At 40.2% G+C, this 124,184-nt stretch overlaps 5 protein-coding genes across 17 annotated transcripts; 2 read left to right on the forward strand and 3 right to left on the reverse strand.

Moving 5' to 3' along the window:
* Positions 1–6,849: 6,849 nt before the first annotated feature.
* ube3c (ubiquitin protein ligase E3C) lies at positions 6,850–37,149 on the reverse strand. Of its 2 annotated transcripts, none has more exons than XM_035619279.2 (24): positions 36,995–37,149; positions 36,272–36,382; positions 36,135–36,188; positions 35,883–35,957; positions 32,007–32,153; positions 31,799–31,914; positions 31,543–31,700; positions 30,334–30,487; positions 28,775–28,995; positions 28,465–28,616; positions 27,084–27,271; positions 24,121–24,207; positions 23,818–23,975; positions 23,017–23,243; positions 19,831–19,935; positions 19,283–19,370; positions 16,629–16,726; positions 15,893–16,025; positions 14,475–14,722; positions 11,586–11,798; positions 9,171–9,359; positions 9,014–9,080; positions 8,694–8,824; positions 6,850–7,109 (listed from the first exon to the last, which is right to left on the reverse strand). In XM_035619279.2, exons 2-24 carry the CDS (start codon positions 36,335–36,337, stop codon positions 6,939–6,941), a joined length of 3,246 nt encoding a protein of 1,081 aa, XP_035475172.1. In that variant the 5' UTR covers positions 36,338–36,382; positions 36,995–37,149; the 3' UTR covers positions 6,850–6,938. The 2 variants fall into 2 exon arrangements, with proteins under 2 accessions (XP_035475172.1, XP_035475171.1); XM_035619278.2 differs by having other exon boundaries at positions 23,017–23,255.
* Positions 37,150–43,081: 5,932 nt separating this feature from the next.
* Positions 43,082–45,813, forward strand: mnx1 (motor neuron and pancreas homeobox 1). The gene is made up of 3 exons (XM_035619261.2): positions 43,082–43,671; positions 44,405–44,565; positions 45,043–45,813. The coding sequence occupies exons 1-3, from the start codon at positions 43,182–43,184 to the stop codon at positions 45,322–45,324; spliced, it is 933 nt and encodes a 310-aa protein (XP_035475154.1). The 5' UTR covers positions 43,082–43,181; the 3' UTR covers positions 45,325–45,813.
* Positions 45,814–48,079: 2,266 nt separating this feature from the next.
* On the reverse strand, positions 48,080–54,559 carry nom1 (nucleolar protein with MIF4G domain 1). 3 transcript variants are annotated; one of them, XM_035618828.2, is made up of 12 exons: positions 54,395–54,555; positions 53,360–54,309; positions 53,148–53,260; positions 52,446–52,641; positions 51,363–51,686; positions 51,128–51,238; positions 50,620–50,790; positions 50,413–50,534; positions 50,182–50,314; positions 49,111–49,242; positions 48,896–49,005; positions 48,080–48,402 (listed from the first exon to the last, which is right to left on the reverse strand). In XM_035618828.2, exons 2-12 carry the CDS (start codon positions 54,305–54,307, stop codon positions 48,225–48,227), a joined length of 2,538 nt encoding a protein of 845 aa, XP_035474721.1. In that variant the 5' UTR covers positions 54,308–54,309; positions 54,395–54,555; the 3' UTR covers positions 48,080–48,224. The 3 variants fall into 3 exon arrangements, with proteins under 3 accessions (XP_035474721.1, XP_035474722.1, XP_035474723.1); XM_035618829.2 differs by having other exon boundaries at positions 53,360–54,557; XM_035618830.2 differs by lacking the exons at positions 48,080–48,402; positions 48,896–49,005; positions 49,111–49,242 and adding an exon at positions 49,250–49,534 and having other exon boundaries at positions 53,360–54,559.
* Positions 54,560–54,603: 44 nt separating this feature from the next.
* Positions 54,604–87,587, forward strand: lmbr1 (limb development membrane protein 1). Of its 5 annotated transcripts, none has more exons than XM_035618831.2 (17): positions 54,604–54,809; positions 58,103–58,175; positions 60,177–60,216; positions 61,550–61,689; positions 63,164–63,267; positions 69,987–70,113; positions 70,480–70,548; positions 70,666–70,730; positions 71,044–71,116; positions 74,497–74,586; positions 75,751–75,827; positions 76,324–76,401; positions 79,334–79,407; positions 79,702–79,792; positions 80,424–80,490; positions 84,518–84,679; positions 87,012–87,587. In XM_035618831.2, exons 1-17 carry the CDS (start codon positions 54,747–54,749, stop codon positions 87,095–87,097), a joined length of 1,479 nt encoding a protein of 492 aa, XP_035474724.1. In that variant the 5' UTR covers positions 54,604–54,746; the 3' UTR covers positions 87,098–87,587. The 5 variants fall into 5 exon arrangements, with proteins under 5 accessions (XP_035474724.1, XP_035474728.1, XP_035474726.1 ...); XM_035618835.2 differs by lacking the exons at positions 84,518–84,679; positions 87,012–87,587 and adding exons at positions 80,886–80,970; positions 81,074–81,773; XM_035618833.2 differs by lacking the exon at positions 74,497–74,586.
* Positions 87,588–90,049: 2,462 nt separating this feature from the next.
* Positions 90,050–99,155, reverse strand: rnf32 (ring finger protein 32). Of its 6 annotated transcripts, none has more exons than XM_047329746.1 (7): positions 99,072–99,155; positions 97,384–97,578; positions 97,115–97,252; positions 95,615–95,772; positions 95,116–95,224; positions 91,369–91,536; positions 90,050–90,581 (listed from the first exon to the last, which is right to left on the reverse strand). In XM_047329746.1, the coding sequence occupies exons 1-7, from the start codon at positions 99,084–99,086 to the stop codon at positions 90,348–90,350; spliced, it is 1,017 nt and encodes a 338-aa protein (XP_047185702.1). In that variant the 5' UTR covers positions 99,087–99,155; the 3' UTR covers positions 90,050–90,347. The 6 variants fall into 6 exon arrangements, with proteins under 6 accessions (XP_047185702.1, XP_047185703.1, XP_035474730.2 ...); XM_047329747.1 differs by having other exon boundaries at positions 97,115–97,257; XM_035618837.2 differs by having other exon boundaries at positions 97,115–97,257; positions 97,338–97,578.
* Positions 99,156–124,184: the final 25,029 nt, after the last annotated feature.

Genomic DNA, 124,184 nt, shown 5'->3' on the forward strand with positions numbered 1-124,184 from the left:
CATTTTGTAGAATGTCACTTTTACATGTCGCTGAAATCGAATTGACCTGTACGTGTCTGCATTTCTCTTCGTATCATATTAAAAACTTTATTTATGGTCCTGACGATGTCGCTTGTAATTAACGACTCCGCCTCTTCCAAACGGACACGCCTTAACCAGAGCGGAAAACCTAATGGAAAACCCAGGGTTTACTGAAACGGTTGACTGAGACGGTTGATATCCAGCTTCGTAGTACATCGGGGATGGTCAATGTTAGGTTAAGTCAAACCTAACGAAAAAAACATCCTGGTCGCCCCAGACTGGCCTGTGGTACTATTTGATTAATTGAATATTTGTTTGGTAACATGCAGTAAAACATGCAGTAAAACATGCAGTTTTATCTAACCTCAAGGCCCTCTCATGTTTAGGGCCCCAATGTCAAATAGTATATACAATATCTTCAGGTTTTTTTTGTTATTTAAAGAAAAAAGTTGAGCTATACTCTAGAATTCCTTCAGTTTGCTTGTGAGAGTCACCCTATAGTTAAGTATGAATAAAAGTTTCTATGAGGAAAAAGCTTAACACCGGTTTTAAACACCACACAAGTGTTTTGCACATGTTGGGTAGAGGATATATCACTGTTTCAAGGATATGGGAACCATGTCAATGGTCAACTCTAAGTTTTGGTACAGAATGTTCTAAAAGTTTAACGTGAGATCTAATAAAGGTGTTTTTTCCCCTAATTTTTGTCAAAAGGCCCCTGGGGAGGTCATCTAGGCCTGCTTCAATGAACATGAAATTCACTGAGTTGGAACTGACTTTTCAGTACATACAATTGGCAACGGAATTGATAGAATTACAATTAAAACAAAGAAGCCAAAGTTCAAGAGTGTTTATCTTATTTGGGGTATAATTCAGTTACAGTAATAAACTAGAATGGCACTCAGTAGAATCAGTCCCCTTAAATTCAATCAAGCCGCAACAAATTGGACACACTCTTAGATATCAGTCCCTGAATATAGTTTTTTTGTCAAAATTCATGAGTTATTCCCAAAGAAATTAGTGAAAAAGTCAAAAGTCTTACAACGTTAAAGCAAGTTAAAAAAAAAAAAAAGATACAGGATCCACCCCTTTGTCTTGACCCGTGTCAAAATGTAACGGGTCCCTCCATGTCCCATCAAGTTTCACAGACATCCATTCAGTAATTTGTGCGTTATACCGTTGACAAAAAAACAAACAAATGGACATGGGGGAAAACATAACCTTCTTGGCAGAGGCAGTTAGCTTTAATGCAAATAATACATCAAGCCACCAAATAAGGAGGAAGAAGATGGAGTGTCCAGTATATTTCAAACTCTGATTTACTGGCCACATTCTCAGAAAAAAACTATTTGTGCTTGTCATAGCACACTAAACCTTTCTGCATTCAATACTATTGACCGGTTTGTGCACCTCTACTTAACTATGGGCGAACAAGTATATTATAGCATAACATAGTAAGGATGGGAGTGGTCATTATTAACATGTGTTTAAAGAAATAACTCTGTTCATTACAAATCAAAACCACCAATATCACCTATCACGTTTCCCTGGACCAATGAAAAGATGTGATTGGTGATTTGTGATGTGATGTGATTTTTTTGATTTTTTACGATAGGTACCTGAAAGCACCTTGTCTTCGAGTGTCGACAGCACCACTGACCTGTTCACATCCATGGACAGGTCAGAACAGAGGACAAAGGTGACTGACTTCACTGTCGATATGCGCACTGAATACAAACAGACTTGGACACATTGTTCCCGACGGTAAAGAAACGGGATTCTGTCATGCAACGTTTAGGTGCCCGGACCAGTGGAGCGGCCTTCTGCGCCATCTGTCGTGAAGTGTTGTGAACAGGTGGCCATGGGAAGTCAGTTTACAGCAAGGAATTGCATACATATAACAGTGAATGAAGATTTTTCTAAACGTGATTCGAAAGGCTGTTTCAGAACTGACATAATAACATGTAATAATGACATTTAAAAAAATGTATTTATATATTTTTATTATTATTATTATTTTTTTATTATTATTGAAGCATGATACAGCTGATGTAGCCAACAAAATTACCCTCACCCAGCCTCCCTGAACACCCCTTGGCAGCTGCTGTGTTCCCAAAATATTACAAATACAAGTGCACATTTTCACAACAATGCCTCAGACGGTTCAGATTGCACTCGTTCGTCATGAACTTTTGTGTAAACAGAAATAATTAATTGCAAGTAGAACATATATAAAGGCAGGTCTCAAACTTTAATCAAGTGCCCTCATTCAGTGGGTAGTTCTTTTGAACTCTCAAAGTACAACAATGGATTTTTGAATACAACTTTTTGACAGACCCTAACCCTCAGTGTAAATTTGGATCTTTCCTAGTTTCAGCAGAAACATTATGTCCTCCAGCCAAGCAGCAGCAGGTGGAGGGGTTGTAGATTTCCAGACCAGCAAAATTCTTCTACGGGCCCAAAGCGATGTGAATGATGTCAGATTGGTTTGCATTTAAAACCAAAGTTCAATCTGCTACACCAAATACAGCTATAAGTGGGCAAGCTCTCACTGTCACCCCGAGGACTTCACTGATGTCTTTATTTTTTTAAACTCTGCCTAGTGGCCACTGAGCTAGGCCACTATGCATGATGGCTCCTTGTCATGGCTTACTGAGACACCTCAAAAGAACAGGGTACTGATAACGTTATACGTAACACTGGTGCTTTTCCCGCTGATGATAAGTCAAACTGAATGAGGAAAATGAATCGTCCATACACTCAAATCTGTGCAAATACCTTTTTTAATTTGCATGCTTTCCGTCAGAGACTTTCTTTGAGGCATGAACAGGTTTCAAATGCAGGACAACTGTGTCAATCAGCTTGGCCTGTGTGACTGCAGACAAAAGATTAAAGACTGTGTCCAAAGAGACAAGCAAGAATCTTTCAGAACCTCCAACAAAAATATCAAAAAGATAAGATATATACAGAATACAGAGGGAGATTATTGTTAGTAATTCATAAGAGAACACTTCATTGATCTTCATTGAGACCTAATGGTTGCAATGTACCTAGGGTGTGAATCCAGAAGAGCTCTCTCTTTACGTAAAATGGAGCTTTTATCTCACCACCTCTCTGCTGGTTATACCAATATAAATGTTATCACATGGACATTTAAACAGGTAAACCACATTTTTTGTATTACATGTGATGTTCCCCTTACTGAAATCGTCTTCCCAGTCCTAGGATGTCTGAAGTCATTAGCTCTGAATGTATCGTGACATTGGGCACAGTTACCACAGACAGGGGTCGTTTCCCTGTTTAACAGGAGCAGGACAGTCTGTTTAGGGGGAGGTTATATGTTAGCTCTGACCAATTTATTGCACAGGTGAGGTCCCCTTTAATAAACAAAGAAAGGGAGAACCTTGAAATGTTAGGCGAGCACTGCATCTGTGAGAAAGGCCTTTTATGTGAGGTCATCCATATTTAATCAAACATTGTATGAGTATATACCTTGTCCCACTGACTGATGGTATGACTGATTGTTACTTTGGAAACATGGCTTGGGAATAGGGTAGCTAACCTTTTTTTCAAAATTTGGTTAAAGTTTTAATTTTTTGACACTGTCTAACTTGCATTAGACTAATTTAAGAGTAAAATGAAGATTGGCCCTGCACCAAAGACCAGCCTGAAATATATTTGTGGAAAATGGCCCTGGTACACAGCCGCAATATCCTGAGAAGATCTCTTCAAAATAAGTGATGGGGTATGCACGGTCTTTACCTTCAGCAAATGGTGAGGAAAATTACTTGTTTTAAAAAGTATAGATAGACTGAAAATGTTGACGTAAAAAAATTAGGAGATGTAGCCCTGTTGCACTGCCTTCGTGAGGCAGATATACACGTTCTACTTCTATGTTTATGTTTCACATATTTAAATACATCTCAAGTATTAGGCCTATCATTTTGTGAAGGAGACTTGTCATGGCAAAAATTGGCTTCCACAGTTTTTGCTTACAACTCAAAAAAACTGCGTAAGACGAAAGATCAGAGGGCTGAACTCATCATAACTTTAAGAAGGAGATTGAAACAGTGCAGGTTATTTCAGTTTTGCACCGAACTGAGCCTCAAATGACAGACTTGCATTGATTTTAAATGGAAAATGAAGGACATTCTCGCAGTAAAAACCCGGCTGCAGCTCTTGCCAGCTAAGGAAGACCCAATGAAAATGACAGATCGCTATTAATTATAATGAACATTACGAGCGGTCAGTATCTAATTTAACTCATTTAGCAGGAGGAATCGCAGCAATTGATATCATGCACAGGTCATTATATATATTATACAGCCAAAAGCTGTCTGTAAACGCATTCACATAGACGTTTCTGCCTTTCATTGATTCTTATGGCTGCAGACTGCATTGTACTTGATAAGTTAGAAAGTAGGAGGGCTTCAGAAACGAGACAATAATAACTCTTGGCAGTTACAGTAAGGCCGAACAATGTAAACTGCTAACATGGATGATTTTTAATCCCAGAAATAAGGTTGGCCTATCCCTGGTCATGTTGAGACAGGCAGCAAGTACACTCAGTAGGCAGCACTGTCACACAGAACGCTGTCTTAATGCGCAAATAAATACCTCCATAACCTCCATACAACCCCTGCGTAGTCACACTTTTTTTCCTACTGCGGCCATGTAGCCAAAGGAATGATTGTAATAATGTGTGATGTTTGTGAAATAATTATGCATCCTTGAAATGTTTTCCAGTGGAGTCACTAACAACATGAGCTGTAGCTCACTGTGTTTTATTTGTTAGAAAATGCCACTGGCAGAAGAAGTTGCCTGGTTTTACTTAAACTGTCCTGCAGTTACAAAAGATACAGGCGTATGAATGTTCTTTGCAGTGCTAATAGTTAACCACTAGATGGCAATCTGCAATAACATATCAGTGAACTGTTGGGGGCCAAGATCTTTTTTTGTAACATTACCTGCAGGTCTGACTGGAGTTGTGTCTCAGTATTTGTTGTTCATGTATGATTAATATCTCAGATAAACCTCCATGCAGGACTCGCACCCTTCTGGTTTAATGCACGCTTTCCTTGTTGACAGCACTTCTGGAGTAATATTTTGCAAAGTAGGCTACAATCTACAATCGCCCCGAGTGATTTTTGATGTTTCCTTGCTCTGCAGCAAGATAAACAAGGCTAAAAGCTTCAATTAGCCCCTAAAAGGCCTGTGAGCAAGCTAAAGCATATTACGCACTGAGGATGATTCATTACAACCTGCATTAACTTTGTCAGTTATAATCCATCACGAGGTAATAGTCTTTAATAAATCTCATAGTAATTGAGATGAATCCCTCATTTCAATGACAAGTCTGGTTTTTAAGACCCAATTACCACTTTGAGCTTGCTGGCCCAACGGATGTGCAGAGTTCGGGCTCTGAGTGGAGAGGAGCAACTTGGCCATTTCTGCAGGGAAGGCGGGACAGGAAGATGGACTCCATCCAAGGAGGGATGGATCTCTTACTGGGCTGTGCAGCATCAGAGGGCAGGTAGATTTATGACAAACGCACACAATCTTAATTTGTGCTCAGCACGATAATGCAAGGCCAGAATACTTCTGCTCAGTGTTTCTTAACTGGATGTTTCTTTAATTATATGTCAGAGGCCATAAAACTCAGGAGGAGATTTTCCCACAAAGCACAGTTTTATGTCTTTGGTCGTCACTGTAAATTACAAGCAACAAGAAAAGAGACTTTTGGAAATAAACTGCAAAAAGAAAAGTGGGTTTATTCATTTCCATACACTTTTTTCTTCTTTTCACCCTGTTCATACACTGATCATTTGTGAGCCTCATCACAGAACACAGTAGTTGCTCCCTAAGAGCAAATGTTCAGGCACTGGCCAGGGAGGAGATTGTTCACCTTGGTGAGCATGTGAGAGAACATGGAGCCTCCATTCACACACAAAGGAAAGAAAAACAAACCTGTACAAATACCGAATAAATGAATAATACAAGAGTAGTTGTAAACATGTACATATTCACAAATCCATAATCATATAATACTTTCCCCCAAATTTAGTCCAGCAAAACAAGTCATTTCCACACTTCTGATGGCGTGTGCACACTGACGATGTGGTTATCAGACATGATAGTTATTAAAGGATAATAATCATTTGAAAATTCACACTGTTGTGGCTACCTCCGTGTGAAAATAAACGATGGCTATACACAAAAGCTCCTCCGCAGCCCTTGGCTCACCACAAGGTGGCTTGAGAGTCCCCCAGTCTGTCCTTCTGTTCCTATATTGCCTTTTTTTTTATATGATGCCACTTAATCTTTGGTGAAAAATAACTGTCCATTCATATTAGATTACACAAGAGAGCAGCTGCTACCATTTGTTTCTTGTTTTTATTCCAACGCATTATTCCGGCAAAACGCCACTGTATCACTGTTCTTCTGAAGTGTTCTGACGAGTGATTAAACATTTAAATTACTTAAAAGCAATGAGGATTAAAAAAAGGCTTCCTAACCCACTACATCCTTTCTTTTCAGTCTATGGGTGATCATCCCCTCACCCTTTAACTTGGCACACACACACACACACACACACACACACACACACACACACACACACACACACACACACACACACACACACACACACACACACACACACACACACACACACACACACACACACACACACACACACACACACACACACACACACACACACACACACACACACACACACACACACACACACACACACACACACACACACACACACACACACACACGCCAGGCAGGTCAGTGCATCATCTCTTCTTTTTTTATCTCTCCGTCCCAGGCCTTTTTCTCCCAAGCCATTTCTATGACACCGAGTCTATGGATGGCGGGGGCAGAGAAGCCTTCGCGCTCCTCAGCTCAGCTCAGCTCAGCTCGAACCCGGCAGAGGACTCGACGGCGTACAGCAGCTTGTTCCTCATCTGGTACTGGTCACAGAACTCTGGCAGCTTGAGCAGATTCATGCAGGTGCTGGCCGTGGGCAGACGGTCCAGGTCAGTGCCGCCATGGTGAATGCAGAAGGCCGGGTAGAGCTCCTGTGTACACACGCACTTTGTTAATTAGCACATGACAAATTGGCGGGGGCTACATTAAAACTCAAGAGAAATTTGGTCATCATGACGCTTTTAAATACAGAAGGAAAAAGTGATACATGAGTCAATTCCAAAGCAATCCCAATTAAGCAATAAATGTCAAATTCCACAAGGGGATAAATGTTAAACGAGAGACATTAAGCCTTAAGGTAATACAGTGAAAGGATAAATTTAGGAATCAGCTTAGTGCTCTGACCCTTGGATGATACGATGAAGGAATGGTCATTTCATGTTGTCTATCTGGCATTTTTTTTTAACCGAGCATCCTTATGATGAGGCCACCTCATCTGCAGACTGTGACACTGACCGTGTCCATCACAAGCCGGGCCTGCAAATAAGCTCCTTCACCCTGATTTCATCCTGCTATTTAAAGTTAGTGTATGTGGTTCAGTGGCCATACTCACCCGATTAAATGGCTCTTTGGGGGCTTAGCCATAATGACCCCATTTTTCTGACAATTACCGTATTAAACTATCGTTGCTTATTGAGAAAGTGTCATTACCGTGGCTATCATTTTGAAAAAAAACGAGAGTTTCCATCATCTTTTTTAAATGGCTTCTCCTGACAGAGCTATATCTCCTGTAATGAATCCTGGACCGTTTCACGACAGCTAATTAAGGCTTAGCTGGCTCAGGCTGCGGGCCGGGTCAGGGGCCTCTCCCCCTACGAATTACTGCCCGTTTCCGGCCATGGAGGAGCGATTGGTGGGAGGAGGGAGGGTGCATCAACAGACCGGCCAAAGTCAAATTGATTAAATGTGGAGGGATGGCAACTATTAAACATCAAGAGGAGGTACAAAGGATTTTGAGGACAGTTTTGTTCCCTCTCTCTCCTGCAGAACACAATTTTGATTTTTTTAACTCATGACAGTCATAAAGAGTACTAAAACCAATCAAATGATGATTACATCTTCTGGCTAGACGAAGTAAGACACATAAAAAACTCTTGAATGGTCCCGAGCAACACTTTCTGCATCCCCCCCATCCCCACCCTGATCTCAAACTACTTGTGTCCCACATATCATGTCAGTAAGAAAGTCAAATGGTTTCCAATAACGGAGGAAATCATTTCAGAAATAGGAGGATAGCAGTAATTATTTAGCACTCCTGAAACAATGTTTAGAAGTACGTGGATATGGTTCCTCATATTCTCAGTTAACAGGATATTGCTGTTTTCTGCCAAGTCACACAGAAGGCAAAAGTTCAAAGGTCAACCTGCCACCGAGTTCTGAATGGCAATATTTATCCAGCAAAGATCTCTGACCAAGACACCCCCCCCGAAGATTAGGCTTCTCTGCGCTGGCTCGCTCTTATCGCCGCCTAATTGGAAAATGATAATTTTGAGGGCTGTTATCAGTCGAGGTATTTTCATTACAAGCCCATTAAAGAGGGAACATTCCCTTCTGTTGTGGTTTGAAAACCTATAGTAAAACCGATAATGAAGGACAAAGGTAATACACAGTCTGCAGAGTAAGAATATGGAGAAGAGAAAGATGGAGTTCCAAGTTCACGTCTGGTAAACCCTCACCTTGAAGCCCAGCAGTGGAGGTCTGGAGCAGCTGGTGACAAACTTGAGCAACTTGCGTTTTTCCTCATCTGTGAAGCTTTCGACCACCTCCCAGAAGATCTGGATGACAGGATGAGTGGCCGAGTACCCGCCTAAAATAGATGGAGAAAAATATATTATGTAACCCATTTCTCATAAATATAGTATATTTACTACATCTATTAATCTCTGAACGGGTGACTTTTACCTCTGTCCAATAATTTTGAAGCTATATACTGTAAACTAAATGTCACGGTATAAGTCTGTAAGCACCATATGCAATTGCAGCAATTAGCTCCTACCTGAGTAGTTTGTGAACTTTTTCAGGTCATCAAGACAAATTGGCACATGAGCCCCAGATATGAGCACCTGTTAAAAATCAGGAGAACATACATTTTGAGTTTTTTTGACTCACAATTGTGCTCCACGTTTTATGTGGAGTTTTTTTTTGTCACGTACCTGGATCTCCTGCTGGTCAAACATGCGCAGCCACTCGAGGTTGACCACATTGGCCAGGCCCTGTCGGAAGGCCAGGCAGTGAGGCCTGATCTGCTTATTCAGTCTGTAGTCAGCCACCAGATGGATGTAGGCGATCCGGTTTGCTGTGGTCACAGGGATGTCTTTCCCTCCCAGCTTCAGTTCAACCACCTGGATTAAAAAAAGAAAAGTTTTAGTTCAAATATTTAATGATTTGTTGTCGTTTTTGTTGTTGTTGTTGTTTGATGGCACATGATGTGTCCTCCCCTTCTGTTACTGAGTGATATTACAGTCAGGTAGCCATATTGCATGATTCATTATGCATATCACTGGGCTGCCTTGGTTCCCAGATGACCAACAAACAATGCAAGTGCTTCAATTATTGTGCCAGGTGGATTTAATTTAATCACAGAGAGGGAATTAAATATTTTCCAAAGGCACTCTGATTAAAGATACAACAAGATATGTGTGTGTGTTTGTGCGTGCGTGTTTCTAAATTTAGCACGCCAATGAACATCTGGTCCAATACAATTTGGCCCCAAGTTCTCTTTTCATTAGCTTTAGAGCCGTTAGCACTTGATAGGATGTGCTCATCTCTGTACATAAAGTCAGCGTATGATGACATCATAGCAGCCACAGTGGGACAACATTTTAATGTTCATTTTTTTCCCACTACAGTTTTCCTGCGTTTGGTGTATGTGATCTTGTGTTTAAAAACTTTCTGACCTAATTATACAACAGAGATTCAGTAACTTTCTCACTTCTCGGGCCTTGTTTTTTTTCCTATGTTGAGCACCTCCTATAAACCCAATCACAAAATCGTAAATCTAACTAATCTATCTATTTTTCGTCATTCAAAAAGCATCTGGCGGCAAACATTATGTAAGGTGGCATTGTGAAAAGTGGAGGGTATCCACCTGGCTCCAAAAAACTGATTTCAGACTTGATACAAACACAGGTCAGGAATTTGGAGCCTTAATCCATTGAGTGGATATTTTTGTGTGTAAAGCTGGAGCTGACTTTGATACAGGATGTGCACAAAGTTACCTTTCTGTACCTTTCAGCAAGGTGAATGTTCCAAGTTTACCCAAAAGTTATCCTAAAACACACCAAACTGGAACACTGCGTGGTCAAATGTAGACCGTCACAAAAACGGAATGACTGACACTTAACACAATAAGCGATTTTAAAGCAAAATACATTTTGTAAAAATCAGCGAATATTTCCTTAATGGTCCGCTAGCTGTCGGTTCTGTGTGCGCGCCGGAAAAAAATCTGGGTTTTTGGCTAAGCCCAGGCTAACAACACAGCAAGTGCAGTTTGTAAACATCACTCGTCGACATCTTAGGAGACCCGATAGCAGGTGGTGGTGCTGCTACATTGCGGTTTTGGCCTAGTGGTTTGCACGTCAGTCTCCCATACCCGAGGTCGCAGGTTCGCGGCCTGGCCGGAGCAGGACAACCATAACAACAAAAAAAGAGAGAGACAAGCTCACTTACTGACCCTTTAAGAGGATATTTGTTGAACAACAATAAAAACTACAGCCAAAATGAAAATAGACATGAATCAGCACCTCTGTGACGCAGTCTCAACAATAACTGATTGATAAGCTTCACAAAGGCATTCAGTTGCAGTGATGGCAGAATTAGATTGCATTGTAATCTACAGTCAGGTGTTCCTGTAATTTTGTCCATCCCCCCGAATGCTGCATGACCGCATGAGACTGCACTGACAAGTAATCATTTTCTGCTTTTTTGTCTCCCCCACAGTGGATTCTGATTATGTGCTAATGTAAGAGAATTACGTTTGTTATCTTGCTTACTTTGGCTATCTCACAAGGGCAAATGCGGGGCAGACTGCTCCCGGGTGTGTGCCTAATCTTTCACAAATTGTTTTCCCTATCGTGTTTGCGATGCCCTATTTGCAACCTGGAAGGCTACATTGTAACTGGGCCATTTCAGGTGTTGTTTGAGAAGAGCTAATAAGACGCGTTAAAGCCCTAAGCAAACAGGGGGTCTGGGTAGAGTGCATGTCTGGGCCCAGGTGCTTTGAGCTTGAGCTTTGGAGGGGACGTGCTTAAGAGCAGCAAGTTGCTTCTGTCAGGCGTGTTCTGAGATCATTTCTGTGGGAAAGGCAGGTGGAACGGTCAACAGAGCTGCTGTGTTCCCTGCACTGCAGCAGAGCTTAGGGCAACAGTGACAACGTGCTTTATCTCTCTCAGAGCTGAAAAGCGGTACATCATGGAGGAAATGAATTATTAACGCCACAAAGAGGACCCAAACAGGAGGAAGGGAAGATGGCTGAATGAGAGCTGCTGATCAGGATAGAGAGATGGAAAAAAGGACATGTGTGGATGAATGAACAAACTCCATCCCACCATGTACCAGACCACAGTCACCTGAGCCTCTCCCAGATCATTGTTGACCACAGTGAAGTTAAGGCCCAGCTCCTCCACATCACCCTCGTAGCTCTTGAGGAAGAGAAGGTTGCGGTACATCTCTGGGTCCAGCGAGGCCAGGTGGTGGATGTCCACATCTGCACTGGTTCCCAGAAGTTTAGACAGGAAGAAACTGGCAAAGGGCAACTCCACCAACATGTTCTCGTACAGCGCCTGTGGGAAAACGTGGATGTTAACTGGAGGACAACGGTTAACACAGTGATTGTTTATTGCTTGGGTGTGATAGAATAAAACATAATGATGAGAAAACAAAGATTACCAACTGGACTGCGGCCGGCATTAATTAGCGAGTGCATATACAAAATACAAAAAACAGACATCACAGAATATTAAATTTGCCTCGTACACTTATATCAAAAAAAGTGATCGAGATATAAAGTGATAAGAGATTAAAATCTGGTCACATCACTGAGACCGAGAGCAAAACACAGAACACAATCTATCTAAGGTTTCTGTTTCACCCACCTCAAACTTTATAAATGCCAATTCTCACCTTGACCTTAAGTGCCATTAAGAACCACAGCCGGGCAGGTGACTCATAAAACCCAAAGCTAATGTACTGGAATAGTCCGAAAAAGAGCCTGTTGGAGGCATTAAAATATACAGGTCTTTATAAATGATAGCACTAAAAACCCTGACCGCATCAGCTAAATGGATTATAAATCTAGGGGATTTCCATAATGCATGCATCTTAAACACACACACACACACACATAAATCACAGCTATTTTCTAAACACAGGTTAATTGCACAACTTCAAACATTGTCTATTTTTTATGCAAAATAATCCACTTAGTATTTCTCTCGTGGCAGAGCTCATTTCAGACCATATGCGCCGCGTGGCCCCTTGAAACCTATCAATAACACTTCTGCCGGGAAGAGGCAGCAATAAGTATATGGAAAAAAATGGTAGCCTTATTTTTTCAATGCCACTTACTTTATTTATGAGTGTTTATTGCCAGAAATTGTGCCAAAATGACTTGGGCAGGAAATAATTAATTATTATGGCCCAGGCCTTTTAATATAAGTGAGTGCAGTGGCAACGCAATTAATACAGATCGCGGCACTATCAGGTGGTATAAATGCCAGCAACATTGCAGGTGCATTCTGTTAGCTGCCAAATAAATTCCTTAATTTACAACATTAAGAATCAATAAAATTATAATGCCTTTCAAACACATCCCTATCAATCAGGGGTGCCAACCTCACACACCTCAAAGGGAACAGTCGGTCACTGGAGATTAGTCAGGAAAGAAGTGCAGAAGTCTGGTGTTAAAGAAGGTTGGAGGATGAAACTTTCTTCACCCCTAATAGTTTACGGAGTGGAAAGGCCACTGCTGATGAGGTTGGAGGTTTTGTACCAAAGAGAGACAAATGAAGCACAAAGAGAACCACCCACAGATTATATTCCATGAAATTTGATTTCAACATCAGTAAACATCACAAATAACTGAACTTTTCTGTCTACAGGCTGGAGGGTTTGAAGCACAAAAGCAAAAGGAACCTGTTTTCATGTTTCACCATTTGTGGTTTAAATCTTTCAGATTGCCAGCTGGGTGGACAACTGAGGAAGAAGGATGATGACTGGCCTCTATTCTGATGTTCAATCCCATTTCAGTGAGTACCCTAGACAAGCCACTCCTGCCTGTAATACATCACCTCCACAACAATGGCACGCCTCGGACATTAATTAACAGTATTAATCTCCTGTGTCCTTTGAGCGGCAATGTGCACTGTGCACATTGCCGCAGTGGTGATGCAATCCCAATTTATATCAACGGGTGCCTTTTATCCAAGCAGTAACAGCACTAAACAAATATCAATACACCTCTCAAATGGCCACTCAAACGTCCATTTTTATGGAGAAAGAGGAACTTAAGATAGGGTTAATTGAAAGTCAAATTCAAATTAACTTCCCTTCACCTAATTGCCTGAACCATTAGCTATGGAGAGCACAATATTGAGGGAGTGGGGGGCGGTGAGCTCCTGGCTGCTGATTGATCATTTCTCACTTGCGCAGAGTATGGAGAAGAAGAAAAGAGGAGGAGGAGGAGGAGTAGGAGGTACAATGGTCTGATAAGTCGACTGGACTATCGTGGTCGGAGCTACAGAGAAGAGACCTGGATGTTCCTGACTGTAAAACAGATCAAAATGCTATTACCACATGCTTTGAACGCTTATTTATGTCCTGTCCGCGTGGGCCCACTGATTTAGTGCCAGCCAAATGCAATCACTACACAAACAAGAGGTAGGAATCATCGGCTAATGGAAGCCCTAATTGAGAGGTGACCGCTTGTCATGAGGTAATTCTTCTCCAGGTTAAGATGAAACACACACACACACACACACACACACACACACACACACACACACACACACACACACACACACACACACACACACACACACACACACACACACACACACACACACACACACACACACACACACACACACACACACACACACACACACACACACACACACACACACACTTGATAAACAATCACTACCAGGTGCATTAAGGATGATTTAGAAACATTAGGCTCGAATAAATATAAACGACCTCTGCATTTACATCAACAGCGAGGGCAGTGTTGACATACTCTTATCTGACAAATTGGTAATCAAGTTAAGGCCGCCTGCGACTTAATATTACAGTGCTTTTGATACCATTTTGTCAAGAGCTTTAATATCTTCAAATAGTCCCCCTCGTTTTAGAGGTTATGTTATGTTACTTTGTGTTTATGTATGGAAGTGGAAATATCTGACATTTAAATTTTTACTAGATTAAATTTTTTTACTAGATTAAATTTTTACTAGGCTCACCTTCCCGAGGATTCTGCCAAGGAAGTAGTAGTGTCGTGTGAAGGAGTCCCCGATCAGCATCCCTGCAGCCGGATTGGGATACAGCAGGCCCTCATTGGTCGTCTTGAAAAAACCCTGGTTTGGATTGAAGCCCGACTTTAGGAGTTCATTGAGGAACTCCCGAAAGATGCCGCCACCATCGATGCCCGCCTCATCAAGACCATGAGCATTCAGCAGATGGACTCTAATCCTTTTCTTCAGGTCCGGTTCTAACATAAGGAATACAGAGGACGGGGAAGAATTAAGGAGGGTTTAAAAATAAAAGGATTGTCCAGTAAAGTTTTACAGTTTACAGTAAATCCAGGATTTTGGGATCAATAAAGTACATCTATCCATCTATCTATCTAAGTTGAGACAATATTTTCACTTACGTATAACCAGAAACTACCACAAGATCTCTGGGTTCCATTCCTTACTTCACAATCACTTTTCCTGCAGTGTCAATGGCATGTATAATTTCTGCTCACAATCGCACAATGCAATTCTTTGCATTTTACAGATGTGAAAATATCAGACTGTTTGATTGTATTACATTTAAATTTTTAGTCAGTTTTACCAATCTTCATGGTTCACTTACAAGATCTCACCTTCTTCTCTATTCCATATTTCTTTACAACTAACATTTGGGGTGTATTTGCTGAACTAAATAAACCACGTGTAAAAGTCAATAAGCAAACATTTCAATAAATACCTTATTAGTCCAGGAGACAAAGAAAAATTGAAAAATAAGTAATCCTACGCTACTTTAAACTATTGTATTTATCGCATTGTTTACCCCCACAAACATATTTTGCAAGAAAGCAAATTTTTGACCTCAGAATATTCAAATCAAATTCTGTAAGAGGTCATCTTTCAGAATAATTAATGTACAGTGATAAATCAAGGCAGCTATAACTTATAGACACATAAATGATATAGATCATGTCTTCAGCCCAGGTCTCATACTACTCTTTTTAATCAGATTGCCCCCACTGAAGTGCCCTTTCAAATTCAAACACAAAAGAGGTGACTTAAAATAATTGATTCTGCTTTTATGTGATCCATTATAATAATCAGAAACACAATTACGCTTTGCTGGAAATTCAGGACAAGGAGAGAGTGAACCTTCATCTTTAATGCAAACTGGAACCTTGATCCTCAATATTAAGATTTTATAGAGTAACAAGAGTTTCAGTGACAGCATCAACATTTAATACACCCCACTTCCTCTCCTCTTGTACTCATCATGTTGTAAGCAAATGTGGGACATAATACAGTCACTACAGCACATTTTTCAGACAACATGATGATAAAGTGTCCCAGCCTCACACATTAAACACAACAAATAATGCAAATAAAAATTTGTTCTTTTATTAAAGTTGAAGTGATGCAAGTCATACCATTTTCTGGAGAGAGTTTATCGTAGGCGTCTTCATAGATGTAGTTGCGTCTGATGGTAACATTGATGCCATCGGGGAATGGCCCGTCACCCTGCACGTCCCGTTTGTCAGCATAGATTAATTTCTGGAAGATCTACAAGAGACAGATGTCAACCCGGCAGCAAGGTCAGTGCCAGATTTTAAAAAGTTCAATTCTGACTAGGTTTTACTGTATTCTGTACAACATTTATATTTGATCATCTTAGATTTGTTGGTCTTTCATAGTAAAAAGTGACAAATTAAGGAGGGAAAGGGGTATGAGATGCAACGGAAAAGCAGATTAACTGATCAAACTATGTCTAACTCGAGGCATTGTTAAACAACAACAATTAAAAGTAAGTCATTCTGTGTTTAGTCCTTAGAAAAATGAGAATTTTTATCACCTAATGCCCACAATAACAATGACACGACAAAATACTGCAGTGTGTAGTTTCTGCTTACTATGTAAAGTGCCTCGAGATGTTGTAATTTAGCACTATACAAGTCAAATTGAATTGAATAGAATCACTATACTCTACTATTCTACTTCAATAACAGGGTGTTAAATATTATAGCATATCACTTTAACGCTCTATTAAATGTCAACATGTAATTGACAGTATCATGAGACTGGCAGCTAAAAGAAGGATTCTGGGGAGACTCCCGTAATCCCAATATATATTTTGTAATGCTTCTGGGTGGGACAGTGGTGGGGCACCTTGACTCGCTCCTCAAAGGGAACCACGAAGGGGAGCTCTGTGAGGATGGCCAGATGTCTCTCCTCGGATACAGACAGCTGTGTAGGCTCTAAGCCGACTGTAGAAACACAGACGCACACAAAGGAAATGAAAAATTTGTGTAGAATTAGGACAACAAAGCCCCCATCGAAATGGCAATGTATTGTTTGAAGAGCATGAAAACGAGCATGTTACTTTTCTTGATTCTGAAACTTCAGTCATTCTCCTCTCCTCGTGTTTCAACCTAAATACAGTATGGTATGGCCAAAGTGCAAATTCTGGTTACTATATATTGTAAATTAGATCTATTAACTAATACCTTTATTCTCTGAACTTTCTACTTACACCCCACGGACCCTCTTTGCAAAATTATCTCGCAAATCCATGAGATTTTTTTTAAAAACTTGTTCTCAACTCTTTTATCCATAACTGGATATATACAATCAAAGTGTCTTTTATAAACAACATCCAAATCCTCATGGCAACTTCTATGCCATTGCATTATAACCCTATATTATAATATTTTGAGAACCTTTTAAAAGGAATTTAGGTCTATGCTATCTATATGCATTAGCCAATCTTCAGTCCCCATCACAAACATCTATCATTGCAGCACAGATAACTTGCAGAATTTTTTTTATCATGAGCTTGAGTAAGTGGTTGAAAAAACTGCGTGCACACTCCTCAAAACTGTGAAAATTGAAATTTACAAGCTTCTCAAATAGATATAATACATACATATATATATTAGTTGATTGAAAAAATAACTGGACGACATACTAATAATAAAAAAGAGAAGCCGAGAGGAACGTATAGTACGGGATGTTCCAAAGGTGTTTATCTGTTCTAAGCCTTCATCATAAATATGTGACTTTTTAGCCACATAAAAAGATTTCTTTGTCTTCTCCTGCACTGGGTTCAAAGGTCCAAAGTCAAAGTCACAGACTTGATGAGGGAAAGCCAGCGCTCCTCTCTGTATAACACTGATCTAACTATCATTACCATTTGCAGTGTTTATTTCTGTACTTGAGACCCAGTGCACTGCTTACAGCCCTGCCATTAAAGACATTTCCATCCAACACCCTTATAATTAACCCAAATGGGAGCTGCACATCCACCTGCTTGGCTATATCCATTAAGCTGATGTTTGTTTTGTATCAAACTCAGGGTTTAGGCTGCTTAGCCCACGAAAAAAAAAGGCCAAAATAGCTAAACCCGCTCTTCACACTCCTCACTTTGTGTCCAGTGTAGCTCAATTATTCTGCTCAATTAGTCAATCTGATCTGCATTTTCCCATCAGGTTTCCATCTTTGAGGAGAAATATGGCCTCGGAGTGGTCAATATGTTGCTCATTCATCAGCCGCGGGCCTGTCCATTTAAGGAAATGAGAAAAGGCCAGACAAACACGTGGACCAGATGTGGCTGAGTTCATCAGGTACTTTCACACTAATTGAATTTATCCCATACAGCCTCGGAGTGACATTAGGTAGGTCATACACACATTGTTATCAGCTTGTTTTCACGCTGGGTTTCACAGAAACCCGGGGTGGCTCAAAGTGAGCCAGATGAAGCCCTGCCTGCATCAGTGCCTAATTGAGTGAATGAAGAGAAACTGTGGTAATATATCTTCGCTAAAACTGGGAAGGTAAATTACTTTTCTGAGGTTTTAGGCTGTCCCTGAGGAGTTTTGTGAAAAAATCTTTTTACATTTAGAAGCCTGTGTTCCAAACTAAGAAGGTAAACGCTCACTTGTAAGGGGGGGATCAATTATTTATCAACAACAACAAAAAATGTTCTTCTACCACAAATGACAATCATCTTCTTCCCTCTGTCTACAAGATACAAACCTGGGATATGACTTCTAGTTTTTTCTTTGTACATTTCAATGCACAGCTCTATAGAATCAGAAGATCAAACACAGAGAAGGTGACTTTGGACAGCAATTAGGATGATTTTTTAGGCAATGTATCAAGCTGACACAAGCGTTATACAAATCTAAATTTCCACCCATTGCCAGTGGAGTAGATCTGTGGTGTGCATTTAAGAGTCTCGTTGTTCAGGCTGATGAGAAATAACATAAACAGACTATTCAAAAAAACAGACTCTTGGGTTTTAAAGGGCAGGATAACTGTAAGGGTCAAAATAATATAATGTTTTGTTGGCATATAGATATACGGTAACATGTACAATTGCTCAAATATTTTTGCATTCATCACCCTTTTTTTTTTTGCATGATAAACACAAAAACATTAGGACACCTTTGACAGTAAATATAAATATTACTCTCCTCACCCCAACCAGTCGAGACAGATGACCGCCCACAACTGAGTCTGGTTCTGTCAGAGATTTCTTCCTGTTAAGATTTTGAGTTTTTTCTCTCCACCGTCGCCAAGTGCTTTGCTCATTGTGGGATTTGTTGGGTTTTCCCTGTAATATTGTAATATTGACCTCGCTATGTAAAGTGCCTTGAGACAATGTATGTTGTGATATGGCGCTATACAAATAAAATTGAATTGAATTGAATTGAAATAATTGTGCTATCGCTCAAATTTTTTTGCACTCATCACTCATGCACTAATCTATTCATAGACCTCCCTCCTCGTAAGGATGGACACTTTTACACAGATTACACTACCATCAAGTGTTGACTGAAGTGGCCCAATGCGGCCCATCCTTCTCGTTCTCCACACATGTCTTGCAGAGGGGACGTACAGCTGGGTGACCTGGAGATGCAAAAAACCCATCAGTTAAGCTGGTCAAACCAACCTGGGTATATACATGTATGTAAGGGCTTCTGTTTATACATGTATCTACTATATATAATGTAGCTAATTATAGGCGCTACTAGGACTCTGATGCTGTGGAACACACTCCCATAGGAAATTCAACTTGAATGAGACTATTTTAAAAAGATTTTTATGAGATTCAGTTTTTCAGTCAGCTGCATCTTCACCTACTGTTAAAGTTGTAATATTTATTGTTTTTGAAAGTTAAGCAGCTACCATTCATTATGTTTGCTATCGTTGTTACTCAATTAAATGTGTTTGACAAGCTACTATATAGATTACATCAAGTATTAGAGCTAATAACTACACACATTTGAACATCCCTGCAAAAATCCACAGAAAGTCACATGCAACAATAATCTGCAAGGCAAAATCTAAACATCTGTGAGGATAGTACCTTATCGGCACGGATGTTGACCTCCTCAGAGAGCCAGTGACCTGCTGGACAGAAAGGTCGTCTAATGTCGCGAGCTTTCACCATCTTCACCAAGTTAGTGATGACCTGTGTAGTAGATCAAACACACAGACAGGCACAAACATTAACATCTCTAACTCTGTCAATTGTAGCCCCACTAAATCCAATTCATTGTTAGACAGCAAATCGCACATTTCAAGTACATTTCGGAGCAGAGGACAGAAGATTGACAAAGAAGTACCGTGTCTTAGAGGGACAAAAAAAAAAGCAATTTGAGATTTCTGCCATTAGTGCCCAATTTATGGAGAGTATAAAAGAAAAACGACCTGCGCCGTCCCTCAATGTCCAGCCCTGTTAATTACTGGCGAGGTCTGCTGACATCAGCCGCTGGACAGAGAATTCAAAAGACACAGCAGCGGTTCACAGTACTGCACGTGGCTCTCGCCTCGCCTGCAGAAGGTTCATGGTTACTACAATATTTCACTTTGATGTCATGCTGTCACTTTGTAACATGCACAAAGCTAGTTCAGGTGACCACCAACATACGAGAATCTTTTTTCGTGGTCCGTTTTATTCTGTCTCAACTTCTGTTCACTTGAAGCTAACAACATTCAGATCTGTGATATAATCAATGGAAATGTACAAATGTACCAACAGAAACAATAAATAAGCTATGTCTACTGAGCAGATATTGCTATATCCCATTTGGGATTTTGGTTAGAGGTCCAGAATTGGAACTGCAAACCAATCAGCCTTATTTGTACTGTACATAACAGGACTACTGTTGATATGACTAGTCGCTGCCACCACTGTATAACCTCATGCATGCTAGAGCATGACAATTCATTGACAGGGACTGTTATGTCTGCCATAACAGTTACAGCCACTCCATTTCCATATAATACCCCAGCTAGATTATTTCAATCGAAGTTTTCTTTTCTAAAGCACGCCATTTTCATTGAGTGACGATCAATCGCAACCAATCACTAGGAGGCAACCAGAGTCCGCAATAATGGCAAGTGCAAAATGCTGTAAAAGACGCGTGGCGATGGGTTTGGAGGAGGCCTACCCCCTGACTCTGGGAATGAATAAGCATTCCTTAATTAGCCCATCGGGTTAAGTGCAAGCCTTAATGGGCCTTTCCCAAACTCCGGCGTGACATCGTTCTCCAAACATGGCCAAGAAGAAAGTTCCATTAGCAATATTAAAACAAGCTTAGTTGATCATTTTCATTCAATTAACTTCTTTCAATTAAATAGATAGCTCGACAATGGAGGTGATAAAAGATGGGGAGGGACGGCTGATGACACGAACCAAACATTAGCGTGTTAGGGGTCAGTAGCGTTAAACGGACTGTAAATCCCAGTGTTCAATTTGGAAAATGCATTTCCCCTGCTTCTCACTTCTTTAATGGGTCGTTTGAGCAGAGGCCTTTGAGCAGATCTTTTATGAAAAACACTGACAAGCTTTTCGCGTATTTGCCACCTTTAACAGACCGCCTGTGTTCACTTTTAAATCCTTCTGTCAAAAACTAACGGCCAAGAACAAAGTCGCTTAATTACCATTTCCTTGATAAAGAATGGATGAGAGGAGACGGGAGAAGTGAAACGGGGATGTGGAATGAGAAAAAGAGCCGAGGAGAATGAAGGTAATGCTGTCTTCTGCCTCATTTCCTCTGGGTAAATAACCAATGGATGACCTCCATGGCAGCGCTCCACCTTGTCTTTGCCTGTTCATGCATATATGCTTGATTTCCTCCAACAGAGGCAAGCATTAGGCCACTCTGCTTGACTGCACAGACAGTCTCATCGGATACACTGAGGCCAAATGAGAGCTTGCTGGTAGTTAAGATGCATGTTAGGTTGAGATGTTTTGTTTTTTTACCGTTGCGGTTTATTGTGTGACAGAAGTGTGTGGCTTTCCTTTTGTCAATGTGCTGAATGAATCAGAAGGATTTTCTGTGTCTTTGCCATCTTTCTTGTGAAAACTTTAAATCTGTTTTCAAATGATCTAACACACACTGTCAGGGTGCCCACTCTTTTCTTCAGTTTTCATTTTCCAGGACTTTTCCAGGACATTTTCAGTGATGATCTAGCTGGTGCGACAGACATATTCTGTTCCTCATGGAGTTTAGTGTAGTCTCTTAACAGTTGTTGCTAGAACTGCCAGCTCTTCCCTTAGCTCTAACACGTTTGCGACAGGCCTTTGATTTTGACAGTAATGTGAAGTCCTATTTTTTCCCTGTTCTGATAGCCAACTCACTTCCTGTTGAGCATGGTTATTGACATGTATTGCGAAAAGTTGTTCGTCTCGAGTCCCACAAGCCTACAAAATATGATGCATGTAGGTGATACTACTGAAACTATATGCCAGGTACAACACTCAGTGACAAAGGTGGGGGCGCTATGGAGCCCCCGGGCCACACCAAGGGAACAATATTTGACGTGTATACCACATTTCATGAGTTTTTGCCCATGGGAAGAGCTTAAAAATCTGGCAAATCTTGAGAGAAAAAAAAGAACAATGATAATCCTTACAAAAACAATTGGCCCTTGCACCTGTGGTGCAGGAAGATAATTTTGTACATTTTAAAGTGAAATCCATCAATCTGGTGATCTTTCAGATGGCCGTTTTAGTTACTGAGTAGTTCATTCTCAGCTAAAAGCAAAATAGGAAAATGTTTAAAATAATTTTCCAGGACAACACAAGATTTTCCAGGACATTTTAATTTTTCTCTCATTTTCCATATGTTTTCCATGACTTAAAAATTGGTCAATTATTTTCCAGGTTTTCCAGGATGCGTGGGAACCCTGCACTGTTGATAAAGTGTGTGCGAGAGAGAGCAAGCACATACAGACAGTGGCAGAGCAGTTTTCCCAACACCCCTGTATTTAAAAACAACAGTGAGAGTGAGAAACACAACAAATAGAGCAAGAGGACAAAAGATGACATGTTTGGGATCCATATTTACAAGGTTTAAGCGTGATCACTATTGTGAAAATTGAAATATATTTATTATCAGTTGAATGGTGACAGATTTCTCCATTGAAAATTTCATTGAAGAAAATTAATTTAGCTGTATGTATGCCAGGCGTGATTACGAAATATCAGTTATTTGACAAAAGGGAACTTCAGCAGGAACATATGGGTAATTATTATTCATCTTACCTTGAAGAGCTGTACCCATCGTTTCTGTTCAGCCTGAATGCGCTGCTGAACCTCAGTGTTGGTCTTGACACCCACGCTGCGGAAGGCAGCCATGTACTCCTCTCTGTGCTCTGCTTTGGTCTCAGGGTAGGCCAACTTGATGATTCCCAGACATGCATCTCTCAGACAGCGAGACAGAGTGACCAGCTCTGAGAGTGTGAAGGGCATCATGGAGGACTGTGTCTGACCTGTTGAGAGGGCTACAGATATTGATTTCACATTCACATGGTGGCAAGACAAAATTCAAAGCAGCAGTGAAAAAAAAGGAATTATTTTGCTAGGAAGTCTGAATAAGGGAAATGGGAGATGATGGATGGATGTGTCCAAACAATAAATCCAGGAAAATGTGTGTCCCAAAAGGAGTGGGACTAATCTCTGATTGCTGACAACTTGATGATGAGGTCAGCATTATGACCTCTGTGTCAGAAGATACAATATAACGGGAATTCTGTTCAGCAGGAGATGAGCTGTATGAGAGGGGATGTCTGAGACTGTAAAAAAGTCCTGTCTTCAGAGCATTGTTAATAGTAGTTATAATAGTTAAAGTGAATAGTAAAATGTTATTTTCTTCATTTAATTACAGATTTTGGTAGACAGCGCACAACCCTAGTCCCAATCAGACACATAAAGTACACAAAAAATCCCACACAATACATTCATTTGTCCAACAAAGATCTGAAAGTAAATGTAACCAATGGCACTTATAAGGAACATTCGGGAATTTTTGTAAGATCCAGTTAAACAGATGGAGAAGCTTATTACCTTCCATTTCATGCCCGAAAAACTCGCTGTCATGCACGGAGATAAGCGAGTGGCTGAAGAGGGAGCTGAAGAGATAGAAGAGGGGAATGATGCGGTTCGAGTCCTCGAATGACATGGGAGAACCTCGTGAGATCAGCTGTAGCAGTGGAACCATGGAGCTGAGGGGAAGACACAGAAAGGGACTGAGGATGATGCACATAGTATAAATACATAAGCAGAAATAAGCTGTATGCAAGTATAGATATCTTTATACAAAAACACAAAGATTTTAATGTGCCAGTAATCATAACTGCATTCACTCACCCAGTGATCATTTTAGTTGTCATGGAAGTGATCAGGTGCCATATATGCCGAAGGAAACGTGCATTGAAAGCTAAACTGTAAAGAAGTCTGCAGGGAACAAATACAGAGATGAGACACATTAAAGTCAAACATTTAATTGAGAGAAAAGAGAATGAGTTAGAGAACTATTTCAATCAGATGACACAATCAGTGTGAAGAACAGTAAAAATTACTCTCCGCCAATCTGTCTGCCATGTGAGGATTGTTAACTTTGCTCCGTTACCCAGAGGACACAAGTAAAAGGAGGAAAAAAATAAATAAATGACACCGTTACCCAACATTTCCACATAGAATTTTCTTGGCCTTCCTCTACCCTTTTATACCTTGTGAGGGCCGAAAAGATATTAAATGAGCCATTAAGCTTTATTTAGGCGAGGCACCTTCCATTAGTAAACTAGTTGCTGGCGAGGGCGCCCAGCTCGGGTCATAAACAGCCCTCTGGCTTCCTGCTGGAGGCCCATTTAACTTAATGGCCAGGGGAGCAAGACAATAGAGGACAGAGGAGGAGGGGAAGCCTGGTCCTCACTGTGACCCCGCAGCGCCAGCATGCTTCCACACTCACAGAGAATTACATGATAACACTGAGGAGGGCCCACATACCATGCTATAGTCGCTTTGCACTCAACGGGCTATGGCACCAAGGTGTGACGCTGCTCTTTGTTCAAGTGTATGTGTGTTTGTGTATACTCCCAAATTGCATGGCTTTTCACACAGAGGGTAAGTACAGGTGACAATAATGTGGTAAGTAAGCTAAAAGGCTAAATAAAGTCATCCCTGCATATAATAGGCCCTTGTCTGTAGAGTGACAGTACTGACACCTATTAGGATGCTTCCCTTTTATAGGCCAGTGTCATGTATCCACAGTAGAGGAGAGGAGTAAAAGTCAACAGAGAAAAAAGAGCTAAGGAACACAAAGAGAAAAGAGGGCAGAGCGGGAAAAGGGAATTCTACCTTTGCTGAACTTTCTCATCTCAATGTCAATGCTCAAATTCCCATCACAGCATTCAATCTTCCAAAACCCATTCAAAATTTTCAAAATGGAAATGAGAGTCAGGGGCAGAGTGTCACACTACCCTCAGTATGGCTTGAAAAATGGTTTGAGTCGAGCGCACACCATCTGTCAGTGCAACAAGGCTCAGGAGAGAAGCAGAGAGTAGTGCTGTGGGCTCATAACAAGTGATGCGGGTGTTTGATTGAAATGGGAAACAAAGCACTAAATGCCAGCTGACATGCTGATTTACAGCCTGAGAGAACCCAAACCCCCATTTCAATCATGGAATGAACCACTAATAAACAAAGTCAAGACATCAAAAGGGTGTGTGTGTGTGTGTGTGTGTGTGTGTGTGTGTGTGTGTGTGTGTGTGTGTGTGCGTGTGTGTGTGAGACAGAGAAAAGCAGCTGGATGAATCATGCCTGGATCATTTCATTTTGCAGTAATGAAAGAATCTCTGTTCAGCAAAAAAACATTTTTTTAAAAATGCACAGCCATGCTCAGGTCAGATTTGATACCATGAAGACTGAACTGAGTTTCCACCTAAAAACAATGTGTTTTCTTGTATTAACACCATCAACATCGTTATATCATGACCAACACAAAAATCACAGCAAGTATTCAAAAGTAAATGATGGACCAAAGCTCATCTGGGCTCACGTTTATCACAGCGAGCCCCGTTAGCGACAGAGTGCTACACCGGGGGAAACCAAACCATCAAAGTGAAATTACACCAAATATCCAACTTTAAACAATTAAAGTCAACTTATAGCATACCCACCAGAACACACCCGGCCTGAGCAGAATTACTCAAATCCATCAAAAATCAATTTTTTTGTATAGCTTTTGAAAAAAAGCAGAGTGCAGATTCATGAGAGATTTTACATATTTATTAAAAAGGCAGTGTGCCTCCCAACTGGACAACTGGCCAGTCCCTCTTCTTTCTTTTTTTTGCTGTAAGAGCAGTAAATCAAGGCCGGGATGCAATTTGCTCCCCTTAGCCTCTTGTAAAGCTATCCCGTCCACTTCTGCAGTGATTAATCTTTCTCAGTGAGCTAATTATTTTGTACAGATATCCAATAATGATGGAAGACGAAGGGCAGGATTTATGGTAAAAGCGAAAGGAAGGAGGAAGCTGTAAAAAATTAAAGGAAACGATGTTGCACGGGGGGGGGGTTCGCAGGGATACGCTGAAATCCGTCGGTCAACCACTTGTAAACAACAGTGAAAAATTACAAACTGACCATCAGACTCCTGTTTTTAATCACAGAGGAAGCTTTACATATCCTGATATGCATGTATTTATGGTTATTGGTAAGCTACGGCCTTAACAGTGGGAGTAACAAAACAGATATCACAGTAAAGAAACCATTGCTAACATGATATGAATCTTCATACACACACATCCCCACCCACACATACAAATCAACTGGCTCCAATAATAATTAACTAGAGCAGGTTGACCAAGCATGAAGCTCAGTCTGGATCACTTCCCGTCAGTCAATGCACCGTCCAACCCCACCGCCCCACGCCACCTCTGACATCCTGGCCCTAATGTAATCAACCTGAGAAGGGGTAATTGCCTCATCCAGAACTGACAGCTTCCCCGACATCCCTGCTTCCTCTGCCGGCTGTAAATGCCAGGGGGTGCAGACCACAGATAACCGCTTGCTGCATTTCACTGTTATTTACATTACTGCTTACAGCACAGAAACACATACAGACACAGTTTTCCTCTCAATCATGTAGGTGTGTAAACAAGCTCTTTGAATGCAAGGCTGATCTCAACAGTAACTCTTAACTTTGTTATGGCCTGTGCTATTTCTGATGAATACACATTATGGTAAAGCCAAAATGTGTCTGTGCTGTTTTTGTAAAGGGCTTTGGGGTTTTCCAAAATTATTTTGTATCGTCAGAATTGTCGTATTCATACCTGACTTTTGGCACCATTAGGCGATGCTGCACCATAAGTGTGTGACAGATTGACGCCATCATTGTGAAAACCTCCTCGCTGGCTGAATCCCTCCACACCAGGTTCAACAGGGCATTAGTCTGCTGCTTGGTGTCCAGCTTGTGGACACACTCCTCGGTGATCAGCTGCACAGATATCCGACTATCATCCTGAGAGAGAAGGAAACGCGTGAGGGTTTGCTATGACAAACCAGCAAGTTTGTGTAATGGAGTAAAGAAATTAAGCCGGAGCATGTTATAGTTCATTATGGGGATGTGGTTAATTAACACCATGTTTTGATGTCAATTCATTTTGAATCACCCATTTTGTTTTGGCTTATTTATGATGTCTTACTCTTTTATGGAAAATGTGATGTTGCCATAGTAACATTGTGGCACAGAAGCCATGACAAAAGAAAAATTAGTTAATCATGTTTGGCTTAAATACGGAAGTTGCAGTAAAATTTGTGTTCCCCTCCTCTGATGTTTATCGGTTGGCTGATAAAGATCGGCCTTTCACAGATATATCCGTATCTGCGTCTGCGTTTGTATGCACCAATAATGAAAACTTTTATTTTACAGAATAAACATTGCAGAAAGAAGTGAATTTATGTTTACATATTATGTTAAAAATATATATTTTTCCATAATTCAAGTTCTATAAATTTGGCTGTATTTTCGTTTTCTTTTTATTCATGGTATTTATAATAATGTTTACGGTTAAACCATAAAATATCAAGCTTCAGTTATATTTCCTGTCATATGGTCTTGATAACGACATCTCAATCTCAACCATAACCAAATTATATATTTGTGTTCCTGCATCTACCCCCAAAAACCCCAAAAATTCACATCGGTCAGGCTCTAGTTTGTAAAGTTGCAAGTTGCAAGTTGCAAGAAAAATACTACTAAAGATAAACAACAACAATGAAATTATTTCTTTTCCTGGACCAATGACTAGGTAGAACTGTAACCGACAGTAAGGGTTGTCAATGCTTTGCCTTCACCGCAGGTAGTCGAGTCATGACTAATAAGAACCAATCAGGAAGCATGAGTGGGTGACTGCGTCATCATTTCCAAATGTCTCAGTGTTTACCACAATGCTCCCCCGGAGTTTTCAAACTAAACGTTTTTCCAAAAATCTTTGTTTTAGGAACTCCGGGGTAATGTGTACGGCAGGTGAAAATGTAGCAGCAGCGATGCTAATGCGTCTTGAAACAGATTCAGAAATCAAAAAAATTCTTTTAAGATCTGTTTATATTCTAGTCAATACCCAATCGACCAAATAAGATAAGGCCAAAAGCAAATTGGTACAATTGGTACTTACCAAACTGTACCCAAGTGTCCAAGTAAATGGATCATACCTGCATGGGTGCTGGATGGATGCCAGCATCATCCTCATCCTCAGAGTCGCTGCACACCTCAGGCCTGGTGCTGCTCTCCGACACAGGCAGCAGTGGCAGCAGTGTCTGCAGAGCCCGGAGGTACAGCAGCAGTCCCTCCTCTGATAGTGAGCCTGCCAACAAACACCCATCTTCATTACTGTACATAACAATAATATCTTCATCTGTATAAATCAGTCTCCTGATGAGATTATGCCTCAAACGAGACACTTGGTACAGGGAGTGTTGCAGTACAAACACTGGCGTATGTGCACACTTCTGTGCCACCCACCTAAGCAGTTCTCCCCCACAGAGAGGACAAAGTAAAAGAGCCACGGTGCCTGGCTCTGTGCTGCTGAGGATGAGCCGATGGTGGCCTGGAGGGAGCTCAGGAAGGCCTCGAATGGGAATGAGAGACGGAGGTCCGACAGCGCCGGGATAAAGAAGTGAAAGATCTGCTCGGTAAATGGTGCCGAGATGAACTCCTCGGTAAAGGCTGCAAATACAAACTGCCTACAAGACAATGGACAAGCGAAAAGTAGACAGGCATTGGTTAACACACTCAATACTGATAAAAAAAAACTTACACAAAATGCTGTTTGTTCATAAATGAATGAGCTGAGAGGGTGTGTTGTTCGAACATCACCCTGCTCTTCCTGCTTTGCGAGTACCCCAATATTGTCTCTCCAAACAGAGCTGCTTTGTGTGGCTCAGTCACACACATCTGGCAGGTTAAGTCAGATAATTAGCTGTCGGAGTCAGTGAGTACACAAGTTTCTCTCACTCCCGCCTTGCTTTTCTTCAAAGAAGAAAAGAAGTCTTCTTGTTGTTTGCTCTTAAGAATGTCTCAAACGGAGGGCAAACAGCCTGATATGCTGCACTCCGGAGAGCGAGCAAGTCTGGGGCATTTTATGGCTTGTTGTAAATTGGTCTCTGAAGCAATTACTGCTTCAACACTGACTGGAGGGGACAAAAACTGCTGTGGTTTGTCTGATCAGTTTAATGGATGAGTCCAAAAGAATTCACTGGGACAAACACTTTTCCTTCCTGCAAACTTGAGGCTATCTTTTCTCTGTACCTGAAAAACAGCTACTTGGGAGGTCAACAGACATTTGTAACTTGTGGTAAAGTGTTTCAGCAGAACCTTATGAACATGTAATTTGCAGACTTATTTGTGATACTCTATTTATTGTTAAAATGTGTGGAGAACTCGAAAAGGGTGATCAATGAGTGAATACCGGTTAGAATATGAAACTACCAGACTAGTGGCAGGAAAAAGTTAATCTGATGACACAAAAATCATTGTATTGTTCTAGTTCATACTGAATACACCATTCAAACATTCACAATGTATGTTGGAAAGAGTATGTGACCCCCGAGTCAGGAGTTAACAAACCTGGAGTCCAGTCAATAAAACAAGACTGGAGATCAGAGCTCCTTTGACTTATGAAAACACAAACATTTTGAGTTTGCTGTGCACAAGAAGCATCTTCTAATGTGAACGGTGCCTCACAGAAAAGGAGCTCTGAAGACTTCTCATCAAGAATGTTGATTTGCATAAAGTTGGAAATGGCTACAAAGTCATCTTAAAGTGTAAATCCACAGGGTTCACATTATTTTTCTTGCGACTGTATACATCTTTTCAACAGACCAGATCTGCCCCTCAGCAAATTAAAGACAAAAAACCATCATCAAGGGACCAACATTTTGCAACATGTCATATTCCTATATAATTATAAAATGAGATATGCATTTGGTAAATGCTATAGTTAAATTTTGATCACTGCCAAGCTCCTCCCACTACTTGTTGTAAAGGCCCTGATCACAAATGGTCACACTCTGATGCAGTACCTTGCGCCTGTTGTGCAGGAGGAGTAGGTAAAGTGCAGGGGTTTGAGGATGTGCTCCAACAATGTGCTTGCCAGAGGGATAGAGGGAGCGTCGCTGTACTCCAGACTGGAAGGGAGCCTGTGATTCACAAGAATGTACAGCGACCTGTAGTATCCTGAAAAGAAAACACAATTGGAAAAAAGATTCAAACAGTACGTTAGGCATTAAGATGATTTTAATTAACATCTAACACATTCACACTACAGCATCATTTACATTAAGGGTGACATATTATGCAAAAATCACTTTTTTTGGTGTTTATTCACATAAAAGTGGGTATCTGCCAGCCCACAAACTGTGAAAAAGACCACCCTGTCGTTTTTTTGTGGGCTGGCTAAACTCTACAGCCTGGCTCTTAACAACTGCTTCAGATTTCTCTCCCACTCTGATATCACAGTTTGACTGTTTTGGGGTAACCCCGTCTGCAATCTGAGAATCTCCACTTTTCTGTTGAAGGGGCGTGACATTTCCTACATATTTTGAAATCGGTTGACCAATCACAACAGACTGGGCCAGCTGGCCAATCAGAGCAGACTGGGGTTTATTGGGAGGAGGGGCTAAAACAAATCCAGGCGTTTAAGACAGCGGGTGAAAAGAGGAGCTGCAGGAATGGGCATGTAAACCTTTTCAAGTGGTCACCCAAATTAAAAGTATGAACCTGAATATGAGCATAATATGTCACCTTTAATATTCCTCAGCCATCAGAACTTTTCTCGGTGAGACTCCCCCTTTGCAACCAGAAGCAGTTTCAGCAAGGACAACCTACAACATCAACTGAAATCAGTAGTCACCTAGCTTTCATATTTTTACTTATAAAAGTAGCGCTGGCCAGTTTTCCTGGCTTATTAGGGCCAAAAGACAAGCTGCCTGCAGGAGATGTAGTGCTGACAATTAAACAAAATGTTTTGTCCTGTCAAGTATGAATAATCTTTCACAGTGCTGTTGAAAATGAGTCATACTTCTGGGAAAATGTAAATACAATCAGATGTACTTACTTACCTGTGAACAGCACTGTATAAACTCAAGCGCCAGTCAGAGCAGGAACTGCCCACAACAGATAAAAGTGCTCAAACACTTCAGATCAAATGATGCCGACACACGTTCAGCATCTATACACCCCCTTAATATATACAATGAGTAATAAGCCCATGAATTCCCTTGTCAACATACCTTTCTGTACCATATAGTGCAAAATCTGCTCGAGTATCGACGCTACATAATTAGCATCTGGAATAACAGGAAGATAGGTTCTCTCTGAAGAAAAAATGTCTAGCATCCGCATGGGAACCGTCACGTTTAAACTGTCGTCCTTGCAGTTCTGCAGGAGTCTGAGAGACAAAAGGAGGCATTAGTAACTCAGTGAAAAATGCTTCAAGCATCTACCAGCTAAAAGTGGCAATTCATATCAAGTTTCTAAGGACTATACCTGCAGCAGAAACCCAAGATACGCTTGATTTGAAACATGCATGTCTGCTTCTGTGGGCCCAGCAACAATTTCACAAACGGACTGTTGTGCTTCACCAGATTCTGGCACAACCATATCTTTATAAACAAACAAACAGAAACAATGTGTATTGGTTAAGGCCTCTGGTTAGAATTACTTAAATAGAATCAAAAACAATTTGTATCCTCACCAATCTATGGGCATCCACACTCTGTCTGTAAAAAAATATGAGTTGTCTTGATAAAAGGCAGAGACCAGGACCGTCCAAGACATGCTGAGCACCTCCTGCGTGCGTCTGGCTGACACACTCATCAAACCTGGCCCTCTGGAAGGAATACTGGAAGAAAATGTTTTAAGTGTTTGGATTATTGCAGACACTTTGTTTAAGCAGATTTGTTTGAAAATATCACAAACACTACAAATGTACAGTAAAATTAAACATGCGTAAACAAACTATTCAACAATTCATGAACTTCCCCGTTAAGACTAATAGGTCAACAGCTCAACAGGTAAGAAAACCATATGTTTAGTAGGGCTGGGTATTAAAAATAGATTCTCCGATTCATATCGACCTTAATTTCAAACATCCCATATCAAATCATAAAATCCTTGGATCAAACGTTTAATATATGCCATTTCCTGCTGTTGCGCGCTTGCTTGGCCGAGTGAGTCCAATTGCTCCATTTTTTTCATCGGAGTACTATGGCAAGCCAAAAGCACACATTACAGTACTTGAAGCACACCTACGACCTACTCTGCAGCACACCTACAACTGTGCTGCAGAGTTGTATTGTTGACATGTGTTGTGAGTGTGTGTGTGTCACGTTAAAGAAAGAGTGCATTCATGCAACTGCTTTGGGGTACATTTTTTATGTAAACATTTATATTTTCAATAATGCACGAGGTTAGAGAGATCCATCTTTGTACAATTTGCAGCATTGTTTTTGTTTTGTACCAGCGCTTTAGGTCCATGAAAAGCGCTTTAAAAATTAAATATATTATTATTATTATTCTGTCAAAATCTGTCATAACCAAGCAGAATTGGTATTGATACAAATATCTCTAAATCAATATCGAATCAGAAATCAAATCGATTCAGGCAATCAGTTGCGATACCCAGTCCTAATATTAAGAGATGTTGTTACCAAACAGCAAAATGTTTTACAATTAAACAGAAATAAGCATAGGTTTGATCTGTGATTATAAAAAATGACAGAGTCTGACATTTTTAGCGGCCTAGCCAAAAACACTAATCAGTTATTCAGAAAGTGTTGCCATTCATCAGCATTGCTAAAACATGGTAAGGGTCTTGTCGTGAGCCTGTGTGTGTATGACTAACAGTAACTGTCTGAAACAACATGAAACCCTTGGCTTGGTTTGACAATAAAGTAAAAAAGATCAATGTTTGTTTTTACACATTGTCACTTGCACAATTAAAAGACAAAAGAATTTTTGGGGCATTTTTATATCATTAGTACAGACAACAGAGAGATGACAGGAAAAGAGGGTAAAATAAGATCCCCAGTCTGAAACTGGGGACATTTCAGTCTCTATTTTGAGCCCAAAATAAATAGATAGACCCATTACTTTTCTGTACAGATATCTTCAGTTCTCCTCGTCATATCCACTCCTCAAAACAACATGGAGGAGTTTGGGCCGGAGAAAGACCAGCCATTAAAACAAACCATCCAATGGAGTTAACTTTTTTTTTTTTTTACTATTTACCGACAACTAACCCCTCTATGGGCAAAAATAGACTAAACTACTGTAATTCATTACTGTTAGGATGCCCCAATAAGTCTGTGAGAAGCCGCCAGTTAATCCAAATTGCTGCAGCACAAGTTCTGACAAGAACTAGAAAAAGAGATCATATTTCTCCAGTGTTAGCATCTCTGCATTGGCTTCCTGTAAAATTCAGAATAGAGTTTAAAATCCTGCTCCTCACCTACAAAGCCCTTACTAATCAGGCTCCATCATATCTAACAGAGCTCATAGTTCCGTATTATCCTAACAGACTGCTTCGCTCTGTAAACTCAGGACTGCTTGTGGTTCCCAGAGTCTGTAAAACTAGAATGGGAGGCAGAGCCTTCAGCCACCAGGCTCCTCTCCTCTGGTACCAGCTCCCAGTTTGTGTCAGGGAGGCAGACACCATCTCTACTTTTAAGGTTAGACTTAAAACCTTCTTCTTTGATAAATGTTATAGTTAGAGCTGCTCCTGTGTTTACTGAACCATCTACGTGTGGGAACTATTGGGTTTTCTCTGTAATATATTGTGAGGTCTCAACCTCATTATATAAAATGCCTTGAGACGAGGTATGTTGTGATTTGGAGCTATACAAATAATTTTTAAATCTTTACTGTCAAACAATGTATGCACTACTTTTTGTATTTTATTTATTTCTTTGTTTTTTTTTTACAGCAGTCACTGTTCCAAATCAGAGATGTGCATTCAAACAGAAGCACAATTCAGATTTCTAAAGTTACATACACTAATCCATTTCAATACATGTCTGCCACTGTGGAACCACCAACAGCTTCACAAACTGACTGTTGTGTTCTGAGTGCGAACAAATATCTGTGTAGTGCAACTAAGAATTTTCCCTGGTCGCGCCTGACATTTAGCTGGTCTGTCTGTGTGTAGCGCCATGTTCTTTTTCCACCAGCCTATAGCGAAGAAGAAAACCAAGGTCGGAGACAACCAGAGGCAGAGAAGGGCGGGCCTTGGTCTCTGATACTGGTATTCTTATTCACTGAATGTTGGTAGTTAGGGATGGTCATCGAAATCCGGTATTAAACGGGCCCCGGGGAAATATTATGAAAGACCGTAGAATCAATAAGCTCAAGGTGGCAGGAGCGGTGGCAGCATCGGCGCCAGCTCCCACTGCTTGTGACACTCAGACCTTCTACGTTAGGCGATGTGTCAGTGATTGAACCGGTCAAAAAATCGATGCTCGTTGCCACAAGTGTAACTAATATTTTGCAAGTAAAGGCAGTAACATGAGTGATCTGTGGAAATATTTAGTGAAAGTTAAAGTCAACTCTACTTCTGCTGGTCCCAGTCAGAGACAACAGCTGCAGCTTCTAGGAGGATGACTGAGGAGAGGGTGAATGAGTGACACCTCTCCGTGACCTGGTTCATAGAAAAAGAACTACAACCCTTTACAATAGTCTAACAGTCTGTCTGTACATATAGAGTTGTGTTATTTTATTTATTTGATGCGCTTTATGTTAGTCCCATCACTCAACACAGAACATCATGTACTTTATATTAGTTATTTGTTCAAAATAGAGCTGTTCAGTGTTCAACTATGTACTGTGTGTACAGTCTGAAAAACTAAACATTTCTTCTCCTCATTGCTTCAAGTCAGAAATAATAATAAAATGTATCACTGCTTATAATATCACCAAAGATAAGCTACCATTTACAAAATTTAGATCCCAAATCATCATCATGAAAAATCAACTTCATTCCTGTTTACAGTAATTTACATAATGTGTTAAGAAATTCCAAATTTATATGGGAACTGTCAAGAAAAAGGTATAATAGGTGTATTATTGTGGTGCCAAAAGGCGCAGCAAAAATCTTTGAATTAAAATGTTGTGTTGGTGCACACAAATGAAAAGGTAAGGCGCACCGGTGTAACCGATGTAAAAAGTTGGTCTGGAGCCCTGGTGTTTCAGCACACTATGACACAACCATATCTCTAAAAACACACAAACAGAAACCATTTTCAATTTCTGCAAAACCATCACAGGGTTTTATGCGAGTGCTGACACTCAGTGTCACTGGAAGTTATCAAGTCGGCACATCTCATCACAGATTCAAAGCCAACGTCCTTAAAGTAGTTACTTTCACTAATCTGTACTGACAGATTGGCTTTTTCCTTGCTCTTACCTTTCTCAATTTCAAAACCTGTTATTTGACTCAAGAACATCACAGGAAATTTCCAAAGTAGAACTCTCACCCCCTTCCATTTGGTTTGGAAGGGGGTGTTTTAGATCTAAAACCAATAGAATAGCTATATAATCCATATGAAAGAGGTCTGCATAGTTCTTGCAGACTTACTTGTCGTTTCAAATCCTGGTAGCCACGTATGTAGGACTGAATGATGATGGCATTCTTCAGACGTCTCCTTTCATCCTAAGTGATAGAAGAACACATCTTACTACAAGCACTTCTTCGTATGTATTTAAGAAGAATGAATTTAATTGTAAAAAGAAATCCTCCTCCAAGAAAGAAAGGATCTTTCAAAAAGGCACACAAAACAAATGCACGCAGTGACATTGATATGACTGTCCACGGCACAAACTTGGTTACCTCTCTTTTTCTTCTTTCTTCTTGAGTGCGGTGCAGCAGAGATGCTTTCTCCTCCTGAAAAACAACAACACAAGAACCAATAGGAACAATAAGTTACAAGGTTACAAAGTCACTGTGAAAGGTCAAACAACACTAACCTTTTTGCTCGCTCCTCCAAGTGATACCTTGGGTCTTGTCTTGAAATCTCCCTCAAAGCTAAACATTGTTAGATTTTTCCCATTGACTGATTCAGATGTTGCCGCTAATATCTGAAAGAGAAAGTGAAACGAATATAAACTCTGTAGTAGAGCAAACACTGAAACCAAGTGACAACATGACACAAAAATGTCCCGACGACGACTCGTGATTTTGCTCTAACTTGTAAACTATTAACTTCGGCTATAATTGTACACGGTGCTACGTTTTCAGTTAGTTATAAATGAGGGCAAATAAAACAGGCATGAACTTCAATGTGGGCCACTGTGCAACGATAAAACAGAAGTTTAACCTGAGCTACTTATCCGGCTGACAGCTTTAGTTTGGTTACAACAATGGTTAGCTAGCCGGTGAACTTAGCTAGCTAATGACTCAGCAGCTGTCAGGCAATAAACAACGCTGTTTACGTTGTTCGACTCCAAGCAACACTGGAGACGCCACATTAGGAAACATTTATTGATGACAAGTCGCACCACTGCCTCGCACATGTGTAAGTAGCATGATTTTGTTGACATTAGCACTGCAGCTAGCTAGCATAGCGGTGAAGCACCCACAAAGGCTGACTTTACGGGGGTGTCTTCCCATCCGCATGTCCCTTTTGACATCGCTCATGTAACAGGACACTCATCTGAGAACCGGGAATCAACAACCAGTGAATCTTTTACCTTTGACTTTTGAATTAAGGGGTGAAACAGACACAGTAACTCTGTGAAGGCAGTTTAGGTTAATCCAAACGTCAAGTCTTCTTTTCCTCCTCTCTCCAGACATCAACATATAACAGGGAACAGCCGGAATAACAGCATCCGTTTCCGGCCATTTCAGGCAGCTGATTGGACAAGAGTCATGTCAATAACGCAATAACGACTTCAAAGACTTAAACCCGCCTCTCAGCTAGATCCATTGAGAAGCTTCTGAGACCTGTGTGTATGTGTGTGTGTGGGGGGGTGTGTGTGTGTGTGTGTGTGCGCGCGCAGGTGTGTGTGTGTGTGCGTGTGTGTTGCAAGCAAGCTAGTTGTTTTATCCACCCCCCATCCCCCTCCCCTCCCCATATTGCTGCTAATGCACAGAAAAAATGATTACCACTTACTTTACATCTCCTGTTTACCCTGCACTGTTTGAGCCATCACATGTTGCACATTGTTGTATATATCCTATATACTTTTTAAAACCTGTTTAGATTGTGTATATTTTTCTTTTAGTTTTGTACATATTCTTGATTAGTCTTTCGGATCTTGTTTTGAATATTGCTGCTGGTGTCTCTGACAGCTACCAAACTAAATTCCGTTGCACAACTACGATGACAATAAATCCTCTTATGTATTATGCCTTTGTATGTGTGTGTGTGTGTGTGTGTGTACGTGCGTGTGTGTGTGTGTGTGTGTGTGTACGTGCGTGCGTGTGTGTGTGCGGAATGATCATAATTAATATATTATCGTTGGTGTTGTTGTAAATGTAATGGTTAAAAAGATGCTCTGCGGTGGTCAACAAATAGTGGTATGTAGGTCAAATCCGTCCATCCAAAAAAAAAACAGTCATATCAAATAAATATGATATGAATGTGTAGACATGAATTCAAATACAGCCCTCATGTTAAGTTTAACCAATGTGACCATGTAACAGATACACTTTAAATTATGTATATATGCAATACAACACACATTTCGTCAAATTTCTGGGTCCATTTTTGACAGATGAATGTTAACATCCTGTAAGTTGCTCACTAATAGGACAATGGTATAGTGCACCTCTTTTTGTAGTTACTCAAATTATGACATTTAGCCTTCGAAACAGCACCATGATCTCATTGATACACTTGCACACAGTTTTTCATGGAACCTGGCAGGTTGTTGCAAACATCTTGGAGAACTTGTTACAGGTCCTCTGTGGATTTAGGCTGCCTCACTGTCTTCTGTTTCTTCATGTCATCCCATGACTGACTCAATGATGTTGAGACCAAAACTCTGTGGGGGTCATACCATCTGTTGTAAGACTCCTTGTTCCTCCACGTGTTGCCAAAGACATATCTTAATGACTCTGGTTGATTGTGGTTGTTGTCATGCTGCTGAATACATTTAGTACTGATCAGATACCTCTGATGGTATTTTGTGTTGGATATTAATTAAAATGCCCAAAATGTTTGTACCATTTGGCCTCCTGAAAACAGTTTTCTCAAAGTGATAAGACATCAAAACGTTATGTGTTTTACAAATTGGACCAACACTGATCAGTGCGGGAAAAAAATGGTTCGTGATTACACATTAATGCTTTCCCTTGAATTTGAGGTTTATCTGTATATTCGGTAAATCAGGACTTTTTTAATTTCATCAATAAACGTACGTGCAAAAACGCTTTTGCTAGTCATGGATTTCATTGAGGTGTTAAGATCAGGCAAAGGCACAGAAAATTAATGGATGAACTCTTCACTTGAGTCATCAGGAATGGTTTATTTTGTGATGTATTTCAGTAGAGGGAGGTATCAATTTTTTATTTTGCCACATTGACACAGTATATCAGGTTTCACAAAACTCTATTTACACAGCGGAATCATAAACAAATAAATAAATACAACAATAAAAGGAAGTTGAATCACATTTATATTTGACAAAATAATCTTATCAAATGTACAAACTTCCATCTTTCATCTCACTTCTAGTCCTTCTCGCAAGTTCATTGTTGACCTTGTTAACAGACACACAAATCCCAATTATTTTCCCTAAATCTAGAAAAGCTGAGTTTTAATTTCAGAAAAAATTTTCATCTTAAAAATGTATGCCATCCCCATGGGGTGATCACAGGCCAGCCAGCCAAAACCACATTTCCTGCTGAAAAAGGACTGCAACTGTTCTTGTGTTAATATCTTATTGAACTGCATTATGGGCGAGTGTTCAAGCTGCATAACTTTAGCGCTGCACTCAATACTGTGCATCATCTTCATTGATGAACTGAGTTGTGCTGGAATGATTATTTTCACATTCTAATATGAAATAATGTCTGGACATGTTCATCTCCTCACAGTCCTTAATTACCTGCAACGTACCTCATGGCTCATTCTTTGGATAAACTTTATCATTGGAGGGAATGATACCGGAATGATACAGTCGAGGACAGTTAACTGACATATAAGAGTTAACATTTGGTACCCATTTTACAATAACAATTAGCTAACAATGCCCATTTCAGATTTTGAACAAATTTTATGTTTTTGTTACTACAGGCAGCAATGGAAGTGAAGGGAGATCGCTGAAAAACTCTGGCTTAGTGTATAATATAGTTCAAGGGCTATTTTATTCTTTAAATGTTCTTTATTTTCCATTCTTATTGCCGCCTCAGATTTAAGTCTTTTCATTCTGTGCTATATTTCATGCATATGGAAATTAATCTTATTGTGTTATAATTTGTGATAGTAACATATTACTATTCTGATTTTTTTACAGACTTTTACAGAGTCTAGCTTGATTTCCAAGCATGTACATTAGTTTTCAAAGTATTACATGTTTTACACACAAAGTGAAGAGTATGGTGGTTATCATAGAGGGAGTACTTATGTTTCTTAAGGTGTTGTTGTTTGACCCCATGAAAAAATCTGATCTTTGACGCTTAATTATCTTAATCAGTTTTTATATACGTTCACATGTCTAATAAAATGTAAGTCAACCATAGCTTCCTATAGACTTTGTAAATTAGAAAGTTGTTTATCTTTAAGTTTATATGTTACAGGTAAAAATATTTAGACCTGGAACCTCTTTTTTTATGATTTTCCTGTCTTTGATATTTTTTGGTTTACTTGTACTTTTTATGTTTGGTATTTTCCTCACATTTTTTTGTATTATAGTTCATAGCAATGACTTCAGAGTGGGCAAAGAAAAGCTGTAATAATATAATTATTATTTATTCTTTATTTTTATTCTTTTCTTTTTTCATTTATATTTCATAGGATGCTTCTTCTTCTTCTATTTGTATTTAATGTTATCATCACCATCATTATTGTTGCAGCCTTTAGTTTGTCAACAAACTGATGACTTATTTGATTGGGCTCTTCATTGGCTGAACGAATAAGGCTTTAAAAGCATGAGCACGAGGCACAGGCAAATGGTTTCATCAATAAGATCTGATTGGACCTATGTATAAATCTGAGAGCTTACCGTGTTGAAGGGGACGTGGGTAGCCCACACTCTTCTCTCTATTCACAGTGTGCTGATAACACGTCCGAGATATTGACTTTTGCAAACTTTGAGATGTGGATGTCACTTTCAGTCTTCTATTGTAGCTGTAGATAATTGTCTCATATTGACATTGACATTACATTTTTTTCTCTGACAGTAATGAGGCAGCCTGTGGGACGAATCAGACATAAATGTTTCCTAAAGCAGTTTCACACATTTCATGGAAGCGTCCATTTGTGCCAATTCAGCCGAACACATTTGTTGCATTAAAAGAGACAGTGCAGGTCCCTTTAAATTGCCTTTTCATAATGAACACATTTACCGAACGTAATTAATATATAAGCTGTCCCGATTTGTCATTTTGATTTGTATTTTAGTTAATTGTGAAAGTAATTACGGAGCAAATTAACAGCTTTCAGGAAAGACGAGGGTTTTAGGGTCCGGTTCCATCTTGGGCGCCTTATTCATTTGCTCTCCCCTATGTGATGAAAAGGAGCGATAAATCTGCTGATCGGTGAAGGCCAATACTAAATGGCTCCATATTTCACCGCTGCTTTAATAGAAATATTCATGCGAGGCCCCTTAATGAAATTAAACCCGAGGTGGGGACAAGGCGCTGGTCGGGCGCGTGGCTATCAAGAGTCCGGCTGTTGTTATAATAATAATCATGCAGATGGTTGATAAAATCGTTTAATCGATGAGAAAACTGCAAAATAAGACTCCCCCTTTGGCGGCTCAGTTCTGCCGCATGTCCAGAGGTGAGGCTGTTTATTTAGCCCTTTCCAATACCATAATAATTCTGACATTGCTGCCACACTCTCTCCGCCTTTCATGTGATCTTCCCAAGTGGATGCGTTTTATTCATCGTTATGACTTAGAGCAAATATTAAACAAACAAACAGATATACATTTGCGTAAAAAAAAATAATTCTCACTCCAGGAACACATGGGGACAAAGTGATAAAAGATTGGAGACCCCTCAGTCTAATAGCTGTCACACCAAGCGTCACTGTACCATTCCCTTACTAAAATTGGTTTGGATGTTTGGTGGCAGAAGTGGGCTGCATTAGTGGATTGACTCACTCCCCCTTGTCTTCCTCTCTCTTTCTTTTTGTCCACGTTTCCATGCAACCCCACGTCCCAACCCACATCAATCTCACCGTTATCATTCTGTAATTGGTCATGATCATCAAGGGCCACAATTAAATGGCGATCCTTTACTTGGATACTACCCGGTGACTTGTTGATTTCCCCCGAGCAAATAAACGTCCCGCGCAGCGCGGTTAGCTGATGAATTGACAAAAACTAATCAGCTTTATTGGTAGACAGGTTAAGGGCAACGGGGTGTCAATAATTCTCATTTCGACCTCCGCTTCCATTAACTTTAAGTGGCTTATTAGACCGAAGTCACCAGGAGCCACGGGCCTATTACAGCCCTCGCCTTATCACACTTCAAGAGTTTCAATTACAAATAATTTTGCTGCTCGTTGTTCACACGTTGTGTCTAAATTTGACCTTATTTGATAGCTGCCCATGGCTTTATGGATATTTGGCCATATTGTTTTTAATATGAAAAATATCAACGATATTATCATTATACACGGGCACACATTTCATTTTTTTTTTTTTTTTTGTTGGTGATAATTTAGCTTTTCTTTGTACGGAAGTCCATAAGCAAAAGACTAAAAAAAGAAAACCTTTTTCGCTGATGATCATATCAGAAGCAGTGAGGGTGTAACCTGATTGATTTGACTCTATGCGGCTCCATTAGAACGAGTCCGTGTCCCCCCCGGGTTAGGGGGGCGACAGAAGGAGGGCTTTTACTTAAATTTCCCTGTTGGCCTCTCAGGGTGCCCCGGCTCAAAATGTTCATTTTTGCGCATGATGTCTTTCTGTTGTAACAGCTTATATTTTTAAATTTACATTCCTAGATTCAATAAGCGAATATAGCACCGTATAGTCTGTTTTCTATTCGAAACAATACTCGTTTGTTGAGTATTGTCATTTGATATTTCATCGTGTTTTTCTTTCCTGTTTAGCTTAAAGTTTGACAAAATGTGTATTAAACCATCTCCTATCCTGAGATGGACCGTGACGCAGGAACAAGAGAGGGCATCTCCTGTGTCAGCAAGAGGAGGTCATCAACATCTGGAGAATAAATAATTAGATTAGGTTTTGATTAAAAGAAAGAGGAAGATAAAAAAAATCCAATCTTACACAATTTACAATGTTATGATTAATAACGCAGAATAAAACAACAATGCACAGAAATGTGCAGCACACTTAATTAAAAACGAATGAATGCATCCTTTATTATTAGTCACATTGAACCCAAATTCATATTGCTGTATACAGTAAGAAAAAAACCACATCGTTTTAAAAAATCTGATTTTATTTGAAACTTTTTTTTTCTGTTACGGCAATATTTTATGAAAGCAAAAACGCAACCAAGACCATGCTTTACCGTGATTACAGCAGAGTGGCGTTGTTGGGTCCGATACAGAGTTTGGGACAGCCCCCTGTCAGACGGCTGCACCAATCGCCTCCATCTGACGGGGACTAAGTGTCACACAGAGCTTCACTCTCACACTCCGGTCCTCATCATAACTTTGGAGAGGTGGGAAAACGCCACTGACTTCTCTGTCGTTCACCAGCAGCCGAGGCGACAAGGACGTGCACCGGGAGCCCAATGGAGAAGTCCAAAAACTTTCGCATTGACGCGCTTTTAGCAGTCGATACACCCAAGGTGCAGACCTCTCCGCTTGCGCTTGTGACTTCCCTGTCCTCCTCCTCCATCCCGTCGTCCGGAAGCGTGGCGGCCCCGGAGCTGAGCGCCGAGGCTTTGCGCGCCGAAACGCCGTCTCCGCCGAGGATTTCCACTTGCGGGCTGATCCCTAAACCAGGTTTCCTCAACAGTCCTCACAGCATGGTTGGATTACATCCGCAGAGTACCGCAGGGATCCCGGCGCAGGCTCTCTACGGCCACCCCATGTATACCTACTCGGCTGCTGCCCTAGGCCAACACCCTGCCCTGTCCTACTCCTATCCACACAGCTCCCATCACCACCACCACCACACCAGTGATCCCATCAAACTGACAGCCAGCAGCTTCCAGCTGGACCACTGGCTCCGGGTCTCCACAGCCGGGATGATGCTGCCCAAAATGTCTGACTTTAATTGTGAGTAGCTGTTTTTATTACAGGATGTTATGATAAATATATATCCTTTTAAAAAAAAAAATCCAAATAAATCTTAATACAACCAAATAGACACAGTCTTATCTTAAACAGAACGTCAAAAAAGTCAGGTTTATGCATTGCAATTTTTCTAACAAATATGAACAAAAAATAGCTCTAAAAATAATGTAGGTCTGGATACTGCTATTTTAACTCATCGTATGCTGAGCTAAGAAAGGTTGGCATGGTATTCGTAATCCATTTCAACAGAAAGTCGGTTTGGAGAGTTTTGGTGCATTAAATCTATCAGATATTAAGATGGTCTGAATGAACAGGCTGTCACGGTGTGCTGGCTTTTCTGAGAGGAACTAAAATTGACAGATAATGGACAGTGGGAAAGTAGCAGATGAGTGTGAAACCCACAGTCGACATGCTGTTTGCTCACTAGATACTGCCTTCTTGTTTCCGCTCGTTTTAACAGATTTGTTCAAAACGCAGTGGCAAATAGCTTCTCTGTGGACATATTCACATGTGGACTACTTTAGTTGCCTAAAGAGGAAGCCCAGAGACGTGGGAAATGACACCATAACAGTAGCGGGCTGGCAATATTGTCCAAATGTTATTATCATTTCTTGCCATAAACCGGCATCGACCGTGTGGTCATTATTGAACCCAGATTACTGGGGTGAAACTTCAATGAAAATATGCAGCTGATGTTGTTTTCTTATTCTTGCAGCTCAGGCGCAGTCCGGCTTACTTGGCAAGTGCAGAAGACCCAGAACTGCGTTCACAAGTCAGCAGCTGCTGGAGCTGGAGCATCAGTTCAAACTGAACAAGTATCTGTCGCGACCGAAGCGCTTTGAAGTGGCCACGTCCCTCATGCTGACAGAAACACAGGTACGTGATGGATGCACCCACGGGCTTCTGTTAAACGTTCGGTTCGGTCCCATACACCCTACATTTAAAAAAGTGGTTTTAATATGAAAAATACGTGAAAAATAAATTGAAACAAAAACAAGTGAGAAATGCAGTGAAACCCAATTTTCATCTCACTTGTTTCTGAAAAATCCCATAGGTAGTCATCAAGGGTATTTAAATTGCAATGGGAAATGCCTGTTGAGTCATGTATTGTTTTGCTTATACAAGGGATTTAAAAGAATAAACTCATAACATTAAATGTAATAACATTGTAGACATGATTTCAATGCAGGATAATTTTACCACCTTTAGGGGCCATTGTCAGGTGGATTGGTCACCTTTACGCAAACTTTACGCATAATAACGCCATTATAGGGCCTTGTAGGATGCACATTCTTCTTTCACAGCGCGTGATTAAATCAAATAAACTAAAAAAAACAATTATCTTTTCTCCAGGTCAAAATCTGGTTCCAGAACAGACGAATGAAGTGGAAAAGAAGTAAGAAGGCCAAAGAGCAGGCCGCCCAGGAGGCCGACAAGCAAAAAGGCAGTAAGAGTGGCCAGGAGAAATCGGACGAACAGTCGGACTATCACAGCAAGACAGACTCAAAAAACGGCAGAATAAGAGACTTCAGGGACAGTGACGACGACGAAGGTGAGAATTTCCTGTACAACTCGTCAGACTGCTCATCGGATGAAGAGAGGAATCACACCAGTGACATAAGTCCACAGCCTTGAAGCGTGAGAAGAAGAAGAAGAAGGAGGACGGTCTCCATTTATAATGACTGTGAGGGATTCTCGCTATAAAATGCAGTTGCATGAAATCCAACCTCTAATCATCTACATGGAATAAATTAGCATTTTTTTGTTATGAAAAGAATAAAAGTTTTGGTCAAAAATGAATGGACCTCATGTCCGAATAAACAAGCAATAAAGACTGTATAGGTTATTATAACTCAAACATCTTTCAGCACTCGGCTGTTGGCAAACTGTGATATAGGCTATTGCATGATTCATACGCAAAAACGCTGTAAACTGAATCAGGACGTTACAATTTTTGATTTTTTGTGTTTGATTCCTATAGCCCACACCGCCAATAGTCCGCTGCCATTTGTCTCTTGGCCCTATTTTGTTCTTCGTGGTGTTATACTTCTGTAATGTGTCATGTCACGCTGAAAAAAAAAGTTATGTTTATTTTTCTATACTGTATTTATAAAATGGTCATACCAGTGCATGCTAAATTATTATTTAGCGTCTCTCTCGGTGGAATCAATGTGAAATAAAATGTTTTTATAAAAAACTCAGTTGGTATTTTGGCACAAGCCTTATTTATTATTATTATTTATTAATTATATCTAGTCCCTTGATTTACGATGTAGGCAGAGTTTCAGGCGGAATGCGGACAAAAGGCGTGTGTTTTTCTCCTTGCTCTGACAGGTGGGGTCATGGGAATTACTGTTAATAGCGCTGTCGGATCTGTGCAAACGTGCAGTGAGAGCAAACAGCGAGTAGGCAGGCAGACGGAGGAAACATTTCACACCACACTAGCAATGGGCTCGTATTAATAAAGCCTTTAAGTGGCCGGTTAAGCGACAGCGTGGCTGCTCAGGCACTATTTTCAGGACTGAAATCATCCCCACCACATTCTCAACCACCACAAATATTAAAAATATTATATTTCTAATTCATAGAGAGAGATTTAAATATTACTATAAGAAATTATGCCCATTCGTTTCGTTTATTTTATTTTTTTAATTGGTGCATATTAGAGTATATTCGAATTGCCCTTTTGGGGAGAAAGTCAGAAACAAGATCGAAACATGACCTGGTCAGACCTCCCTTTCCTTGTAACTGAAAATAACTAATAATTTAAAAATACCACAATTATTAACATGATAAAGATTGATATAATAAATAACACATCGATGAATTTGCCATTGTACAATATCTAAAAATGTGAACCAAACATCCCATCAGCATCACTTCCCTACTACACAAAACATTTACTTACCTGGGCTATGTTATCACCTGCCATATAAAGCAAATATTAAATTTGATACAATCTTCTTTCAACCATTAACCATTTATTGAATAATCTTATGATGAAATTGAGAAATGTCTCTCAATGTGACTGAGCTATGGGCACGATTTAATAAACCACTTGTACATGTGCTTACTCTGTGCAACAGTTTCTTTCCAGAGAACACAGTGCACTAAATGGTCTCCCTTGTTATCATTGTTCCCGCAGGCATCCGGTTAAACTATAGCAGGGGTTGACTGATCATGTGCCATTTGTAACAGGATTACTGAGGGATCTGCTGGTTATCTTCAGCTGTTTGCTTTAGCAGACTAAATCAGAGTTCAGCTGAGGGTCAAGCCCAACCAGGTAAAGCTGAAGGCAACTCTCTGGCTCTCAGCTGAAGATAATGGCCAGTGTATGGACTGCACAGTGAGCCTGTTGATCCCATTATCTCGACTTTTTAACTGGGATGTTTTCCTCAAAGAATTTCCAAATTCTTACCACTTGTCCTCGCCTTGATGGAGGGAGCACCGAGTCATACCTGTTTTTAAAACACCTCCTAACTCCCCACGACTTGGAGCTTACAGTGTGGTTTGTGGACTGGCAGAGGACATTTCCTCTGGTTGACATTGGTGGCCCATTCCCGACCTCAGACTGACACAATACCGCACCAATGGAGCTAATTAATAGGAGCAAGTATCAAATGTAACATAATGACTCTGCTATGCTAGCCACGCGGGCAGATACCGGTGTCAGCGGGCAAACAGAAAAGGCTTGACTCAAGGCCCCGGGTCATTTCGTTAGGGCGTGAAAACACTGAATGAACGATGCCACCGTCCCTCTATTCTAACTGCTCTTGGTTATTTCACACTCACAGTGGCCAAGTGGAACTATCAACAGTAAAATGATAAGAACACTCACAAACCTTGTGTTTATGGCTGAAAAAGTCTCTATTATAATGTGCTTTATTTTGTGTAAGAGTGTAAATAGACCCAGTAAAGACAAGAAGAATGGTTCCAGGTGCCTGAACCTTGTGATATTAACTATTGCTGCAAACTGCCTCCATGAGGGCAGTCTCAGAAAAAAACCTTTAGGATAAAGTAGAGAGAAAATCTTTTTCTCTACAAATATATCAAAGCTTTAGGCAAAATGTCTGATTTGCTGAGGCTTTTATGACTAATGTAAAATTAATTGTGTAAACATTTCTTAAACTACACATACAACAAATTTAGAAGAGAAATAGTTTTTGTTATTTCACCCTTGTTTTATTAACAAATATAAAATCACCATGAAGGATGTATCTGGGAGATGAATATGCGATGCATTGAAATTATAAAATATTCAAAGCATTGCCATCGAATTATCACTAAACTCATTGGTAATTTAATGTATAATACTTTAGCGTTTGAAAGCATATTTGAAATCCACCATACTTAAAAACCTTCACAGAAAAAAATGATGCACAGAGACTCCTAAAAGCAAAAACAAAGATTTAATATCAAAATCATATTCTTTTTTAAAAACAAACTGTAGGATTCTGTTTTGGATTAAGAGGTATTTCATTCAAACAAGCCTTCTTGTGTTGCACAGTTCTGGTTTAAACTACGTCTGTTGTGTTTTACAGTTTGAGCGTGGCCTCTTTGGCCTCCATGGCCTTGGTGGCGACCTGGGCGCGCTCTGACAGCATCGCTGCTTGCTCAGCTGGTCCCTGTGACTGGGCATTCTTCAGCAGGAAGTGGCTGATGAAAAGCTTCAAGCCCTCCCGCAGCATTCCGAGATTGGGAATTCCTGAAATCCTGGCGGACGGAAAAACAATGAGGGACATTGATGTTCAGATGTTCACATTGTTCAAAGCAGTAAAGAGGAGTGGTTTTACAAGATGTGGGCCAATGGAGGTTAACATTGCTGAACTGTTAAAATACTTTTTTGCCATGCTAGCAGTGTGGCTCTGTGGTAGGCAATTTTTGTCTCCATCATTTTCACTGAAATATATCACCAACTATTTGATGTATTGCCATGGCATTTTATAAAGAACACAGAAGATGAGACCTTATTGTAACCCAGGTCATGTAATGAAATTAATAAATCAAAATGTAAACAGTTCCCATGGTTGAGATTTTGGTTGTGTCCCGATCTCTCCTTTAACGCCACAATGAGTTTCACATTAGTGGTTTGATTGAAAAGTCTTAACACATTCTAGGTGAAGCCTCACAGTGCTGCTAGCATGGCTGTAGAATGGACTTTTCTATTGTTGGGTCTTATTTTGAGTGAATGCAAAATGAAGCTCACCTTCCAAATATGCTGGCTAGATCCTCTGACTCAGTTTCTTTTAGTAGTTTAGTCAGCACTTGACGCAAGAAGCGAACTGAGGGCTTATCTAGCTCTCCAAACTCTATTACCTACACAGAAAAAACAGACATGAGTAATTAGCTTGATTTAATTGACTGACATTATCAGATAAACTAAAGTGATGTAATGAAAGCCTCAGGCTACACGTCTCTCACTTTAAGTATGGAGAGTGAGAGGCACTTTCTCTGGAGGAAGCGGGCGACCAGCTGGACCAGATTGTTGAAGGTCCTGCAGGGAAGGTTGGAAAGCTCCCTGAACTTGTCCCATAGGCTGAACTGGAAAGTCATCTAGGAGAACATAGGACAATCAAACGGAGGGATTCTATGACAACACAGAGCGACACAGAGCACAAAGATAAATAAATAAAAAACAGTAAAAGAAACTATAAAAACATCAACAAGTATCGTCCCTGCGCAGGTAATCCTCTCTTTCCGAACCAGTTTACATGAGAAAAGCAAACTTTCCCACCAGCCAGAGTTTGAGCTCTTTGATGAGGACAATGGTCATCAGATTCTGATACAGACCTGTGGTCTACGTGGCAGCAGAGTAGGAAGTGTGGTTTTGCCCCCATTGTTTGTCCTAACAGTTTGGGTCAAATAATGTAAGAGGTGAGAGACTCCCACACTGCAGAGGTGAACTGCAGGGCACAGGCAGGTCACACACAGATTAAGCGACTGGGTGGTCACTCACACACTCTCTCTCAAACACGCACGCGCACACACACACACGCACGCACGCACGCACACGTGCGCACACACACACACGCACGCACGTACACGTGCGCGCACAACTCCTGATGTTACTATTATCGGTGGAGCAGACAGTGAAATAGAGGGCTACTAAGGCAAGAAATAATAAAAATTACTGAACCTAAAATTAATTGATGTTACCTTTAATTAGATTGAATGACTAAAGAAACTATTATTATTCAAAGTACCTTTAATATAAATTTGATTGAAATGTTTTTTTTAAATAATGTATTAATTTTATATAATACTATACAAAAACTTTACTGATTTCAAGGTTATAAAAACTGTCCAGGGAAACTGTTTGTTGCATATACTAATTTGATTGTTTGTGGTTGTAGTCCATTAAGCTTTTGTGGAACTGGGGCAGGTTTATTTAATAATGTTAAGTGCAGGAGAATTTCATTTGGTTGTGTTTATTTGCAAGCTTGTATGTGAATTAAGTGAGGGAAATGTTTTTGTGTTAAGATTTAAGAGTACCTGGAAGCGGCGATCTTGGGAGCAGAATTTTTCTCCCAGTACAGCGTAGAAGGCATTAAAGGATTTCTCCTGCAGACAGCAGTCCATCAGAACGTGCACAATCTCTCTCTCCTGCTTATCCTTCAGTCCCATCCTTCACACAGAACAAAAAAAGCCTTTGTAACTTGGAAATGAAAATTGCTACAATGGTCAACCAACTTAACAAAGACAGAGACACGAGCTATGTCGAACCTCAGCAGTTTCTCAAATGCATCCAGGTAATCTTCGCTGGTCATAAGAACGCAGAAGATGTTTCTCCTTACTTCAGTGTTCATCCGCTGTTTCCTAGCCAGCTCTAAGACTTTGGCACTAAACTGAGACAAATAAAGTTGTGACAGTTTTATTTAAAGTGATAGATGTCGCTATGGCCATAGACACAGTTCCATAATTTGACTCTACCTGTCCTTCAGCGGTACACTGTTTTGTGGTTGTGTTCCCTGGTTCGTTAATCATGGGTGCTCCGCTCCACGAGGAGCCGACTATCCACCAGCGGCCGACATGCTCTGCAGCCAGGAGACTGTCCAGAGAGACCCTCAGTTTCATGTCTTTGCCTCCTGCGCTGCGGTGGATCTGAGTTACACACATGCACAAACGATCAGTCACAAGTGTACTTAGGAGGCAAACAGCAGTTAAAAATATTTACGCAGGACACTTGCAATCCTGAGGTTGATAACTGGTAAGGCAGCCATGAACATGATCAGGCTGAAAGCATTAGCAACTGTCTGGACTCTGACTCTGGATAGGTGGTACTCTGAAGCCACCTAGTGGTACAGGTGGAAGCTGCCGAATACAAGAGTATCAGTACACAAAAATGAGGTTCACATTTAAAATCTAAATCTATTTCCAATAACATAGGGAGGTAAGATTATTTCAAACCAAAAAAGGTCATCTTGTAAAAATCGCCCACCAGAGTCCTCTGCAACTTTCTATGTCTCTCCACGAGCTCAGGATCATAGCCTGGGATCTTGCGCATATCGTTGTTCTTCAAAGCCAGCATGGTCTCCAACATGAAACGCACCTGAGGACAAGTTCACAATTCATTTAATGTACGATTAACTTCCAAAAAGGACACATGAGAAATCAAGGACACAATAGATAGATTTGAGGTATTAGAATGTCTGATAAATGAACTAATTCCCTACCCTGGTTTGATCCTGAAACTTCGATCCCAAATCGCTGGCCTTGCGTTGGGCCTCCAAGATGAGTTCTTTCAAAGCCAGTGCGTCATCCTTCCTCAGGGCGAAGCCGACATTTCTCAGCACAGAAAGAACTAGTTCAATGTCTTTCTCTGTAAACGCTGCCACTAAAAGTTTTAGGATGTCGAAGATGAGGAGGGAGTGCACAACCTGGAAGTTATAGAGGTGAGCAACGATGGCCACCAGGTTGTTGCACTCTTTGCCTTCACTTGGGTTCTTGTACAACTCATCAAACCTCCGCACAACAATCTCTAGAAAATGTGCCCCCACCTGGAAATTGATGACATGTGCACAGTTCAGATTCATTGTGCAGTTTGATTTATGAATACATCTCGATGACATGTGATGAATATCTGTTTTACATGAGCCCACAAAGGTTGTCAGAGAGCTAAATCAAACCCAATGGACTTTAGGCTAGCAAAGTTATTGCGTCCCCAGATAGCAATTAAATAATGGCGAGTACAATGTTGTCAAAAAAGGAATAGTTTGCGTTTCAGAAACTCCTCAAACCCTGTCCTATTTTGGAAAAGTCAGCTGATGACAGTCGCTAGTTCAACTGATGATCCACTGCAATCTCATTTGCCAGGATGAAGAAAACAATCTAATTACATAACCAAAGCCAGTCAGTCAAAAATAATTTTCCAATAAATTATAGGGGTATCAGATAACAAGGGCAACTAATCCCATAGGAAAAAAAGGGTCAAATGAATAATCAAAAAGTTTTTTCCCAAATCAGTGGTTACAGTTTCCTTCATCTCCTACTTAGTGACATAAATCAATTACTAGAATAAACTACAAAATGCTTATAAAAAATACAATAGACCAATATCAATCTGGTGTGCATTTGTGTGCCTTTATTTACCTAACCATTAGCACAACACACAAGCATGCACACACCTGACTCCTGTTGTTACTACTATCAGTGGAGCAGACAGAATTAGAGGTCTACTAAAGGGAAATATCTCCAGAAACTAAAAGCTAAAACATAAAAAAATGTGTATGAGCTCAAGAGCAAGTGGCTGTCTTTACCTCCAGGCCGACGGCATGATGGAGGACGCTGACCATCAGGACGTGCTCCATCAGGAGTCTGTCGGGCATCAGCGCCGGCGTGACGCAGGCTGCCAGCAGCACCTCTGTCAGGGTGTCATTCATATCCTTCCTGCTGCAGCTCATGTACAGCTCCTCCAGCTGACCACTGATAGAGGCCATGTTGGGCTCGCTCAGCCTGAAATAGTATTAAAGGTGAATCATTACTTTTAAAATGACTTCTCTGGTAATTCAATCAGATCTCAAACAGAATCCATTGGTTATTCTGACGAATAATAATCAATTTTCATCAATATACATCAACATCTATTAATATTTGAATAGCAATCTCTCTCTTCCAAACTCTCTTTAGTCTCTTAAGGTGTCGACGAGTGATGTTTACAAACTACACTTGCAGTGCTGTGTGGTGCGGTCTGCACCATTTTTGGTTTTTGATTTACAGAGCCAGGGCTGAGCCGAAAACCCAGATTTTTTCCCGGTGCACCCACAGAACCTAAATCTACTGGACAGTGGGGAAATATTCGCAGATTTTTACAAAACATGTATTGCGAATTACTTACTGCCCATCTAACAGAAAAGTAATTACCAACAACTTTGATAATCAAATAACCATTGAAGACAATCATTTGGCATCTAATAGAGGAATTATTAATAATTAAAATGTAGTTCTGTGGTGAGACTTACCTGTTGAGCAGGCCCTTCACATTCCTCTTTAGTTTTTCGAGCTCAGCTTTGCGTTTGTCATTTCCTGTGTTACGTAAGTGAGGTGGCACATATTTTCCAGTTGTAGAGGTGACCTAGACAACAGAGGATTTAAACATTGATCTGATATGGTATATATTGCCTTAAAGATGTCAATGCTATGACAGGAATGAAACATATGTTTGTCCACTCACTGTTTCTGTCTCTGGTTCTGATATCTTTGTGTCAGGAGTGTCTGCTTCTCTCTCCGTTTCCCCTTCATTTTCATCACTCTTGTCAATGTCACCTTCCATTTCTTCCTCCTCCTCCTCTACTTCCTCCTCATCAACCATTTCATCATCACCATCATCCTCCTCCTCCTCATTTTCACCATCAAATGAAGCCAAATCTTCATCGCTGCCTTCACTGGCCATCTGATCTTCAGGTTCTTCATCATCATCGGACAACTGAGAGTCATTGTCATCAAGCTTTTCAAAGTTTGCTTTGGCCATGTCCATGTCATCATCGTTATCGTACACTCCTGCAGCTGATGTGCCAGGGTCAAGCAAGCCAAGGATGTAATCCAGTCCATCAGCCACAAAGGACTGTGGGAGACTTTTTTTGTTTTTCCTTTTGTTTAATCCCAGGCGGCGCTCCAGCTTCTTTATCTCTCGGTCCTCTTGTTCATTTGCCTCCATGAGTGCCATCTTTCTTGATTCTTGAAGCTTATTCACTTTCTTGCCTTTCTTGGCGGATGATGGCATCTTATGGTTACCTGACCTTTCTTTAGGAGCAGTAGCAGCCTGGCTTGCGTCTGTTTTTGACAGGTCTTTACTTGCTTTCTCCATTTTTTTCTTCTCCTTTTTCTCCCGTGGCTGTTTCTCACCTGGCATTGCCGAGGTTTCACCTTCACCTGGGGGTAAACTGAGGACCTTGTAACCCTCGTAATGACTTTTCATTTTGGCTTTCTTAATTTTTCGCTTTTCTCGGCGTAGCTCCTTTCTGCTTTTCTTTTTTACAAATCTCAACCCATGGTCATGCTCCGCTCCTTCTGTGCTACTTTTGCTTTTAACGAATTCGTCCACTGCCACTATGTATTTCTGTAACGTTGCATTCGCCTTCTTCTTCTTCTTCTTGCTGTTCTGCTTCAATTCCCCCTTCATCTCTAAACAAAAAAAAATGAACTGAGATAGTGACGATAAGCGGGATAACGTTAAACTCAACCTGCTATCTGTCTTAAAAAAACTCACGGTTGGTCGGTTTAGACAACGAGCTGACTAAAATTCGGGTTTGAAACAACCAAAAAAGATGCACGAAATGAAAGCTGTCGCCTATTTAAAACATAGAACTACCGGCACATGTATCTCCATGAGGATATCGTTGATGTGACCCATAAACACGTGACCATTTACTTCCGTGGTACGTCACAGAGCTGGCGCCGGCTAATGACGTCCTTTATTTTGGGGCGGTTTTTTTTACAGGACGGAGCTGCTTATCTTCCATGTAAACTGTCTTTTCACCAGTCAGGGTAAATCCGGTGCCTAGAGTACGAGCTAGCATGTAGCGAGTCTGTAGCCTTTTCTTGTATTTGCAATATGAAGAATGGAAGAAGACGATGTGACTATCAGAGAGCAGAATTTCCACAGCCAAGTTCGAGAGTACATCGTAAGTAACGCACGGAGCGGCTAGCCAAGGCTAGCAGGCTAACAACGTCCTCCACTGCACACCGACGTCAACGCTAGCTAGCGTTAGCATCAGTGGGTAGTTTTGACTCGACAACATTTATGAAGCTTAAAACATGTGATATTTAACGTACGGTTAATTCATTTGTTATGCTAATCTTGTTTTACATTACAAGGTAATGTGTGAACGTGCCAATCAAAGCTGGCATACTTAAACGTTAGCTGCCATTAACCAGTTGATTTCAGTCGTTGAACTTAGCTTACGTTTTTTTTTGTGGATATTTAGAAATACACCTGCCTGCTAAAAGATATTTAAATTGGAATGAAAAAACACACCCCACTGCTCAGCAATACAGTGCACTCGAGAGAGGAGACATTTGTTTCGTATGCTTTATAATATTGTAATATCCTGCATGCTTTTTCTGCGCATATGGTTTTATATGCGGAAAATGACATCTTCTATCAAAGCCTGACTCAGACCATATCATCTGGTGAAAATACTACACTTTAGAACCTAACGTGAAGCAGATTTTTTTTTATTTTAATTGAATCTGTTTATGAACATTTCTACCACTAACATTACAACTAGGAGACGATGGTTTGTTTGCAATGGGGGTTTAGTGAGTTTGAAGTTAGTTTCATGTCTTGTTTTCATAGTTTTTATGAGATTCAACGATTGGGGTTTTTGTAAAAACGTTCTAAATTTCACGATGAGTTCATGTGGTTGGATGATTATATTTATCTAGCTTGAGACAGGACACAGGAGAGGATTCATATTTTTATTTGCATTTTAATAGACTGTATAAGGAGTTATGTTTGTGTCTAACAAAGCGTTCAAATGCAGCTTTGCATTTGGTGTCATACAGGTCCTTGTTGGTTGGCCACTTGTAAGCTGTTACTGTTGAAACCATATTGTTTTTAGAGAGACTCGATGTCTTGTCGTTATTTAAAAAGACAACTCTGAAGTTCTAGGTGGGACACTTTGACTGCAGTAGGTCTTGTTTATTATTTCATGCAGACACTTTTGAAAAATAGAAACCATTAAATGTCTCACAAGCAGGCAATTTCAACATCTCAGCTTCAGCTTGCACATTTTGTCACAAGCTTGTCTCCTCATCTACCTCTCAGTATCCCATATCAATATTCTTCAGTTTGCATGATGTTCTAATGTCACTGTGTCATTTAACCCTAATGTGCACGGTGAGTCAGTTTATGGATGGATTTCCACAGGCACCAGTGGATTGATGTTTGTTGTTGTGCTTGATTATATTTGCAGTCTATTCTGGGTTAAGTTTAAAGATAGTAAAAATGACTCAGTGGCAAAGTGGCGTGCTCTTAATAGACCATAGATGTGGGAAAGTCTTCCACTCTGGGACTGACTGAAAAATGTTTGCACAAAACACAGAAAAACCATGTTACTGTGAGTAAACTGGTTAAGGCAGTGTAAATACATGTGGTCAAACAACATTATCAGCCTGTCACATGTTGTGTTAAACCAAATGCAAAGTGCTATGTTACAGCCTGGGCAGCATTCAGGTTTCTTTAAAACTGAAATTAAATTATTGTCATTACCTTCTCTCTTTTCTATTGTTCTCTGTATGACTCAGAATTTCCGAGGGAAAACAGGGTATTATCAAGGCTAGTGTCCGTGGTGTTCACAGGTGTGCTTGAAACGTACTGTTATCTTCCCCCAGACTGTTGTGTCTTTGTGTGTCTGCCATTTTATCAGCTCCGTGCACCTGATTGCGTGTTGTTCTGGGTTTGCCCCTTTTTGGTAAGAAATTATGCTTGAGCCAATGTCATCACAGAGTTCGTAGCTTGGAAATGAATAACTCTTTCATTTGGAAGGCGACTGCAACTGATAAGAAACTGATTTTTCCACAGCTGTCCAATAACACTACATAGGTCCCCAGATTGACTGGGGAGCATTGGTATTTCAAAAAAAAAGTTGGTTCTCTCTGTCTGGAATGTGCACCATCTGCCTGGTGTTTGGCTGAGTCATTTTATAATCCCAGCTCAGCCATGATGAGCTTTTGCAATGTTTACAGGGTGCAATGTGCTGAAGTGAGCTTCTAACATTAGTTACATCCAAGTGTCACAGTAGACGGGGAGAATCTGGAATGTGATCTTTCTGTAAGACCATCCTGCTTGTTTTGAGCCTGTTATTACCTAATAAATTCCCTGCACTAGAAATGTCTGTACCACTTTGATTTTAGCATTGGCTAAATTAGTGTCATTGGAGGTTGGGAAACAGTGAAACATTGTGTTTTTTTGTTCTATACCCAAATAAGTGGATAATAGTTAACTGTACTGCCTACTAGTGTTGCAACTAACGATTATTTTCATTATTGATTGATCTGCAGATTAATCAATTAGTTGTTTGGTCTATTAAATGGTGAAAAATGTTTATCATATTTCCCAAACCCCAAAATGATGTTTTGCTTTGTCCACAAACCAAATATATTTAGTTTACTGTCATAGAGTAGGAAAGAAAAAGGAAAAACTTCACATTTAAAAAGCTTGACTTTTATTTGATTAGATTTTTTTAGAAAAATTACCTGAGCCATTTATCAAATTAGCTGGCGATTAATTTAGTAGTCGATTACTAATCGACTAATTGTTGCAGCTCTACTGCTGACTATACTTTTGCCATAGAGGAAATATTCCCATTTTGCATGTTAACTGTGGTCCCACAGTTATTTTCAGCAAACATTTATATATACAATACCAAAAGACAAGATATTCTTTTCCACCCCAGTAAGACACATGGAGGGACGCACAGGTTAGCAAGTACATTTTATACACGATAGACAGTCAAATGGTTGGGTGATCTACTTCACACAGTCGCTGTCCACAGCTGTCTATGTTTCAGAAAATGCATTATAGATGCTACTTTTACACTCAAGTGACATTTAATCTACCTGCTCTTGACCAGTCAGACTGTTGGTCATGGGAAAACACAGAGGCGACAATATTCCCAGATGACTGGGATCATGATTTAAGTTCTCATTGGTATCAATTTGTATCAATTTGTGTAACAGATTTTGGGCTAAACCAAAGTCTTTAAGACATATAATCTGAGAGTACCGCACAAAGGTATATGTTTGTTATAATAAACAATTTATAGGGCCTGCATAATTATTCTTAGCCCATGGTATGGGACATAACAGGAAATGAAGAATACAGGTTTGGAATATTCTGTTGATCACTGGGTGCTTATTCATCTTCAGTCATGTCAAATCTCATACTAATATTCTGCTTATGCTGTCGTTTCAGATTTGTTTCCTCCTGTTTGCAGTCCTCTACATTGTGTCCTACTGCATCATAACCAGATACAAGAGGAAGAGTGGTAAGTGTTTCTTCAGAATATGATCTCTCACTCTGTGGGAACAGCAATCTGCAAGTGCCTCAGGAGTGAGACTGTCACACGTCTAAGGATCACTTTTAATATATAGACAGCACAAATGTGTCTGTGGTGCAACTATTTTCACAGCTAACATTGTAGAAGTTTGGTTATCTCTGTTCATGCTGTGTTTGTGCTGTGTTTGTGCACAGAAAGAGCTCATCATTGTGTATAGACTGAAAGGAAGTAAATGCCAAGAATGTGTTAGGTGTATATATAAGCGTCCTCACTCACAAGTGAGCTCTGGATCTGTGTTAACTGTAACCGCCCAAAATTGCTTTTAGGGCTGTGGCAGCATGAATTCAATGTGCTACATTATGACAGTTAAGCTTACTGTTAGTGAAAGAGGCAGTTAGTGATTTTAATCCAATACACTTTTTGTAAAAATCAGAAAATATTTACTCGCGGTCCACTAGGTGTCGATTCTGTGTTGGCTCTTTAAATTGAAAACCAAAACATTTTTACGAACCGCAACTCACAACACTGTGTGTGCAGTTTGTAAACATCACTCCCTGACACCTTAAGAGATGTGCTAATGAATGACTCAGGTGTTTTGGCCTTGTGGTTAGTGCGTTGGTCTCCCATACCCAAGGCTGCGGGTCAGTGGCTTGGTCAGTGCAATAAAATCATCAACAATAACAAAGAGAGAGACACGAGCTTTCTCCAAAATCGCTATCTGCCCCTTTAAGCACTGACACTGATCTTCTGTACCAAGTTACGAAGCAGAAACACGGAGAGGAAAACAAGAAGGCCTGAGTGGGAATAAACAGATTTTTATGTTCCCAGAACAAATCTAGTATGTCAAGGTCACCTGAGCTTCCCTTCCCCCATTTTGAAAGTAGATCAATTTGCACCACAAATTCAATCTGGGGTTCTATTTGTTGTTGTTATATTTTATGAAAGGTTCTCTGTCACTTTCTACTTTATAATTGTCCAAGTAGCAATACATTGTTTTCAAAACAACTAAAGATGGGGAAAACAGTTTCCTATAAGATTGGCAACCTGCTTCAGATTATTAAAATATGATGAAAGTGTTCAAAGAGATACCTAAAACTGTCCAAAAGAACAGCTCATACCTATGTGACTGCATTGAATAAACAAAAGTCCCATCTTGAGCAGAGATGTGCCTGTGTTTGATTCTGCTTTACAACATTACCACCATGAACCAATCAGATTTGAAATAAAAACAAAACAAAACAAAACACTTTTATTTTTCTGATTCAATTATCTTTCCTCACTGATGCCGCTCCCTCTCTGCATCCAGTCTGTAGCTCCCTCGACCATCGGCTCTCTCTCTCGTTCTCTTGGTGCAGGATGAGGAAACTGAACTGTGTTCTGCACTGAACCGCGACAACATGAAGCTCTCATGACTGACTGATTACGACAGATGAGAATTGGGCAGCGCATGACAATTAAATGCTTAGTTATCAATATTTTTCCTATAAAAATTCTTACACCCTTAAAATCAAAAGGACTTTGCGACCCCCCCTGTTGAGCTTGGGCAACACCTAGTGGGGGTCGGGCCCCCCCGGTTGGTAACCACTGTCCTCTTGTACAACCGTCTCTACATCCTGAGCCACAGCCGCCAGAGAAAATGAGATCTTCTGTGTTCATCAAACAGTCGTTTTGTACGTTTGAATCAAGATGATAATCACCACCACCATCATCATCATCATCATCATGTGGGATAACCATCTGAATCAGGAAGTGTTGGTACAAAGATCTGATTACTGGGGAGTCACAGCAAGTGTCCTGGACCTGCAATAATGACTTCACAGTTCCTTTCTCGCTTCTGCCCTAGGAAAAATAATAATAATAATAACAATGTTGTGTTCCTCTCATTTCTGTCTTGGTTATAATATGATGTATAAAACGCGGACCATGCACAGTTCATTAGCTTAGCCAGTGTCCCACCATGTGACTAAAGTGGTTTGGTTTCTTCTACAGATGACCATGAGGATGAAGATGCTGTTGTCAACAGAATATCGTGAGTAAAATTAGATCGGAGCTGTCTTTTTCACAGGACATTTTTCACAGGTGCTGTTGAGTTAAATAACTTTTCAGGTTTACTAGTTGCTTTTTGTTTTTGTTCGAAGTAAGCAAACATAAGTAAAGAAAGTTAGTGAGCTCCTCTAAGAAGGATCATTCTTATTATTTGAATGATATGTTACTGATTAGAGCTGAAATAATTGTTTGCTCATTAGAAAATCAATCAGATGCTATTTTGATACCAGATTAATAATTTAAGTCATGTTTGCTAGAAACAATTTAAAACATTTTCATGTTCCAGTATATCATTAGGAAATTTTGACTGGTAATTTTCACAATTTCCTTTCATTCTACAGACCAAACTATTAATTGATTTTAATAACAAAATACTAAGCAACATTTTAACTGATAAAAGTAATTATTAGCTGCTATCATTAAAAATGAATTGCATGAATTTAATTTTTTTTAAATGCACTAACGCACTGATTACTGTGGTTGAAATCTTAATTTCCTCAAGAAATGAAAAAATGAATCATTGAAATATAATTACCACTAATTCTTTCAATGTGTTACTTAAGCCAGAGGAGTGGTGGCAAGTATCACATATCTCTCATGGTGGAATTACATGTCTCACTCCTTTTTTAAGTCCAGCTGAGGAAAATGACTCTCAGGGAGCAGCAGAATAACGGAAAGCATTTCAGATTAATTTGATTATTTATGGATATGGTGACGTGCCGCCCCACTGAGGACCACTGAGCAGATGGTCACTCCCCTGGGCCCAATCCAGAAACCCACAGCATAGGAATCTGTACAAGTTGCAGGCTGCAGAATTACTGCCAGTCCACGTCCTTTGTTCCAGGAAAGGGAGAAGGGGTGAATAAGTGAGGAGTAGAAAGATGATTGAAAGAATAGATTGACATTGAGCCTGCTGGCAGTAAAATCCAGTGCTATTTAAGTGGTCACTCAATAGGTTTAATCCAGACTTGCTATTGCTTATTAATTCCTATCACACTGTAACTCAAGTGACTCTGTCGTAATATAATACAACCCAAAATGAATCCTTCATTAACCAAGTACCCAAGCTTGTAACATATAATGGGATTTGAAAAATATTATTTTTTTACTACCTTCTTGCGATTCTGCGTGTTTTATCTTGTGTGTGTGTGTGTGTGTGTGTGTGTGTGTGTGTGTGTGTGTGTGTGTGTGTGTGTGTGTGTGTGTGTGTGTGTGTGTGTGTGTGTGTGTGTGTGTGTGTGTGTGTGTGTGTGTGTGTGTGTGTGTGTGTGTGTGTGTGTGTGTGTGTGTGTGTGTGTGTGTGATTCTATTTGCAGATTGTACTTGTGCACCTTCACCCTGGCAGTGTCGGGTGGTGCCGTCTTCCTACTGCCTTTCTCAATCATTAGTAATGAGATCCTCCTCTCCTTCCCCAAAAACTATTACATCCAGTGGCTCAATGGCTCCCTCATCCATGGTCAGTAGATCACACATGTTTTTTATTTTTAGTTTGATGAACTAATTTTATTAACTTTATACTCTTATGTCAAATGCAATAGCTGTGGTGATTAACATAATTTACAAATTGTGACTAGTGCCCACATCAATGTTGGTTAAAGAAACAGTTGTATGTCGATGGAGGTAATATTTATTTTATTTTGAAGAGTTTCAAAGAGGGATTTTGTGCAAAAACTTATGGTAACATGTGGTTAGCTAACCCTTCTCAGTTTGTGCTGTTACACTAATGTTTTGCTATTGTATGTAAAACATATAATCATAATGATAAATAAAACACACCATCATTTTTACTCTTGGAAAGAATAGATGCATTAGTGTTGTTTTAAGCTTTAGGTGTTTACTATACTATAGAAACTGGATTTAAATTATTGATTAATAGATGTGGGTGTGCAGAGCTTTTGAATCTTCTTGACTTACCATTTTATCTTCTTAGTTTAATAAACAGAGATACCCCTCAACATGTTTTAGTACAACCTTCATGTGTTGTTGTCACTGTTGCTCATAATCAGGCTTTTAAAAGGATAGTTGATTCTTGTAACAATTTAAATAATGTAATTCAAGCATTTTAGGGCAAAATAGTTTTCACAAAAAATCTCTGTATATGTAATATTACTGAATATTGCCATATAGATATTTACCTGTAATACATTACATCACATTCATTTAGCAGACGCTTTTGTCCTTAGCGACTTACAATAACTGCATTCAACCATAAAGATATTACCCAAAGGTGCAAGACTCAATACAGTACATAAACCTTTGTCGAATAGGCAAAAACAGCTTCAAGTGCTCATTTTAGATTTATTTTTCGATTTCTATCCTATTTTTCTACTGTCAGGATAGACTGAAAATATTTTGGAAAACCAGAGAAACAAGAACAAAGACGGTAATGTCCATTTGTGTCTATACAGTGAATTTTATACTTTCACAACATGAAATGTTACCACACTTATAGAATCTTGTAGAATGAATACTACTTGTGATAAATGATGCATGCAACAAATTAAGTAGATATTTTTTTTTACTCAAATTTTCCCTCATTAAACCCAAAAGTTAGAGTCAATCTGTTTAATTTTCAATATCACCACTTAACAGATCATTTCATTTCTTTTGTGTCACTATCGCCAATGTACACTGACTTCATCGACACAGTGGTGTTCTTAAGCCTGTTGGGTGTTTCCACATCCACCAGGGGGCATCAGAGACGTAGACATTTCTAGAGAGACTCCTACCAGATACAACCCCGTGTTGGCGCCTCCAATCCCACTTTATAACAATATTCAAGGGAAAGCATCAAAGTCTCGAAAAATGTGCTTGTGGACTTAGAGCATTACAAAAGTCAATCTTACATTAAAAAGAAAACTGCCACCTTATATAATGTAGGGTTTGTGTGTAAGATTAAATTAGTGAATTCATGCGTTTGGTTTTTGCAGGTCTCTGGAATCTGGTGTCACTGTTCTCCAACCTTTGCCTCTTCGTCCTGATGCCTTTTGCTTATTTCTTCCTGGAGTCTGAGGGATTTGCGGGATCAAAAAAGGTACATTTCCTCAATTCTTAACTGTAATATATATATTTATATATTTATATTTTTTATTTGTGTTTATTTTCTTGTGTGCATGACTACCAAGACACTGCAAAATAACAAACTAAGGTCCGAAAAATGAGACCTTAAAAATGAAATGAAAGGAACCCTGTTTTTTTTTGTGCTTTTTTCCTGTCGCCGTATTTCTATGATTTGCTATTCAGGCAGCAGCAGCAGGTGCCTAGTCCTTGCCCTCTTCCTGACTCACGCCACTGACCGTAACTGCCACCGCAGAAAGCTCATTAACCATGAAAGTCTGAATCTGGTCTTCGCCCAGTGCCACATCCTGACAAACCCTTCCAATAAGGCCATAGGCTGCAAACGCTTCAACACTGCTGCATCGACCCCACTGATTTAAAGCCTGATTCCTTGTCACCCCCTCCCCAGCCCCCTAAAATAAAACTTCAAAAGGACAGGCTAATAATCGAGTTGTAAGGCTCAGCGAACTTCCTCGTTTAATTGATTACCAAAAAAAAAAGAGGCTGGGGGCTCGTGTTCCAAAAGTCCATAAAGTTGCAGCAACATGACAGCACAATAGAGCCTCGCAAAATGGAGGGGGAAAGATTTACTTTTAATACACCTCTATCCTGTGTCACAGTTTGAAACCTCTCTGGTTTATGTCCCTCCTGGCAAAAACACATAAAAATTAGTCTGTACTGTAGTGTATAGGCAGTTCTTTTCTTCCTCAGCTCCACTAATTTGTTTCGGTTGGATTTCTTCTACAGAGGGCAGGTCCTGATGTGTAGGCAGCAGGATAAGGGCCTCTTTCACATTTCTCGTTTTTGTTCTTTTTTTATTTTAGTGTGACTGTTTCTCGCTACTGCTCTTCCATAAATTTGCTTAGAGGAAGCACTGTTCAATGTTGAGCTGCACGTCGAGGGATATATTGTGTGTACTAAGGAAGGGGTGGAGGTGACACTCCTGTTGCAGCTTAGAAAAAACAAGCGGCCTGCAGAGTCAATCATGTGGCCGACAGCAAGGGTAATGTAAAACGCAGATCTTAGTATTCATAATGTGATGTTATCCCTTTCCCCAATAAAACATTAGACCACAATGTCATAAGATTTAACGTGGCATTTTAACCTCCCCGGCTAATGTTATGGCACTACAAGGTCCTTTTGACTGCGGAAATGAAGTGAATGATGAATTTCACTACTAACATTGCGTGTCAGGCTTTTCATGTGGCTGTGTTTACTTTTGACGATGTACTAAAAGACGCCACCAGAATAAAGATGGAAATGTGGATTTTTTTTTTTTGAATGTTAACTGTTCAGCTCTTCAGAGGCTCTGTCACCTGAATGATTAATAGTTTACCAAATTGTCCAAATTGTGGATGAATCGAAGTGACTTAGGGCTTTGATGTCAAATGTTATGATCTAGCTTTATTTGTTGCTGTAAAATGTCTCCCATTTTACTGCTGTGTTCTGAAATCTTTACAAAAAAGCTGCATCACTGAGGCCACTAAAGGTCCATGTGTAGTTCAGGTTTTTAGGTTCTGATCATGTTTAACAAAACTCTTTGCCATAATGTATTTCTGCCTTTGAATCTTGCATATGTATATGTAGCAGTATTCTACATGTATTACTTCTCGGTGTTGGGTGTTTTAAGTGCATTGTTATAGATAAAAATGTGTCAATTTTCGATAATGTCCCGCTTAAGGATTTCTGTCACGTATCTGTTATGTTGTCTCCGCACCACCAGTAGATGGCATTATATTGATGAGAGCAATCTGTGTTATTGAGATGATCAGCATCTCTTCACGAACACTGTGTACAGCACAAGCCTTTTTTCACTTACATTTGTATGAAGGCACATACATCGTTTTAGTTATCATACACGGCAAGTACACCTTGAAGATATATTTAATCAGAAACAATGAGATCGAACTAAAAAAAAAAGTTCTTGCAGGTCTATCTCTAATCCTACTGTCTTACTGATGTTCATTATCACTTGCCAAATTTTTGTAAATTTTTGTGGAATAAAATTATTTTTTTATATTCTTAAAACATTTTAGGGATTTCCCCAGACATTTATTTTTGGGTGAAGAAACCACATAAGTTGTGTGAAGTATGCTTTGCAGTGAATAGGGTCTTACCCACAGTATTGAAATGTGTTTGATCCTGAAACGAGTTGGAATGAGTCTGACCCCCTGACTGACCCAGAGAAGGGCCAACAGGTTTCATCTGGTAGTTAAAGAAACTCCTCATCAATCTCATCCTAAGCTCTAACCCGCCGATGATGAGAAGTGTGTTTATTGTGGAGGGAAAGGGGGGGAGAGGGGGGAAGAGAGAGAGAGAGAGAGAGAAAACGTCTCGCCAAGCAAACCCGCATGGTGTTACTAAGATACTCCTCTTTGTTGGAGCTCCACAATGGGGGGCTGGATATTTATTTCAAATCTCCTGCACATGCAGACATTTTTCCCAGGCCTTCTTTCGGGCAGGACCAGCCAGAGAATATAAAGTGGTGTTTACATACTTTCCTTTAAGGTCACAATGTCTCCCCTAAAGCTGCCTGTTACAATGTTCGTTCCCATGGCAACATATTAGTTTGAGCTGGGAATTTAAAAAAGGACAAGCGAGTTGCTCAGGATTTTTCCCCTCCTCTCGTGACTCAGTTTTCTGAACTAAGCAATAAGTTCTGAGACTCTACACCAGATTTTTATTTGTTTTTACTGATTTTAAAGACAACAAGGACTCTGCTTGTCTTCTATCATTTGAGTGGAGTTACTCCCTTAAATACGGGCAGAGAACTATGTAGATAGGCTATTCGGGGGTGACCTCTCTGTAATCAGAACATGCTGTCGTCAGTGTAAGATGGCAAATAAAACTTGAGGGAACATTTGATGCCAGCACAGATGCAGAATGGCCTTTTCAAAAGAGTTTCCATTCATCACAATATTACTGAAAATTGCCCCCTACACACACCCCTGGGGTTTGAACAAAACGATGTGATGCAGATCATTTCCCATGCTCTCTTGTCATTGGTCCGTATTAAGTTTTATTAAGAGTCTTTAGAAGTTAATTCTGTGACTTCACAGAGTGTCCCTCTCCTCTGCTTTCTGTCTTTGACACGGCCATTGCAATGCGGCCGACTGGTTGAAGGATACACTAATAAGGTCCTGGGCATCTGGCATGTCTTTAGCAAAGAGGGCAGTCTTCTTCTGCTGGGGAGCAAAAAAGGGCCCTGCCCCCTCCCTTGCTTATTACACTCTTCGCCCTTGTTAGGGGTGGGCGATTTTATACCGTGGATGATCTTAATTTGGTTTATTATCTGCTTTTCAAAGGAATCATACAGATCGTGCTGAAGTTTCTGCAACACTTTTGTTAAAGAAAACTGCACGTGCAAAAATTTCAACCAACAGATATTATTTATTTATTAGATAAATTCATATTGTGTGCTGCCAATTTAAGAAATTAACGCATTTGTGTTTGATGAATCTTCGCTATTCCCAATCCTAAGGAGAGATCTGTGTGTGTGTCTCGGAGCCTGCCCACTGCAGGGGGAATGTTCAGCTCTCACTGTCTGACACACGCAGCACAGACAGAGACAGACCGGCTGTTTCGTGTAGCGATATCGCAGAGTGAACCGGTCGAAAGTCTGGTTGTACTTCACCAAATCGATGGAGACAACGCTCTTTGCCAAAAGTGTAACAAATGTGTTTTGCAAGTAAAGGTGGAAACAAGCGATCTGTAGAAGCATTTAGTGAAAGTGAAAGTACACTCTACTATTGCTGGTCAAAGTCAGACCGGATCTGTTATTTTTTTAATACATTTTATTGTTATTTGTCTTTTTCTGACATGAAACACTCACTTGTTTTTTTGTTCTTTTTGGCTCACTTGTTTTAAAAAGAATCGTGATTCAGATCGTGGATTTCGATTCCCCAATAGATCGGCATACGATCTTTTGGCCAGATCACCCATCCCTATGTCTACTATTACATTTGGCTTCCATTGGTGAACTCTTGCTGGATTCACCACTCGCCATACAACATCAGAGACAGTGGTAGATTGTGCATTATTTTTTTCTGCAGCATATAGGTTAGACGCTAAATTGGGTGGATTTGGAGGTTGATGTACTTGGCTGCTTGTCTGTCTGTCTGTCTGTCTGTATGTGTGTATGTTTGTGCATGTGTACACGTGAATTCATGCATGTTTCCTTTGGTTGGGCATATGAAGCGGTTATTTTCCTATCTGGCCACTACATGCATTTCTTGGAAGTCTCCCCAGTGTGAGGATCGGGGGATGCTGAATATTTCAGAGCTGCTATATTTAGAGGTAGTTACACATTTAGAACGGCAAAAATAGAAACTTTCAGCAGGCGCTCTGAATGCCAAGGAACAGGTCTTTTTCATTTTCCCCTCCCTTCATCATTTGTCAGTTTTATCTTTGATCAGTGATGATAGCTTGGTTGGATTATCTTATTTTTATACCACCCTTTTTTTCAAAGCTCACAATTGCTTGTCCTTCCCTTTGTGCTGGGGAACAAATGACTTGCAAGAATAGATTAGGATGGACAGACATTTCAGTGTGCAATGTCATGCATGTGGCTGGACCAGTGAAATCAATCAGGCCTCTCAGTTCAGTGTCCTTTTTTCTCTCATTCGGTCAAACCATGTGTGACACTGGATTGCTCTTCCAGCTAGGCAGGAACCAGGGATGATAGTAAGGGAGGTGACAAGCATTGCCTTTGCCCTAAATGATCTGAATGGATAATGATTTGAGTCTTATAAATGATTGAGCGACCTATCTAAAGGGAATACACCTTCAACATGGCATGGGCAGCTTGTTAAGGTGGACTGGTGCACTTGAGCAGAGGCACGTCCTGCCTGTGACTTCTGCTTGTCCCGATGCATCCTTAAGAGAGCGTGTGTGGGACGTGGCTGAAGTCCCTGAAAGCATTCCTCTCTCACCTCTCTTACCTCAGGGGAATGAGATGCGCTCAGACGTTGACTCCTCTCCTCCACCAATCTCTCTCTGTTGCTCTCTCTATAGCTCACCATCCCTCTTTTTTATTTTGTGTTGTTGAGTGTTTTCCCCACTGCCTATTTGAGTTGGGCTGTGAGATGGTTGATTGCTCAATCCATCTGTGAGTGTATAAAAGAGTATGTTGTAGTCAGCAAAATCTATGTCCACATCAGATTTTAGGTTTATTTTTAACATAATGATATTCATAATAAATGGATTAACGGCACATATACTTACATGGTTCCCTTAAGATATATTCTCACTGATATATTTACGATTATTATTTCTTCTTCATGATATATTAGGTATTTTTAGGTTTATTTAATAGGTTCTATAGGTCCCATTGACATGCTCTAACGTTACCTGTCGAGAGGCTGCAGTGTCCACATTGGCCACACTGGGGCACTCCAGACCCTGCCCACTTTCCTCTCTGTTGTGCTAGAAAATTCTACTCTCACTCACTGAGGCTTTTCCAGAATATCATTGTAAGAGAAGACGAAAGGGATGTACAGAACAAGTGATTGCTGATAGCGAAATTATGCTACATTGGATTTTCTATCCCTGACAATGAATGGAATTAGATGAAATCAATATAACAATGTCCAAAGTATGGACTGAATGGGTCAGTGATCATTTTAGACCGAATTTACCGAATGTGTCTTTTAGTCGTGAATGCTGTTTTTCAGAGAGCTGCTTGTAAAAGATATGAGTGTGTTAGAAGGAACTGTATTTTGCATAGGAGAGAAGACAGCTGCGAATCAGTGACCCAAATTGCAATACACACACCAAAGCATGGGTAGTTTGGTTGACAGTCATAAACTGTGTCAGGTAACAAACAAAAAAAGAATCTCGCTTGATTGAATCAGCATTTTATCTGCAGGATTAAACCCATTCCCACTCTGTGAAGTGGCTTCATGATTAACAGGGGGAACTTTCAAACAGACCCCCTTCACGTACCTGTTGGCAAATACTGAACAGCAACCACAAAGACATTATGTTAGCTGGTAACAAATTGCTCACATGTACCTAATTTGAGCAGCGCTCCGAAAGCAGAGAGCCCTTGTTAGTTAGCCTGTGCCTGGTCGCCTACATGACATGTGTATGAGAACACTTATCTGTCTTACAGTGCTAGACGCTTGGCTCTCCAGCAGGGTGGGAAATGGAAACTGTGTCAATAGGTAGGAGGACTTTATTAACCACTCAGCAGTTTGTGACCCGGAAAACCCAAATTACCCCAAAACTCTCTTGTCTGCCTGGCCTGGGACGCGGCCATGGTGCTAAGGGAGCTCCTAATCAGCCCCAGATGGGAGGTCTGCTCTTGATCGCAGACAGTAGCTAACCCAGCAAGGCTTCATGCTCCTTACAGGCACCCCCTCCTCATTTTTTAAATATCACCTCTGCCACCACCAGCCCTGTTAGACCCACTTTACAGCCCTCAATATATGTGAATAAAAGAGCTGTTTTACAGAGAAGTCCGTGGGAGTGTTTATGTCACGTTTGTGTGCTGCGAATGGAAATGATGCTGTTTAGAATGAGCGAGGCAGGATGGAGTGAGGAGGGAGATGTCAAGTAAATCATCCTCCAGCTCTGCAATGACCATCACTTAGTTTTTTGTTTTGGATTTTTTTTAAATTGTCTATTATGATATTGATTTCAATTGTACCCGTCATTTCTAAATCAATTTTTGTTATGTGCACTTTCCGTTGTCAGGGCATTAAAGCACGTATTCTTGAGACCTTTGTGATGCTCTTCCTGCTGGCTCTGCTAATCCTCGGTATAGTGTGGGTGGCATCGGCGCTCATTGACAATGATGCAGGCAGTATGGAGTCCCTTTATGGTATGTTCCTCAGCCACTTGTGCGTTTAAATCTTTGATGTTGTTTTTTCATAAAGGAATAGTTTGAAAATTTGGTTAGATGAGAAGATTTATACATCTCATGACTGCATTTACTATATGCTAATCAACTTGCAGCTTAAGCTTTAAAGACTGGATCAGGGAATAAACTAGCTAAGCTTACTTAAAAAAAAAAAACTTGCCCACCAACACCTTTTAAAACGAACAAATTTACAAAATGTTTCATTTGTGTTATCCAAAAATCAAAAATAAAAGTTGCAAGTTTAAACAATCTCTTGCATAGCCACCAAAATGTTGACCTGTCCTTTCCTTGTGTATATTATACTCAATTAATGTTTGGTTTCTGTAGATCTTTGGGAATTCTACCTACCATACCTCTACTCTTGTATATCTCTGATGGGAGGACTGCTTTTACTAAGTAAGCCATTTAACTCAATCCCATACACAATATTATGTGCAACTAACATCAGATAGTTTACTTTATCGTGTAAAAAAAAACCACAATGTGATCGCATTGTTTTCTGCCTGTGTCTAGTGTGCACTCCAGTGGGATTGTCCAGGATGTTCACCATCATGGGCCAGTTATTAGTAAAACCAACGGTAAGTAATCATTTGGATGAAGTATTTGAATATACATAGTTTGTTTGTGAATTGTTTGCTCAATAGAAAATGTTTATTAAATCGGTTTGATTCCAATTTTTAAACAAGAGCTTTGCTATGAAAGACTAGTTGAACTTGAACAGATCGACTCTGACTTGAACCCACTTTGCTCCTCATGACAGTCATTTACATTCGCGACAGAGGACTACAAATACATCACCAAGCCATCCTCCCATCTGCCATCTCTCCAGTCCCACTTTGGGCCTAATTATAACCCATTTCATCTCTTCCTTTTCTGCTCCCTCCCCTTCAGATCCTGGAGGACCTGGATGAGCAGATTTACTGCATCCATTTGCAGGAGGAAGCCCTTCAGAGGAGATTAAACGGTATGTCTGTGGGAGACGTGTTGGCACATTATAGGGGAAGGGAGGGGGGGCTGACGGTCCTATTGGGTGTGATGGAGCATGCCACATTGGAATCAATTAGCATTGAAAATTCAGCCAGGTGTGCACGCACACACACACACACTTGACTTGACACCAGCCTTTCTCTACCACTGTTTTACTCTCATAACTTTTTGCTTAAGAACGGCGGGGACCATATTTTATGTTAAGGAAGTTTTTAAGGATCCATTTAAGGCACTACAGTGCCAATGTCACTGTTGGGGAAATGATTGCCTAATTTAATGTCAGGCCTAGAATGGTAGCCTGGGTAATAGGATGGAAATGAAATCTTTTACAAGAAGTTTTGCTTGGGCCTGCAGACTTTAAAGAGCAGCAACTCTTTTAGTGACTTTTGAAAAGAAACCTGGGGGCCTTGTGCTGTTTGTTCTGTGGACTGGGAACAAAGGCGATGTTTAAAGAGTTTGTGGATGGTGAAGATTTTATTTTTCCAGCCTGCATTTCCTTTTCACGCACACCCCTCTGCATTCCCAAATTCCTTGTTTGACGTTGAATAATCTGAAAAAGCAGGAAGTGTTTGGGCCATGTTCCAAAACTTACTTTAATATTAACTCAAGCACGCAACCAAGTGTACAGATGCGAGCAAATGAGGAGGCAGAGCGTCCTTTCAAACCAGGGAGGTAAGGGAGATTCCTCCCTGATAGTACTTGTTTTCGAATGCTACACCGGCCACCTCTATAGACTGCCACCTAAGCGTATGGTTCCTTAGGCCTCATTCCACACGGTAATGCTTTGAACTAAAGGATAGAATAATTGTAATCTGTTCCTTATCATCCACAAGACTGTTTGATCTTTACAAGTCACTGTACGGCATAAAAAAAATAACAGTGGTTAACATCTCCATGTGTGCACTGTGGCCAAGCTGCAATTCATTTTTGTCCCGTTTTAAGAGGTGGGAATTAAAGGCAAAGGAGGATGTCGACATGAATGTTTTTATGCACACACTGCACATGCACACACTCAACGTCCAAGCTCACACATAGGTGAAACTGAAGGCTAGAGTGGTGTTCCTTTGATCTGCTGAGAACGCTGACTATAGGAGGCAGTTCAGGAACAGTTCACAGGACACACTCCAGAGGTGAGCAATGCTGTCTTCTTGCTTCACCTGTGTTCTCTGCATCCAGCTCATCGAACAGATTATACTCATGTAAACAACAGACAGGCAGTGATGGTATGATCAAGTGAAGAATTAGTTCACACCAGAGAACCAGTTTCTAATCAGGTGTGTTTCCTTATGGCCTCACTGTTGCACAGATTCTTTACTCAGTACTTCAGGTAGATTAATAATACACAAGGCCTGCTCTAAAGATGGTTCCAGGAACACAATCTTAACCCAGTAAAGCATCTTTGCGATGAATAATCCTGTGTTTCGAAGAACTCTGACTGTATGGATAAAAGGGGCTCAAACCTAATGCCTGCAGGCTGTACCTAGTTAAATGACTATTGCATGTATGATTTCAACGGGTAATCTGTGTTAGAATGTGCACCCCACGTACAATCTGATTACTGGAGTCCACAAATATACTGCAGCACAGGCAGTGTGGCACACATGCTTGCCCATGCCACCCTCTCTAGACCCTGATCTGCTGATATCAGAGCAACAGAGCGCCTGTCCAGATGCTATGCGGCACAATGACCTTGTCGGTGCCTCTGTTGTCTCAGCATGGTGTTTAGCATATTTGTAGATGACGTAATTTTTTTCGGCTGTGGTGAAGGTTGGAGAGGATACGTTGAATTACTCTGGGCCTTCCTAGCTGCCAGAAGCCTCACTCAGCATCTCTGCCTCGCTGTAATTCAGCCTTTTACTTTTTGCTGGCAGCAGAAGGAGAAGGATATATTTAACTTCAGGCTGGAATGATGTCATTGAGGATACTGCAGTTGAATTTCTCACTGTTTTACCCTTCTGCTTGGAACAAGTGGTGATATTGTTCTTTGTCTCCAGTTAGAGCTACTACTTTTCATCACTGTTAAGGATCTCATTTTCATTTGATCAATGATTTATCTGTGCTGAGTGACATCCGTGTTTGGATGTGTTTTGCACATAGGTGATAGATACGTTCACTTGCGGCTGAGCAGATTTGGCTACCCTGAGGCTGAGTGTTCAGTTCATTTCTGGAGAAAAAGAGCTGTTGAACTGTCCATGACATTTCCTGTTGTGTTGTGACTGCATTTGCTTGAAGGGTTCAAACTTTCCCCTGCTTAGATCCCGGGACAGGTATCAGACACGACGTTTAACTCTCTCTCCCCGTCTATCTCACCTCTTTTGCCTACTTAAACCCATCCAGACAGGGCGTGTCATAATGACAGAGGGAAGAAAAAGGTTTGATCAAAGTGATTGGTCCTTCACTGTTGTAACAAAGATGAAAGATGGTATTTTTATTGCACGCTAGTAACAGTGTAACACTGAACTAATTGGTCTTGATCTGCCAGTCACCCCAGGGGATGCAAATGGATACTCTTCCACCTTGGCTCTGAGGGGCCTCTACACTAGTGCGTCAAGCTGGAAGGAAAACAGAGTAAAATAGATAAATTAGCCTTAAATGAGCCGGCCTTGTGGTTTTCCTGGAGAATCCCTTGCTGTCTTCTCCAGCCCATGCAACCAGTTGTGGCATGTGCTAGACAGCTCCTGACACAAGAGATTATTTTTACTTGTTTGAGATCACATTGTTGTGTTCTGAGTAGGATTACTTGTTTTGATGGGATTCCTTAATAAAGATAAGTCAAGTACCATATGCTGAGGTAAGTCTTAATAAGGGCATCATCTTCTATTTTTTTCCCAGGTTTTGTGCATGAGAAATGTCTCGAAATACAGTTTTTTCCTGTGATCTGACAGATAAAGTATAAATATCACACAAAAAGAGCCACGTTAGTATTTTATCTGTTTAAACAACATTAGAGCTGAAACAAGTTGACTTGAAAATAAAAAAGATACAACAGGTACTGATCGCCTCCTGGGATACACCCTTTTCAACGTTTCAATCTCTGAGCTGGACTAGCACGATTGTCAAAGTTTTCCTTCGGAGTCGAACACCAAGTTCTGAATATTATTAATTGGCTATGTTAATAACCTATTAATTGTTTCTTTTCTTTAATGAAGTGGAAAAACTAAATTTCTTGGCTCAGATTTTAATATCTTTGGGTTTTAGACTGTTTTCATAGACTTACCTTTTAATCAATGATTTGGAAAAAGAATCAATCATGAAAATAATTGTTAGTTGCATGCAGCACTAGACAGCATTTGATCATGTAAAGGATGTTGACTAGTGGTGCATGTAACACATTTTCAAATATTTCTGTCTCTGCAGGATCGTCCTCACACACTTATACTCGTGGAAGCGTTGCTCACCAGCTCAACAAAGAATTGGACAATATTAGAAATCAGAGAAATAAATTGGGTAGGTATTTGTATTATGTGCCATGGAAATAAAGTGGAGTCCAAAAGAGCAGTCTCAGACTTTTGGACCCCACTGTAGATGCCAATGAAGTTAGCATTTTTACATATTGCTGACATGCTGCCACTTTCTCTCCATCTGCCTTAATTTCTTGATTTGGACTTGGACCAGAACTGCCTGATAATTTTCCATCCATTTTCAGATATTATAAATGAGGCTTGAGCCTTTTGGGGAGCAGGGTGGGGGGAGGAGAGCACAAAGGCACTTAGGATATTGGACAAGATGCAAACTTTATATTGTAGCAAGCCTTTTAGTGTTGTCATTAATTTAGAAGGATGGTGCATATAAAGTGCACTTGGCAAACTTCTCGTGCAGGCAGGGTGGGTGCACTTTGAGAATAAGAAGGACTAACAAGGTTTGGAATAGAGAAAGAAAGTCAATATGATAAGGACTAGAGGGCAGTCAGATGTCAGGCGCATGTTGTAAGTGGACTGTGGATGTCCATAACAGAAGACACAGTGCATGTGGTCTACAGGCTGTCATCTGTGTCTACACACATGACTGATGAGCTGCTGAAATGAGAGTAAGATGGAAGATATAAACTTGAAATGTGTCATCTGGCTTGGAAGAATGAAACACATTAGTTGCCCATCACGCACGCAAACACACACACACACACACACACACACACACACACACACACACACACACACGCACACACATTCTGACCAAAATATAAATCACAAAATTAATTTTGCTGCATTTCTTTTTATCCAGGATTTATTATTGTTTCCACTAATTAAGGCAATGATGAGTGTGGCTAATTAAAGAGGAAGGGCATGATTTTTGAAGGTTATGAAATATTATGTTACCTGGAGGGGGAAGGGGATTGTGATGAGAGGTGAGATTGTGCTTGGTACACACACACACTCACACACGATATGTTTTACCAAACCAAGCTCTACAAACCCTATAAACAAAGCCAGAGGGTTTGAGGTTTGTCTTTGATGAACATATTAATTAACCAGTGGTGGAAAGTGGTTTGAAATGGAGTATTTTAGCTCATCGCTAAATCTTGCTAGCAATCTTGCTATCATAGAGTTGGTTCTACATATATTTCTGAAGACAAATAACCTCCCTTTTGGTCTCACTCTCATTTCCTTTCAGAGAGAAGAAAAAAAGCATCAGGTTGGGAGAAGAACTTGTTGTATCCCATAGTGATGCTGATCCTGCTCGCAGGAACGGTGAGTGCTGAGACTGACCTATCATTAAGCTCGAACTGTTTACTCATGGCGTATACAGCCTGGCTGGTGGCCATTGGGTATAACAATGCACCTCAAACGCCGTCCTCTTACAGTTTTCCCACAGTGTCTGGGTGGGGGAACCACTTTTGTATAATAGCTGTTTAAGACAATGCTGAATAGTCACCTGCAACAACTGTGATTTTCAATAGATTATAGTGTGAATACTGTTTATGCCGTCTGATATTGTCAGATATGGTAGAAAGGCCATGTGAGACGCATGACACGTGCATCAAACAACGCCCACATTGTTTTTAGGTTTTGAGAAGCTTAATGTTGGAACGGTTAACAATCACAAGACGGTTATTATGCATTACCATACTTAAGGATCAGCAAGGCTCTACAATTCAATTATGTCATGATGCTGGATACTTTGAGGATTTGATCAATCTTTTTTATAATTATGTAAACAAATCTTTATCTTCCTCTCTGTCTGCAGACTCTCTCAGTTATTATGGTGGCACTGAATATCCTCTACCTTCTTGTGGATGAGACTGCCATGCCCAAGGGATCCACAGTAAGGCTGCTGTCTAAATGAAATACATTTTTATCACCACGCACACACGCACACACATGCCTATCAGACCTGCCATGTTCCTGGCGGAGACATAAGTCAAATTCCGGTTATGCTCAGGTGCATGCTAGAAGAAAAGGCACAACCAGATGTTAATCAGGGCTCAACTTTGTGCCACTGGTTTTGTTTTTGGAAGCTCATTGAAAGTCATTTCACAGCAGTGTGCAGACTCAGTGAGCTCCCTACATGTCTCAAATCCACACTGGATAATAAGCTGCTTCTCCTCCCTTCTGCAAAAGCAGACAGGGCCAGGTGAAGGGCTCTTACTACCTGAGTATGAGATGGCTTCCAGAGATTCACATCTCTGCCTAACATGCAATGGGTTTTAAGCTCTCCCTATCTCTTCTCATCTGCAGTGACATAGGTGCGTGGGTGCGTGCGTTTGGGGTTGCATTTTTGTCTGAGAGGGGCAACGTAATGTATCCTATTTCTCCCTCATTTCATTTTGCGTCTTGCGGGCAACTGACAGAGCTGCCCTCAACATTCCAATTATTTTATTGAGCAGAGATGTTTTCTTTGGCATGACACGTTGCAGAAAATCCCCTAAATTACACTTGTCATGCAGCTTGAAGCTGTCCTCCCTGAGTGCGGCCCCACTAAATGGTTTATGCGTTTGTTGAGCCGAATGGAAGCCACACCTCTGATCTCACAGCGCTACAAGGAGAAGGGAGTCTCATCCTCCATAACAATCGATACTGATATGGTATCTAGCTATCCACTTGTTAACTCTGCCCTCCAGGTGTCAAAGTCTGTAAGTCTAGCACAGAAATTCCCATTAAGTTACCTGCACACTGTCCGGAAGGAGATACAGTCTGGCGAGGGAAAGTGATAAAAGGAATTAGAGAGAGAGGCTAGTTTGAGGTTTGGAAGAAGCTCTGTCGGAGAAAAGAGACTCAGACTGTGGGAAAGTCAAATGAGGCCCTGATGTGCTGATGGTTGTGGGGAGGGGAGCACAATGGAAGTGCCCTGTCAATGTTTGTCTTCCCTTCTATATACACATCCCTCTGTAGTCCTTAGCATACTGAGCAGTGCCCCGCTCAACTTTACAGAGCAAAGGATGGAGGTCTAGGAAGGGTGTGGCGCAATAACAGATGAAGAGGAAGAGCAGGTGGATGTAGAAGAAGAGAATGCAAAGATGCTGTAGAAACAACAAGGGGATGAGGAGGGGAACAGGAGCTGCCTCTGTCAAAGGACACAGTGTTTTACAGCTTGATGAACCAGCACTAAGAGGGACCAATAAAATAGTTACTGCAGGCCCTCCTCTTTGGCAGCCACACTGTATTTTGTAAAATGGACAATTAGTTGCGACTGGACTGTAATTTTAACCTCACTAAAGTTGCCCTTCTCTCAACACACAAATTTACATAAAAGCACCTTCAGCGTTTCACTCACGTAGGCACCGCACCGTAAGTGCAAATTCTCAATATCCGTCTGATGACCCATTGTCCTCACTACCAATAATCTAACTAATTATGGGAAACTCATTCTTGAACTAAGGAACAACTTATTTCTATGGTAAGATAAAGTAGAATTACATATATGAAACTGCTATGGCTAAAAGAATAGCTTGCAAAATTCTTAGCTTATATTACCTAAATTATAAAAGAAACTGCTACTATATGGTGGGATTGGAGCAAATTATATTTGAAAAAGGGCCTTTAACACTGAAAATGCGTGCTCATCTTACAATCAACAAATGTGTGTCTGCTGACTGAGCCGTGGCAGGCAGCTCAGACGAGTATACGAGCCCCCCCTCATCTCTCAATGACACACACAAACACACACTCTATCACCCTTTCTGCTACTGGAATGAAAAGAAGGAAAGGGTTGAAAGGAGGCGTACTGTGAAAGCTTGCTGTCCTGAGTGCGCGCATACATGCATACGCAAGTGCACGCACACAATCTTAATGCATGCTCGTCCGCCCTCCATTAATAAATGACATCAGATGCTGTCTGCTAATTCCCTGTGTAAGAGAGAAAGAGCACTGCGCTTTGTCTCTGCAGTAAGCTCCCAGGGATGACAGTTGCATAAAAAGGCATGAAACAACCTGCCAGCTTTCCTTTTTTCTTCAGGCTCTTTTACAAAACAAATCAAGAGAAGGACACTCGATGTGGGAATGAAGAAATAAAATATAATCATAAACTAAAAGTACAACAATATTCTAAATATGTACAGTGAAATTGCAATATACATTTATATTGCAAGAACAGTAAATATCATGTTTAATAGTATATAAACATTGCACATTGATTTCATTGGTTGCACTGTAATATGGTGTATATTTAAAAGTATTGTTGTAGGCTATATATTCTTGTCTATAGTAATTGGAAATTTACTGTACAGTTGTATCTGCACACAATCTTGCAGATCTACAAGATTTGAATGTGATCAGCATTTACTTTTGGGCAGTTTTTAAACAACACAGCTGTTAGGAGTATAAGCAGACAGCAAGAGGCAGTGAGCAGTGTGTGGTGTGTCCACGTGTGGGTGGGGGGATCTAGTATGTTTGCCTAAGTATTTGTTTTGTTGTTTTTATGTTTTTGGCGTGCTTTCAGCCCTTACAATTTTTTTACCGTAAGCAATGTCTTTTTTGTTTGAACACCTGTTCACATATTGTATGATCGACAGTGATTTGAAAAGAGCCTCTTTCATCTTGTTCCATTCATTACTTAGCCAATTTGATTCTGTCTTTCTCAAGTGGGGAAATTCTTCATGCACATTGCAGGATTTCTATAATTGCATGTGTGTGAAAGTGCCTGCAGTGCTGTCGTTTTTCCGTGTTCCTTTTTTAAAATCTCTGATGTGTTGATATGAGATTGATGTGTCATTAGACATTTAATAACCCAGTTTTCTGTCTGCATCTCCATCTTGCAGGACCGAGGCATTGGGAACACCTCTCTGTCCACATTTGGCGTGGCACAAGCGGTGCTGGAAATCATCCTCATGTTGTATCCTTTTAGTGACACCCCCCCCCCCCCCTTTTTTTTTGTTGGGGGGGGGGGTCGCTGGCTAAAGTAACATGCTCCATGGCCAAGAGCAACATTGTCCAGCCAGCTTTGTTTATCTAGGACATATTTCAGCTAGACACCTTCCGGAAGACATGTTTGCCTGTTTCATCACCTTTTATCATAGGTGAAAAGGTGGCGACTTTGGATACTTTGAAAAAAAAAAAGACAACTCAATGAAGCTGCTTTGCTCCCATCAGAGAAGTGTTTTTGGTCCTTGATTGATTTGCTGAACAGCTACTTGATGGTGTCTTCTGTCGTTGGCTTCTACAGCCTGCGTGTCTTTGAGGGACTCACTCCCAGCAAGGATGACACAACCATGACAACGGTAAAGATGGGATGGAAGGACAGGGGGTGGGGTGAATTGAGGGAAAGGGTGCTGAGTTTGCTCCTAATGTGCTGATGTGTTTGGGACCCTCTGCGTTTCATCTCTTTCCTTTTTCTGTCCCGCCTTCCTCTCCACTCCGAACTCCAACTGCTCACTAATGTTTTCCTCAGGGCCCCTCAATGGCTTTAGTTGATCTGTCCAATATTTGTTTGTGGGTTGCGCAAACACTGGCAAAGTGCAAGCTCTTTTCTTGTACATCAGAGGGAGAGTGGACTTTTGGTGTGTGTGTGTGGGGGGGGGGGGGTGTCCACAGTGTTAGGCCCACAGTGGCAACCATTCACTTGGTAATGAGTTTGGGAGTGGTGAGGCTTGTTAACTAGCCATGACGCTCCAGTGAAAGGACTTGAAGGGACAATGGAGAGATCCTGGTAATGAGAAACTTCAGAGGTAATTGTACAATACGTGGAACTAATTTAACATTAAGTGGTGTGTGTACATGTGTGAGCATGTCATGGCTGACACTGCTCATGCAATTGGTGCCTTTTCCTACCAATTCTCAGTTTCCTTCCTTAAAAACTGTACATTATGTGCTTGAGAGATTTAAAGTTGGATTTTTTGCTCTGATTTTTAGATCATTGGTTGCTGTGTGTCAATCTTGGTCCTGAGTTCAGCCCTGCCAGTTATGTCCAGGACTCTAGGTGAGTACAGGATTGTGTTTTTCGTCCCGTAGTGTGATCATGCTAATTTCCTAATTCAGAGCGTGCACAGATTTTATAAAGGGTTTTTCACTTCCTTGCTGAGAGTTAGGCTACATCCATACAACTATGTTTTCGTTTATATGGTGTAATATGGTGTTTTAACAATGAAACCATTTCAGTCCAGACGAGCATTTTAGCTCTGTATCAATATTAATGCCTGTCCATAGTAGAACACCTGAAAATGTATATCATATGACCATTAAAGAACACTGAGCATGTGCATACTGGAGTAAACATGAAAGTAGATTGTCTACCATCCAGTTGCCTACTTGCAGAAAATACTATGAACGAGAAACAAAAATAATGAAAAGTAAGATGAGGGATATCTTTTCCAGGTGGCAATGTTACTGACAGCGTTTTACCTTCACTGCTGGAAGTCGTGACTGATAAGAACCAATCAGGAAGTGAATGCGGGTGACGGTATCATTGTTTTCAAAACCACTTTGTTTTTGCATTTCCATACGACAATGCAGTCCTGGAGTTTTTCAAACTTCAGCAGCGTTTCCAAACGTCTCTGTTTTAGGTGTATGGAAGTTCCAGAGAAGTGTGGATGGCAGGCGTAAACCTAGCAGCAGTGATTTGTGGATGTAGCCTTCAAGGAGAGGATTCATAATACTTTACTATCTGTCATTAAATATGAATCTACACTAATTAACAAGTTCTATTTTGTTTGTGTAATGTGAACAAAGACCAAGGAAAACCATTACCAAAGAAGAACTAAAGTCACATTACCATCGAAGAAATGGTCCTGCACATTAAACTGCAACTTGTTGTTTATACATTTCAGTTTTTTCCACAGATTAAACAAAGATAATACATAGTAATTGGTGAGCTTTAGAGGAGCTGGTAGGTGGAATATCATTTACTTTCATGCCCCCATTTCCATCTTCATTCTGAATACATACTTGTGGAAAGGAGAGTGGTACTAATCTCAGCAAGAAAAACAAGAAACATATTTCCCAGAATGTCAAACAATTTCTTAAAGAGACCTTGTAGAGATTTGAAGGATGAACTGAATTTCCAGAGGTGTCATAATGACCTTGCCACAAACAAACGGGAAAATAAATACTTCTCCCCCACACAGCCGCATTCAGTACTGCTGCCATCACCAGACCATTAAGGTTAGCTAGTTGAATTCTCCTATAGTTTCCCATAGTGACGTTTGGAACGAAGGGCTAAAAATGACAGGAATAGCACCATCACAATGGCACTAATAAACATGCAGAGTGCAGAGCACAGCTGTTCAAATATCTCTCTCTGTGTGTGTGTGTGTGTGTGTGTGTGTGTGTGTGTGTGTGTGTGTGTGTGTGTGTGTGTGTGTGTGTGTGTGTGTGTGTGTGTGTGTGTGTGTGTGTGTGTGTGTGTGTGTGTGTGTGTGTGTGTGTGTGTGTGTGTGTGTGTGTGAGACCAACAGAGTGGGAGAATGGGACGGAGCAAGCATACAGTGACTCATTGAAAGCTTTACAAAATATCAACAGGTTCTGCTTTGTGACACTGAATAGATGAAAAGGAATAAATGCATGAGACAGAGTTGCAGAGAAAAAGGCCTCCCAGCAACAACAACAAAAAAAGTAGAGCTGAAGTGAGATGTTAAGAGACAAGAAAGGGTGTGTGAGGTGAGGTGGTGAAATAGTGTTGTACTGTATATAAGAAAGGTCTTACTCTTAGTCACCTGGTCCGGAAAATGAAGCCTATTCGGTGCCTGAAGCCTGTATTCTCTGGAATCACCAGCAGAGGGCGACTCACTGGTTGCAAAAATAAGTCAAAAAAGGCTCAACTTCTCACTTGATTTATAACTTGAGTCAAAATTTCCCTGAGGAGTTTATGGTCTCAATCGCTAGTTTCAAGGCCTGTTCAATACAGAATAGACGATAAAGCACCCTAGGGTGGATACAGTGTGATTGACAGCTGATCCGTCCAATCAAAGGTTGCAGGTGTAGATGTGCATGCAGTGGACGAACTCTCAGTCAAACCCAGCCACCGCCAATTCTACGTCCGATTAAAAACAAAAAAACTGAACAAAGGGTGACGCCACGGTGGGTTGCCACTTGGTTCCCACAAAGATAATGGTTGGAGACTCAATGGAACAAATTAGGCTGTTTTATGTTGTGGAGTTGCTGGATTTTACAAATTATACTTAAAACTACAACTTTTAAACATATGGATCAAACTAATGGTGTTTAAACAGAAACTGTTCTTCCCATCAATCTAAAATGCAAAGAGACCGAGAACAAAAGAGAAAATCAGCTGACTGTGCTGATAGATTAGTATGGTCAGTGGTGACCATAGATAATCATTGGTAAAATGGTTATGTATGGTCACCACTGACAAATTAAAAAAGTTTGTCCTTCCCAATGAACAATATTGTTAATTTTGGGAGCCATTCTGCATACAGATGACTGAACCATTTGTGATGCATACTGTAGGTTCAACATTTGAATGCATTAATCGCCTATGTCAGTGACGAAATGCACAGTTAACATCTCAGAAAGACATAAATAGAGCGCGACTGATATGGATTTTTGGTGGTTCGATAAAGGTATAAGCAAGTTAAACATATCGTGTGTCTGTTGGAGTATATATATATGATGTTTATTTTTCTGTCATTGTTCATCATGTAAAATACCAGCGCATATGGACACACATGAAGGCAATCTAAAAAAATTCTGTGAAAGGCTAATTTCGGCTGATATTTATCGTCCAACTGATAAATCGCGAGGGCTTTTGACCTAAATGTTATGAGTAACGTTAAAACACAGTTGAACACAACAGCTTAAATATCTTCCTACATTACAGTGTTATTGGATGGTACAGATGGCTCATCCTGTGGTAGGGTGCAGGAACATGTGGATTGGCAGGTCGAGATGAATTATCAGGAAACCAACAGTGTGCTGATGGCTTTCCAGGCACCACATGATCAGCTTTGACAGATGCTTTGAAATTGTTGTAGCAGTGTGGAGCTGAGAGGAGCCTGCAGGAAAAACTGCTACTTTATCTCAGTCTCAAGGTAACTGCAGGGAGAGATGAAGTTCACCTGCATACCACCTTTGCTGCTATACTTAGTCACCCATTCTTTCATCTTCCACAGGGAGCAGACCTCATAAAACAGTACTCCCAAGAAATAGTCAAGTGATGAAAATAAGCATAAACATCGCAGTGTAGTGGTTGTCCAAGTCCCAATGCATTTGTCTCTGTCTCTTTAAAATGAGATACAGAAACCTAAAACATACTGGAAATTAGTTAGTTTGTTTCTTTCAAAAGTCATCTTTTGATTGGGGGTTAACAAATGCCAGAGATTGTGCAACCCCGTCGGCTCCACAGGAACTTGGTGTGTATTGTTTGAATAAGATGTGTCATTGCCCCCGTTGCTGACCCCGACCTTATTTTGGCCGAAAAAAACTAAAAAACCCACTAACAAATGTTTTATACGAAAAGAAAAAAAATTAAAATGAAGCACATAGGACATCAACTGTTTTACGTTCAAGATGGAGTATCCTTATAATACGTAACATAGAGGGTCACTCAGTGTAATATTTATTTTATCCCTTTTCACACTTGAGATTGTTTTCTGTATTTAAGCCCTTTTTCAGATTGAGCTTTTTACTTGCGGACAGAGCTAGACCATTGCAGAGACATTTTACGAGGGAACTTTAACTGCAGACCTTTCCTAAATTGTTCCATTTGCCAAAGCCTCAGACTTTTGCTTATGAACACAATTCTTAAATTGCCATGGATGGAGCTGTTAAAATGATCGTCCGTCATCTTCTGGGAGTTTTGCTAATTTTCTGGAATTTGGATCTCAGGGTAAATCATCTTCAGTTATCATACCTTTTTAATGAAGAGTCATTACAGGTCGAACATAACTAGTAACGGCTGTGTCACCGTTCTGTATAAGAAATGACACATTTCTCAAGGCATGTCGTCTTCCTCTCTAACCCAAATATTTGTTGTGTCCGTCTCTTCACAGGTATCACCAGATTTGACCTTTTGGGAGACTTTGGGAGATTTAATTGGCTGGGAAACTTTTACATCGTCCTTTCATACAACCTGCTGTTTGCAGTCGTGACAACACTTTCTCTGATCAGAAAATTCACCTCAGCAGTACGTGAAGAGCTACTGAAGGCTTTAGGTAAATTGATCTGTTTTATAATTTTTTTTTATTCATGTATGCTAAAGGGTTTTTAATGAGTCTCTTTTAATATACTACAGCATACTATTTCCAGAGTGCTCCACATATTCTTCCATTGTCCTACAATGTTCAACAAACTTCTTTTGATATGATGGATGTCATGTAGAATATAAAGCAACCAACTATAATGGGACCAACTATTTGAATACCTCCAACAAGGCCCAACAGTCCCCCCATGAAACCACGTAACCTTTTTTTATTTCAATCTGTATCAAAAAAAATTAATGGAAAACATCAGATCTTGATGAACAAAATATTCAAGTTGAAAATCTTTACTGATATACATTGTATAATTTGTTAAGAACAAAACGATGTAACAACGCTCAATGGAATCCAAAATCATCAACCCATTGAGGGCTGGGTTTAAATTAAAGTAAAAAAAAAAAATTGAAATCACAGGATGATCCAACTTGCCGTATTTTTATCACAGCAAGTCAATATGAGACTCAGTAATGTGTATGGCCCACGCGTGTCTGTATGCACTCCTGACATCGTCTGGGCTCCTGATGAGTTGGCTGATAGTGTCCTGGGGGATCTCCTCCCAGATCTGGATGAGGGCATCAGTGAGCTCCTGGACAGTCTGTGGCGATACTTGGCGGCATCAGATGCATCAATACATAACGTCCCATAGATGCTCAATTGGATTCAGGTTAGGGTAATGATAGGGCCAGTCAGTGGTATCAATGCCTTTGTCATCCAGGAACTGCCTACACGCTCTGGCCACGTGAGGCCGCGCAAACTGCTTGCTCATACTGCAAGGAACCTGGGTGTGACACTGGACGACCAGCTGTCCTTCGCTGCCAACATCACAGTGGCAACCCGCTCCTGCAGATTCATCCTCCACAACGACGACTACTGCAACTCCCTCCTAGCTGATGTGCCGGCATGTGCCATCCGACCTCTGCAGCCCATCCCGAATACAGCGACCTGGTTGGTCTACAACCTACCCAAATTCTCCTAAACTTCACCGCTCCTCATCACCCTGCACTGGCTTCCGTCATGGCTTGAATCCGATATAAGGCACTGGTACTCACCTACCGTGCTGCAAATGGCTCAGGCCATTTCCTAGAATTTCCTACATCCAGAACATGGTCAAACCTTACTACCCAGCCCGTCCACTACGCTCTGCTACTGCCAAACGGCTTGCTACTCCCTGACTGTGAGGGGTGGGTAGCCACTGCTCAACCAAATCCTGTCTGTTTGCTGTCCCATGATTCATCAATGGTGGAACTAGCTCTCCATTGACATCAGGACAGCAGAAACCCTTCGTTGCTTCTGTCCGAGACTGAAAACTCTCTTGTTCAGACTGCACCTTAGTTCATGTATTTAAAAAAAGAAGAATATTTAATTTTTTAAAGGAGCACTTGAAGCTGTTTTTGCCAGTTTGATAAATGCTTATGTACTTTATTGATTCTTGCATTTTTTGGGTAATATCTTCATGGTTGAATGTACTCCTTGTAAGTCGCTTTGGACAAAAGCCTCAGCTAAAGAATGTAATGTAATGCATTGCACCTGTTGCAGCAGAGCAGGTGAACTTCACAATCACTTGCGCTTCCTAAATGGACTGAGTGATATCCCTGAAGTTTAACCAACTTGGTGTTAAACTGTGACAATTAAGTGTTCCCTGAATCTTTTTTAGCAGTGTATATGAGTCCCCTAAATATATCACTTTTTTTTTCCCCCCATCAAGATCCATGCAATATTCCCTGGGAAATTGATGAAAATATCACAAAAAATCAAACCTTAATTCCTGGATCCACTCCCATATTTAATGGCTTCTTCCTTGGCCCATGTCTCATCCTTTCACCAAGTTTAGTGGAAATTTGCTCAGTAGTTTTTGCGTAATCCTGCTGACAAACAAATTGACAGGGGCAAAAAACAAAACCTCCTTGGAGGAGGTAATAACACTGACTACTCAATTTCAATCTTATTTTGAATCAACAAAGGTTTGTTCTCCAACACTGACAGCAAAAACCTACACTGTGGCTTTGGAGGGAGATTATTTCTCTCAGGCAGCATGACCTGGAGTGACAAAATGTAAGAATTTGCAGCGACGTCCACCATGCTGCTGGACTGACATGTGACAGAGGATGGGGCTAGACTCGAAGGCTTGTGGGGACAGGCCCTGGATTTTTGATTCACAGGGTTGTATAGGTTTAGAAAATGTCAGACAGAAGGACTGAGGGGGGAAGAAGCACATCAATACCTCTGTCTAAGTGAAAGTCTGAGGCTTTTTTAATGAGATTTCTCTCCCTTATCTCCTCCTGCCCAGGTTTGGATAAATTGCAACTGTCAAACAGCCCCTCGGACCCTGAATCTGGGAAGCTCTCGGCCAACGGGCATCAGAAAACTCTGTGAAAGGGACCACAGCATAGCCAAAGGGAGATTTCAACAGAACTGCCTGACTGCTGAAAGGTGAAAGGGATTGGAAGGAACTTAATAGTGTCAGTGTCTGACGGATGCTGTAAATGGAGGCTGAGAGCAATTTAGCTTTGTGACATTCCATCCTTTGCGTCTCGGATGGAAGCTGGGACAGAGCCAGGGATGCGACTGAGGAGCGAAAAAGACTGGCATCACTGCAGTGACCTTGATGTTGACCTCAACTGCGACTGTGACTTTAAGCCACCCATCTCTTGCTTCAGGAGACCCCCACCCCCACCACTTGGTATTCTTGTACAACCTGCCCAAGCTGCACTAGACCAAAAGCAAGAGGGTACAGCAAGTGAAATGACTCACCTTCTGTCTTTTTTTTTAAGTCTTAACTCTAACTAAAAGGCAGTGGGTTATTTTACCTTCACTCTGCCCCTGCTCTGTATTCAGCGTAATAAACCCCCACAGTTAAATTGGACTCATTTTCTATTGTCTGTATGTCCATCGTTGCACTTGCAGTTTATGTTCATGAATTGTTGGTCTCTTGTTGCTATGTGGACTGATAGAGGCGTGATAAGGTGTTAATTTGTCATTTTTGATTTAAAATGTGAAAATAAGCACATCACAGCCGGAACAAAAACCTGCATGGCATCCATACAGTTTCATGTTATATGCATTGGCACTGTTGTTACTGATAGGCGTCTGACTTTAGCACTCGTGCTTTTGTTAGTCTACTTTTTAATTTGGCTTTATTCAAGTGCGCTTTAAATTTATTGATGATGTCATTATAGTTTGTATGAAGTAGGGTAAGAACTTTTTTAGGTGCTCTAGATTTGACTTGAGCTACTCTACAAATGGCAAACTACACCATATGAGAGTTGTATCCACTTTTCTTCCAGTGAGCAGAATGATTGAGTGCACTTGGAGCTGAGCCTGATTTCCTAAAATTTTTGATTATGCACATCATAAGAAAATTTCAGTTTTTCTCATCCCCTTTTTTGTTAAATGTTGCATTTACATGTACATAGGTGTAACATTGCGTTTCATACCTCTTTGGCATAGCCTGGGACCCAGATGAATTCTGGGAGGGCATTTAAATTTGCTCTGCCAGAATACGGTCTGGCTAAAAGTCTTTTTTCAAGTTTCTCCCACAAAAACCACGACACTCATCAAAGGCATCTCATCTCCTCTTTGCTCTAGTCCGTCGACATTCTTCTGATTCGTCTGTGTCCGTTGGTAACGCCTCTTGGAAATCAAAAATTAACCGAGAGGTCCCAGAGTAATACATGTTTGAGTGTTAGAATGGCTACGCCAGGCTATCTTTGGTGTTATTTAGATGAAAACACTGGGCTCTCAGTGACTCCACTGAGGGTCTGACTCACTAAGCAATCTGTATTTTCCTGGGCATATTTTCTTTGTTTACAAAAAACCTTATTCTAATGCAAACCTGTAACAGTCTTGCAGAGTGCATGAGTGAAAAAAGTTTGCAGATGGTAGAAAGTCTTGGTGACTCAGGCCCCATTTACAGTACATGTTGTTGAATTGCTGCATTATCTTCTAAACTGTGATGTTATTTGTCTCCAGAACCACCTTGAATGCCTTATACGACAAGCATCTCATGGGCTTAATGTCAAGGTTGTTTCCTGTTCTGTGTAGTCTGTTTGTGTACATGCACATGTGTACATTTACATTGTCTCTAGACAGTTCCACTGTTAACCGCTGTACACGACCGAGTTTTAGTCTAATGCCAGCCGTTATAATGTTTTTGTCTTTTGCTATGAATGTTGTCAGAGAAGCTCTCTTCTAGTGAGAGGCTCCAGTTTGAGACTCACTCGTTACCCATAAAACTTGAGCACTTGCTAGACTAGGGTTGAGCAATCAAATTATGTTGTCATGGTGTTTGAGATGTCTTATGTATTCATGGTGACTAATATGACAGATGAAAAAGTAATTTTTAAGTTTTAGTTTATTTATGAATTTAAAACTTTTGTTTCTCAGGACAGGGAATGTTTTACATCAAAGCTGTCTGCCAATGGTTGTTGCTATTTACAAAGAAAAATTTGCAATTCTGAAGCCATCATCCCGAATCAGTAAATCGGACCTGAGAATGTTTTGTAAAGGGTGATCTATACATATAACAGCTGTTACCATCCAAGAGTCCCAAATTGTTTATTTGCCGAAACATTTGATAGATTTTCTAGTTTGTTGTAGGAAATATGATGCTCATATTGCGTTGTCAATTATTTTATTACCTCCGCCAAGGATGTTTTCATCCGTGGTTTGTTTATTAGTTAGCAGAATTACGCTTAAAAGTACAGAACCGATTTCCTTTACATTTTGTGGAGGGGTGGGGCTTTGGGGAGTGGATCAGAATCAGGTCTTCATTTTCTCTAACATGGTGAGATAGGATATTAGGCTTGGCAGTGGTATGCGCTCTGTGTCCTTCAAGTTGATGTTAGGACAATACTGATCATTTGAAACTGAGAAAACAAATCGAAATGACACAAAGTAACATGGTAAGGCAAAAAGGATGATACTGTATATTGGTGAAAGAGAATTTTAATTAGTAAAAATGATTTTATTTCTCGATCTGGATGAACTACAATCACTAAAATGGCTCAATGGTTTTATTTGTGTTTATTTTACATTTCCATCATAGTTGTTTCTCACATCTATTCAACAGACTGTGGTAACGTTGGACTCTGGGCTCTGCAATACCTGGCAGGGAAGCATCACAGTCATAGTCCAGTGGCTTCTGGCCTGAGAGCTATCAGGTCTGTTTTTTATTAAAGCAAGCATTTCTGGTTTGCTTCACAGTACATCTGTGTTCTGTGGGGGCTCAAAACTACAGAGTTAGTCTGTACAGTAAGTGACGCAGCTTTTATTTTTGTCGGTCAGTCAGTCTCTGCATGTAAGTTTTTTTTATGTCTTGTGAATGTATTATTATTTGTATTTTTTTTTTTTTACAAATTTCTCAGTTCACTAAAATTATGTTTTGTTATTTTGTTTATTGTTTATGTGTTTGAAAATAAAAGAGAAAAAACTTACAGACATGAAAGTGGTAAAATCTTTCACATCTCTCTCAGCACGAAGGTGAATAAGTACATTTCCCCAGATACAGAACCATGCAAGGCGTCATAATAATTGTGCTTAATTTAAATACAAGTAACTTGGGATACAAGAAAATATTACTAGATGGGATGATCTAAAATGCTGTCTTGCATACATAGTACCTGTTTTAGATGAGCTTCTTGTGGTAGACAGACCTGCACAGGGGACATGGAGGTCTGCTGTCTGCTGTAAAAGACTCAAAGGCCTCTAAACAGAGCTGGTGAAAGAGGTGAGAACAGGACAGGAGCACAGTTCGTCTGCCTTGTTGTTGATGGTGGGATCTACTTGCTTCAGTCGGAAGGTTCAGGTCGCCCAGTGCAGTCAGGCAGATGGGGCAGTCCCGCACACCTCTCTGGATAACCTGTCAGAGTTTGAAACAAGTTCATCTTCCCTCGGAATGTTTACAAGTTCTGTCACATAAAGGAAGATATATATCTGCATGATGAGGATTTTTTCTTTTTGTATAAATGTAATTATTTGGTTGATTAGAAGTTAATAACAGTGTCTTTGTTCCTCAACCGGCTTAAGTAAAGGCCATTTAACTTGAAAGGACTCAACTACCTGACAGGTTTGATCCAACAACATGTTTACAGTGATCCAGTGAACACACTTCATATTGAGCTGCACAATACTTTTTGTACCAATGCAAAAGGTGCATGGTATGTGTTGAGAGCACATCCACTGTTTGATACCTGATGTCAAGGCTAAGCCGCTGGTGCGTTGTGTGCAACCTTTTCACACCAGATAAAGAAAAAAAAAGAGACATCGTCTTTGCACACACCTCACCCTCTCTATGGAAAGTGGCACTGGCTTCTATGAAAGTCAACAATGGAGCCTTATGAAACAGCAAATCTCGATGTCTTTTCAGTTCCTCCGCAGCCGTCCAGGCAATGAAAAGCCTGTCGTGCACTATCAAACTGGTTCGTGTTTGTGGTAAACACAGAGGATTATTAGCCTTCCTGCTGCCATTCATTTGGTAAAGTGAATGATTACCTCAGGAGAGAAGTGTACTTTCTATGTAGCAGCTGTGATGCTGTCGTCCCCATGCAAGCGTTAACATGTCAAGGAAAGGCAAGGCTGGGTGAAGAGGAATCAGACTAGGATTTTATATTTTTTACAACATTCATTGAGTGTGCCTTGTTTCTGACCTGGCTCTGTATTTGGTCCCAGTCGTTCTCCTGTGGTTCAGAGACGCTCTTACTCTCCAGCTGCTGGAACACTCGTCTGCTTGATGACAGGGAGCGGTCGATATCACTCAGAAAAGCCTCCGTGTCGGTGTGACAGTATCGGACAAAGCTGTCATTCAACTCCTGCAACTAATTAGAAAAACCATTTTGTTTGCACAAAGGAGGCATGTTTCATTCAGATACACAATAGAGTTGTGTTTTTGGCAAAGACTAATTGTATGTGTGTGTGCGCGTGTGTGTGTGTGTTTGTGTGTGTATGTGTGTCTGTCTGTCTGTGTGTATTGTAATTGTTGAGGCACGCTGACAGGGTCCAGCTGTTAAACAGCCAGATCAATACAGTCACATCTCCCACTAACATGGAGAATTAATGTAATCCAGTAAAAGAAAACGGTGCTTGGAAACACACACACATTTGACAGTTTTTTTTCTGTTTCATACATGGTCACATGTTTGGGAAGAAAAATGAATAGATTACTAATCGATCCCAAAAAAGTGTTATGGAGTTACCTGTGAAATAATGTGTGGTGTTGTGGGAACAGTCCTCATTCCTGGGTGGGAATTTTCCCCTTATTTCAAGAACCACCATTCTCTGATACTCCCATTCTCTTTTTGACCATTTTCAAAAACTCGTCTAGGGCTGCAACTCATAATTATTTTCATTTTCAATTAATCAGTGGATTATTTTGTTGATAATTCGATTAGTTGAATAGTCCATAAAATTGTGAAAAAAAGTTGATTGTGTTTCCCAAACCCCAAGATAATGTTTTGTCCACACATAAGATATTTAGGTATCTGTCATAGAGGAGGAAGACTTTTTTTTCATAAAAGCTACATGATCGATTCGATTATCAAAATAGTTGATGAGGTGATTTTAGTAGTCAATTACTCATCGATTAACTGTTACAGCTCTAAAAGACTCCTTCTAGTGTCTGTCTTCCCATAAATCATCTACCTTCTCCCATTTACAACAGCTGTTGCTAAGCAACAATTAATGCTTTAATATGCATTTTACTATCAAAAAAGATTTAAATAGTCAGTGAAGGGGCTATTTATATATTATAAGTTTCAATGGCACTATGCAGTCGACCATTCAAAATACATTTCTGCATGTGATATAAGTGACAACAACAGTTGTACTACAAGGTCGTCTGGAGAGCACATACCTCCTCCAAGCCTAACGCCCTAATCTCACATTATTCAAGCCAGTGGGGGAAACAATTCCTGGCTTTGCCTGTTCTTCTGGATCTGTTCCAAAATTTTAAAGATTCTTCCTTGGGTCATGCCACACACCTCCACAAAATTTCATGGAAATTAGTTCAGTAATTTTTAAGTAATCCTGCTTCCAGTCAGGCAGACTTACAAAGAAACTAGAATCTCACCAAGTAGAGCACATTCATAAATATCAGTCCACCCCCCAATGTTAAAGAAAGTGGTTCAATAATCCTGGATCCACCCTTTTGTCCAGATCCAGGAATTTAATGGGTTTCTCTCTTGGCCCGTGTCCCATCCTTCCACCAAGTTTCGTGGAAATAGTTTTTGTGTAATCCCACTGACAAAAAAACAAACCAACAAATGGACTGCTTGGCGGAGGATAAATATCACCTAAACCACCTCCTGGACAACTAAGCAAACTCAAGTCACTGATGAAGGCCATGAGATGTGGCAGAAAGTTACAGTTCAATAACTGCATGCAATTAAAGAAAATAATGCATTAATGTAGGGCTTTAATGGATTGATTATTTTATAGATTAACCACTTGATCTAAACAGTAAAAAAAGCCCATCACAGTTCCATTTTTGCTTGAAAAATATTGTTGAAATGATTATCGAAACAGTTGCCAATAATGTTGTGACTACATCTGCAATAGGTAATGTAATGTATTACTTAAAGTAGCTTTTCACTCGAAACACACACACACACACACACATAATCCCTTGGCCTGTTACGGTGACATGAGAATTGCTTTACAGCTAGGCTTTTATCACTAATTAAACAACTGTTAACTATTCATATGGAGGGTTTTATGGGCCTGGCTGACTTTTCTATAGTCACGGCAAACAGTACAGCCTCTGGTGAACTTTGCATTGCTCCACACTAGATGGGGACAGGAGAGGGGAAGAGGAGGTGGAGCGCAGAAACGTTATCTCACGGTAATCCATCTAGATGTCGGTAGTGTCCCCCTTAATGGGTTGACTCAGGGTCGGAACTCCGAAGTAAGTAAAAATTGAAAGCTGGGCATCGGGATCACCTGATAAGATTTCTGAAACTGGCCTGATACTGTGAAGTTTTTTCCCCCCCAAGGGAACACCTGGGGCTACATGGTACAAAGATGCTTTATTGCCTCCTGCTATCACAAGGAAAACAGAAAGAATAGGTTTCTCTGTCTCACGCAGTTTCCAGCCCGGCACTAACACGCCTGTTTGCATTACAGTCAGCTAAGCAAATAAGTCTTCCCCTTGAAAATCAAGTCAATCAGAGCTGTCAGCGCTGCGTTGCATAGCTCGCAGCTCGTGAAGATCATCCTCAGTGTGACAAAAGATATGAGACAATCTCATGACCACCCACGACCACTGAATCACACAACTTGAATGTAAAGTGGCTGACAGCATCTGTGACTCCATCCCGAGCATGTGAACCCGGACGTGGCCTAATGTGTTAGAACATAGGTAATTGGCTCAGTGTCTTTGCTTACGGGACATGTTAGAGCCTGGTTTATAGGCAACATGATGGAGAGTGATGGGGGAATGCATAGGACACTCTGACCCTTGCAACACATTATAAGTGTGGCCTCATACATTTGTCAGTTTTGTTTAATCAGCCTCTTTGAAGCACAGGAGCACTCTCCGTGATTACAAAACTCCACACAGAAATATAAATATGCCTATTATTGAAGACACACTGGACTAACAGAACACTAATGGAGCTATGATTATTTAAGAGTCGCGCCACTGAATGAATTGGTATGAGAAATGACTGTCCGGTGAGAGAAATGTTTGGTGTCTTCATTGGTCATCTCAGGCCTCAGCTGGGGGAGGTTCACTAGGTGGCAATGTTCCCTTTTCCTGGGAGCTGCCATCAAGGCAACACAAGCCTCACAGTCAAATGACCCCATCCACTGGCTGCTCTCGAAACCATGGGTCAGGACCTCTTCAATATCCCCCCCATCAAGTCCAGTGGTTCCATGATTTATAGCTTGGAAACGGGGCAAGAGAACAAAGCCTGAAATGAGAACCTGTGTCAGGTATCCAAACATCTCGGCCGATTTCGCGTCTTCACCCGTTCCTATCCAGCACACGCTACACACACTACAAACACACTGATCGATGAAGGAATACCAGACCCAAACATGCCCAGGAGACATCGTGCTTTTGTGTTGACCCTGGAATGCCCAGACTGTTTGACTAACACACAAAACTCTCTCCACATTAGTGGACAAACAGTGTATGATTCACAAAGCATCAAAGGAGCTCAGGGGGTGACAGCAGGTGAAGGTGTGTGTGTGCGTGTGTTTTAGCAGTGGGGTCAGTGGGTCCCTGAGATCCGTGTCTCAACCCTTTACATTCAATGTTCGTCACTGCCTTTATTCGACCATCTCGAGAAAATGAGACTGGAGGCGATTTGACCGCATGTATGTTCAGTGTGGCCAAAGAAGCATGATCATCTAGAACATCCTGATGTGATCACTTCTGAGTTGAAGACCCCACTCACCTTTGCCTCGAAGAATTTGCGTCGCAGCCGTTTGTCTTTTGGGCTGACCGTTTTTCTCGTATGTCTGTACCACTTTCGAGCAACATAGCCTCGCCAGCATGCTTGAATTCTATGCACACACAAAATACATTCACATGAAACGTGTTGAGGAACATTCTGCATTTTTAACTTATATATATATATATATTATATATAAAGAAGACATTTCTCATATATAAAACCTCAGGCAAACTGAAATTGCAAGTGTGGCTCCAACTCATATGGACAAGAACCCCAAAACTAAAATAGTCATATACATTAAGATAGATAATAATATAAAAAAACAAGCAGTTTATAATTTAAAAATTACATTTGTTTTTTGTTAATCTTGAGCATGTAATTCGAAGGTCTTCTATAGCCTTAAAACATTGCTTGACTTACAAAAATAATGGTTGAAAATGCAGCAGTTTGCTGGAAATTACTTAATGAGATTGTGTAATGTACAGTTCTTTGCATTTACCTGGTGGCACAGTGGTGTCTGAAGAGGCGAGCTGCATCATGTATCAATCGTGTTTCATACTGCTCCCTTCTGCACATGGGGCAGCACTTCCTCCCAGAAAACCTCTCAAAGGCCTGCAGACATGCTCGGTGGAAAACATGAGAGCAAGACAGCAACACCTACAAAGGGACAGTCATCAAAGTGAATCAGTTTATGTGAATATACAAAATAATATCATACATGGTGTAAATCAAGAAGGAGCACAGAATTAACCTTAAGTCTGGATTTCATGGGTTGACTGACTAAATAGGTTGCCATGTCTCCTGAGGATGTGTATTGGTTTTACGGTTATCTTTAAGTGCTTCGAAAGGCTCTCATACAGTATACAGTCTATGCTTGTGTGGCGTGTGTGGCCTGTGTTAAGCCACTCTAAGTCTGTGTGTATTCATGCACATATGTGAATGTGTGTATCTGATGTTAAGTGTTATTTGTCAAGGGGATAGAGGGAGTCAGCATGACCCCCAGTGGGGCGACTGGGACCTGGACTAAAGTCTCCTTCTACCTGGGAGAGGGGGGTCTTTTATTGTCTGAAAGGAGACAGCCACAGCTATGAGGCTTTACACACAAACCAGTTTACTCAGATCTCTGGAGGGCAGAGGGGAGGCATATTGATTTCCTATTGTTTTTTGGCCTGACCAACACACTCCATCACGAGTGAAAGGGCCCCCTGCAGTGTACAATTTCCAAGAGCTACACAAGCCATTAGACCCAAGAGAAATTTCAATTCTCACAACATTCTAAGGGTACAAGCTACAGTTAAAAGGGCTGCACATACAATAAAGAACTGGAATATAAATGTTTAATAGACAGCAGATGATTTTTATCTTAAAATCATGACCTATTACAGAGAAGTTGTGGTTTGTATTCAAATAATATGAGTTGGACAGAGTAACAAAGTCCACACAACTGGTTCAGAGCAATTGCTGCTGTAACCAGTTTTCATTGTTATATTAATGCTTGAACAAGACTCTCGCATTGTCACAATATGAAGGCTTCCAGGAAAATGCCAAATCAACAAAGATTCTCTCTGGTCACTTTCCCTTGTTAGCAGGCTCTAATTAACCCCCCCCCCTCCCCCCCAAGTCAAACTAATATTTACACATGAATCTATAGGAACTGTGCTTTGTGAGGCCGCCTATTCTAGTTCCACATTCTTGAGGAGATTGGCATCTTAAAAGGGGATCGGAAAGGTGTAAAAGACTGAATGACCCTCACAGTTACACACTGATTGCTACATCATCACGTCACACTTGAGTTCCAAGGCAGTATGGGTAAATTTGTACAGTTGTCTACACAGATTAGAACATACAGGAACTGCAGGTAGGGGAGCTTTGTGTGTATATTTGTGTGCTTATGTGTGTATGTGGAAACACAGGTGGAAAAAAAAACTTTGAAAAGAAAAAAGGAAGAAAGAGCTCTCTCACAGAATATTAACGGTGGTTGACTGTGGTGGAGGAATACCTGAGGCTGAAGGCGAAACTCCTCCCTACATATTGCACAGGGCTGAGTGGATTCCCCCTGCTGAGCAGACCTTGCCTTGACCTGCATCCATTCATCCTCCATCAGTCTCTCTGCTGGGGCAGCCACCAAACCCATCTTCTGAGCTAAGACATTAGAAATATGCTGACAACACTTCCATGCAAAGAAACCTTAAACTGAAAGACATTTCCAAAGTTTGTTCTACCTAATGTTAAAGGAGGTGGAGCAGGATCAAGCACGTATTCACTCGCCTCTCGCCAGTCCTGCCACTGCAGACCAGTCTCCTGCACTGTTCTTCTTGCTTGTGGGTTTCTGGGTCCTTCTCTTTTGCATCTCGGCAACGGGTCAGACAATGAGAGATTTGAAAGCAGCAGGCTCCTTGTGATGTGGTCTTGAAAGGCAGCCGAGGTGATCACCAACTTGTTGCTTGTTTTAAACTTCAAGCCCTGTAAAAAGATTTTCATCACAGCAGTTTTATAAAATGATGCATGAAGCTTTGCCAACTGTATAACCTGAAATCTATCAGACACCCTGTGCCATTCTAATACTTTGGTCAGCTGCTTTTCCAGAATTTTAGAGAGGAAAGGTAGTTTAGAGATAGGCCTGAAGATTTTTGGATGGGAGGAGTCCAGGTTTGGTTTCTTGAGTAGGGGTTGGACAACGGCCTGTTTAAAGAAGCTGGGGACACATCCTGACAAAAGGGAGCAATTAATGATGTTGATTATACAGGGGCTAGTGAGGTCAATAATTTGCAACCACAGAGAGGTTGTAAGGACATCTAGAGGGGAATTTTGCCTGATTCAGCAGGGCTGTAACATCAGCTAGGGTCACAGAGCAGAAGGAGTCCAAAATCTATAGCTTAGGGTTAGTCACCAAGGAGTGGACTGGAAAATGGTGAAATGTTTGCTCTGATGTTGGCAACCTTTTCTATAAAATAATTAAGAAAGTTATTACAGTCCCTGATTGAGAAGATTGGTAAGTGAGGAGTGCTTGGAGAGACACTGCGGTTTGTTGTGTCATATAGAACTTTTTCATTTCTCTTGCTGGCAGATATGAGATTGGGGAAGTATGCGGATTTCTCAGCCGAAACCATGGCATTAAGGGTACACATAAGCTGCCTGAGGTGCAGTCTGTGTACCTCAAGCTTTGTGGTTTTCCATAAGCGCTCAGTTTTTCTACATTGTTGTCTGAAATTGCGGATGCTATCATTTATCCATGGGGATTTTTTTGTTGTCGTTTTTTTTCATAGTTTCAGAGGAGCCACTTTGTCTGGGACTGAGGAGCAATAACTGTCCATGAAAGTGTCCTTTGTTATCAATTTTTTGTAACAGCATTGCTGTCAAACATCAAAGCAAAATTCATGGCTGCAGCCGAATCAGCCTATGTTTATTTACACACATAAATCCTTGGAGCCAACATGGTCAATGTCTATGCCATGTGAAGTCCAGAGTGTGCCCACCTGTGTGTTATAGGGCCAGATACATGTTGTTTAAAATCAAAAGACTGAGTGAGATTAAGAAAATCAGTGGCGCATGTAAGCCTCTTTAGAGCTGTGGTTACAGCTGCATATATATCATGAAACACACTGCCTAGGACACATAAATAACTTCTGATATAATTGGCTGAGCTCACCAATGAAGCAATATTCATGGAACAGAAAGTCGTTTTTAAAAAACAACAGAAGTCGTTTACAACCTGCTTGTGGTTCATCCCTATAAATAGGAAAGTCTGGGCCTAAAAGCAGGTGTTCGCTGTCTTGTCAAGCTAGCAGCTGTAAAACAAGACGACGTGGCAATTTCACTTCATTCTACGACGGAGGTCGGACAGAGTCTAAACGCTAAAGTGCTGACAAGAGGAAACGCTGTCGATATTTCTGCCGCAGTTTCAAGCATATTTACATAGACGAAATATTTGAATGAAAAGGAACTGAAAACCAAACCTTCCGCATTGCCATCCTATCAACCGAGTGTTTGAGTGGTTGCCAGGTTACCTGTCCCCGCCTTGCGCGTCTCCACCACGGAGCCTAACCGCCACCTCTGATTGGCTGAGCTGAGACCTCTGAGTGAGCTGATTGGTTACTGGTCCCATGTTTCAATAAACACACCATAAAATCAACTCAGTGATGTGCTTGGTTTCCTTATAAAATATTTGAATTAATCCTCTCAAGAGGCTGTTAAAGGCTTTCTTAATCTAAATTAGAACTTTTTTTTAAGGTTGGAAAACAATGGAATATTAATGTATAAAAAATATTTTATATAGTTGTGGAATGTAAATACGTTAATTTATTATCAATAAATTATATTACAATGACAGCCTGTACAAAGTGCAGCCTCCTCTGTCCTTAACCCTCGATCTGCACCCTCCCTCCCTCTCTTCTCTCCATCTTTTCTGTATATATAAAAATACTGCAACTTTCAATTTTGAAGTATTTGTTCTTTACTTGACAACTTCCATATTATACTATATCATACTTCTATATAGAATATATTTCAAAGATAATTATTCTACTTTCAAGGCGACTGAGGTGAATTTACCTGATAGCTATAGTTCTTGGGTACGTAGATTAACAGATTGGATTACAGATAAATCAGTTGATATCATATGTAAACTACCTACTACCTACTACTAAGTAGTTGAATTTGTATTATTTGTATTGACAATCAAATAATATAATAATATAGGACTGCTGTTAAGGATTACTTTTTTTATGTGACAAATTATTATATTATATCATTATCAGGAAGTACATTTTCCTGATAATACATCTGTACTTGTTCTTACTTTAAGTTCTATCTGCTGCTGCTGCTGATAACTTACATTTACAAAGTTTTCTATCCCCTTCTATCACCATGCGAGGGTAATTTTGCTCTTTTAAAACTGCATGTGGTGTCTCGATCTTACTAATGATTATTTTATTGTCAGGGAGGTGTCAGTGAACAGTTGGAACCTGACCAAAGGAGGTTAGTCTGTGTGTCTAGGTGACTCACCGAGCTGTCGTCAGAGTAGGCGCTGAACAAAGCTAAGCTGCTCATACCTGTGCTGTGAGCTAAGGGATCCCTCACAGGTCACCCTTACATGGAAAACCATACACACAAACACACAGACCAAACTGTCTCTTTTTGTGAGCGTGATGAAAAGTTTGCTTTATTTCTCACACAGTGCGGTGGAGTGCAACTTTTAAAATGCTTTGCAGTCTTGATTGACTTTGATGTGCTCAGTCAGAATCAGTGAAAACAGATGGCCGAAGAGAGGGCTAACGGTGAGGCCTGTCAATCCAGGGAGTCCTCTAAGAAAACAAAGTGAAGACCTGGCTCTGGGAGAGGAGGAAACCCCTGAGCTTCTCAAGAGGCTGCTGCATTCTTGAGATTAGGGCAAGAAAAACGCACTGCTGTTAATGCCCCAGACAAAGGCGTGGAACAATTTATTAGTTAAGAATTCGAGCTCAGAGCTCAATCAAAGGCCTGTCGTCCACAATGCCAGACTTGGGGCTTTGGTTTGTTGTTTTAAGTAAATAATCATGCTTAAAAGATATGGCAAAGATGGGGCTCAAGTCCCCCATAAAGCCTGCATTCTTCCAACTGTCATCAGAATGGATTTAAGTGTGCGCTTTTATTTTCAACAAGGACGCTGTTTGTATTTTTCTTTATGAATACCATTTTAAAGAGGTTTTTATTTAACTTCCTTCCCCCTCCACCTCTTTACCTGATCTGTGGTATTTTTGAAAAGACAACTCACCTTGACGTGCAAAGAGATGATGACTTAAACCAAAGGTGAAAAAAAGGAGGAACAAATTCGCTAATATATTTTGACAGTTCTTATGTACTCATGCATATGCTGCGGTGCTGAGACAGAGCTGCCGAGACTTAACCTATAGATTCCTATTATGTGTAACAAAGATGACTTAATCGATACTTGTGTAAATGAAGCATCTAGATGTGAGTAAAGGCACAACACTTTCATGATACTGCATCAATTCATACTCATAATGCAAGTCTTTGTCCCTACATCATGCTTTGTTGTCAAATGAGTAATTGCCGTGAGATATAGATGGGAGAGGGCAGCCCATAATGGTTAATTAACAATTATGTCAGCCAGCGAGATGACCAGGAGACCAATCATTTTGATAGGAGACAGTGGAGGGGGACAGAAATCAGATTATTTCATGACTTGACCCATAATGCTTCCCTAACATGACTCTAATCACTCCATGGTGGACAAGAGTCCCCCATGGCTATCTGGGAGTGAACCAGTGAGGAGTAGAGGACAACGAGCCGTTACTATTTGCTGTTATCTCCCACGTCATTGCTGAGTAAGTAAGCTATAAAAGAACACAGCCATCATTACAGCCGTTTGGTTGCTTTTCAGAGAGATGGAGCTCCGAATGATTAGACATGTCCTTTGCAAATGAAATACAGATCACCCCAGGCTTTTGGTTTTACTTCATTTACTAAGTGCTACATTACCTCATACTTTGGACCTAACAATGGATTTCCTATAAATCTGTTGGTATTTGAAATGATGAAGGGGCTCACATATCACGAAATGTGCCAGTGCCTATTAGCACTTGAGAGATTATTGATCGGGAATTTTGATTGATGTCCACTGGGGGCTATGGTGGCATTCAGAGACCCATGGAGGCCCCACTGTGCAACTGGCTGGGAGTTCACCCTCTCAATTTGTGCTGACTGCCAGCCTGAGCTCTGGCAAGATTACAGCCACTGCAGTCTCCCAATGCCAGGAGTAAAACCAAGTCACCCCGTGTTTCCCAGCACATGCATAGGTCAGCACCAACATTTAGAAAAACTGCTAAATAATTAGCAGTAAACAATGACAATGTTGACAGTTTTACTGTAAAAAAAATCTCAATTGTTCTTCAAACATTGGATCCACGATTTTAGAAAGTGGTAGACAAACGCAGGCATTTTGATGGCTGGAAAGGCAAAGATCGGCTGTCAAATTTTATCAGCTGTACTTAGCTAGCTAATAAAGCTAACATTAGCTCAATGACTTGGCTGAAAACATGTTAATACAGCATTTGCAGCTAGCTCATTTTGAAATGATATAATTCTAAAGGACTAAGGCGGAAGTTAAATAGGAAAGGAAAATCTTGGCATCCGCACCAGTTTATGATTCACATAAAAGATACCCTGCTGAAATTGTACTACAGTGTAGGGGTGGATGATCTGATGATATTAATTTGGCATATGATCTGCTTTTCAGAGGAATCGTACAGATCGCTGGGAAGTTTCTGCAAAGAGGTAACCTTGGCCTAGCCCACCCCTACTACAGTGTCACTCTAGTATTAAAAATATGATGCCAAACTTAAGTTTCATTAGAACACATTCTAACTTAGCTTAAATACTTTAAAACCAAAGAATATAATTTTATTCAAATTGTGACAAATGTGATGCCACCTCAGTTTGGCTTGTGTTCCACTAAATGTACACAACAAAAGATAAACTCACTAGCATAGGAAGTAATCAAGTAGACACCGACTGTGACGTCAGCTTGTGGTTTGAACGGCTATTTTGAAGCCTTGAGTTTCACCTTTTGACCACAGCCATGTTGGATTTTGCAAACAAACATAGAATCGGGGATGGGGTCTGACTGAGAGCTCGTCCACTGCACACCCACCTACACCTGCAACCATGCACCGACTAGACAGACCCGCTGTGAATCCCACTGCATGCATGCTCCAATGTATACAGTGCTTTTATACATTAATAAATAGTCACAAACGGAATTATAAATCAAGTCAGAAATAGAGTCATTTTCTCATGGACTATAGAAACTGACTTCCTTTTGCAACCAGTGGAGTCGCCCTCTGCTGATGATTACAGAGAATACAGGCTTCAAGCACTGCATTGGCTTAAATTTCCGTACCAAGAGACTACGTCCATTTTTATATACAGTTTATGGAAGGAATGCTGGGTTTGGTTAAGCTCATTAGCCAGCCATGCTATTGTTTGTGGTTATTGGGACATGCACAGTAGATATTAATAGCATCACCCAGTGAATTATAAATCTATCTCCAAAAAATAGTTGTATCGTTATTTTGGATTTTTCTCACGTTTGCTTTTTTCTTGTGAAATACTGTTGTAAAAGTCCTTTGAGCATCTATACGTTAATCAAATGAAACATTTGAAAAGGGAGAAAATCATTCTTGGAGTGAACTGCTCACAACTAGGAGAAATACAAAACAACCTGTTATGAGGGTCCACAACTAGACATGGTCATATAATAAGAGATCACAAGCAAAAAAGGTGAGGGGTGATAACAAACATCCATCCATCACAAGACAAGATAATTTCAGTTTAGGCTACAGCAATGATCTTGATGTAATTCAGCGGGAACGAATAATTTCTGGCATAGTTTTGTGGCCATCTTTTTCTTTAATGGACAATAATTGAGCAGAATCCATCTTTCGCTAGAAAAAAACCACCATAATGGCCATAAATTGTGCCCTGTGAAGGCAGGAGCATTGAAAATCCTGGTACTCCTGCTGCGTCTGAGAGGCATGGCAACTTCTACACTTTCCCTTTCATCCTTACATTTCGACTCCATGCTGATTACATACAATGCATATCCAGTTGAGTCGAATAATACCTTTTATGTACACAATGCAGTCAATTGACCGTTTAGGCACATCAATGTAATTTCCAGATCCATCATTGCTTCAGTACAGAAGATAAACGTCTTTTTTAAATTGTATATCTGAAATCCACACATTAAAAAGTATAATCCTTGAAATGGAAATACAGATGCGTGTTTGTCATGTCTGTTTATATTTACAGGCATATTCCACCAACCCCCTCAAAGAGGAGCTACTGTAAATGCAATTAACTTATTTCATTTTTTTAAAGGAGAACCTGAATTAAATAAGCAGGGCTGGCGGAGACTTCCTTCCAAACTCTGCCATAAATCAGCAGCAGCAGCCATTTTATCAGATTGAACAAGTGCACAGCCTGAAGTTTGCCTGTGCTGTGGGGAATGTGTTTGTGGTGAGTCTCATAAATGCCAAGTTCTTTGGGCAATAAGAATAAATATCGCAACCACTCTCTAGAATTACCACATAATTGGGGACTTTCCACGTCTGAACAGGACCCCGCTGTCTCCTCCTCCTTCCTTACATGTAATATAACGGATGAGTCCATATTTAGGTGATGAGCAGTGGGAAGAGACATATTTAGCATGTCAACACACACAATTTAAGATTGCTTCAAGACAGTTCAAAAAACAAAACAAGTGAACAACTATAAAGGGACACATTGAATATCATTTTTCAAGATCATGTTAATGTGTCCTAAATTTTGCGTCCCAATATATATGCTAATTCTACAAGAAGTGGAATCTGTATATGAAGAGCATTTGGAAATATGTTTGATATGAGTCCATCATGTTGCACCACCATGTTTCTATAGTAGCCCAGAGCGGACAAACCAAACACTCTTTCACGTTTTTACGTTACCTGATTGGACACTGTAACAAGGACACCTACAACACCATAGCTAGATACCACTAAATCTCACACATTGAACCTTTGAGAAAAAAACGTTAAAGATCAGCAGGAAAGCATTAGAACATCCTGCAAGCAGCAATTTAAACAGGGATGAAAGGGTGTGAATTTGGATGTTGGCTAGGTTAAATAACACGATCAAAATTGTTGTAATAATTAATTTGTCTTCATTCATTTTGATTTAGTGCTGTTCAGGGTACGATTTGTGAAAATAAACAAACAGAAGGGAAGATGGCTATCATGTGTCATGGGCAGTGTTGGGCAAGTTACTCAGGAAGGGTAATAAGTTACTTATTACTTATTACTCTTTAAAAAAGTAATTATATTACCTTAGTTATTACTTGATTTTAAAAGTAATTATTTACGTTACTCGTTATATTACTATATTACTTTTGCGGGTTGTGCATATTCAGTCATAAGAGCAGCAAGGAGTATCTGATTGTTTTACTGAACATAAAACATTGCACCATAACACCCAAGCTGATATTGTGTCCAGCTTCTTGTTCTGATATTTCTGCCCTGGCACATTAAGCAAGGTCCTAATGTTCAGAAGTGAAACAATGATTGTATGTTATTGGCAGAAGCTTCTGAAACCTCTTATCTACGATATACCCAGCGACAAGCTTCTCCAGATATCTGTCATCCTCTATTCTTCATTTAGATTTTTGGCAAGTAGCCGTAGCCGACGTGACCTGCCCGTGCGTACACGTCATCATATAGTAATAAGTAATGCAGCGTTACTTGGATCGCTAACTGTAATATAATGCTGTATTAACATGTTTTCAGCCAAGTCATTGAGCTAATGTTAGCTTTATTAGCTAGCTAAGTACAGCTGATAATATAGTTACAGGAAAAAGTAATTATATCACAGCAATATATTACTGAGTAATTAGTTACTGCCCAACACTGGTCACGGGGTGACTTTGAACTCATAACCTTCGGTAAATAATAGACACGCTAGCAATGACGCTAAATGCAAGAGCTCTGGATCCGGACAGCTTGCACACCTCCTAATGTGTCGGGGAGTGGGTTTTACACACTGCGCAGCAAAAAACATGACTGACAGTAACAACTCAATACGTTACACGTGCACAACAAAACAAAGCATGCAAGAATTAAATCGCCCTTCCAAATACCAGCCGGGCCATTTGGGGTTTAGGGCACTGACTACATAGTGCCCAAGTTTGAGTCCTGCTATGAACCCACTCCTTATTTAGCTCTACTCTTTCCATTGGTTATCAAGGCATAATATAGCCAAAATATAACATAAAGCATTGCATTGTTAGACAGCGCATTGCTACTGTACCATCCCCAACCTCATTCCAAACTCATTCAGCATTCATTTCCTCTCGTGTAACAACCCAAAATGATCTGACAGTCAAAAGCAAAGCCAATCCTTAAGATAACCATCAAATCTCTGCTGTCTAAATGATGCATGTTGCTCCACCATTCAGAGGGCAAGTCATTCACCATCGCATGTTTACTTCAAAGCGCAATGGGATTCTGCCAAACAAGCGCAGGCTCTTGGTTTCTTGTTGTAATTTTAGTGCGTGATGAAAGGTACAGCAGCAATACTTGTTTACATGTTACTCAATGTGCCAAAGGTGCGGCAGCAGATGTTTCATCAAATCCATTCCTCCGATCATCTGATGAATGTTTGCTTATTGATCTCAGCTTTAATGGCATTGTAACAATATATTAATAACATAAACACTGTACCTAAAACAACTAAGCATCTACTTACTTATCATAAAAAACAGAATCAATTTGTAATTTGTGAACTTGAAGTTGATGTGATGTTTAATTCTCATCAATTACTTGCGTTTTCCATGTTGCATTCAGAACAGAACACAAAACAGAGAGATTGCATTCAAACTGCCGGGGGATGGGAAAGTAGTTGGAAAATTACAAGGGAAACAATTACAAAATGTTTGTGATACATCTAGATATTGTGTCATTCTGCATCTATAATGTATATTCACTTTGTGTTTTAAGCCAAAACAAAGTTTTTACTGACTGAATAAAAGTTGTTCCACATGATTTATGTCAGATACCACCGTTAATTTACGTCAGCTCCTCCAGGCGGGACTGATTCTAGAAATCTCCCCTGACCCATGCTTGTCATGTTAAGTGCAATGTCAGGTAACATTTCTGCATGAGTTGCATCGATTCGTTCACATTTGAGGGGACACAACCGGGGGATCCGATAGGAGACATGACAGACTACTGGCTGTTTGCCTGCTCAGTCTCTTCTGCCAAAGTAAACAGGTGAGCTTCTCATCTTTTCACTGACAGAGAATCAAATAGAACAGAATCAGGGAGAAGCACATCAGTCAGTATGAACACTAGCTTGGCCTACTTACAGGTAGGAAAAGTGTTTTGATTGCCCATATTGCCTAATCAAAATAGATATTTGACATATGTGCTTTTCCTAGGAATAAAGGAAAATTATGTCACATTGTTTGCCAGGTTTCTCATTTAAGTCAAATATAAGATTTTCAAATAAAGAATCTCAAGGCTTGTAATGCACAGCGCTGCCTTGATTACATTCCTGCATGATGCCCCACTCATATTTCATTTGACACCACAAATCAGTTTGAGTAGAGATGAAGTGGGAAGGAGCTCAGGAAATTCAAACATTTCTCTGATGTATATTCCAATTCACTTGACCTTTCGATAGGGTCAACAGCACTGCGTCAGTCATGACCTGATGGCTTGGTGTTTATTTTTGCCCAAACATTTATCTCTTACTTGTGCTGAAAAACAGGCTGCCACAGCTGCCTGCTGGGAAACCAAGATGTCATACAAGCCACATAATACCTGGCCATCAGAAACTGACAACCTTTGAACTGTCAGTCCGCCAAAACGACTGAGGCCAGACAAGACGTGTCAGGCTAAACAAGCTGGTATGTAAGCAGACATTTCAGGTCATGCAACATGGGAACCACAGACACATTCTTCAGGAAGAAGCTCTCTGACCATGCAAAGATTTACACACACTCACCTACTGTACATGCACACAAGTGTGCATAATAACACACGCACACACACACACACACGCACACACACGCACGCACACACACACACACACACACACACACACACCACATTGTACACTCACACCTTACCCACGCAGCAGTGACTTCAAAAGGAACAAGGAGATAAAACAAAATGAATTGCAGACACATCAAGCCTCCCATGCCCTTTAAAGCTTAATTATACCTGTTGGGGTGATGAGAGACACATCACAGAACCTAGTGATTAATAAACAAACGGCGCATCCCATAAAGCGTCTGACAAGTCCCTGCTCATCGCCCCTCACACTCACAGTCTGGGCTCAGGTGGAGTGCACATATCAAAGTATATCAAACAGGAATGAAGTTAGTCCAACCTTGGCCAAGGTTGAACCCCCCGTCCTCCCTGTCCTTGTCTCCTGGTTGTCTTTTTCCTCCACCTGTCCATCTGAAAGCTGATGAGAGTATCTTCCAGACACGTGCTTCAGAGCACCAGTCTAGGTCTGAGCTTTCATCTTTCATTCCCCGGCCCTCGTCACTCGACTGGGGCTTTGTACCCGCCGACGGGGTAAGTGTTGCATTTGCCGGCGTTTTGTAAACAGACACACCTTTTGTGAAAGATGATGTGAATGAGATGAAGTTACTAACTACTGGAGCTGTGTGGCTGTTGCTGAAGGAAAGGGCTGACCCCCTTGCTGAGGGCATATTAGATTGCCCCTTGTTGAGAGGGGTACGTGTAGAGTGAGATTCTAAGTTCCAGTGAGCACAGTGAGCACTTACAAGAAGTTGTCCAACCTTAGGCAATGCCAGCAAGAGACTTCCAGGGTCGGGCTGTGATGGTGCTGGTTGTTATTTCCTACCCAACATTTAGTCACATCATTATGACTACATGCAAAACTGATTAATTAGCTCTATGATTTACTCAGCGTTATCACGTGGGCCTACCGGCTGAATTACAGTTGTGCAAAATGTCATTCCAAAAGCCATTATGGGATATTTCATTCAAACTAAATAAAAACCACATCACTGAAATGAATACAGCCTGTAAGCACTACTGTATATCTGCTGTAATGCACAGGTGTGTACGTGTACACATTTGATCTGAAAACAAGTAAATACAGCAAATCACTGAGTGCACAATGACAATGTCAACACTGACATATAGTGGCTTGTGATGTAAACTCCACACTGATATTAGTGAACAGTGAGCTGAACACAGACCAAATGAGGCCATTCGACTGTTTGTTGTTTTGTCCGACTTTTCAGTCAGTCTCTCGAGTCACTGTTATGCTGTTGGCGATACAGGCTTCTCGTCCTAAGCTGCTTTGGCCAAACAAATGTGATTTAGCCTAATCATTTCACTCAAACAAGTTGGTATTGTTTTGGGTGTTTTTCCACTCAGCATTTTTGCATAATTAGCATTAAAACCTCCTGATCAATGCCTCCTTAAACCAAGGAGGCTGAAGTTGCACCTTAATGCTCAAGATGTCATATAAAAACAGCTCAAATACAAAGAGTGACTGATATGCTGACTTTTCTTGCATTTAAAGCTGCACCTATCAATATTTCTGAAATTGCCTATTGATCGTGATTTGAGGAAGGTGTCGCTCGTAGCAGAGATATTACTGAATGATCACACAAATCTATGAAGCCTTTTTATAAAGTAGTATTTAGTTAAACAAAACACAAAAGAAAAATTCAAACAGAATAAGGAATAATTTTAATTATCTAATAAATGTTACTATTAAAACTGTATAATCCCTTTACAGTTTCATTATTATGCTTTAGGCCAGTAGGTGTCACATGACAGCTACTGTCATAACTACTGGCAATTAGGAGAGTCTGTGTTGTACTGCAGAAGACTGGTGATAGACTTAGACCAAATGAAAGGGCTGTCAGAGACACTAGAAGTGCGGTACAGTATAAATGATCATGCCTTACCATTAATTTAACTAATGATGAGTGCTCCGAGTGCAACAATAGTAATTTTGTCATAAAGCTGTCAGCAGTTAATCAATCTGTTAAGGGGTTTCCTCCTTCAATGTAAGATTTATTAAATGGTCACGCAGGCTTGTCCAGACATGCTCAAGTCTATCTACACAAGGCTAAAGTTTAAATGTTTGAGAATGCTAATGCTCCTATTTATCACAATCTCCATTATCATTTCATATTACCCACTAACTGAATGGGGTACTTTCAGTGCTTTTTTTTTTCACAGGAAACATCATGACTTGACAAGACAATTTATGTTTCTTCTCCCTGCTGTGTGATTTTTTTTTTTTTTTTTTATCTGGGGTTTGAATATTTTGTCTGAGCTCCTCAGGCTGTATCTTGTGTAGCCAAGACTTGCACCGTAGATGCCTTAAGGACTTCCAAGGCCTGCTGGTACATCTGCCAACAATAGGAATTTCCCTAGTTTACACATCTCTAACACAAAGTGAGGTTATCTCTAAAGATTTAGCCTCATTGTTTCCCTTTTGGAGGTTTTCATGCCACTGTAGCATTTGACTGATGTTACTTCAGAATCTATTTGCTAAGCCGACTTTATCTTCAGTGATCAATGTAATGAACATTGCTCACAGGGCTGTTCTTTCACATATATATTGTTCACTTGTGGCAAGACTCATGCACACCTCAATTTAAAAATAACTGAAACTGAAAATGCATTCTTTAATATGCTCTAAAGTTTGACAGGAGCAATATATTCTACTATAGGTTTATAGCCTTGTCTGTAAGCTATACTGCATTAAATAACAACATTGGCTGCAAATCTGTAGATGACACCCTACAATCAAACACCAATTTTTTCAACTGCAAAGAAATAGTTTCATTTGGGAAAATACATGTATTTGTTTGCTTGCATGGATTAAGATGATACGTTTGATACAATAATGTCTGTCAGATGAACATGTAGCAGCAAGATAAAACAAGAAACAAAGTGTAACTACAATATGTTGGTAGCAAGTAGCAGCCCACAGTGACATCACCCATTGGTTTGTGAACTGTAGATTTGAAGAGTTCCACCTTTCAACCAGTGCCATGATGGGGTTCTTTGCAAACCGATGTAGAATTGGGGCTGGGGCTGACTGAGAGCTCGTCCACAGAGCGCCCACCTACACGGACCACCTGTCAATCAAGCTGTATCCACGTTACTGTGATTTATGGTCTATTTTACTCTAAATGAGACCACAATTTACAAAATGAACATCATGCTGTATTGAAGCAGACGTGAAACTAGCAATTGAACAATAAACTCCTCAGGAAAATTTAGGCTTCAGGCACTTCCGCATTGGCTCTATTTTCCCGACCCAGTGAATACTGAGTGTCCATTGTTATATACAGTCTAGGTTTGGTTGGTGGGGACAAAGCTAACTGTTTGCAGTCACTAGCTGTGTCCCAATTCAGGGGCCGCATCCTTCAGAGGCTGCATTTGAAGATTAGATGCATTACAGCAACGCAACTAGGCTGTCCCACTTTGAGGGCGGGCTCCTTCATACATGGCCACCAAATGGGTCCTTCCATTCCTGAGCAACAGAGGTTCCAACGGGTGGATCCCTCTTGGGCTAGCCTATCCCTGGATTTATTGAACACTGGTGACGAGGCTTACGAGCCAACTATGCGGGCGGCCGAGCTGCAGTCAGTGCAGTGGCTCAAAGCAACGATTAGTGCATCGGTACCAGTGGGACAAGCCTGTAACGATAGGCGAGGCAAAGCTAAATGGCTGCTGTATTTAACTTCTAATTCACTAGACAGAAATGACAGCAATGTCAAGCTTAACCCTCTGAAGGAACATCGCCAAAATGTCAAATGTATGCAACACGATTGATACTAAATGAACTAGTACTACTCTTCATTTACCTACAACACCCTCTTCTGATACATTCATCATCCAAACCTCTGAGGTGAACACCATACAATCCCACCTAAAGCTAGTTTTGAATTTTAACTAATATTTATAAAGGTGAATGAAATTATTGTTTTTGCTGTCAGTGCTTGCTCCTGGTGCTCTTACTCTGCCACTTTGAAGTAAAATATAAAAGTGTTGTTTAATGTGGTCATGTGCTGTTCATATATTGCCTTCCGATTGTAGTCAGCTCTTCTTAAATACATAGCCAGGGCTGTAATTTTTTACAAGTTAAGGCAAAATTTACTCTAAATACAGTATCGCAGTTTCAAATGGCTGGGATAACCATCTCATTTTGTATATATCGCCATTTGATATTCAGTCAACCATCCTTTCTCTCATCGAGTGGCGTGGTGTTATTAAATTGTATAATCATACATTTTGTGAATGAAACGACTCACTGTTGAGTCAAAATGATAGGTATGAAGCATTTACTTAGAGTATGTGAGACCCAGTGAGCCTCTGGGTGTGAATATGTAAGCATGAACTCTTTGCCTTCGGAGTTGAAGTATGAACACATATCTTGTATGTAACATCATATATTACACATAACTTTGATAATATGAAGCAAAGAAAACACTGATAAACGAATTGATATGAAACTAATGGGAAGCCAGCTCTCTAATTGCACCACATTATATTTTGCAGCGCTAATTTCATTTTGATGGTGACATTTATAATTATACTTTGGAAACAGCACATAGCAGAAGTGCAGGTGCACACACACAAACACACACACACACACACACACACACACACACACACACACACACACACACACACACACACACACAAACCCTCTTTCTTGCCATTTACTTACTGTTGTTTTATCTTTCTGTTTCTATAGATAACTGTGACAAAACAGTTTCTTTAAAGTTTATAAATACATCTACTTTGACATGATTAGGCTAAAAATAACTTTTTACAGGAAACAAATTCAAGGCGTTCATTTATTCAGCTTCCATCTGCAAAAAAAAATTTCTTGAAATCTGCACCATCAAAGCTGAAAGCCACTGAATCTCTAAAGTAAAGGCCCTCTTGAGTCGAAGCCTTTTTGTCTGCAGGTCTCCTCGGACCAGCAGATGATGAATAGGAGAGAGAACACTGCTGGTAGCTGGGCACAGACCACCACAAGCTCCCCTCTGTCTCTCCTCCACCAATATGAATCACTGTGGTGTTATGAGAACAGGATAGCTCTTGAGACGCTTGCCTTTCACTCCTGAGATGGTGCGTAAACAGAGCAGGGGCCGACAGATGGGCCTCAGCAAACTGGTCCCGTTGACCTTTCAACCCCACTGTCCAGCACTCCCCTCTTCTCTATAAGCAAATGTAGTGGAATTCCAAAGAGATTATCATCCTTTATGTCGCTTAGTTTGCTACCCATTGCGAGCGGGGAATATACAGAATAAACTAGGAAATGCAGCTCATGCTCCCAGGAACCGACCATGGACACGGTGTTTATATAGGTATATAAAAGTTACAAACTTAAAAAGAAAACGATTGAATCTAATATAAGGCTAAGTGCTACTGTATGATTCTAATCTGAAAATGTACATTTTAATTTGATCTGATTTGGTGATTTGAAATGATGTGTTTCACAGGTACCCACCCAGTCTTTCAGTAGTCTGTCCAAACAAATGGTGTGACTTCACCCGTTTTGCAGTATTGTTGCATAGTTTTGATGCACATTCAGCTTACTGCTGTATTGCTACTGTTTATTTGTGCACATCACATGTATGGTGCGAGCGGTGATGAGAGAGTCGTCTGTCTGAGTGAGGAATTTGAACTTGTACAGTGAGACAGAAGAAAGAAGAGACTAGCAATTTGGAAAATGATCACTTGAGATTGCCCGAAGCTCTACTTTTGTATATTCTTGTTCTCATTTTCAGCCCATTTCCTGGTATAAGCAGGGCCTGCCCAAGGTTTTATTGAGTGAGTACTCTATGGAGGCAGATTCATTCATAATTTCCTGTGCATAGCCATTATTTGGCTTCATTTCACAGTGACACACTGTACACAATCATTATAGATTTTAGTTATCATTCTAAAGTCACAGTTGTGCTCATCCTTTGTTATTTGTCATGAAGTCCCATGGCCCTGAGTAAGCAAAATACTTCACAGTACAATTGTTTTTACATTCTTTTTCTCAACTTTTTCCTGACCATATTTAATTTTTTACAACTAAGAAACCCCACCCCAACATGTTTTGTATGGGGGTATCAGTATGTTGCAATTTTCTGGGGGATGATTCAAGATGGAGTACTCCAGTTCTTTATGATGGTATGTATATGCCAAAGCTTTTCATAAAAGTAGACTTGTTTTAAATTCAGTCTATTTGTTTCCATTAAACAATTTGAATTTTATGTAGCAGCTTGTTGGAGATGAATAATCTTGGACCACAGGAACACTTCATAAACTGTTCCCAGTTCCATGGACAGTATGTGACCATGCATGACAGCTGAAAAAAAAAAATCCATACCTGTGCAGATCCTAAACCATGTTGACAGTCAACAGACATTGATGGGTTTTCAAAGAAACACTATATGCCCAAATTGTTTTTTAAAAACCGACATCTTTTAGTATTGAGGTAAGTACAAGTCAAACCCCTGCAAAAAAACCCTGCTTCTAATACTGCAACTTGCATGAACTGAACACACTTGTGTGGATGCTTTTGTAAATGAACACTCCTTTTTTTTAAGGTGCGTCTGTTAGTCTAACCTCTCTGTGTCAGTGTTGTGAAGTAAACATTTGTGCAGCACAGATTATACTGCTGCTGATCCTTGCAAGAGGCCTTTTTTGCATTCCGCATTGCATTTTAATCTGCTTTGCATTTTTTTTTCGTAGAAGCAAAGGGAAACAATTCAGTATAAGCTGGTCAGGTCAGCATTGTGGTTTGTTTTCCATGCCAACTGCAAGGATTTAAACTGCCATGAGAAACCACCAATTGATCCTGTTACACTTCGCACTCATAACTTTCTGTTGTTCTCTTTTGAAACAAAAGAAATGAAGAAACTTGACAGACTTTTGTTGAGAGAGAGAAAAAAAACAGGCATACAGATGTTACAACTGTGAGTTTTCTAAAGTTTACTTTCCCAACAGTATGTCCATAGATTATTTGCAGTACTCTATATATTTTTCATTCATCCCCTCAGGGGGAGCATTCAATCACATGGTTTTGAAGGAAAGCACACTTACTTCTATAACAATGCTGATTAACAGAACATTTCCCTTTTGTAGACGACCACAAAGAGCGACTCTTAGCGTCTCTGTGGCTGAGTCACCACACAGTTTGGGCCCCATTCATGTTTTTCCCATGTTGCAATTTACTCACTGAATTAGGCTTGGACCAAAAAAAGTGTTTCAGTCCCAATTATCATCTGGCAAGGAGCAGAGGCGGTCCAACAGGGGTGGGGGTGAGATACTTAAGCCTTTTCACTAGTGTTGCCTTGTTTCCCCTGTTCCTCTCCTTGAGAGAGTAATGTGTTTCCTGACACAAAAGGAGGATCTTCAGAGATATGCCAAGAGTCTGGAGAGTGTGTTTGCTGGACCTGTGAAGAGACCTCTTTAGGAGGCTTTGAGGACAATGGAGCATGGGCACCGGCCGTGGTTTACTTTGTCCGTTTTAAGCATTTCACACGCACCCAGGGCAACAGCCGGTCTGAGCAAAGGCACAACATTAGTCTGAGTTATTAAAAAAGGTCTTTTTCATCTTTGTCACCCAATCAGGGCAATGATCGCTCCAAGGGAGTTATGTTTGCCTAACTTTTTTTATTTTCGATTTGTTGAGACTCCCCACATTCTTTACTACAAACTTTCCTTCCCGCATTGAAAAGTTTAATCTTATTTTTATGTTGTTTATTTTAGTATATTAATGTTGCTTATCAGCTCAGTATCTAGATAAAGCTGTTGTGATATTGTAATGAACGAAACTACTAACAGCAGGATGCCCATTATGGGATTTGAATATGCAGCTTATATTGCTTCCTGTCAAAGATGTTTTTTAAAAACTCATTAATATTAAACAACAATCAATCTACAGGTTCATACTGTAAGCCAAAATAATCAACACATTAAAAACAGATTCAGTTGACATTTTTTCATGAAATGATCCTGCAACAGTCTTTTTCTAAAATCAATCTTTTTTTATATTTACTGAGGTCAGTGTGGGTATATACCCCGCATTCTTCACAGTGACAGAATCAGTGTGTCATAGGATTATAGGGAAATTCAATTGCACTGTATTATTGTACATACATGAATAATGGATTAGTACATTGACAAAACTAAAGATCAAAAGCAATTATCAATTTAATGATGAAGTGTCAGTTTAATAACTAATCTGGATCATTCAATCTCATGACGAAAAGGACAAAATATTTACAGTTTGAAAGAACAACAACAATACTGGAGGAGACACCCAATACATCTCCATTACAGCTGAAGTTTCCCATCTCTCCTGCTTCATCCGCTACATCACATTGTCCACATCTCAACGGCTTTTGTTGCTATAGCAATATGTAGATCTGACAAGGCCCCAGTTTACTCCTGGTTTCAGTTGTGGTAATGGCACATTGTGGATGTGTCAAACAGTCTTTGCAGGTTTTCCCGGACAATAAGAACACTATCAATGTATGTTTGCATATGAATGACTAAATTTCAGGTTTACAGTAATTAAAACATGTAATGGATACCGTCCAGGTTTGAATTTGTGAAAATATTATTACAATTTTTTTTGCAGCAAATTCTTTCAGTGAGAAATGTTCAAATATCATTTATATAACCTGCAATCACAGATACACCACAGACTAGCAAATATTTAAATAAACTAAAGTGGATAACAAACTTGGTGTATCATTAACTTTCATATCATTACACATCCTATCATTTTTGGGGATTGCTGCAGTAATATGGGTTTCAAGGATGTTATTAATAATAAATAAATAGCACTTCTGTACTTATTTTATATTTATATTTTGATTATATCATCCCTCCATAGTTTCTGACTTTATGGTTATTTCTTTATAATGCTGAGGAAAAATACAGTGCTCCAATATCTGCCAGTGCCCATTTAAAGTCAGCGTGTACATTAAAACATCAACACACCTACTTGTGCATCAATCACTTGAGACAACCCATAAATACTCTGTTTTGAATGAGGACCTGATAACGGTAGCAGCAGAGCTCTTAAGAAAACACAACCATACAAACCACAGACTCTGTGCAGTCAACTAATGTTGTGTTAAATATTAATCTCACACACTTTGAGAGCAGCATTCCTGAGATCACAGTTTAGGCAACTTGTGGAATGCAACACTAAGCCCTGAAACTGTACTTCCTGGCTGTGAACAGAGGCATGCTGGGAAGGCCTATAGATACCTTTTACCCTCTGTCTCTCAACAGGTGTCTTCTCCCTTCCTGATCCCTAAATAACCGCTCTTCTGTGAGATAATGAGGGATGGGTTGGACAAATATAATTGTAAGATTTTGTATTCTCTCTTTGATTTAAGTAAACAAAAACAGTGACAGCTTGCGCTGACATTTGGAATTTGGCTTTTAAGGACCAATAGGGTCATGAGGTGAAGGTGTGACCGTACCCCACACCCAAACAAAAAAAATAGCCTAACCGATCACATGGTACATGTCTTGAGAAAGCATGTGCATGCAGATCTGTGGTAGTCCCTGTGAAATATCTTGATATAAGCCCCACTTGCCAGACCACATAATTAGCTTTTGACCTACATTTCTCCCCGAGGTTTTTTTGCATGAGCTACAGGTCAGTTTCACTGGGATAATACTCAATGCATTATGGAACTCTTTGTCTAAAAGAAGACCAAGACACAGTCTTTGCCAAACAGACACTAAATCGTCTTTTCAAAAGAAGCTGTTTATGGATGTGCTTCCTCAAAGCGAGTTGAGAGGGTGTTTGTGCATGACGATCTTTTGTTAATGTGATGGTGTGGGTGGACAGGTCCTTGAATGATGTTCCACAGGATGTAGTTTGGCTCCAAATGAAGTGTCTGTATAACTACTGTATGGTATTTTTATAACATAACAATCACAGAATGAAAGTGTAACAGGACATGACATGACATTGTGACGCAAAGTGACATGTGACAGTTTGATATGACATTACATAATGTGACATGATATTCCATGGCACTGACATTACAATAAAGTCTAACATGACATGTGATATAGTATTCCATATAATACTATAATTTGACATGATATGGCATGGCATAATATAATGTGACACATTACTCTAGAACATCTTCATGTCATGACACTCATGACACATATCTGATATGACATTGAGTGAAATGACATAATGCAATATAATATTCCATAATATGACAGAATATGACCTGGTTTTACATAGCAGGACATAATGTGATATACAATTCTATGACATGACACAATATGATATGATATTCTATGAGATTTGACAGTCTATGACATGAGACAATGTGATAAAACATTCTATGATATGACACAATGTAATATGATATTCTATGACATGGCATTTCATAGCATGGCATAATAGTCCATGGCATGACTTATGTTAAAAAGATATGGATAGGTTTGGATCATACTCTCAGTTACTCTGAAATCTTATCCAAAATCACAACATGAACTCCACATTTTATGCAATAAGCAATATAAAACATAATCTATGATTCCACAAAACTGAAATAGCTACGCGGAGGACTGAAAGAAATGAGAAATTATTATTTGCATTGCTAAGACAATTTGCAAATTCATGATGACACTTGACTATTCAACATGACACATCGTACTTGTTGTGCCTAGTTAATGCATAATCTATTTATGCAGGAGAACGCTGATTGTGTGTGTAATCCCAGTCAAAATTCTTGTGGTGAAAGAGGATGCAGGCCTTACAGCAGATTAATGCCATGACGATGTGTTCCGCTGCTGATGAGACCGGGCTAAGCACTTTCTTTATGGATGGAAGAAATGTTGGGGTTCCCTGCGCAGAGGGACGGGGGGCCACAGGGTGATATGTGTTGCAGAATTCATACTGTTCTTAATGTTCTCACCATAGAGAATAAAGGATTTGGAAAACAAGAAAAGACAAAGCAATTCAGGCATCTTTTGTATAAAATCCTCCGAAGAGCTACTCAGCCCATGATTTCATTATCAGTGCGACTTACACTAATCCTCTCAGAGTGGAGTTGGCCCTTGTAAGATGTCTATACTTGGGTATCAAAAAACCCTGGGTATCAATGGGTAAGAGGGTTGGGAATATGCCTAAAGTTTACTTGTGTGCGTGTGTGTGTGTCTGTGAGGCTGTGTAATTGTGCATGTTTGCAAACAACGTGTGTGTGTGTGTGTGTGTGTGTGTGTGTGTGTGTGTGTGCGTGTGGGGGAATGCTGGCTGTTTGAGATCATCCCCAGATGCTCAAGACTGTTTTGATTTCCCACTTCATGGTGAACGTGAGAGTAATCCCTTCAGGATTCCCCCTCTAGAGGTCTTTAGCTGCCATAAGCCACCATTCAACAGGCAAAACCCAACATGGGCTCAATACAGCCTGCTGGTATTACTGGATGATCAGGGAGGGGAGAAGGATTAATCTGCCCTTGTGGCTAACTTGTCACTGAAAAGAAACCTGCAGGGAAGCCAGCCATGAGGCTGGTGGGCTGACAAAATATATTGTTCATCCTCTGGATTCACTGAAGGAAACCTGGGAAGGATTTGTTAACCGAAGACTGAATGATAAATTACTTAATTTATATTATTTTATGTTTTTTTATCAATCTCGTTTTTAGTTTTAAAGCTCTTTTATTAAAGCCATGTTGTTAAGCAACTGTACAATTAACACTATGGATGCTAATGGGCCTAACGAGAATAATTTTAATATTTCCTGATTTTATGTGCACATATCCTAGTTCATAAATTACATGAAGCCATTTACTGCAATTAATGTTAAAAATAGTTCCAGCATTTTTGGTAACGCTGCCCCACATGCCCCATTATCTGGCATTTAAAAACAGTATATATTTAATAAATGTGGTATAAAGGACTTCTATGTAACTGTAAGTAGATATGAAGATATAATATTTGTTAAAAACCATAGACATTTTCTATGTATTCTGTGTTTTACCATATTGTCATTCATTATCTGTTTATACACCAGCGTCCACTTATGGGTGTCTACAAGAGGAGTTATAGTTCTTGACCAACACACAAAAAATAATAATAAATGTGTGCTTTACAAAACACTAGATGGGATGATGACGGTGGCCCTGAAGTGCAAATCACAACGACAATATGAAAAACATTTTTTTATTTGTTGTTGTTTAATTAAAGCAGATAGACCACACAAGAGTAATATGAATTATTTCTCACTCCTAGTTCCCTAAATTCAATAATAATTTGTTTATTATTTATGCATGTGGATTTTTGTGGCCCCAGAAAAATTTTATGTTTTCACATGATGAACATCAAGGAGTTTTACATAATAAGAGCCTGCTCTTTATCAATTTTACAATTTCTGTCTGACCATTTAATCTTTAAATTCAGTTGCAAGAATACATGATGCAATAAACAGCAAAATTTAAATGAATATGTCACAGTGGCATCGCATATTGATGTGTTTGCCAAATTCTCCTGCCATTCAAGTAAATCCAGGTGATACACTAACCCCCCTTTAAGTGCTTGATCTGAAAAGAGGTATTGTTTAGAATATAACATGGATAACACTGACAAGGAATTAGGTGGCCTGAATGCGATGCAGTAGCATGCCCTCCTTTCCACCCAAAAGATTCATGTCACATTGCACATATTGGTGGATTACTGGCTAGTTTAAAGAGATTAAGTTGAGTTCCTCTGGTGTGCAATCAAGTCTGAGCAGCATGCCTTATAATGCACCGCTAAGAAGAAAAGGCCCTGTCACACTGGTTCTCCTTCTGTCTTACTCTCAAGGTCTCTCGTCATTTGACTGTCTGAATGGCTTTGTGTGACAGCGGTAACTACGCCGCACTGATTGCAGCCAAGCCACATGGTGTTGCCATGGTAATGGCACTCAGGTTGCTTCTTTTGTGCTATGCTTTGTGGCAATCTATTGCTGTCATATACCTGAAACAAACATATGCAGTCATAGCTGTGGGTTTATGTGCAGTTAAGGCATGAAAATAGTGAATATGACACTGTTTGGATATTTCAAGGGTCAGTTTACCGAAATTACACACATAAATATTTTCTCATAATCCCAATTGTCTCTCGATAGTTTTCAGAGAGACATTTCAGCCACATTAGGTTGTTTCTCTTCATAAAAAGCTGGTTGTGATGAAGTGTCATACAAAAACCTGATAAAATCCCTAAAAGACTAATTCCTGAGGTTGTCACAATTGTATCTCCCCACCAAGATACAATTGTATCTTGGTGGGCCATCAGTGTTCTACTAAACCCTACTAAAGATGTTTTATTCCAATTAATACGTCATCTAGTAGCTCTAAAGATTATCTGGTTACTAAATCCTCCAACCCCAACAAGATCCTCAAATTTGGTCTTTATAATTATTTATATATGTATAATATTGATTTGATTCTTCAGTATAGTCTGGGTATGATTTGTTTATATGAGATATGGTATATGGTATGCCAAATCTGCTTGGGTTTCTGAACAAGGTGATGCTGTTGCTTTAATCCAAAAGTCTATTTTCAATTTAACCTTCAAACTAGATTTTACTTTTGATTCTTTTTAGGCTTGACTGTTATCACCTCTACCAGCAACAAAATGCTTTGTCCAGGACATCAAAAGTTCAACTCACTGTTATCAATAGACCCCCTCGCCCATATTCACATTATTAAAAGAGTTTAAAGAATTGATCTCAGACCATGTTCATTCTGATGAGATTCTAATTACAAGGAGTCTGATCCTCCAGGAGTCTGACACTTATTGATACTTTCAGTTTCACCCGTGCTTGAACCTATTCAGTGCAGTGGTAATACGCTTGACCTGATTCTATCCTGTGGGATAGTGGTTCTCCCCTATGTCTCCCCTATATCACATCCATTTACCACGAGGAACATTGGTCCATCAACCTCACCCACTCTTAGTGATTACTAGTGTTCTTCCTCTCACAGCAGCAACATACTCTGGACAGAACTGTGTTTAAGTCACTGGTTCAGTTTTCAACAGTCTCCTCGATTCAACTGCACATCTTACCACCAAAACAAGAGTGGAAATGGCAAAACTGGAAGACTTCTAACCTCTGTGGCACGAGTGTGTGCTGAATTAGAAGCATATTCAGTCTCATTCTAGAGCAGCATTTCTCTTATTTAATCAATAACTATATATATATATATATATATATATATATAATCATAGATTTGATTGACACTGTAGCCAGAATTCTTCTCTTGTAAATAGATGAGATTAGATAAAAAATTAGTTCCTTACCTCTAGATGTTTCTGAACCGGTTTAGCATGATGCTGAATCAGAGATAATCTGTAACACATTAATACATTTTGACACTGTACCTCTGGAATCATTGTCCAAGTTAATGTTGGCTGAGAAACCTCCTCAACACTTTACCAGCTAAACTCTCCAAGATCTCTGGCCAGTTTTTGAACCTACAAAATATGGACTTCTTAATAATTATCGACCAGTTACTTTTCTTCTTTTTCCACAAGTACTAGAATTTTTTTTGTCTCTGCAAGTTTCCATCCATATTTTTAATGCTATGCTCACACCAAACGCAAATATTTTCAGATTGCATTAATCGCGTGAGTTTGGAATATTCACCCGTTCTCCGTCAGACAAGGATGTCAGGGACGTAGGGAGGATCTCAATGCTAATTGGCCTTTGCATCACGCACATATCTCGCTCGAGTTCAAATAATTCAACTCGCAATAATCTCACTACATGAAACATTAATCTTGTGTGGTGTGAACGTTCCGTAAGAGTAATCTGGTTTCAAAAACGATGTCTTACTTATCTGAAAAAAATGCAGTGTTTCTTTTAATAATGCTACATCGGTATTTTCTGATGTGAAACATGGAGTGACCCAAGGGATCTGTTCTTGGCCATCTGCCCTTTTCCATTTATATTCCTCCTTTTGACAAGTTCAACCTATATGGGTTTTTCTTTGTCACATTCAAGGGTATAGAGACAGAGGGTGTTATAATGCTCAACAGATTGTTAACCCCCTTGAGGCATTAATTTCAAGTATCCAAGTACTGCAAATCCAAGTTCAAGTATTTGCTGTTGCAAATTAGTCATTTATTAATGTAATTTCAAGGAGTCAGGTTTAAACAGAGGTGCTTTTCTTTGTTTTGCTATTGTGACATTATAAAAAAATACTGAAGGGACATATCTCTATTTGTCATGATATGAACGGGAAAAAACCTTTGCAATGTAGCCTGAATTAATGTTGTCTCTATTCGTTTTTCACAGCAGGATGTTTGTTTTGTTAATTAGATTAATAAACCATTTAATCTCCTGTGATGTTCATATTCCAGAGAAAAATGGACAGCAATTACACAAGACCATGTTTAAAAGTCATAGGATATAACTCATTTGCATTCCAGACTGTGTGAATATTTACTTCAGGTCTGAGCAATGCGTCACCAGGACGGCCACCACAAAACTCGACATGTCATCATTGAGCTCTTTAGAAGTCATCAGCAGCAATGCTCAACATAATCTTGAATTGGCAATGCTCCGTTTGAAGTTGTCTGTGGGAGAGAGGAGGCTGAGGCACAATTATCTTGTATTTCCTCAAGAGGTCTGGTGTTGTGGAGGAAAGGCTGAGTAAAATAGATCAGAGAATGAGGGTACACACAGAAGTACATCTAAGGGCTTCATAGATCCCAGGTATTACCAACTGTCTGAATTAACAGGATACACATACTTCACTTAACAGTCAACATGTCATGTCTTAACAGCGTTTGGCTTCACCTATGAGCCAAAATTCTTACATGAAGCCCTGTGAGCCCCTTGCTGTTTCGCAAGCTTAGATGAGGTCTTAAGCCTCAACAGAAGATGAATGCCGAGTGCTAAATTAATTTGAGGCATTTTCTTTTGTGCGCTGACAAAAGCGACCAGGTTGGTGCTGGTTTCCATAGCTGATGACAGATCATCGGGCTGCAGTGTTTGCCCAGGTGTCAGGCCTCCCACTGCAGACAGCAAAGGGTTTGTCCAGGTCTCCCAACTTCACATTGCTGAAGCTTCTGTGCCTTAATTGTACAGATTGCTTCATTCAATATCGCCATGAAAGAGCCTCTGAAAAATAATCGTGACAAAATAACAGTGCCCCTCGTTGAAAGGTTGAAACATGCCCTGTTTTACAAGACATTGCAGGCTGCGAGAAATAGGAAGAGACTTTTTCAAAACACTTTTGAAAATAGTGTTTCTAACTTTGGTCTTAAGAAAACTTCCGACCTTTAAACACACAGAAAAAAATAATAATATAATATCCAGGTTTGTATGGTGTATGCAATATACTTTTCAGCACTCTACTTACACTCTTTCCAAACAACATTAATCAAGAACAAATGCATTATTTACAGTTGCAATAAGGTGCTTTAATTGCTCAGCAGTGTGTAAAAAGTCATGCACTGAGATATTTGGCAGATCATTGCAGTGTTTGGTG

This window comes from Scophthalmus maximus, chromosome 21, assembly GCF_022379125.1.
Source record: "Scophthalmus maximus strain ysfricsl-2021 chromosome 21, ASM2237912v1, whole genome shotgun sequence".
Classification (NCBI taxonomy): Eukaryota; Metazoa; Chordata; class Actinopteri; order Pleuronectiformes; family Scophthalmidae; genus Scophthalmus; species Scophthalmus maximus.

What these genes read in the sequence shown, in the direction of transcription:
- ube3c (XM_035619278.2), bottom strand. Translation starts at nt 36,337, where the DNA reads ATGTTTAGCTTTGAGGGAGATTTCAAGACAAGACCCAAGGTATCACTT. An exon ending in GTGTGGATGCCCATAGATTG is followed by an intron (nt 31,915 to 32,006) that starts GTGAGGATACAA and finishes TTGTTTATAAAG; the next exon opens with ATATGGTTGTGCCAGAATCT. An exon ending in TTGACCAGCAGGAGATCCAG is followed by an intron (nt 9,081 to 9,170) that starts GTACGTGACAAA and finishes GATTTTTAACAG; the next exon opens with GTGCTCATATCTGGGGCTCA.
- lmbr1 (XM_035618831.2), top strand. Translation starts at nt 54,747, where the DNA reads ATGGAAGAAGACGATGTGACTATCAGAGAGCAGAATTTCCACAGCCAA. An exon ending in ATGACACAACCATGACAACG is followed by an intron (nt 79,793 to 80,423) that starts GTAAAGATGGGA and finishes TCTGATTTTTAG; the next exon opens with ATCATTGGTTGCTGTGTGTC. An exon ending in AGAGCTACTGAAGGCTTTAG is followed by an intron (nt 84,680 to 87,011) that starts GTAAATTGATCT and finishes CCTCCTGCCCAG; the next exon opens with GTTTGGATAAATTGCAACTG.
- mnx1 (XM_035619261.2), top strand. Translation starts at nt 43,182, where the DNA reads ATGGAGAAGTCCAAAAACTTTCGCATTGACGCGCTTTTAGCAGTCGAT. An exon ending in CAAAATGTCTGACTTTAATT is followed by an intron (nt 43,672 to 44,404) that starts GTGAGTAGCTGT and finishes TTATTCTTGCAG; the next exon opens with CTCAGGCGCAGTCCGGCTTA. An exon ending in TCATGCTGACAGAAACACAG is followed by an intron (nt 44,566 to 45,042) that starts GTACGTGATGGA and finishes TCTTTTCTCCAG; the next exon opens with GTCAAAATCTGGTTCCAGAA.
- nom1 (XM_035618829.2), bottom strand. Translation starts at nt 54,307, where the DNA reads ATGAAGGGGGAATTGAAGCAGAACAGCAAGAAGAAGAAGAAGAAGGCG. An exon ending in AGTTTCAGGATCAAACCAGG is followed by an intron (nt 51,239 to 51,362) that starts GTAGGGAATTAG and finishes ACTTGTCCTCAG; the next exon opens with GTGCGTTTCATGTTGGAGAC. An exon ending in TCTCACTCTCCATACTTAAA is followed by an intron (nt 49,006 to 49,110) that starts GTGAGAGACGTG and finishes TTTTCTGTGTAG; the next exon opens with GTAATAGAGTTTGGAGAGCT.
- rnf32 (XM_035618837.2), bottom strand. An exon ending in AGTTTCGCCTTCAGCCTCAG is followed by an intron (nt 95,773 to 97,114) that starts GTATTCCTCCAC and finishes GTCCCTTTGTAG; the next exon opens with GTGTTGCTGTCTTGCTCTCA. An exon ending in AGACACCACTGTGCCACCAG is followed by an intron (nt 95,225 to 95,614) that starts GTAAATGCAAAG and finishes GTGTGTGCATAG; the next exon opens with AATTCAAGCATGCTGGCGAG.